At 39.9% G+C, this 135,406-nt stretch overlaps 1 protein-coding gene across 4 annotated transcripts; it reads left to right on the forward strand.

The window, feature by feature from the left end:
• Window positions 1-6,529: 6,529 nt before the first annotated feature.
• GAREM1 (GRB2 associated regulator of MAPK1 subtype 1) lies at window positions 6,530-115,036 on the forward strand. 4 transcript variants are annotated; one of them, XM_062570413.1, is made up of 6 exons: window positions 6,530-6,888; window positions 31,880-32,020; window positions 88,653-88,783; window positions 98,232-99,410; window positions 104,272-104,441; window positions 107,725-115,036. In XM_062570413.1, the coding sequence occupies exons 1-6, from the start codon at window positions 6,768-6,770 to the stop codon at window positions 108,635-108,637; spliced, it is 2,655 nt and encodes an 884-aa protein (XP_062426397.1). In that variant the 5' UTR covers window positions 6,530-6,767; the 3' UTR covers window positions 108,638-115,036. The 4 variants fall into 4 exon arrangements, with proteins under 4 accessions (XP_062426397.1, XP_062426398.1, XP_062426399.1 ...); XM_062570414.1 differs by having other exon boundaries at window positions 107,728-115,036; XM_062570415.1 differs by lacking the exon at window positions 31,880-32,020.
• Window positions 115,037-135,406: the final 20,370 nt, after the last annotated feature.

Consider the following 135,406-nt stretch of genomic DNA (forward strand, 5'->3'; position numbering starts at 1 on the left):
TTTGTTTTCTCAGAGTATAAATACATCAAGTATCTAAGTCTGCTCATTGGATTGCTTTTCTACTCATATATAGCTAACTTCAGTGGAGGATATCAGATTTTAGTTAAATTTAATGAGGGCAGAATCAGTTTATTTTTCTTTAATTAAAAGCAAACCCAACACAATCCAAACCTGCAGGACACCCACAAAGCAAACACAAGTTGAGAAATGTGAAGAATTGTTGTGATTATATTGACTTATTATTATTGGTCTAGGAGATGTGATTCTTCCTGATTATTAGGCTGTTATACCATTTGTGAATGAGTAATACTACTGTGCAAAATCCCATTCGGAGCTACCCGAACACATCCAGAGTAACTCCATTGGCTTATTGTCCTAGAAAGTTACTTCTCTCCTGAAATGTCTCTTTTGAGAGCTGTTCTCAAATTGTACTTATAATCAATTTTGCTGTTGAGACGCTGAGCTCAACTGAAAAGCACTTTCTGAAGCGCATGGGACCTGAAATGCATGAGCATGCCAGCAGGCTATTGAGAGGCAGGCAACTTAGTATGCTTACAGGTGTGTGATTTAGAAAGGGCTGCATACTTACAGCTGCTTTTGAGACTACTCTTCACAGCTAGCGTAGACAGAATTACTGAAGCTGGCATTTGGATCACAATCTGAAAACAAAGGATAATCCCTGCCTTAGATGCAACCATAACAAATGAAGAAAATAGTGCTGGAAGAGATCTCAAGAGTCTTTCAAGTTCTTCCTCTTATCCTAATCCCAGATTAGCCGTATGTGCTTGGCTGTAGGAAGATGTTTGTGTGAAGACTAGTGATGGAGATTCCACTGTCTCCCTGAGTAACTTACTGAGTAATCCTTACTTAACTGATTTTGCAAGAAGGAAGTTTTCCTAATACCTAAACTAACTGGTACATATAGAAAGCAGTTTCTCTCTTTCCTCTTTTTGTGTGTGAATACCACTGTCCACCCCCATCTCCTCTTTAGACCAAAGCATTCCAGTCCCTGCTACCATTCCTTATAGTCTAAATAGTCTAAATCCTTTGCTGTTTTTGTCACTTTCCTCCTGATATTTTCGAGTTGGTCCTCAACTGTCCCATAGTACAGAGCTCAAAACTGAACACCATATTCCAATTTAAATAGTAACTGCTGGATAGACTAAAATGATGTCTTCATTATCTTATATGTGATACTCCTATTTATGTGTTCCAGCATCAGCATACGATGATCTGACATTGCTCACTGTTCAGTTTGTGATCCAGGATGTCACTTTTCTGAAAAACTGCTTTTTCATCCTGCGACTTTCTTGTGTCTTCATACGTGTAGAACTTTGTATTTCTCTTTGTTCAGTTTCATTTCATTTTCTCCAAATTGCCAAGATCCTTCTGAATTGTTACGCTGCACTCCAGCATAGTTGGAGCCTCTTCCTGAAGATAGGGTCTTCAAATGTTAGTAAGTATACTCTATTTAGTCATCCAAGATGTTGATTAAAAGTACTGAATAATTCTGGACCCAAGACAGATTTCAGTGGAACCCCATTTGATACGTCCTTCCAGCTTGAGAGTATAAATTATTTTGAAATAATTTTGCATTCATTTATATACTTCTCTAGGCCATATTCTTTTCATGTAAGAACATTTTATATGAAGCCCTATGATCTTCCTCTTTCTGCCCTATCCACAAAGCCCGTTACCTTCACATAGACTGATTTGAGATTGTTATTGACAGAGCCATGCTCACTGTTACTTCTCATCTGTACTATCTAGGCAGTTACAAATGCTTAGATTACCAATTCACATCATTTTGAGGAGTGGAAATTAAGCTAATCAGTCTGCCAAGCTTCCTCCTTCTTTCCACCCTTTAGGAAGGATGCAATGGTTTCCCTTCCCAATTTTATGGAACCTCAGTCATCCTCTGTTGATTCTTAGAGATAATCAGTAGCGGCTGTAATGTTGCTTGAAGCCATTTTTTGAGTACCCTAAGGGATTTCATCAGGTCCACTCTGTTCAAAAATCTTTATCTAAGTATTTTCCCATCTATTTCTTCATTAGTCTAGCCTCAATTCTTAGTCCTTTGTCAGTAGTGCTAGTATCACATCTGCCTTCTTAAATTGAAAACTGAAGTTTAAAAAAAGACATTTAGGATACTGTTGTCTCAGCATCATCAGTGATTAGATTCCCTCCATGGAATCACACCAGCTTTTTTCCTTGGTCTTCTCACTGTGTATTTTTCCAACCTTCTTGTTATCTTTTAATTCCAGTTGTCTTAACATTTTGAGACTTTATCTTTCCGGTGTTGTCTGTACATGTTCTATATATTTATACATATTCGTACTTTAGTAATTTGACCTACTTTCTACTTTGTTTCAGGTCACTGAAGATCTTACAATTCACCAAGTAAGTCTGTTATTTCTCTTCCTCTCCTTCCTTTGTCTTGATTTAATTTTGCAGTTTTGCCTTCAGCAGTGGATCTTTAAGGAACTTTAAACTGTCTTAAACTCACAGAAGCTTAGCTTCACTGAGTTTAGGTCTGCATTTAGTTCTTTGTTTTTATTATGCTGTTTTTTTCTCCTCTTAAGAATGAAACTCACGATGAAAATAAATTTATAAACAGAGGGTCAGATTGATCAGTAATTTTAATTTCTTCTCGTAACTGATCAGATTTTCAAATTTAGTAATTACTTTTGTACATTATTCATTCTCTGTTTCTTGTGGCTTAGGTGCTGTCCAGTTACTGGCCCAGCCTAAGGAGGTACAAATATTTAGGTTCCCAAGCAAAAGCAAAGGTTTGCAGGACACCCCACCTCTCCTTCACTTAACACTTCAGAGAGCGTCATTTCTCTCCTCTTTGCATCTTTTGTTCTCCTGCACTGAAACAACTTCTGCCTTTTTCTGAGTGTAGGCACTGGGAGTATTCCTGGTCTGTGTCCACAGGAGTGTGCCACACTCTGAATAGACAGGAGCAAAAAAACAAAAAACAAACAAACAAAAAAACAGACTAAACAACATACCAAAGTGCTACACAGTGTGTTTGGGGGCATTTATCCAATTAGAAAAAAAGACTGTAAGTTGAGAGCATTATGTTCATTTACTTTTGAATTCTTCTGAAGCTGGCTGGATGATAGTGTCACACAAATTTCTACTGACAGAATTTTTAGAAGAAATAATGGTCAAAAGAGGGTTTGACTGGAAAAAGGAGGATGCCTCTTACACTGAAATAGAAGATAAAAGATGAATGTACACACCAGACCCTTGAGTCTCTTTACTTCCTTTACAGGAATGGCATTCTCTTTCAGAACATGAGATACATGGACATCAACTATATCAAATATGCTGTTCTTTTTCCACTTTCCCCTCTTACCTCCAAGAAAAGTTTTAAGATCAGATTCCGAAATGAAAAAATGAAATGAAAAATGGAAATGAAAATCAGGTCTGATATAAATGCAAATCACATGCAGGAGGAAGAAGGGCACTTCTTTTTTTCTTTGAAGTATTTATTTTAAAGAAAAAACTGTCTGAAATGGCTCCACAGCTAGATGTGAAATTTACTGTATGTCACATAATTTTATTTGATGTATGCATATTAAAGTGTAAAGCAAATTACCATGTTCATACTAAAAAAGAGTTTGAACAGCTCCATTTCAAATGCTAACATAGATATGAATGGATGATGATCGGAAGCACTTCAAAATTTCTTTTACTAGCAATGGAAAAAATATATTAGAGATTTTATAGCCTCCAGTATAGCTGTGTTGCTAAAGCAACATGAAACGTAGTCAGTTCAAAGCATACTTGAGAACAGTTTCAGGAATTTTTCTGAGTTCCCCTGCCACTGCTTACTTCTATGGCTACAATTTCCTTTAGATACGAAAGGACTATCTCTGAATGCTGCCTGAAAGACACATACACAAAAATTAAGGCATCCTAAATGACTGAGGCCCTGATCCTGAAATGGATCTGCGAATATTTATTTCTGTAAAGGTTTATATTGATTTCATTAATATTTTGCAGATGTGTAGGAGACAGTATAGAGACAGTAAAGGTCTGAGGCATAGCTGAACATCAGAGAAAAGATTTTTATCTAAAGCGTTAATTATACATTAAAACAAGAAATAGGCACATATGTGCTTGTGATCTGAATGCTGTATATGTAATACTAGAATACATTTCAAGAAGGTTCACCTATAGTATAGTTAGGGTACTTAACAAAGTCACTCTAAGAGTGTAGTGAAACGGTTAATTACTAATAAGCTTCATGATGTTAGTTTGCTTAGAAATAACTAAAAGAAATTTAGTCTGTATCTAGAATTTACGTTTTACAAAATGCTTTGCGTTCCAATAGAGTGAGTATGTTAGGTTTCCACAATTAGAAAACAAATAAACACGGTTATATGAAGACAGGCTTAAAAGCTGTATGACATATAAAACTGCCTAAAGAAGAAGGAGAAACTAATCTTCAAAGAAAAATTAGCAATATCTATTTCAAGTGTGAAAGATACATTTCTTCCTAGAAAGAATTGCATGATGTTTGAAAGAAGCATTTATTATGAGACTATATCCTGGAATTAATGCTGGCTAAGATCATGTTTGAAAACAATTCTTGATAGACTAGTGCTTCAAGTCTTTGTGAATCCTGGACTGAGCTGATCTGCTCTACTTTATGCACTGCATCCAGTAACCTTGTCAAACCTGAAAAAATTAAAACTATTCTTTTGTTTTCCTTGTTTCACATAATGATGCTTTTAGCAATTGTATCACTTTGCACTTCAATAGCTCCATTCACTGAAGCTGTTCAAAGCACTTTGCAAACTCTGTAAAAAGGATGCAGTTTTGCAGTTGCAAAAAAAAATGTGGATATTTTTGATAATAACTTAAGATAAGTAGGATCTAACAGCACCATAACTGAATGGACAGAACTATGTTTTTTCATAATTAGTGCTGGGAAATCCCTGTGTAGCTAAAGTATGAACACACATCAGGATGGGGTTCAAACCAACCCAGATGTATCCAATGCAAGCTGACTTGGGGCTCCTGTGACTCTGTGTGCAGCCCGGCTTCCACAGTCTTTGTGTCATGGTGGAGAGCATGCGTAAAGCACCAGCTTCCTTTTGCCACGGAGCAGAACAAGAGCGTATCTGTGTTGGCCCTCCGTGTGCCTGTGGTGCTGTTGGCACCAGCCGTTAACAAAGACGCTCAGCAGGGCTGGCTCCTTTGGAAGGCACGTGAGGAAGGCACATGAAGGCCGCGAGAGCTATTCGCACTGCACTTCTTGCGAGCTATAGCCCAGCAACTGCCAACTGTCTCAAGACGGATACCACGGAAGACAGATCCTGGAGAGAGAGCTTAGTTGTGGATGTTTTCAGTCATTTTATAGATCATTGGAAAATATTTTTATAATTTTCCTAGTCAATCATACAGCCTTAAGTATTGCAGAGTAACAAAATTGGCAGTTTTGATACAAAAGTGAATTAAAGTAAACTCAGCACAGTACAGCGTGGGTATGCTGTACATACAGCTCCCCCTCTTTCTAGTCTGACAACCTGGAGATGTAAGACCTATCATAGAAAAAATCCCACCAGATTAAAAAAAGAAGATCATATAAGACTATGTAAACCATTTTGAAAACAGAACTAGTGGTTGATTTAAAATTTTCCTGAGGCCTGAAGATCGCCAAATACCCAATCAATGTATGTAATACTTACATGTGCAATAACATTAAGTCAAAGATCTTGCTCTAACTTCTCTGCATTACTCTTCATACTTTAAATATTCATTAGTGGCTCAAAGGTGAGAACTAAAATAAAGAGGTACATAATCAAAGTTGTAATTTAAGTGGATTTTTCTTTATGCAGTATGAATTTCACAGGCAAGTTACCTATGGTAAATAGAAGACAATGCAAAATACCTGCTCAAAACGCTTTGATGAATGAAGTGAAACACTTTATCTATTTATGGTAAATTTAAATGTATAAACAGGTGGATTTCCCTGTCCTTCTGCCTCCTTTTGTTTATTTTACAGGGAAGTAGCACATGTAAATCCATGCGCTTGAAAAGATGCCAGAACCTATAAAATGCGCACCAAACACGCTAAAGGCATTTATTAAATCACGCATATCGTCTTACTTCGTGCAGCGTTACGGTCTCCCCGCAGCCTCGCTTTCCCAACCCCCGTTGTGGGCACTGAGCGCTCCCAGCGCTTGCGAAGGTCAAATCCCGCCTCAAGGCAGCGGCTTCATCCTGCCAGGTGCGCCCGGCCTGCCCGCCGCCCGCCCAACGGCCGCCCAACGGTCGCTCAACGGCCGCCCCGCCAGCCGCCGCTCCTGCAGGTCGGGCGAGCGGTCGGAGGGTGGAGTGAGAGGGACAGGCTTGGCGGCGGCTCCGGCGGCAGCGCTCCGCCGCCGGGCGGGCGGGCGGCCCGGCACTTTCCTTTTTGGAGCGGGGAGGAGCGGCAGCTGCGCAGGCGTTTCTCGCACCCTGTTGATTAGTCAGTGCTGGGATGGCGCTTCCTGGGCCAGGCGCGGCGGCGGGCAGAGCGCCGAGCGGCCCCAGCCGGTCCCGGGGGGCGGCGGGAGCAGCCGCCCGGCGGGCGGCCCCCTCTGCGTAGCCCGGCTCGGCATGTCCCGCGGCGGCCGGCGCTGAGCGGGCGGGCGGGCGAGCGAGCGAGCTCCCTGCCTCCGTCCTTCCCCGCCCGCCGCTGGCGGCAGCCCCCCGCCGGCGCTGCGTGTCTGCCTGCCCGCTGCCCAGGCCGGGCGGAGGACGGGAAGATGGACCCCGGCCCGCCGCCGGGCTACAGCCTCAAGGAGGTGAAGTGGAGCGCCGTGGCCGTCCCCCTGGACCTGCTCGTCAGCACCTACCGGCTCCCCCAGATCGCCCGGCTGGACAGCGGTGCGTGGGGCGGCGGGGGCTGCGGGGGGGCCGCGGGGCGAGGCGTCTCCCCGCGGCGGCGGCGGCGCCGCGGCCCCGGCTCCTCCGTTAGCCTCGGAGGCGGCCGGGGGGCAGCGCGGTGGAGCGCGGCGAGAAATTCGCCCTTGGAGCCCCGACGGGAGGGAGCCGGAGGCTGCCGCGGCTCCCCGAAGCGCTGCTCTGCGCCGCGCGGGCTCCGCGCCGCAGCCCGCCCTTACGCGGGGTCGGCGCAAAGCCGGCGCTTGTGCTGTAGCCTTGCTGCGTTGCTTTACACCAAGATACCTGGGTAGCACCCTCCGCCGTACCGCTGCTGTGTGTGTCACGGGGAAGCCTGTGCGCCGCTGGCTGCCAGCCCCCCGAGGAAGGTCCTCGAAGTCGCCAGTTAAAGCGTAGAAGGGCATTTTCGGTACTTAAAGACCCAATACCGCGATGAGATGATGCTGTGGTAGTTAGGTCAAGGCCAAGTGAAAAGGCATGTTAAATAACAAAATGGGCTAAATCACAAAATATCCTCTTGCTGTTTACTGAAAAAGTAATAGACCTGTAAAATAGAGGGGTAACTTGAGAAGCTTTTTAAGTCTTCAGAAAACTTTTTATTACTGCTCACTTGTATTCTAACCTGCAGTTTCTATGTCTGCATGTTTCTGTTTACTACAGGAAATCAAAAATAGTGCAGCTGAATGGCTATGACAGCAGCATCTTACTATTCCTATGTATTTGTCTTAGAAAGTGGTATACCAGCACAGAGAATTAGGGAAATAATCATTTGGGGGTGAGGTTTTTTTTTTTTTGTTTGTTTGTTTGTTTGTTTGTTTGTTTTAATGAGACTCAACCAGCTACTGTATAATGGTGTGTATGTATGTTGTGTGGTAGCCCCGTCTGGCCCTCCCAGCCCTAAGGGAATGCAGAAGATATCTCAGAAGCCAGGAAAAAATTCCAGACTTTGTAATTCATTAGCTTATGAACTGCCCTCACAGTTATACGATGTAATAGAACAATTCTCTTACAAAGTTTTGTATTGATTTGAACAGTTAAAAACGGGCGCAGACAGTATCTTCTATTACTCTCCTATGTGCAGGTCAAGACCAGGATTCGTTTATTACTTAATTGCACTTCCCATAATCTTTTGATGATGCAAATCTTTTGATGAGGCAGGGATTTTTTGACTTTGTCCCTTGATTATGCAGTACACTTTCTATCCCTTGTAGTGCTTCCTTGGAGGTGGTGTTCAGGAGCAGGTTAAAGAAAAGGTTCTGTGCCTTTTTAACTGCAGCTAACTATTTTTCATGCTGTCACCCATACACTGTCCTGTGATGATGACAGCAAAACTGTTGTGTTAAAGAGTTCCTCCTGTGGTAATATCTCCTGTCACTTGAAACAGCTTAGATGGCCTCCAGTCACTGCACTTAAGGCTGTCAATTTAGTTGAGATTGCTGGGAGTGATTCAGGCTTTAATAGAATATATTGATGACTTACTAATTTCACTGTCTCTATGTTACATTTCTTCCTAACCTCCCATTCCTCTTGACCTGCCTCATTGGAAGGGTCCTGAAAGAACTCCAGGTGCAGAGAAAGTTGATGAGTTTGAAGCAAGTAATTTCTTCCTCCTCAGTTATTCCCCCCTCCCTTGTAGATATTTCTGGGGTGAAGGGAGCAGAGTGGTCTCATTTCAGAACTGGGAGCAGGAGTGCTGCATAGTTGCTGGTGAGACATAGATGTTGCTAACTTTGTCCAAAGGTGTTCTCTCCTGAGTGCTGCACTTAAAGCCTATGGACACACACACAAATGGAAGGAGACAGACCTGAGCACTCTTGACCATGCCCTGAAATGGCCAGACATGAGGCAGCTGTTGGTCTGGCTGTATAATAAGTGCAGGTTCAGCTCTGTGCTAAATCTTACTTAAAGACAGCCTTTGATATAGCACTGTGCTAACTTGACAAGACAGCTTTTGGACTGAAACTGGTTTAGATCTGGCCAGTTCAGAGTGTGGGTTGGGGCTCTTGAGTCTGCTTTTGCCTAATCTGTGGACATACCTTTTTACTTCTGGGATCACAGATGACAGACATTAATATTTTATAAAGAATATAGATGCCATAGCCTCTCTGTTACAGAGAGCAGACTTTTTCTGTTTCTAAAGGAGGTTGTCTTGCAGTAAGAGAAAGCAAGCTATAAATCAGCATGTAGTCTGCTAAAGAGGAAAAAGTTGGGAGCATGCAATATTTGTCTAAATGTCTGGGGTACCTGCTGTTCCAAGGTCATTGGTCTATTGCTGTCCTTGTCTTGCTAAGCAGAGCTCTGTTGGGGAATTTCTTGATGAAATACTGAAGAAAATAACATACATTTGGAATGGACTTGATGATTTATCTGATGCTTATGAAGTTTTTTGGCTATCTCTACTAAGAAAGTAGTATGGGGTTAGGTTTAGCTCAGTTGGTTGCAGCGTGGTGCTGCTAATACCTAGGTTGCAGGTTCAATCCCTGTACGGGCTACACTGAGGGTTGAACGAAATGATCTCCAGAGGCCCCTTCCAACCTTACCATTCTATGATTCTATGATCTTGTGCCAATTTTATCAGGATATAGTTCTTGTCTCTGCGCTACTAAAATGTACAGCTTGATTAGTACAGATACTCATCAACAAGTCATGTAGCTTGCTATGTAAGCATTGTAGAAGGCCTTGTCTAAGTGCTGAATTCTTCTTGAGATGAGTAGAAGCTGCATGTGCTTTGTTGGAAATCAAACCACCTTTAGACCTCTTACGTACGTCTGCTTTAGACTTCATAGTTAGCTAGTCTCTCTGTGGCATCTGCTTGTTCTAGTGATCATGAGGCTTTATGAAAGCCAGAATTCATTTCCTTGGAGGACCAGGATGTAGAAGGGAATTGAAAAGCTGGGGACATATTTTCTTCAAAAGATGACAGCCTTACTGTGGTGTTTCTCCATTTCTTAATGGAGCTGAGTGCTCAGTGGATAATGTTTTTGTTTGATATGCACATAGTGTCTTCAGTCTTTCATTGTTGTCTCACCTTCAGGGCTTCCAGATTGAAGTGGGTATGATGAATGCAGTTTTATATTTCCAGTTGGGATGTGAAGCTCCTGGAAGAATGCCCTGAAGTCATTCAGTTTGATTTTTTGACAGGATGAAGATATGAAATATTTATGTGCACTAAATTTGGTCCTCTCCTAGGAAGGGAGGGCTTTTTTTGATGGTATGACATAAAGGAGGAATGAGAGGAAGTAGTCTTATGTTATGTCAAGATATATGTGGAAGTGATTAGGCAACTGTGCCTGCCTTATCTGTGTATAAATGATGAATATGTTAACTTCAACTATTTTATTTTTTTCATGTGAAAACTTAAGACTGCTTAGCTGGTTCCAAGTCATGCCTTTGAATGCTCTTAAGTGATAAGTTCTGCACTGTATTATTTTGAGGGTCAGTACTTGCATGTTTGTTTCAATCTGCTCTTGTGTTTTAATATTTTGCTGGTGAATATTTGTATGCTAATTGAACTGAATACAAAAACACAAAGCTATTGCCCTTGAGAGGAAGGGAAATGCTTTTTCCATGTTTTTTCCAACATCTCTTAATGACTTAAATATTTCTAGAGGATAACTCAAATATAAAACTATTAACACCTTCCTAGTGAAAATAAAAGAACTTTACATCATCCTTTGGATTTCATTAAGTTGGCTGTTTCAGATGAAAAGAAGCGAGATTCAAAGAGTGAGAGATGAGCAAGCTTTCTCCTGTATTTTCTTCTGTCTTCTCCCTCCTTTCCCCCGAATTTGCATTGTAACAGCAGAATGCCACTCCAGTGAAATTGAGGGGCTTGTGTGTGAACTCAGTGAGAAAAAGATTGCACACTGGGAAGTAACAGCAAAAAGAGTTTTTATCTGAGTTTAGTTGTTGCAAATACCGTGAAAGGTGAGCACAGCTGATGCTTGAGAAGCATGGATGTGTTTAGAGGTTAGGGTTGCCTGTGTTCAAATAATCGGTAGAAGAGGATAGAAGCTGTTGTATGGTTGTATTTTGTTACTGATCTATAATACTTAAGTGATGTTTTACATGGTTATCTCAGGATTTAAAGTTTCTAGAAACTGTTTTCTAAGAATAATTTTAGAGGGCTAAAGAGAAATGCTGTCAAGATAAAGAACTGGAAAATACTTCTTTGCATGGAGTTGACCTTCAGGCCCAGCATTTCTGAGTGTAAGCTCACTGCTTTCTTCAGACTCCAACAGTCCATCATTCTTTACTCAGAGGTAGTCCCTTTTACCCTGCCACTGCTGTTTACTTTTCACAAGTTCTTAAAGAGCTGACTATGCTCTTAAGTTGTTTTGACCCACAGATTGAGTATGAACTAGAAGAGTTCACAGAAATTCACAGGTTCTCTATGAAGACTAGAATTTCTGTGATCAAGAGGAGATGTGATCCTCCTTTTATTTATTTTTTCACAAGGAACGGTCGTACTTGTATATGCTCCTGAAATTGTATTATGGAAACTGAAGCTTTTGGGATTGAACATGGTGGCTCTTGTTTGTGTGAGGATCTCAACTTGTAGAAAGTGCTTCCTTGCTATGTGCTGTAAGGAAACTATCCTGAATTTTTCTGAAAGGGAGTCTGTAGAGAATGTTCCTTCTGAATGTTAGCAGACAACAAGGATCTATGTGGTGTAAATGTGTGGTTGCTTTAAGATACAATGACAGAGATAGTAGCTGTAAAGAGAGAAGAAAAAAATCTATAAAGCAGTTGAAAATTTATTTTAAATAAAAGATTATTTCTTTCTCTTAGCCCTGACAAAACTCTTGTGAATAACAGCACTGGGAGAGTAGACAGTTTGTCCTGCTATTGCTACTAGGGATGAAGAGTTTTTTTTTTATTATTATTTATTGCATTATGATTTCTTCTTGGTGCGATTTCACACCAGATACACTACCTTTTCTTTTCTTTCTTTCTCCTCCCCCCACCCCCTCCCTCCCGCTTTCTTTTTTAAGGTATTCAGGTGTCCTCTTTATCTCCCATTTCAAAACTTTTCACTGGGATGTCCGTCTGCTCCATTCCCTTTCAGTGGACTATTGTTCCTTACAGCACATTATTGCGGGGCTTAGTCTAGTTCTAAATGTCTTGAAACCAAACACCCTCATAGCTTATCAAAGAACATTATACTAAATGGAACAACTTGGCCATGTACATAATGAAAATTTCATGTTGCGTCATTCTACAAATGTGGGTTATCTGTGAAGCCGAACAATACTTTGAAACTACAAAGAATCTTATTCTTCTAAGGTCTGAGGGCTGATATCCAGGCTTTAATTGTTGTGAATGATCTTCTTTCAAGCAGCTATTGCCAAGTGTCTCAGTAGTCCCTTATTGATACAAGGAAATAAGAATCTTGGAGGGGGAGGAGTAAAACTTTCAAACAGACTGAAAAAGGGAATTAATATATGCTTAGAGTCTGAGCAGCTGCCGTGATCTGAATTATTCCTCTAGGTATGGCAGTCTACTGTGTACTCTGTTGGTAGATGGCAGTTCTCCCATATACTGCACTGATAGACAAAAGTCTCTTGATCGGAAGGCAGAAAGTACCCCTGCGATATGCTTTGTCTTGTGGCTTGATTTGTTTCTTAAGCAGCTTTAAAACTCCACCTTTTTGTACTGTATGTTCTACCATTGAAGTATAATCTCAAATTAATCTCCTTGTCTTTTCTTTGCCTTTTTCCTTTCTTTTCTTTGTGGTCTGTTGATTCCATCAAAGCAATTGAATGAAAAAACAATTGACAGGTTGCCACGAACCACTGTTCCTGTTCTATATGTGTAGGTTTTTTTTCCCTTCCTCCCTTGCTGGCAGAGTTGTGCTCCAGAAACATTTTAGTGAAAAAGCTTTTAATTCATTTAAAGTCTGCAGCTCCCCAGTGGTGCCTGTGAAGATGATAGGGCCTTCCAGGAGGTGTAGTCCAGCAACTTGGCAAAACCTATTCTCAAAAGTAGCACAGGCTTCCAAATGAGGCAAATAGCATTTCAGTAGCATATCCACTTAAAAGCTTTTCTTTTCTTTTTTCTTTTTCTTTTTTTTAAAGAAAAAAAAACACTATTTGGGCTGCTCTTGTGTTTGTCAGTGATTTTATATATGATAGAGTGTACTGTATATTCCTTAAACAGTATTCCATTTGCACTGCACTGGACCCTTGGTAGCACTGTAGGGCTGCTAAGATGCAAAATAGTTGCCACCTTCTTGTTTGTTACACACTTAAATGCTCAGATCCCTCGCTACCACAAGGGGTAAAACTTCTAGTTCTTGGTTTAAATTTCAACATTTTTTACCCTACTAGGCAAAGTCTTTGTGTACATACCTGAACAAACTCTCCCTAGACAGTGCTACAGTCCAGGGGTTGGATAGCAAAACACTATTAGTGTTTTCTTAAGTAAAATTAAAGTGGTGTAGTTTTCAGTACATGGGTAAAGTCCTTGAGTAAGCTTAGTGGCTTAGCTTTTTGGTTTGTTTAATTCAAATTACTTGTAGCTTTCAGATAAGGCACAAGATATACATAAAATCAAAGGCTCTAAGGTGTCCTAAACAGCATAACCCTTAATCTTAAAACAATCTGATGTAACAAATCACATGCTGTTGTTACAAAATACAGTAGTAAGGAATGGTACAAGACTAGCATAAGGAAAAAAAAAGGTTTTGTTTTTTATGCTTTGTCTGTGAATGCCTTTCTGGGACTAGGTGTTCCTGGCTTCAGTGATTATGTGGATTGGCACTCCCAGTAACAGTCCAGTTAAGGCAACTCAAGGGAGTATGCCAAGAATAAATGCTGGAGGATATTGGACAACATGGTCTGATGCTCCAGGATTCAGTGTGAGAAGAGCTACACTGTGTTCCAGTCATTCCAGCGGTGGTTTGTCAGCAGTAAAGGGCATGGGTGTTGCTATGTTTCCTTTTGGCATTAGGAGTAACAAGTTGGTTGGATTAGGGAAGCTTAAGTCTCTCCCCTATAGGAAAATATTCATCATCTTAATGTGTGTTGTATATGACTCAAAACCAACCTTCATAAAGCCCAGTGAGGCAATATTTCAAGCCTGAAATTTTTGCTTTTAATAGTGCTACCCTTTGGAACAAATTTTATGTAGCATCTATGATCTGTATTTTTCATACCATTTATAGCATGAAGAGCTTGTGTAACTAACTGTTGTACTTTACCTGCAAGCCAAATCTGCTCATTTGAACAGTAGATTTAGCCTAAAGACTTGGCACGGCAGTATAAAATTGAGATGTGTAAGTAGGCTGTAGAGTGCCTCTTTGAGGATTAGGGCCGTGTCTACTTTGTAGACTTTGTGGTGATGTGCGTGTCAGCATGAAACTACTAGTGTCACGGCTCTGTCAGAGCCACTGCTCACTTAGCTGAGGCATTACATCAGTAAGATGAGCTGCACCCTCTTGATATCTCTTGTGCTGTTGTGGTGTGTTACCCTGTGGGACTCTGTGCTGTGCAGTATGGCATGGAAGCATTTTCCCAGGTGATGGGGATGGTTTGGAGTCCAGCCTCCTCATCCCATAGTCTGCTTTGGTTTTCAGTCTGTGCAAGAGAGTAATCAGAAACTTGGGCCTTTGGAAACAGATTAGTGGAGTGTCAGCCGGGGGGTGAGGGGGAGAGGAGGTACCTCCATATAGTTCTTACAAGACACAAAACCCACAGATATCACAGTGGCTGATTGTAAGTAGGAGAAATGAGACTAGAGATGTTAGGGAGGTTGCAGAAACTGCTGAATTCTATAGGCATTCACACACTAAGTCTCAAGCATAGTGAGAGATGCTTCTGACACTGGGAAACACTCGCTGAGTGTCTGGATCAAACTCTGGTGCATATCTGAAATAATCATCAGCAGTTGCTGGTGCTCTGAAGTAGGAAGATTTGTGGAGCTCTGTGCCATGCTTGCTTCAGGATAGGCACACTCAAACAAGAGCTCTTGCTCTTTCAGTGAAGGAGTGGATGCTGATCTTACCCTGAAAATTAGCAAACCTTGTGAAGTTGAGGAGGGTGATGCACAAATTTGTGTGAAGAATTGTAATGTGGCAGAATATATTAAAAAAAAAAATCTGATATTCTTACCACTCCAGACCTTTTGGTGGGAAAAGGCATGTGCTGATTTTTGTTCTGGTTTTGCTTCCACTCCTCTCTTTCCTCCCCCACTTCGAAACCTTGCTTCTGAGTATGTAATCAAAAGCAGTAGATAGTCTTGGTCCAGCAAGACTGATAGGGAACTTGCCCTGATGTTATTTATCACAGGGTCACTTGGAGGTTCCTCAAGGTGTGTATCTTCAGGAAATACAAGATTGTTCAATAAGTGCTTTTTTTGTTGTTTGTTTGCTTTTTCTTTCTCGTTTTTATAATTGCCGTCAGTTGCGATTGCCAAGAATGTGGTCTTGTGTACGTTTCCTTGGCCTGCGAGGACGGCACTGGGCTCCTAAGCAGAAGCAAGGATGAAGACTTAACTACCGTCTCAGAGGCTGGAAAATGCCTGAACATTCACTTGATAGATTAAGTTGATACTGGAATTGCCTCATGCCAGGGCTGAATCTTAGTGACTCAAATATAAACATTATGTAAAACACAACATGCTACAATAATATTTGTGAAAGAAGCAGGAGAAAGCTTACTGCCAAAGTGGCAGCAGCAAGGAAGTTTGACAGTTTCTTTTTATGGTCAAAAGCTGGGGGAGTGGGAGGAAAAGCTAAGCAAGCGAGCAGAAGTCCTCTCTGACAAGGCAGTGTGTGTCATGCACTGCTCTGCTTTGTGTCTGGGTGAGTTCATGACAAAACTTGTACCTGCTGGGGGTGAGGAAGTAAACTTAGTAAGCAGCAGCTGTTCAGAGAAGGACCGGGGTGCTGTGGGTCTGCGGGGAGGAGGGGAGCTCACTAGGTGAAGGCAGGCCGCCTGAGTTGGGGTGTTGTGTGACAGCTACGTTGTTCAAAGCCGAAGTGTAGGGTACAGGTAGTGGTTCCACACTGTGCTGTTAAGACAACTGAAGTATTTCAAGATATGGGCTGATTGGGCAGGATCTGGAGAGTAGCAACTCCAGGGTATTCTCTTACAGGATCTTTTCTCTGTTCCCGATGTTGTTTGTGTTCATCTGAAAAGCACTGAGAGGATTCTAGATAACTTTCTGTTGTGTAAAAAAGAAGCTGCAAGTAAAGAAGAATAAACTGTTCTCTCTGTTTGCAGGATAGAGCAGAGAAGGGGCTTTGGCTACAGCGAGATTTAGGTTAAACAGGAGAAACCTGCGCTTAGACAGTCTAAGCTTTGAAATGCCGACTCTGTTCCCTGGGCGGAGAGGACAGCATGCTATGTCACCCTGGGGTGATACTTTAAGTATATACGCATGCAAAACTTGCTGCTCTAGTACGATTATTAAGGCAGCATAGCAGCAGCTGTGACATGAAGTGCCTCTCTCACAAGTGCTGTATAGGATCTGTGTGTTGCAGCCAGGCAGGGTCGTGTCGAGTTTGTGTGTGCACCTCTGGGTGGTTCTGCTTTCCCTTTTCTCTTTTACCTCTGCCACGGGGGGTGCGCAACCTTGAGAATGGCACTCCCAAACAGATCCAAAAATGTGTTCTCCTACACTTTTTTGTTTTGTTTTTCATTTAGGTTGCTGTTTGAACAGCAACCTATTATAATAGGTGCCTCTCAAGGATGCATCACTGGTGTGCAGAAAGTCGTGTAATATTTAAAAGGTCATCTGCCAGACAGTAAGTAGATGAGAAAGTTTTCTGCAGTTTTCCGGGGATTTTTCCTTCTTTTAAACAGAGAAGGACTGACCTATTCCATAACCACTGCACAACAGTTCTTTTCCTTTAGGGCAATTTAAGAACCTTTTTTTCGGGTCTGTAGCAGGGTGGAGCTGGCTTCTCTGAATAATAAGCACAGTAAATTAAACAGCTCTATCCCACTAAAAGCAAGCGCTGAGTTTTCTTGGTACTTTCTGGCACTTGACCATTTGGGAAAGAAAAAGGGAAGATGGCAAGTAGAGAGGAGAAAGGGAACTTTTTATCTGCAAGCAAAAACAAAAAAAGCACATGTACACAAAACTTTATTTCTTGTCCAAAGTTGCTGTTGCCTCCCTCAGTGGGTTCTTCCAGGACGTGCCTGACTCTAAGGATCCATTAGCTCTCTGCTCTCTATCATCCTTTAGTGCTTCCCCCACTGTACAGTCCAATGCTTGTGGGCTTCCATTAGGTGTTGCAAGATATCTGCAGTCGGTTCCGAGGCAGTCCTAATGTTAAAATATCCAGGATTGCCTAGCAGGAGCAGGATTGAGGGATGCAAGGAGCTGCCCCAGCTTTTCTGTTAGCCTTTCTACCTTTTGGATAGGACAAGTCCACAGATCCTTCTCAGATATCAAAAGACACAAATACTTTCTATGCCTCTTCTTTCCACCACATACTCTTCCTTTCCAACAACTTAGAAGAAATCAGGAATAGGAGATCAGCCTTGTTTCCCGGACCAGACAGCACCATGAGTTGCTTGGTTGGGAGTGTACCAGGAACAATAGCTGTGTACATGCTACTGGGGTGAGAAAGCAGGCAGGGAAATATTTCAGACGTTTCTGGGGTCTTGGAGGTTTCTGGTCTCGGGGACCGGAACTTGGAACTGCAATTAGAGGCTGTTGGGAGCAGGCAGGGGTTCAGGATTTTGCTGCTGGGTCATGATTTATATCAGTGCAGCTAACATGGAATCTCCTAAGTCAGGTACTGGCACGCTACTTCCTATGTTCACGTGCTATTTGATTTAACTTCAGTAACCACAGGCAGGAATTTTGTTGTCAGGACTCAAAAAATCAATTGGTAGGCTTTACAAGAAATGCTTTCTTTTGCTGACCAGCATGAGATACTTACTTGACTTATGGAAAGTGAATGAAGCTGCTGTGCATTTGTTAGAATAATAATCTTTGTTTGTTACATGATGTGACCAGTTAAAAATACAATTTTATACATGTAAAGCAGTGTATATCCATGTTGAAAAATCAGTTTCTGAAACATTAAATCATTTTTACTTCTTTCTTAACAGTTCTGTTCAGGCATCTATTCATTAAAAGGTCAAGATGACCTCTTTTTCTCTTTGAAGAGGGCTATACGCACACTTACATTGAATGATACTTAAGATCTTATCTGAGATACATTTAAGTAACTTTGTTATGGTCAGACGTTTTTCTTTCTTGGCTCCTAAACATGAAGCTATATTATATTTATACTAGGAAAATAGAACAAGCATCTGTATGTATGTGAATCAGAGAGATGATAGGGTTACATACGAAAATATTAAATGTGACTAGTTATACATGCACATTATTGCAGTCTTCCAACTCAGGATGTGGCTGTAGACAAATGTCAAAGCTGCAAACACCACTACAGCTGAAAGTAGGGCAGTCCAGAGGAAAAGATCTTTTTTTGTTGTTGTGTTCTGTGTGTTATATTGACAGAAACACAAAGGATGTTTGACAATATGTGACAAAATATCTTAAGATTGAATGGCCTGCAGGCAAGGATAAATGTCCCCTCAAGGGAGAAAATGAGGCATGATGAGGATTTTTCCATTGTCAGTTTTATATGTAGCTTGCCAAAAGCTCTTTACAGGAGGTAGGATTTTTCATTTTTGTACATTCTTAAGATGATAAAAAATATCAAAAGAATATATTATTCATTTAGCCCTTATCTTTTATTATAAACAAAGTCTTTTTTTTAAACCCTACAGTTTAACTGCAGATTTTTCTAGAAACAATAAAAAGGATTAGTGCTTAGGATTAGGACTGTTGTTGATCAGAAGAGAACTACATGTACTCCTTAGTGTTGTGCAGCTTTGATTGCATTTCTCTTGTTCGTATTCCTGTATTGCTCGGATACACATTCAAAAATAGATGTTCAAGGGTAGTTTGGCACCTGCCTGTTTTCGCTACATTCAGGTACAGTGAGTGTATGCAGTCAGTTTGTGTTTGAAGAGTTGTTCCCCTGATATTAGTGACATTTGAGTCTTTCCAGGTTGAGCCGAAGGGGTAGGATTGGTGTATTTGCAATGCAAAGGACACAGCAGTGCCGTGGCCGCCAAGCGGGGTGATGTGTGTGAAGGATCAATTAGTGCGTGCACGGGCTCTGACGGCATTGTGCGAGCGGCCAGGCTACTTGGAGAGCGGCCAGGTGGCAACCCTGCTTCAGAGCATAGCTGAACTTTTGCTTGCTTCCAGCTGTTTTTATTCCATTCCTACCCAGACTGCAAAAAGCAGAGGCGAATTAAAGTGGAATGATGAGTTCTTTTGAAGCCAAAGAAAGCTATGCTTGAGCAGCTCCTGCACTTTGGCTACTTTATTTTTAATTGGGAGTTTGTCCAAGATGCCCCAAGTTCAAACAGGGATCACTGCTGTGCAACACAAAGCAGCATAGTGTCTCTTTAGGACTTGGGATGTATAATGAGAGTACTGAGCATGCTTACTTGGGTACTATTTTAAAATACCATGTAATTATAAATAACTGACAATAGACAGCTCCCCCGCTCCCATACTGTGCCCAGGAAAAGTTTGAATGAATAGGCTTTTTTGTTTGTTTGTTTGTGGTTTTTTTTTTGTTTGTTTGTCTGATCAAATTCTAAATCTTAAATCCATAGGGTTGGTGGAGTTAATCCGTAAGGTTGATGTCTTTGGGCATCCTGAACCTTTTGAGCCCTAGTGAGACTTTTCTGACAGGGCTTCCAGCTGTGGCATGTGGGAAGGTATGGCTCCAGAAGCAGCACAGGTGCAGAGCCATGTTTGGTTCGTTGATTAGAACAACCACTTTCTAGCTGTGTTTGGAAATAAATAGGAAGCTAATAAAAGCATTTAGCGTAATACTGACTGCTGACCTCCCACCTCTAGGTATTAGAGTTCCTCAGCCAGGCCCCAGGTGTTGAACAGGCACTTGGAAGTGTTCCCTCCAGTGGACATCACTATTTATAGCTGCTTCTGAGCAGGGAGCTTTCTAGCAGGAGGAATGCTCATCTCTAATATAGGAAAATTTTGACTTTCTTAATGAGATATTTTAAAGGAGCCAATTTGGATGACAGCAGGCTGGTCAGGAGTCCCATTATTGCTATGCTTTTCTTTTGGTTAGGTAGTTCTGTCCTTTTCTTTTTGTATACTTATCAGATTGCTTATGAAGTAACTATTTTTGGATTCTTAAATTCTAGACCTGTTGCCTTGATTACAAAGGACAAATAAATACTTTTAATCTCTATTTTTTTTCCTGCTTTGGCGATATCAGTCTTACATTTTATGCAAGGCTGTTTCCCTTCTAATTTAGCATTACCATAGAGAGAGAGAGAAAAGAGTTTTTATATGTAGATCTGTCATGTTCAGTTTATTTTTCATTTTAAACTAAGTTATTCAGCTTTCTTTTTCTCATTATTTCTAACCTGTGATCATTTTAAGTATGGCTCAACTTAGGGTTCTCTGCTCTTACCCTGAGCACTTCAGGTATGTGATCTTGTGCTACTTCAAAAACAGAAAACTTTCTTCCATAAGAATCTCAGCTTTCAAATAATTGGGTGACTCTGAGATTACTTTTTTTTTCCTCTTAAAATGAAAGACTATGATAAATAGTTGGCACCATTCAATGTATTGCAGAGTATTAAAACAGAGTAGATAAAAGAATTGCTGAAAATTTCTACACTGGCTTGTAAGTAACCAAGTAATTGTTTTATTGGATCAATCATATAGCTAAATCTGTAATGCTGATTGAGCAAGTCTTCAGTTACATCAGTCATCTGATGATGATTAGCATTAATAAACAGAATAATTATGATAATGACAGAAATTTACTGTGTTTTGGAATGCTGTACTAATTTTTTTTTCCTTCTGTGGGGGTGGAAGGTAGGCTGTGATGAAAGATATGCCCTTTCCCCTCATTAGTTTCTTAAAAACACAAAGAAAGCAATGTACCGAGAGTCAAATTCTGGGACTGCTAAAGTCGACATTGATGGCAGTAGCACTAAAATTTCACCTAGCATTTATTTAAAGTGTTTGTATTTCTTTTTCCTGCAGTAGTTCAAACAGGTCTTGTGAATCTTTGAAGTGCTGTCTCTATGCTTTCACAGCTAGTGAAAAGCTTGTATTGGAACAAAGTGGATTTTTCAGTGACTTAATCTGTCCCATAGCCTTATAACAAGATTATGGTTTATGCTGATTTGTTGCAACAGCACTGGTATATCCAGTATTTCCAATAGCAAAACGCTAATCCTAAAGAAATAAACCCGTCTTCTTGCTGGAAGGCATGAGAGAATAGGGGGATGGGAGTCTGCTCTTCTGGTAGGTAATTTAGTAGGTGATAGTTTGAGTAAAGCATCAGCTGGATTGAAGCAATCTGATTATATCTGGCTTTTGAAGAGGGATTGTGGATTGCAGAAGCCAAGCCTTGTCTCCTTTCTCTTGATTCTGAAATATTTAATGCTCCTCCTAAGCAAAGTTTAATTACAGTATGGTGGGGCTGCAAGTTTTTTAAAAATATGCATGAAGTACTGCAGGTATTGATACTCAGTAGTCTGAGGGTGATGCTGCCCTTGCCTCTTGCCTGCTGAACCTGTAGGGTCAGGGAACAACCTGGATGCCCTGCTGGGGCAAACTGGCCAGCTGTGGCTGCCAACAATTGTGCCCCTGTCACAGGGGAAGGTGTACGGAGGGGCTTCACCTAAGATAAAACTTTTCTTGTAACTGCGTCTTGTCTGGCTCTTTTCTGAAGCTTCAAAAGAACTTCAGGAAGAGGCTGCACCTCTTTCTTCCTATAGAGGAGTGTTGCTTTGTGGTATCTGTTTCACTTGATACTGTGTTGTGGTTATTGAAGCCAGGTTGATCCGAAATTAGCAAAAATAATAGGATTCCTTTTTTGAACTGTACTCGGCCCTGCCATGGGCACCCTCTATCAGGGAAGACTTTCACGCTCTCTAACTCTGATCCAGAAGAATTATGTTATGTTTTGGCATCACTGATCAGAGGAAGCAGTTAGTACAATCCGGTTTGTGCAGCCCTTTCACTTGTCTCAACTCGTTGCCTTCCTGTGAGTTAGCTTACTGCTCTTTCAGTTGGCCTGCCACATAGAGATGCTATACAAATACAATATTAAAGCTTTATTGTCTTTGCTGAATCTGTATTCTGTATTACAGTTCTTACATATTCTATACATATATAAAATACATATATATGTATTCTATGTTACAATTTTCTCCTACTATGAGAAAAGTGTGTTTTTCTGGTAACGGATCTTGCTGCAAAAGAGCAGTTTCAGTTAGTCTCACTTCGGGCTTGATTGGGTTGGATGATGCCACTGGGTGTGTTTCCTACGTGACTTCTGCAATGAAGTACCAAAAGACTAGTGGAAACCTCTTGGTGAGTTTGTGAGACATAACCTGAGCTGTTTTAGGTGCCTGGGCTTTCTTGTGGTTCAAGATATTCCCATGGTTTAGAATTGCAGTCTTGTTAAAAAGAAAAAAGAAAAAAGAAAAAAAATCCACAGTTCTGAAGTTCAGCTGTTTGGATCTTAATTTTAGAGGCAGCATTCAAGATTTTCAATTTACTTTTACCTGATCTTCCCTGCTTTAGTTGTCACTTTTTTTCCCCTGCTTTTGACAGAAGAATGGAGAATATGAATCTTTTTAACTTCAAAATAACTATGAATCCTTACCCTGTCAGGGGAACCCTTTCACCTAGTGAAAGATGTAATGTCTATTCAGTTGATGAAACTTCAAATCAAAGTTATTTTGGATTATGTCTGAAGAGAAGGAAGCTTTACAGGAATTTGAATTATGATAGAAATACTGGTTGATCCAGATAATAGGAATCAATCAAATAAATGAATATGCTCTTGGAATGGAGCAATTTCATGGAAAAATGTACTTAAAACTACTTAGAAAATTTGTTGAGAAGGATGAAGGAAAACTGAAAGGTGAGGTTGATTGCTAACAGTCCTAGATAAAGCCAGAATTTCTATTCCAGATCCTTATGTTGCTGTGTAGCTAGGCACAGAGTTCTTTAGTCTCATCTACTGTGCTCAAAAACAGTCAGATGAGATCACTGTCAGTCTTTCCTAATGAATTGGTCTACTTTTAAATTAAAAATTTAGTATAATGCATTTTATGGGCCTGAGATTATTAAATTTTAAAGAGTTTTCCTTTTCCTTTTTTTTTAAATTGCTCCTAGAAACTACAATATTTACCTTTTTAGTTCACTGACAGTCCATATTCCAATTTTTGCATGATATAGAATCACACAGAATCACAGAATATACTTTCCATTCAAATTGTTTTGCTATTCTTTAAATAAAGTTTGTTTGATCAAATGGATAATTTCTTTTATTATTTTCTTTTTGTCTGTATAGAATGACAAAATGAGACTGGTAACATAAGAGAGTCTTTCAGAGCAGGTTTTTCTTCTGTGGTATTAGTGTTCTCCACAATTGCATGCCCTTTTTACTTCTCTCTTCTTAGATGTTTTATGCAACCATAACTCTTCTAAGAATCTGTTCAGTCCATGACCTCCCTCCCTCCCTCTCAGATTTTCAATCCTTTTATTCCCAGTATTTGCTTATGTTGCCACAGGTGGTGTGAGGTTTTTTTCACTCCTTTAAGAAACTTTTAAACTTAACCTCATTCAAATCCCCCTCACTACTTCAGAATGGAAAATTCAGATACTATTTTCATCCTATTGAATTTTATCTCTGACCTTTGTTATAGACCAGTGTAAGTTTTACTTTGGAAGTAGTAGTAGTTCTGGCAGGCTGAACAGCTCATTGCAACCAAACCAAATTGTCATTAGTAACCAAAACTACAATATCAAAAGCTCGAAACTCCCCACCACCACCACTAAATAAATGTTGAATTAGGCTATCTTTTACTCTTTGACGTCCACTGAAGTATGCCTCTGTAGGTAGATACCCAAGGGATAATCCGGAATATTATGCAGCATGGAGATTAATCAGTGTGATTCCTCTCTTCACCCTCCTTCAAGGTTCAGATAAAGTTAATTGTCATGAGAGCTAAGTTGGTGAGCAGGTTGTGTGAGCTAAAAGCTTTTTTTTTTTTTTTTTTTTTTTTTTTTAAAAATCCATTTTCCTTGTTTGAATATTTAGGTTGAAGGAGTTTGTCTTTCTTCCCTCAAAATGTTAACTCCAAACTCAGCATTGTACAGGAAGAAAGTTTAAGTATTGGTAACGTAATCGGTAGGAGAAGAAGCACCTGTTCTGCCAGGGAAGTGTTGCTATGGTAATATAACTGAGTGCTGGAAGTGAAAGATTAAGCATCATGGTAGGTCAAAAGTTGGGTGGGTGCAGTAGTCCAGGTTCAGTTTATCTGCAGTGGCATAACCATTAGATATCCTATAGCATGGCCTGTGGCCATAACCATTTGATAGCTATAGATGAGGTCAATGTTTTTAAAGAAAAAAGATCATTTGCTCATTTGTTTGACTTTTCCCCTTGATAACAATTACTCAAGTGCTTTCAGATGGTTGTGTGTGTCAGCGCTGAAGGTATTTGATTGATGATATAGCAGGTTCATCTTCTACTGAGTTGTTCCATACTCATGGTTTTGTTTTTCCCCAATTGTATGTCTTAAAGAAAGAAAAGATTATTTAGGAACACACAGTCTTGCCTTCCAAGTGAAGGAATTCATAGATCCATTCATACTATCCTTTGAATTTAGACTCTAATGCTAAGATTAGATGCTAGGCCTCAAAGATACTGGAAAATTGACTACCTGGAATTCTGTTCTGGCCCCCATGCTGTTTGTTTGTGTCTGTTTTCAAAGAATCTCTGTTCTTACTAACATAAAAGCAACTATACCTAGTGCATTTTTTTTAATGCTAGCAATTTTTCTGTGACTGTTTACATCACACGAGACTAAACTGAAGTAAACAGTGAAAAATCTGTGATACAGCCTGGCATAGACAAGGCCTTGATCGTTTTGCGTGTTTGTTTTGCATGGAGCAAGGACTTGCTGTCTGTCATCTTCTGTGGACAGTTATGCATGCTTTTCAGGAGATCAGAAACCCAAACATTGGATAAGAAATGAATAAGTAGTGAAGTACTGGGCGCTGTTTGAACAGTATGTAAAGGGTGAACCCACTGGTGAAAGGAAACACAGATTCCCAGATGAGAATGGTCCTGAGTTATGATGGATTTTCTTTAAAGACAAAAGGATGCTGTGGTACGCAGCCTGGTTTTAAGACCTTGAGATACGTGAAGCCTACCTTGAAAAGGCTGCTGTTATTCCTTATGCTCCCAGACTTCTCTTTGCCAAGAAGGCTAAAACTAGTGTGAATAATGTCTGCAGTTAGTAGGTTTTCCCTACTCACAGTTGGGGGTTCCTGATCTGTGCTTGGTCTCTTGAACTGCTCTGTCTTGATAGTGCTAGGCCCTCTACTTCCCATTTTTAAAAGGGGGAACCCTGTGCTTTTATGCCTTGGCTTCAGCTGTTACCTGCTGTGAATCTTTCAGTAAGTTTAAAAGAAACTAAATTCCTCTTAAAATGTTACCTCTTCTGGGAACTATGTGACTAGCAAATGTTTACAGAAATATATGTTGGTATTTTCAAAAATGAGGCAGCTTTTTTTTTTAGTTGACTCATGTACAGTGTTGCAGATTACTTCTTTTGGAGTAGAAAAGCAAAGCTGGCATTTGAGCTTGTGAGAGCATCGTGACCTGTCTCTGACCTAAAACATCTCTTTGCACTGAGCAGTGAATTCTATATTACTCTCAGGAGCCTTTGTGGTGGGATCCTATTTTTTCCCTTTAAACAAAGGACTGTAACTTCGTTTCATACTAGCTGTGGCTGTGCTTTATTTTTCATGATACTATAGGATACTGTTAGGGTATATGTTAATACATGGCTTGTTTGGCCTTTGTGAAGGGAAAGGATTGCTACTCTTTGTCCATTGCAGCAGATACCATGTGGAAAAGCTGCTGCCATGCTGTATTAGCATGATTAGTAAAATAAGAATTTCAGTTCCCCCCCCCCCCAATTTCTAAGCATTTCGCTTTCTCTTGCCTTCCCAGTTACAAAATAAACCTTGGTTACTAGTCCTCCCTTGTAACATTAGCCATATGTTGACAGTTCTTCGGAGTTAGTTCACAGCAGGCATGCTTACCTAACCAGGCAGCTACATCTTTTTGCTGTTCCAGAAATTAACTTTCTGGTTCTAGCAAATGTTAGTACAAGCGTGAATGGAAACAAGTTGAAGTGAGTCATTCGTGTATGTTAATGGAAAAAAAAAATCTTTTTTTCCTTTTATTCTCCATGTTAATGTCCGCTAATTATGGGTCCTTATGTAGCCAGCTACTGTTCAATTAAGCCCTGAATGTCCTAGAACCAGCTCATGCTATTAGTCTTTTTTCCTTTTGTATTTTAATTTCAGTATTGGTACTGAAGCTTGGATCTGTTTCTTACAAAAAACAAAGCATCTGTCAGAGAGGAGAGATACTTTTTTTTTTTTTTTTTGATAGGATTTTTGTTTGTGTGTTCCAAATAACCTTATTTACTTACCTGCGACTCCAGAAGCCACCTGCGTCTCAGGGTGCTGGAAGAGGTTGAGAGTGCTGGAGAATACATAAGACATTGAGAAGGCATTTTTATAGGTATCTGGCTGACTGCCCACTAAAATGATTTTAATGCTGCTGAGATTTTCCTCTATAATAACATGTTAGGAGCCTGTAGAACCTTAGATGGAATAATTAAAGCCCACCACCTACTTAACTGGCCAAAGCAGGCTTGGGGACACACTTCACTGTAAAGCATCTGTTACCTGGATGCAGATTTAATTCAGACTTACTGAAAACACATGGCACAAAATCTGGATGAGTTCTCCCTGCGGTTTAGCGGGCATCTTCGTTACCATCTATTTCACAAAAGCAATCTTCAGTTTCTTGTGAGGTCTTAACTCTTTTTATTTGTAAACCTTTTCATTCCTGGAAGAGCAAATTCTGCATGCTTGAGCTAATGTGCAAGGGACAGCCATAAGCTTGTGCTATAATCTTGTATGATTAATGAGGTGAGAGAAGTGTCTCCTTAACCATCTTCCTGGCACGAGGAGATGGTCTCTAGCTCATCTGGCTTGTTAAAGTGGTGTCTGTTATGTTGCAAGAACCCCGAATGCAGCGGCGGCTTTTTCTTTGGCTTGCTCTTTACCTGCTATTTAAATGTCTCCAGACACAAGCTTATGTTCTAAGGCAGTGATGCAAACTCTTAGCCAAGATGACAAAATGTGTGACATTATAAAATGTTTATGTTCCTGTAGATTGCTGCTTATTTTTAGCAGTGTTGTTTGTGTGAGTGAATGAGTCATGATGTTCTCCATGTTTTGCAGTAACTTGAATGTCAGTTTCTCAATACTAGAATGAAAAACTCAAAAAAATCTTTTTTGTTTCATTATTTTTCTTTAGTGGTTGGTGCTGAAAAGTCACTGCTATCTTGTGCAAACCAGAATATGTGGAAATTCCAGGATTTTTGTTTTGTGGAACTTAGTGGGCCAAGCTTTAATTGTTAACCCAAAAGGAGGCAAAAAGGAGATGGAAGTGCTTAGACTTTCCAAAATTGGAATGCTCTTAGGTTCTACTTCTGAGGCTTTGCCATAGACACTTGGAAATTGTGAAATGTCAAACTATATAAAAGTGCCCATCTTTAGGAAGTAAATAGTAGCAATAACTTAGAGGAAGGTCAGTGCATGCTTCAAAAGAAGCATACTGTAATGTGTGCTCCAATATGCCATATATAAACTCAGTCCCTGCACATAGCCAACTACTGTTTTCTCATCTGATTCTGAAAACTGCAAATAATAACAGGAATTCACATCTGAACTCGTAGACTGAGAGAGCCTGCCCCTAGTCTTGCTATGATTTTTAACTGTTAATCTGAGACTGGAGTTTTTACAATGGTAGAGCTGAGATTTGGCAAATGTGAGTGATTGTATTTTGGAATGGGAAAGAGGTGTTAAAGAAGTATTGGCATTTAATGAAAGTAGTATTTAATAAGCATGGGACTATGGATTAAGCAATTACCTTTTGTTAACTTTATCAATGTGTGAAGAATTTTATTTTTGGGGTCAACATTCCCTCTGTAACTGCCTCTGAACAATGATGTAGGTTTTGCAATATTTGTAGTTTTTAGAAATTATATGGAAAGGGAGCTTTGCCAATCAAATAACTAAACTAAATGAATATGTGAACAGCTGTTACGGTGCCGCTTCAATGATGCGTGATGAAATAGCCCAACTACCGATCTCTGTTGCAGTGTTTATAGGATGACAGCTTGTGTAGGAATACACCGGTTAACTTCGGTTCAGAGGTGTGATACTTTTATTGTAAGTCACGGTTGGGTGTTGATTTACTTGTTGCTAGCGAATCGTGGGTTTCTTGGTCTCAGACTTTATTATGAATAAACTTGACTCACAGTTTGGAAAGAAGTAGACAACTTGGAAAGGGGTGGGAAAGTGCATGTGATAATTCGTTGCTTCTCTGGCTTTTATTTGGGGGCTCAAGTACTTGCCTGTAGATTCTTTGTAGTGGTTTAATTATTTCAGGCATCTGGGGTAGGAAAGAGAGGGCAAGAAGGTGCAACTAATTCATATTTGACCATAACAGACAAAATTGTTACTAAAGATGAGTGTCCTGTGTTCTCTGTTTTCTCATGGCGTTTGATCTTTATGTAAGCAGTAGTGTAGGAGTATGTGAGGTGAGAACGGAGTTGCATAGTTTGTGTATTTGAAGCCTGCTGACTTCTCTCCCACATAGTTAAAATGTGATTAATGAAAGGCTTGCATAACTCGCGTTACTGAAACGGGAAGAAAATCAGATTGGATGTGTGTGTGGCTGTTTGCAAGGTATAGTCAGCTGAGAAATGTGGAGAGGGCTAAACATTGGGTGTGTTGGGCCAGGAGCTGAGTGGTATAACTGGGGTCAGAGATGTTTCCTGCCTGACAGATTCCTCTCTCTGTGAGAGAGTCAACTAACAAGGAGCATCTTCCTATTAAGCAACCTCAGGAATTTGCTTCACCCACGGTAGGAAAGATCAGAACTACGTACTGCAGACCTGTCTACTGTGAAGGAGTCGGGGAGACCTTAAATTCCAAGTTGCATCCTCTCCATCTTCTTTCCTCTCCTCAAACTTCTGTGATGCAGTATGAAGCTCATTTCCTATTTAATGAGTTTGAGCAAATAGTTGGTGTAACAAGAACTGTGGTTTCCAAAGTTCTATTTAAAAACTGCAGCTACTTCCAGCTGCAGGCTTAATTATGTAGTCACTCTTGGGCCTGCCTTAATGATATCTTTTTACATGTACATGTCCCACCCAATTTTAACAGAGTAGCTGCTTAAACAGTTGATGGCATATGAACTGTGACTGGAAGCATCTTTTCATAATGAACGTCTTTATTTTACTGAGAAATTTTCTGAGACTTTTCGAGGGTGACCTATACTATAATTATTTCCCTGCAATCTTGGACATAAAGTTCAGCCTTTATTTAGGTAATGTTCTGAAATTATAACTTCAAATTGTACAGCATAAAAAAAAAGCACATTGGAGATGCTCTATATTTTCTTCAAAATTTGTTTACCATTGTCAGTGAAACTAGTAAAGCACTAGATCATCGCTTAGGTATCATTGGTCTGTTTTTGTTTTGAGATGGAATAATTACTTGTTGCCATGATTTATAGAAAGCAGAAGTGTAACATTCTGAACTGAAATAGGAGTTTCCCTTAACACCATATATTATTATTATAGTGTTTTCCCTCGATATTGTAAAGAAGCTTGTTGTAGCAAGCTGAAGAGAATTTTTAAGCATTATTAGGAGTTGTCTTGTGAGCAGAGAGAACAGAAGATGCTCAAAGGCAGATGCTTTGGTAAAATTTAGCAGGTGCATGACACTTCTACCAAATAATTTATTCCCTTTCAACATGTGAACGGGATTGAAGAGCTTTCCTGTGTTGTATAGCAATTTTGCTACTCCACCCTAGGCTTTCTGAGGTCCCTTTTCCCATGCTCTTAGCATACTATGAGTCCAGGTGTGGTGCTATCAGGAAGCAGGAACTAATATTAAACAGACTGTCTTCCTTAATAGGATGCCAAGGAACATGTTCCAGGTAGCATTCAGAAACCAGTGCTTGAAATGTCACATTTGCTTGGAAGCTACTGTCTGTGCTGTGAATAAGAAGGAAACCTGAAAATAGCATTGGTACTGGAGTACTGGTGAGCTCCTCTTTTTGAGTTTCCCCCCACTGTTTATAAACTAAAGCCAGACAGGTGGAAGACAGGAGCTCTTTCTGAGGTTTAACTGGCCATAGGACAGCAGACCAGGAAAGTCCATCTCTTGGAATCTGCAAGTTGGGATGAGTGTCTTCCTTTTCTAGACAGACAGAAGTTACTAGAGAGACTATCCAGAATTGTGTGGCCTGTGAATGTCAGAGCAGGTGGTCTTAATGGTTTCTTGTGATTTTAAAATCTAAGAATTCTCACACATACCAGTTGTTGTATTTTGAATTGTGTAGGAGGGTATTTTTTGGTAGAATGGGAGCATGAAATCAGGCAGGAATGGAGCATGTGGTAGCCAGTCTGTGCAATGGAAATGATTGCCCAGTATGGAAAAGAAAAAAAAAGGGGGGGGGGGGAGTATCTCTCCTTTTGCAGAGACGGAACAAGAAAAATATCTACTATCTAAAACTGAGAAAGTCTAATTCTTTCCTGAACTTAAGAGTATCATAGGGCAGTGAAGAGAATGTGCAATTTGTTGCCTTAGCTGAAAGGAATGGATTTTGTCCAAACTTGATTCTGGGGTAAATGACTTGCTTTATTTTTGGCTGTAATAGCAGAGGGTTGATGGTAAAGAGGAAAAATGAAATCTAAAGCTTCCGGTGTTTAGTGCCTAAGTGTTCCTGAATGTCTGTGTGACATGTGCATGTGTCTGCTCTAAAGACACCTTGAGAAAGACCCACAAAGTGTCAGGTATGCATTTTAAGCATGATCCACAAAGTTTCTGACAGCAGGGCATATCATAGCGGATTGCTGTTACTTCTTTACAACCCTGTTCAGTACACTTTTCTCAAACAGTGTATTCTGTAGAAAACAGTGCATCTCACATGGCTCTTGCAATTGCTGGAGAGCCAAGCAAAGTGCTTTGGTGGGTTGGGCATTACAACCAGTACATGTATTTAGGAAGGGCAAGGATACTTGCTGGAGATGTGGAGACCTGAGGATTTGACAGGGGCAGAGGATAAAAGGAGAGCTCTTGGGCAGTGTTTGGGATGGTTTTGGCAAACATCAGAGTACAAGAGAGGATATTGCGAAGATGAGTTGGACATGATCTGGGTTTCGGGGTTTTTTTTAGTTGAATTTATGTCAATCAAAGAAGAGTTTGCATGCTAAAGTTTTTGTTAAGTGTCATTTTGTTAAATGGATTAAGCTTACAGCTATAGGAATGACTGACTGAGTAGTGAGTGGGAGAAGGGTAAATTGACGGAGTTAAAATCTCTGTATCTGAAAGTATGATACCTAATTACTTACTAGCGATGAACAAGACTTGGCTTCAGATTGCTATAGGTTAGCATGATGCTGATCTTTTGGCATATGAAAATTCACTTTTGTCCTGATACCTTGCAAAACCTGATAGCTACTTTGTTTGTTCATAGCTTTCTTCTATCTAAAAATCAAAATAGCCATTGCTGAATAATCAGAATTACATTGCTGTGGTGCTTGTATTCAAGCATTGTTGTTTTGTTTTATTTGTTTTCTTTTTTCCTTTATTATTAAGTGCTCACATTACAGAGTGAATATTGTTCAGCATTAAAACTTGCTTAATTGCATTTTTAAATATCAAAATGTCTGGAAAAACGAGCAGTAATAGGAATAAATTCCTTACTGTGAAGTTTCCCTTATTATTCATGCAGTAAATATGATTTAAGAAAACTACATGTGTTTTGCAGGAGAAGCTGTAGAAGGCCTTCGAGAGAGCGATTATCTTCTGATTCATTCATGCCGACAGTGGACAACAATTACAGCTCACAGTCTGGAGGAAGGTCACTACGTCATAGGGCCAAAGATAGAAATCCCTGTACATTATGCAGGTAAAGCTATTGTTAACCTGAGAAGTTCAAAGAGAATGAATTGCCTACCAATTATGTTGATCACTTTATTTGACAGAGAGAAGCTAAGTGTCTGTCAGGTGACTGTGATTTAACTTTTTAATAATGTCATAAAGCATGAGAGACACTGACTTACTCTCAGAGCTACATATATCTCATTGGGCAGCACATTGACAGAACACATGGCTACACAAAAGGTCCTTTTAATTCCAGTATAACTAATTGCATGTATTTTTCATCTGTGATGTTGGTAACAAAAGTATGAAAGTTTGAAAATACGATAAAGCGTTCAGTCAAAGATTGAATGGATTTTCCATTTCTCTGCACACGTGAGTTGGAGGGCATTTTTTAATATTTCCGTGTTAAAAGTCAGAGACCATTCATGATAATACTGAAGCTGAGTATTAGCTACTGAGAGGCTAGTGCTTCTCTGTAATTTCTTGTCACTGACTTCCTTTTTGGATGATGCAGTGTTACTGTTGTTCCATATAGATACAGTGCAACTAATCAGTACTTATTATGCAATTTCAAATTAGTTTTACTTTCCGAAGAAATTATTCTAAATGATGTTTCCTACCACTTGATATTATTTTTCACAAATAAGAGACTATATTATAAGTGGGAAGTAGTTATCTAACTGCAGTAAGATACAAAAATTTACAGAGCTGGGAAGTGTTAGCTGAAGGAATCATCTGGAAAGAAATTGGACTTAGTACCATGCTTTTACTCACTTTTTGATATAGCCAATTTTTAAATGAGTAATTTAGTAATCTATTATTAGCTCTTACTATCTCATTTAAAATGTTGGTATAGTAAGAAAGTGCTTAGTTGCATAAGAGCCAACTGAAATTTTTAGATTTAACCACATCAGTGCTGTAGCTGCAGTGATGCATCATGTTTCAGTGACAGAACTTACTTCAGTTGCCTTGTTATGTACCATTTCTCCTTAGCATTGACTTCTGAAAGGTTGATTCGTTTAAAGCCATGTTTAAAAGCTTCACACTCATGGCATGTAGTGTCCTAACGTACGTTTCATTAAAAACTTCTGAATTTAACTTTCCTATTATAAACAACTTCTAGTGCTTAAGTTTAGTAACAGCTTTCTTTTTTTTCCTTCTTTTTCTACCTCCTGACTGCTTAAGCTTCAGATAAGTACCTCACTTTCTATAAAGTGTATGGCACAGGTCAAAATCCTCACCTGTGATTCCTGGAAGAAGGAGAACAGGAATTATTTGTGTGAAAGATGATCGGACTCTTGAACAAGAGTTTAGTCCGTCTTGGATCCTAGTTTGTGAAGAACTTGGAAAAAAAAGATCTGCTAAGCAGGCTTACCTGCTCTTCATTCTTCATTTATTTGTGGCTTATTTATGTAGATATTGGCAAAACAAAATCTAATCTCATTGGACTACCCCTAAGATGCACATTTTGCTTTCAAATAGCCTCCAGAAGGTTCTTTTCCATAAACCCCTCACTAATGAGACGAAAAGACAGGAAAATTCAGAAATTGCCATTTAGCAGGGATACTTGTTAAACGTATGATGGATTCTGACACTGCCAAAGAAGCTTCGCAAAAATGCTTAATGCTAGCTTGCAATATCAACCTGTGTGGTATTATTGTGTTACGGGTCTTAGAGTAACAAGAGAAGTGTGTGGGCATATGAAGGTTAGTTGTTAGAGCACTAAGGTCTAAATGTTAGCACCCACACACTAAATGTATTTAGAGACATCTTCCTTATCCTAAAGATAAATTTATGCTGCAGTTGACTGCCATACAGAGACTTTGAAGTTAACACTCAGTGAGCTTTACACACAGCTCTGCACTATGTGGTGTGCTGCTGAGTTACTGCTTTTGGGATCCAAAAGCTCTGCAGTATAGAGGCAGAGTTTAATGTAGCTCCTTAAAATGACTTATTAAGTTGGGTATTATCCTTGATGCAGTTATGCTTCTAGTTCTGGAACCAGCTTGGCTGTCTGCTCTGCTCTGCAGTAAGTTGGAGAAAGGCTGGAAGATGAGAGCGTTCTAGGATCATTGGTCTTCCTGAGGAGGAAGTGTTGTTTACTGGTGGGTAGGGTCTTCAGCTGGTGATAGCCTTGTGGGCTCACTGGTGCAGCCCCTTGTTTGCATGCAACAACTTTGTCTTTTACAAAAAACACAATTGAAGCAGTTGGCAGACTGCTTTTATGGGGTACAACCATTAAGTTTTTGGTTTTAGAGCAGGGATTTTATGTCCTTGTAAGAAAATAGTTCTAAATTGTATTGCTGTATAATTTTAGGGTTATACGACTCAGCTGATGCTGTGAGCTCAAGCTTCTGTTGAGTAAGACATGTAGTGTGAACACCCACTGTTTAAACTACCTACCAGAAAAATGCTCAGACGTTGAATGTAAAATGTCATTTAAAATGACTTTCCAAGCTTGTTTCTACTTTAACAGAGTAACTCTTTACTATCATCATTACCCTAGCAAAACTGTGATGTGGCGGACTGCAGAATGGTTTTAGTTGCAGTTATGGAGCAGAAAGGGAAGTTGAAAATAATTTCATTCTCCTGAGAGTGTGAATATAAGTACCACAAAGTCATCACTCACATATGTAAATACTACTATATAGTAAATCCTATTTAGCTACTTGCCAAATCAGGTTTTAGTGTGGTTATTAAACCTAAATATCAATAAAGCATTATTAAAGAAGGAAAAGGCTGTATTTCATTTAAACGAAATCTCCTTAATGGAACTTCTATGTTCTGCTGTCCTGCTGATGGTACTTTCCTGACTGGGAAGCTGCTATAGTCATTTGCTTTTGGGGATGCTTCGTGCTATTGTTGTCAAGAAACAGTCATGACAGCTGTTAATCTGAGCATTCCCTCTTGAATACTCTTTCCAGTCTGCTTCTCTTTAGAGTAAATGCTAAAGTTAATATAGCATCTAGTTCAATTTTCATGTAATTAAAACCAAATGGCTAATGTGTTTCCAGCTCCTAAAACAGAGGAGGTTTTCATGTGCATACAGAATGAAGACTAGATCAGAATTACTACCCTGGAAGTGTCCAGGCTTGGTATAGGAGAGCAGACTTCATGATAGTCCAAGATACACCATTATAGCTTGCAGATATTGCTGTGATTTCCTTTCTTTTGATACCTATAATTCACACTTGATGCTTAAAGAGAAAGCAGTTTAGACCTTGTTACAAGCTAGCTTTATATAGTTCCTGGTACTATGATGTTCCTAGTGCTAGATTAATACTCTAAACAAAAAATGTGTGCCATCTCTATTATCCAGCCGATGACAAATGTTACCACTGCTTTTGGCTTAGGCAGGGCTGTATATCTTCACCTTGGCAAATGCATAGTGTAGTAACCGCTGGAAAATAGTGATCTGAATTTGGAATACAGGAGGCATTTTGATATTTTGCATTAGACTTCACTATGATGCTTCTTGTCACAATGAATGCCTCTTTCTTCTATGCAGAGGAGGCTGTGGGGAAAGATTTGCAACACAGGTATTCACAACCACTTCTCAAATGTACACCTGCAAACTGAAAGTGATCTGAAGCCACTGCATGGAGGCTTGAATGCCATGGTCCTCAGATGTTGTCTGGCCCAAGTGTTATGTCTGTCCCAAGGGCTATGCAGCTCGAAATTACTAAAACAGTTTTGGGGGTTTTATCAGCTTAAGTCACAGATGTCTCCTGCTCTGAACCTCAGCTCTTCTGAGTCAGACTGATGTGCTATGGGCCACAGTTAGTTGTGTGTGTGGATTACTGCTTTGAGAGTTTATAGAATTGGATGTGGTTGCTTAAAACTTGCTGTATGGGAAAAGCAGTGCAGAAGGCTGTAGAATGAATTGCGTGTGTGTGTGCTCTCATGTGTCCAATGTAATCTTTTTGTGACAGGCCATGCTGTTGTTGATGAGTGTATGCAGTGGAAGAAAAACTTTCTGAGAGGAGTTGGAGGCGACTAGGTTATTTTGCTTAAAACATTCGCTAGCATATTCAATGAGATCATAAACCCCTAAAAGCAATCGTAAGGGTCTTGTTATCTCTGTTGTTGCAACTGACGGTCCATTTGCTGTTCTGTCCTATTTGCTACAGGGTTTTTCCTCCCTCTGAAAGCAAGAACTCCTTTCTTGAGGTTATGTTAAATCAAACAAAAATGCACACACAAAATTCCCATTTTTTAAGCTTCTAATCAGCTTTCTCCAGGTTTAAGAGGGAATTACCTTCTGCATCAGTGCTGCTATCTTTGGGTTCCTACAAGGTAGCTACTAAAGAAAATGCCTCTGTAAGAAATTAGAAAGTAACACCCTGTTCCAGGGTGTGCCACACTGTAATATATCCGGGGTGTTGGAAATACTCTTCCTGTGACCTCATGCCTCCCAGCCACAGAGTGAAGGTGTACAATTACTAACACGGAGCAATTGCTTGTCTGATTGCTTAACTAAGTATATTGATAGCTTTCCTAATGTCTTTTTAAATGAAGAAATATAAAACCTTGTGATGTGAACCTTTCCCAGGTGGGGCAGCTTGTGGGAATGAGTCAGATATCCCTTCTCTGATTTTAGAACTAGTGTACAATGAACATCCTACTGAAACCTGTTTCTACTGGTTTGATCTGTTAATCATGGAGCAGTGCCTGATAGGCCTGTTCCCTTATTGCATCCTGTTAACAGGGAGGAAGACGCTGTCTGCAGGTCTTCTCAAGAGTGAACTTGTCTTTTCAGTTGTGGCTCTGGAGATCCTGGAGGTTTTGCAACATGCAGCTTCAGAAGTTTCTCTCATATCTGGAGACATACCTGCCTCTAAGATGCAATTTTGAACTTCCAGCAGGTGTACTACTGCCTGCTCTGGGATAGTTAAAGCCTGGACACTAGGAATGTAGAGTACTGAAGTATGGTGCAAATTGGCCATCTCTTAGTTGTCTTGAGATGTTGACAGCGGCTACTGCTACCAAGTACCTGTCCTGAGTCTGTTTCATCCTTGATCTGGAAAAGCTTGAATTTGAATTTGATGATACTGGGCACTGCTAGCTGTTTACTAATACATTTGATCTTCTTTAGGTATGCTCTGTGGCTCTCTTCATGGCTTTGGAGGGAGGAGTGAAAATCAGATTAGTCTTTGATCGACAGTTTTATACTATCCGTTGCCGACTTGTATCACTTTGGGGGCAGGGGCACTTTCATGCCTAACTTCATTTTAGCCTTGTCCCTCCCTGAAGTCTGTAACTTAAATGTTGTCTACTCTCTGTGCTAGATAGTGTTGGGCCAGATGCCCTTTTACTGAGCTTTGCCTCACTAGAAATAGAAGATGGAGGCAGGGAAAGCTAAACCCATTCTTTTGTGTAACTGGAGTAGTACAGCTCTAATGTAGTAATTTTTAGGTTCAAAGAGGTGGGTGAGATCTGAAACAGGGAGGGACACTACTTAGGGGTATGGAGCTGATTTAGGTGATCCTTTCCAGCAAACAGATACACCACTCCCAGATATGAGACATGTTCTGCATTTGAATGTGTGTTTTGCTTTGAACTTAGCCTGGCAGTGAACTATCACATAGTTCTCCTGGAGCTCTTGTCCTATAAGTTGAATACAACTTCAGAGAACAGGGCCTGAATTCAGGCTTCTAAAAAAGGCAGGCTGTTGTGTGTGTGGTAGTGGTGGTGGGGAGTGTTAAATGATTAATGAATGCATGTCCTCAAAAGAAAAGCAAAACAAAAAACAACCCATACTTTTAACCCTGTGATACTCAAAGTTTTTCTCTTTCAAAAGACTCTGTTTGATAACCTGGAAAGAATTGCAGGTTTAAAAGCTTTTCTTTGCAGGTACCACTAATAAAGCATTGCCACTAGCATATGATCTTCAAACTTTTGAAAGAGAAATGACTTTTCTAACTCCAAATACTTGATTGTGTGAAATTGCCTCAGGATTGTCACCTTTTTCTCCCCAGAAGCAAATAGAAGAAAGAATATTTGCAGAGTGAGAGAGCACTTGCATTTGTGAGAAGTGCTTGGCTTTTTAGTTAACAAGAGAGACCAGTAATCTCCTGAAACACTTGTAATTCCCCGTGTAGAGTCATTCAATGTATTTTCTGTCAGGGAAATGATTAGATCTTAAAAGATATTTACCTGCTTGTTTCTTTGTTTAACTGCTCCCTTTTTCCTGCCAAACACTACATTTTTCTGTTCTAGGGAATCAAGACTGTAATCTAGCAACTGTTTTCATATTCTTGGGTTTTTCAAACCTCTCACTGAGAGGTAATGGATGAATTACTCTTCCATATGTGTATTGAAGTGAGGTAGGTTGGTTGGTTTGTTTGTTTTTCACATGGGCTTACCTTTAACAGCTGATACCAGTCTTCCCAATGTTCCCATCCATTTATGTTATTCCTTTGTTTCTCTGCCAATTCAAACTTTGGCAAATCTCTCCATTGACCTACAGTTCAATATTAAGTCGCAGCACTAAAATGCAAATACTGAAGACATATAGAAAACTGCTTTTGCTTCTGTGGGATGATGTTCTTCCAATTCCTTCACTTTTTTCCCACCATTACCCAGTTCCATGAAGCAGCAGCTTTTTACATAAGGTTAATGAAATATTTCTGCTTTGTCTGATACCCAGGATTGAAGCATTTCTCTTTTATTTCACATTTTGTTTTAGACCTTTTGAGGAACTCACATTTTTCTATTTGCTTGCTTACTCACTTGCTTCTTTTTTTGTTGTTGTTGCTGAATTGTAGTTTGTCCTGAGCTGAAAGAGTTTGCTCTGAGCGTATACTGTACTCGCTTTCTTGTATCATGCACTGACAGCTTCCCAGAATGCAAACTATGGATCAGAAATACCTTTTCTGTGTGGGGAGATGATTCAAATTTAGCTTCCAGTGAGACATCAGTGTGCAATTCTACATAAGGTTGTGCTGCTGAGAATGTCTTGCAGTACTCTCAATGTGGGATCTGTGGAGTTGGGGCAGACTTCTTGTGCAGTGTCCAGTTTCCTTAAAGTTACCATCCTCATATATTAGAATTAACAAACTGTGAGACTCCTTCTCTCTTTTTGTATGCATGTATGTACAGAAAAGTCTGTGAGAGAATTCTGGATTCTCTCACCCACAGAGTTTGTAGAATTTTCTTGACTTTCAGTTTGCTGGCTGAAACTATCGAAGTTCATATCCAGCCTTCTGTTAAAACTCCATTTAATTCTGTGTTAGTTCTCATTTGCCTTCCAGTCTTGATGGCTGGCCCAGTTCAAACATCCCAAATTGCTGTAGAATTTGCAGCTGTCAAAGGGTTGCTGCTCTTTGGCATAATCAGTATGGCAGGGTCAATTCACAGGATATTATTTTTGTAAGATTCTGCAATACAATCAGACTCTTCCACTACAACTGGCAAAGAGAGAATATCTGATTTTTTTTTTTCTATTTCACTTTTTAGCATGGAAGAGTTGGTGGTTTGTAGACACAAGTTGTAATATGAAATTTGATTTGTTTAATGGGATTTGCGTGGTGTTTTAAAGTGAACAAAAGCTGGTGTTTTTCAATACAGTCTCAGCAATGTACTCTGGAGAGGAGAAAGAGGTGCATGATTTTAGATACAGACATCTTGTTCTCCTATTTTGACTTCAGCATGAGTGTAATGTTACCCTTCTTTAGAAGGGGTAAGAAGACTTGCCTCAGCATTGCACTTCCTGTGTTCTCTGCCCTTTTATTTGGGAAGAGGGAAAGGAAGTAGGAGAAGAGAGTAAACCTTGTAGCTTTTATGACTGATGAACCAAAGTGTCAATTGTCCTTCTCATACTACCCTGGTTTTTCCTTGTTACTCTAGGTCTGCAAATTTACTACTTGCTGAAATTCAGCTATAATCTTACAATCATTCACCATAAAAACTTTTTTGAGATCTCTGTGGGCAGCAAAGAAGCTGACAGGAGATGTATCAGCTAGGAGAGAACTAGAGAGGTTTGTATGGAAGAAATTAACTGGGGAGGATGACTTTTTAAAAGATTACAGTTGAGGAAAGCAGCTAGGAAACTGTTTTCCTGAAGACTGGGAGATGGGCTAAATCACAAAGGATTTGCTCAGTGTTGCTTGAATGACTTTGCCTAGCTCTTGGCGGCTACAGTGCTCCACCATAGCGCTGTGAAGTAGTAACCATCATGTGAATGAGCCAGAAAGACTTAAGTGCTTGAGAGAAGGATCTAAAAGCTGCCTAACTTAACTACTGGGAAGGAAAAGGCTAATTTACTGTGGGAATTTGAGCAGTATTAGGGCTGCACATGAGGTTCCAGTCCAATCCCACATTTCTGGCCACTTGAGACTGCCCTAAGTACTTAGCTGAGAGGTAAACAGGAATAAGGCCCCTCCTTTCCCAAGAGGAAGATGTTCTCTTGTTCTGTGAGATATAACTTCAGGATTTAAAAGCTAGACGTACATGAACTCTACTGCACACCTAGCTGTTAAGCGCTTGCTGGTGAGGTTGGGATAGTGACCAGTGTTTCAATCGTTGCTTAGTTTCCATGCACAAAGCCAGAAGTGGAGATACATCCGTGAAGCAAAAGCCAACGTTTTCTGCAAAATGCTCCTTTTCTGGTTCCTGGTTGTGAGATAGGTGGAAGAATTGCCCATTTTTATGGATTGCCAGGAGAACTATGGATAAACTAAGCATGAAGCTGCTGTGCACTGTCCTATCTGAAGTGGATGTTTGGGCAGTTGGAAAACAGTACTGGCAAAAAACTTGAAGGCTAGTAGAAGCTCAGAGAGGGTCTCTTAGCCTGTAGACTGTAACTTGAAGTCTCTAACTTTAGTGTTTTCCTAATGTGGAAGTGGTGTATTTATATGTATGCATGCATGTTAGACACATGTATAAATGTGTATTTATGTATATATTTGTATACCTGTATTTGCGTATATATTTATATGTACATTTGATATACATCTAACATATATTTAAATTTACCTATAAATGCATGTGTATATACACATATAAATATATATGTTTAATATATATATTATATAATATATATTTTATATTAAAAATATATATTTTTTAATCTCATCTATCTGTCCTCAGAGCTGAACGTTGGTAGGAGAATAATAGAAGGTAATTGTAAAGATCGTGGTTGCTGTTTAATTGGCAAAAAATGTATGCCTGGTTTCTTATGCAAAATTTAAGGAAGAATTTTTACAAAATCTGTTTTAGTGGAACACAGGTGTATTTTTGGTTGATAATTCATACCGATAATATTTTTTTAATCTCTTAATTAACTCTGGTACATAAAGTTAAATTTTCTATTTTTGAATGAACAGTGTATCAGGTGCAAAAGAAAGCATGTGTGGCTTTGTGACTTTTATTAAAAATAAAGAAGAATATTAGAGCCAACAATTTGACTACTCTGTAATTTATACTCTTAATTGAACTGTAGTGCATGCTAGTAGCAGATACAGGTTGCTGCAGAAAAGTACTTTAAACCTTAAAATTTAGGGGATTTTGGTGTGATTTATTGCATATAGTTCCTCTTCTGCTTCATTTGGCTGTCTCTTCTGCTTTTAGTTTCAGGTTTTTTTTAGTGTCTTGAGTTCATCCCTTCTTTTACTCTTACTGAAGTTCTGATCTGGTCAGGGGTCTAAATCAGCATGGGAGTTTGAGAGGGAAGAAATTGCCATTGGCAGCCTAGGATTAGTCTTGGAAATCTGTTTTAGACTGACTGTGTCTGTTTTTGCGTCTCAGGATTGGACAGGGATCTGTTGTAACTGACCTAACATGGCAAATATGGCAAGAACTATAGATGCACCTTTTTTCCTTCTTTAAAAATATAGCCCAGCTAGTAGAAATCTGCAGGATTTTTGATATTTTCTATGTATTTTTATGGTGAGGTGGAACTGCAGAGAAATCTGTTGTGCAGGATGATGTCACCTTGTGAATTTTCGGATGCCCAAGCAGACATTTTTTCCCTGGAGCCAGTATTTGCTGTTCAAAACAACAGACGGGAAGTGTGGTAGGAATTCTTCGGTCAGCATTCTCCCCATGGAAACGAGAACACTTCGCGTCTGGGAACGAAAGCTGGACACGTCAGCGTCGCCTATTAAAGCAGCTGACGTCACGGGTGTCTTAAACATTGACTGAACTAGTGTAGCAGTCGATGCCAACAGGAAAATAAAACCATGCTATTTAAGCCATGTATAGCTGTTTAAATGGAGAATATAATTTGTGTGTTTAATTTAGCCTGTGATCCAAGACACAGGCTGTGTCAAGGAAAGACACTTCTGTGAGCTTTAATACTTCTAGGAGTGAAAAAACAGCTCTTTTTTTTTCTCTGTCACAAACTATTGTGCAGAGATTTGCTGTTCTCAGCTGGCAGAGATTAACTTGTTTTGGGGTGATGGGGCTGGGAGAGGGGAGGCACTGTTAACACGAATGCATTTTATTGAAAGTGAGTATGTTTAACTGGGCAGGAAAAATATGGGTATTTACCCTCTCATTCTGAAAGACCTGAGCTTTAAAGGGAAACAGAAGCTTGTTATCTTTATTTTCATCACAGCTCTATGTAGACAGTACTCTATTGCTTCCACTCATTCTCTTTACTGCAGATGAGAATCCAACTTTTCTTTTGAACCAGAATGTCCTCTTTGATCCCAAAGGCAGGCAGAGCAGGAGCAAAGGAGGAAACACAGCATACACGTACATGCCTCACGTAGTCTTTCATGGATGTCCTCAAACTAGGAACACTTGGCTAGTGAACCACCTGTCACAAGCTAAGACACTAACAGATGCTGCTGTCATCTTGGATGGTTGATACCCATGTAGAATAAGAAAGAAGTTCTTAAGTCTTGCTGCTGGTATGTTTTTGGGGGAGTCACCCTCACAGCACTCTGTTCAAATATTTGCCACTAGTTCAGCCTTTGCCAGTGCTGCCTGTATTGCAGTAGACAGGGAATAGCCAAGGCTGGCTGGCTGTGTTTGTACAACTGGAACAGTTCAGGTCGCAGTGTTCACCTGATCTCTCTTTCGGCATATGCGTGGACCTGCTCATCACGCCCTGCTTTTGTCACAATACCTGCACATACACACACACACACACAAAAGGAAGAGAAATAGATGATTAGGATGCACAAGCATGTCTGAAGATTTTGACCAAAATAATGGGAAGTGAGTTTGTCTTGTTCTGACAGAAGAATAGATTATTATTATTATTATTATTATTACATTAGTAATCTTTTGACTGTGGCCAAGTGTGTGTGAGATGCATACCTATGGGCAAGAAAGGTTGTTCGGCAGGAAGCGGTGGTTGGGGCAAGCTATCTCTGAGAAGATGCTGCATGAGCCTCTGCCTTTCCAAACTCAAAAATAAAGGCTGTGTAGGCCAAGTGTGATTTGTTTAAAGCTTGGCAAGAAAAGTAAAACCATGATGAGATGATACACAGGACTGGTTTTGAAATCCACTTGTTTGGCTACTGTGTCTCTGTTAACTTGCTTAATTGCCAGGGTTCAAAAGTGGTGGTGGTGGGGAAGCAGATTTAGACATTTGTTACACAAATGGCCATGCCTGAAAAGAAGACAAAGTAATGCTGTGTTTTTAAGACTTGTGTGTGGCTGAATTGCGAGATCCTTTTGAGTATGACTTGGAAACTCAGCACCAGCCTTTGGGAAGGATGTGTTGCTCAGAGACAGTAGAGCAGAAATGTTACAGCATATTGTATGGTGCATGATTGTGTTGGCAGCAGGTTGAGGGGGGTGATCCTGCCCCTCTACTCAGCCCTGGGAAGGCCTCATCTCAAGTACTGCGTCCAGTTCTGGGCTCCCCAGGACAAGAGAGACATGGAGCTACTGGAGAGAGTCCAGTGTAGGGCTACAAAGATGATCAGAGGGCTGGAGCACCTGCCCTATGAGGAATGGCTGCGAGAGCTGGGCCTCTTCAGCCTGGGGAAGAGAAGCCTGAGGGGGGATCTGATCAATGTGTACAAGTACCTGAAGGGAGGGTGTCAAGGGGACGGGGACAAACTCTTTTCAGTTGTCCCATGTGACAGGACAAGAGGCAATGGGCAGAAAGTGAAGCACAGGAAGTTCCACCTGACCGTGAGGGGGAATTTCTTCGCTGTGAGAGTGACGGAGCTCTGGAGCAGGTTGCCCAGAGAGGTTGTGGAGTCTCCTTCTCTGGAGATCTTCAAGGCCTGCCTGGACGCAAGCTTGTCTAACCTGCTCTAGGTGACCCTGCTGAGCAGGGAGGTTGGACTAGATGATCTCCAGAGGTCCGTTCCAACCTTACTGACTCTATGATGAGAAACTCTATGAGTAGAAATTGGAATTATGGTATGGTAGTAAATCAACTCTAATCTTCTCTAGACATGATTGGGATGTGAGATGGGAGAGATGATAATTATGTGTAACTTCTCACGGTATCAAATTTTTCTCGTGAAGTGCTTTCATATCTTCTAGGAGGACAGTTGCTATAGAAACATAGTATGTGAATTTAGACAAACTTACTGAATAAAATTTTATGGAGAACTTGAATTTGACTTTAGAGATGGTGTTGTCTTAAAACAGTATGTAAATTGAAGAAATTCTGATGTTTATAATAAGACTGACCTAGTGTGCTTATTTTCCTATCTGGAAAAACTGCTTTTCTGTACTCTGAAAAAGAGACTTAGAGATGCACTTGAAATCCTGTTTTTCTTTTTCCCCAGCCCAGCAAGCTAAAGGCAGTAGTAAAGATGCACAGCATGGACCCAAAGGTCTGCCAAAGCTGTTCTAGATACCTGTAGGGTGAGCACAGATGTGCATGAACCACCTTCCTGAGCCAGGAGCACAGGCTTCTTGATGGCAGCCAAGCTTGGCTGATCTTGTCAGCATCTACTCGTGTAGATGGTGGGTGGTGAGGCGAGCAGCAGGGGGGATGTCACAGCAATGCTTAGAGGCAGAGGGACATGCTGGGGTGGGGAGGGGGGGGGCGAAATAAAAGAGACAACAGCAGCAGTCTGCCTGGGTGGCAGTGGAGGGCAGGAAAAGGAAGAGGTGGTATGGCTGAGGCTACATTATGGGATGTTGGGAAATGCCTGTCCACAAGGACAAGGTGCTCTGCCAACCCTGTTTCAGGATCATGGCTCTCATTTCTCACCTGCAACTCTTCCAGAACAACTGAGTGGTTATAAATACTACGATGCTTGGGAAACTTTCTGGTATCCTTTTAACAAAAATTTAAACTGTATTTCTGGTTAAAACTGTAACGATTAGAATTAGGCTTGTCTAGAAGAAAGAGACATATGGCAAACAACTGGCCCTTTTTAATGAGCCTCCCACTCAGCAGTTGGCTGCTCATCCAGTTTGTGTGTGGCACAGTGTTAGAGCAGCATCTTAGTGCCAGAAAAAAAAAGCCTGCAACCTTTTGGTTGGCAAGGCAGGGGGAACAGGACAGGGGACACACATCATAATGTAGCTGTTAAAGAAGGACAAAGCATATCAGCTTCTTCAACAATTTATTACCAAAAATAAAAAACAAAAAAATGAAAAATGAAAAAAAATTTTCTAGAATCTAGTTTAGAGAGCTGGAAAGCATCCAGTTCTTCGCTTTTCAATGGTGGTTAGTTACCATACATACCTTTTTATGGCACATGAGGGTTTTTTTTTAATGATAAAAGTAACAATGTCTTCTGAAAGCCACGGTAGTCCAGAAGGCCAGTGAGTCCGGAAGGCAGCTGACCTATAGAATCATATTAAGTTTAGCTTCCACAAATACTTACCTGAAAATACTGTATTTGGTAGCCAGTAGGGCATTTGGAGAGTAGGTAGCACTGTTGGCCTTAACGCCTATGAGCTAATATGGTATGTAAAATTTCTGTTGACCAGTCTCTGCTGTCACTAATAGCTGTTACTGATCTAAAAGAAAATCGTTGCCAAGGTGTAGCTATGTAAGAAGTCATGCAAGTTAAAATGTACTTATTCATAACTTCCTCATTCAACCTTATGACTTCAAATGAATTTGTAATAAGGTCAGGCTGTCCTTCAACAGCTAACCTTGCCTGGTAAAGAATATTTTGTGCTATTGCTGTGACTTTTAGTATGGGATCTGATATTGATATTCAATATTCAGTTGTACTCAAATTACAGTAAGGTTTTTTTTTTTTTTTTTTTTTTTTTTAATAGTAAATGCAAGAATACCTTGCTCTGTGTCGTTGTGGTACTCACCTCTTCAAAAGCTCTGCTTTCTCGGAAAATGCTGTGGTGTTCTAGCTGTAATATAGTAACACTTCTCCCAGGTCCTCAGTGACCACTCTACAAGTGCAAAGTACTTTGCCACCCTCTGCTTGCAGTTTGGGACTACTCAGCCCTATGCTAAAAAGCCAGTGCTTGTTTTATAGACTGCTGCTTTGAGTGTTGTCACCACATGGTGGTTTAGTTGGATCATTTGTCACTATAAGAAAGAGGTTTGTTAAGTATCTCTACAGAGGAGAGAGGGGGCCTGTGTGGAATTGCTTGCAAGAAGAATGGGACGTATTGGGGTTCGCTTAGGGTCATTGCAGCAGCCGAACACAAGTAACATTTTGCTTGATAATGTGTTTGCTCTATTGTCTGATTAAAAAAAAAAAAAAACAAAAAAAACAAAAAAAAAAAAACCAACAAAAAAAAGCTTTCTGCTCTTTTAGAAGAGGATAGGAAGCAATTAGCAGCAAAGGCTGCATGTATCCAACTCTCTTGATAAGACACCAACTAGCTATTGTAATATAATCAAACTTCTCGTAAGTCCATCACGTTAGCAATGCAATTGTTTAACCAGCTTGGAAACCGAGGCTGCATACCGTTTCAGTCAGTACAAGGTCTAGTGACTGACAAACTGATTTGAAATGTCTGTGGAAGAGCTGTTCAGCTGACCAGCACAATCTGTTTCTTCTGTTTGTCTGCAGTCTGACGTATTTGCTTTTAACCTTGTGTGTCTAACAGTGCCTTTTGCATGTTACTAAGTTTTCCCTCTGCAGACTTTGCCGGGAAACGTGCCAGCTGAGTAAGTACATACAACCTTTTCTATTTCAAATTACTGATGACCAATTATAGCAGTACAATATGGAGAGGCAGAAGGGAAGATATTTGGCTGTGTAGGTATTTGCCAAGCCATTTTATCATATTAAGGTATAAGTAATAACCACTGTATAGGTACAAATACTAAATCTCACTTTGATTTCATTTCAAAAGTATCTGTATGCCAGAATGCAGACTGTTCCCAGGTAATTTTTTCTTTGTACACAATGAGTAAAAATCATTAAGCATCTCAGTGGGCAGAGTTTGGTGGCAGGAGGAGGGTTTTTGTGGGGGGGGGGAGTTACAATCTAATGGGAAAATAATGTTACTTAAAATGCAGCAAAGTCTTCTACTTAATTTTATAAATGTGGTTGAGTTAAAAGGTGTTCTTTGCTGCTGCTGGGATGCAGGTAGGGATTTTTCTCATTTGTTATTAAAAAAAATTGCATTGTAAAGAATAGAGGGAATACACAGTTTTATAGCAAGGTAAGTTAAGTAGGATGAATCAGGAGCTGGTAAGTCCTGCTGACTCCACAGTAAATGATAGAAAGTTTTAGTAATGACTAACTCTCTCCTAGCAGGGAACAATAAACTAGTAAGACTTATTTCTGTTGTCTTTGTCTAGTAAAGAGAAGAATAAATTTAAAGCAGCACAAAAACAGACTTTTAAGTTTTCTGCTTCTGTGATTACTCAATAAATGGCTGAAAGAAAACTACCTGGTATGCAGTTTTTAGTATAACTCTTCAGACTCTTGGAGCTAAAATGAAATACTGACCATTAATATCACAAAATTTACAGAGTGTAGAATGAAGTTATTTAGTTTTAGTTTAAAATAAAATAAAGCCAAATTTCTTTTCCTCAAGCTTTCAGAAATGAACCACAATATGAAGGCTTCTGAGAGGATTACTCTGACCAAATCCCCAAATCAACAGCAGTAAATATCTGCTACTTTTTGTGATACAAGGCTGTTTACCCTCCCAGGGTAATAAAATTTTCTGCGTTAAACAGCCATGATGTTCATAAGCTATGATGATTGGTAGGAGCTTTGCTGCATATAGATAGAGGCACTTTGAAGGGCTGTTTAGCTGATAAAATTGTTCCATCTTACCTATATCATAGGAACCAAATGTGTGTCTTATTTTGCCTGTTGCTTATATGTATGTGATGATGGTCAGGATTGATTATTTTAATTGTTTACGTTCATAGTCAGTCACAGTGATCTTTAGATGCATTTATAAAATGAAGCTGAGAAGAAGGTGAGAATTGCTGAATGACAGCAAATCTTGCTCTTCAGAATCTGAAGTGAAAATCTCAACTGTTGCATTTTGACCCGCAACACCTGAATAACACTTGATCATTTGATCCTCTTTGTAATTTAGTTGGATCAGTTTAAAGTAAACTCTTTTCAAAGGCTGATTTAAATGTTTGTGAAGCTCAAATTCTTGTATGTATAGCTATTTGGAAAACTAAAATATGAGATCCGATTGGTTAACATTTGCCCTAGGCTTTACTATCGACTTCAGAAGAAATCAGCAGTAGAAATAACTTGGATGTTTTTTGGCAGTTAAGGCTTTTGTTTGTTGTTTTCCTTTGTTGGAGGAATTATCTTGGGATTTGAGATAGAATACTTTGACTAGCATTACTAAAAATGTTGCCTACCCTCTGGGAGTTTTGTGTACTAAACAAACAAACAAAACTACTGTTGGGGGCAAAAAAGGAAAATGTGCTGGTATGTGAGGGATCACTAAAAGGAATAAAATGCACACTCTTAAATAATATTTTCACACATTTTCTGTGAAACTTTAATTAAAAAATAACCTCATGTGTGAATTTCTTACTTCTGGGGTCTATTAATTGTATGCAACCAAAACTTTATATTATTGTACTATGGAGCATATTTGCCCTAAGAAAGCCATGATGTGATATAAGCATAACCCAGAAGTTTGTCTTGAATGATTGGTCTTGTATTTCCAGAGCTTAGTAACCCTGATCAGATAATTCTTCATCAAATTATATTCTTCATTTAAAAGAATCATTAGTTTTTCATCTTAGTAATTCCTTATCAGAGGAGAAGATTATTCTTTTTTCTGTTGTAGGAGGTGATTGATTACGGTATGTGCTTCAGTGTCAAAACTTTTGGGTAACATTCAGTGTAAATTGAAAAGCAAACAGTATCAGTGAGAGACTAGATAAAGGTCTTAATTGGCTTCTCAGATCAGAAAAATGCTCTCTATACATAAAATAAATATAAGTAATTTTGTAGAAGCATGTAATATCTCCTAAATTAAGCAATAGATTTTTTTTTTCCAACAGAATAATAAAAATCCCACTAATTTCAGTGGAAGCAGAGCTAGATTACTGAAAAGGGCTCTTGAAGAGCCTGCTTCTACGTACGTGGAAAATACTTATGTTCTCTGGTTTTATACTTACACTGCTCTGATTCAAAAGGTGAGCAGTATGAGGGAGCAGTTTGGATGACCTGTAGTTATTTTAACATGCTATCTCAAGTCTAGGGACTCCATTTGTATGAGGAGAGGTGGAGATTACAAATGACAAGGATTCAGCTTCACTTAGAAGCGACTAAGATTCAGCTTACTGCTTTAAATTTTGAAAATAAGTTTAACCTAGAAGCTATAAAAGACTGTCTATCTATATCTACTTAGGCATAAATTACAGGTAGACCTGTGTAATGCCCAAGGGTGTAGCTAATGTAGATATGAAGATGCTTAGATCTGTTTAGCTGATTCCATATTAAATGCAGTTCGGATGTAATAGCAATAAGAAAAATGTGTACCTACAAAATTAGGACATACAAGTGTATTATCGTTCATTTTAAGTGCCCTAAATTAGTCGCTCCCTGCACCCACAGCAATGGGTTTATGGGTGTTGCTTTTTGGAGCACCAGATCCAGATCCCCTGATCCTAGCTGCTGTGGCTTAGAAACACGAGAGGAGTGAAGAATAGTACAAGTGTATTTTCCACTAAAAAGAGCAGATGCAACTGAATATACAAAGGGATTGTTTTATTTAATAAGAGCACCTCTTCTTCTAAGGGTTGGGCTGCAGACTGAACCATATCCAATAAAATATTTAGAAACAGATGCACTTTAATGTTGTTTCTCCTCTCCTCCCTTCCAGCAGATGCAACTGCGTACATCAGAACTTGGTAAAGGTTGGTAACGATTAACTTTGTATGAATTTTTTTTCTTATTAAAAGAAAAAAAAATCCAAAGCTGTTGCTTTGCAAAATGAATTAAATCTCATGGTTTGTGGCCCTATAAATGTCTAGGATTTTTCATTGTGAGTGGAATGTATACAATGCAGAAGTCATTAAGACAGTAAATGTAAAATCCCACAGTACTGCTTCCATAGATGTCTTTCAGTGTAGTGATAGGTTTTGTTGATGGAGCTTTTCATTTTTATGTTCTCAATTTACATTTACAAACTGTGCTACGTAGGTGTTATCCCTTCTACATTGTGGATACCTAATAAACATGATACTTGACTATTCCACAGTGTCCAATGAATAGACATGACATAATTGTATGTCTGCAAACCAGTGCAGGTGTGAAAGAGTTCGGGCCAGCATGGGAGTCAGATTTTGGGTGTCAACACAAGTGTTCTTTTAAATAGCATAAACAACCATACAGATTATTTTTTAGCTGTGATTAACAAACCCACCAGAAATTTGATTGCATTCACATTATAATAAAACATTTCCCTTTTAGCTGGAAAGTTGGAGAGTTACTTTGTCAATGGAGTTTGGCAGATTGCCACCTTTTTTTTTTTTTTTTTTTTTTTTTTTTGCTGTCCTTTGGAGCATGAATGACATCACCTGAATGTCTTTGATTGTCACTCAACAATTTCATGCTAACTAACACAGAACTAAAGTAAGCATGTGAAGAACAGTGAGGAGATTGCTTAGACTTGTGTAGACGTTCAGTAGGACGTCCAAAAGGGGAAGAAAAGGATAACTATTTTTGTTCGGTAAATCTTTTTATCAGAATTTTTTCCCCCTTCAACTATAAGGGTTTTTTTGTGATCTTTTAGTGTGTGTGGATTTTTTTTTTCTTTTGCTTTTTTTGCTGCAGATGTATTGGCTTCAGGCATTAGTGATTGACCCGAGTTATATTTGTGAAGCTGATGTCTGTAATTGTATTGATTACACTATTCCTAAATATAGTGAAGTCACTTTTAGATTTTCTCCCTTTGTTTTGCAGTTATTTAAAGGTATATGTTGTTCTGTGATCTATTACACACGATAATTCTGTGAGTTCAATACCATAACGCTTAGGTTCTGAGTAAAAGCTTTCTAATCTTAAAAGAACTGTAAAAAGTAGTAATTTTAAAACCATCTTTATGCTATAGCTGACTAGCAGAAATTTTTAATGATCTTTTTGAATAGCTGTTGAATGTGAGTGGTTTCTAGGCCATTTAAAGAAGTTGAACACTTCCCTTTTTCTCTGAGTAATTAGCAAACTGTTTTACTAACTTGCCTTTGTGCAAAGGTCATTACAGCTTTGCTAAAAAGTAACCAGTGTATGGTCTTGAAGGCTGCTTTGTTTTAGAATAAAGCCTGCTAAGGTCCAAAATGATGTCACTAGGTTTTCTAGGCTTTGTTTAGTTCTGTAAAGCTTTCCACTGAGAAACTGAGATTTGCTGTTGCTGCAGGTAGTTCTGTGCTTTCTACAGTAGGAGCACACTTTTAGTGGATAAGATGCACTGTGAGTGGGCACGCTTTTCTCTTGTGGTCACTCTTCTCCCTTAAAGGAAGACAAATTTGTGTTGGGTATTAGAAGTAAAGGGCTCTGAGCTCCGGGATCCTCCAGTGACTGGAGGGGCCCTGGCTCCTTTTGTTTACTGGCTGTCATCCAGCAGTTTGGGCAAGACTGCACAAAATGCTTTATTTCTATGGAAGCGTTCATTTGTGATGATATCTAGATGGGTAACTGTGAGTTATAAGGAGGAGGAAAAACGGAACTTAGTTTGCTTCCAGTTCTACCTTGTTACCCTTAAAAATTCTTTAGGGGTTGATTGGTGGATTTTGAGCTCTATATGTTTTTTTCAATACTGCTGTCTGGGATTTAATGTTTTGTTAGTGGTGGAAAGAGATGTATCTTTGCGAAGGCAGGACAGTGGGCCATCCTGATTGTTGCTTGCCAGACATACAGCTTTGCTGTCTGTGAACATGCTATTGAAGGTGTCCTGTTCAGGATGTGTCACCACTATTAGGCTGTGAGAAGAAGGAAAAATTCGCAGGTAAGGTCTGAGAAGAGTCCATAGCCTGTATCTAGATAAGTTACTTTCCCAAGATGAGGAACAGTGTATTTTTGTATGCAGGTAGTGCAGACTGAGATGGTGGAGGATGAGAAGGCATTTCTGACTTTGAGTTGAAGTGTGTACCTGGGCTTGTGCTGGAGGGACACAGAATTAAGAATAGTCACTAAAGTAGCCTGATCCTGAGTGGGCATCATCTTTAAAAGTATCAGGTATCTGTTTAGAGAGGAGTATAGTCATAATTTGGCACCAAGCTCCTGTGTTCTGTCCTTGTGGACACAGACACAAAACTGAGAGCATCACATAGTTGTAATGGAAAATGTCTGTACAGCCACTAACATCACAAAAGTAGCAGCAGTGTTTTGGCTAGCTGATGCTGGAGTCTGGATATGATCTTCGTTTTCCAGTTGTACCTAGGCTCCATAGGTTCCTGCAGGACAGAGCAACTGCTTGCAGAAGGTGCCTGACCACTGGCACATGACCACGGCCGCAGGGAGCGAGGCTGCGCGGGCTCAGAGCACAGTGCGACACCTGCCACATGGTCTTTGCATGCAACTCCATTTGGGTAAACAGCGTGTAAATCACTGGAGGAAGTAATAAAGACAATAATTTACAGTCCTAATCTCATGATGTAATTGGGATGCTTACAGGAGGGAGTTTTGTAACTGTTTCCTGTTTTATTAGTATTATCTTGTGTTGCAAAACCATTCCTATTGCAGCATCTGTTTCTAGGTGTGTTTATTATTAGCGGTTGGAATTTTTGTTTCATCCACAAACTGAACTGTTAATCCCTGGCATGTGTGTGTCTGTATTCTATATACATATATTTAATATATATGTTACATATACGCACACACGTTAAACTCGTTTTGCCATTTTTGAGAGCTTGCAAGATTCCAGTCTCCAATTTAATGTTATCCATCAAGCTTAAACTCAAACCAGTTCTAATTTTTGTGGTGTTCTTCTTTCACAGTAACAATATGCATAGCCCATTTCCTGTAAAAATATCTCATTTCATACCCTTTTCCTTTTCCTTTCTTCATCCTACTGAAGCAAGCCAATAAAAATCCTTTCATTAAAAGCCTTTGGTCTGTACTTAGACTGCTTGTAAAATAAATGTGTATTTGACAGAGTAGTTAGCTGCAGTCTGCTTTAGCTCAACACATTAACAAAGATTTTAAGCTGTAGTTAAATTTCACAAATAAGGGCTGAAATCAAATAGCTGGAGTGTAAGAATGCAAAATTGTCAAATATAGTAGTCATAATATCTAAATAGTCCTTTCAAAAATCAGTTCCTTGCCCATTTCCAAGACTTTTTTTGGGGGGGTATGTGGGAGGGCATTACTGTTTTTTTAACAAAAAAGTGAGAAAGGTGTTTGGGTTGGATTTCCCCCCCTTGTCTTGGAAGCTAATACATCCAAAAATGCAAAAGTGTCATTCCAGCAACTAGTCTTAAAAAATAAAAATTAATGCTATGCTGAGCATGAAAAATAATAAAGAAAAAATGATTACATAATTTCAAAAACGTCTCTAATTAAACTGCAGCTGATTCTGAGCTGTGTTTAGAGGCTACTTTCCAAATTAAAATAATACTTGTACTAGTGTACAAGAAAACTGATGAATAAGCCCATTAAATATTTTTGAAATTGAGATATAAAACCATTTTTACTAGTGCACACTACAGTACAAAGGACCCATGCATGTATCTACTTCAGACCCAGCCTATGTGATTACAGGAAGCATGCTTGCACATGTGTGTGCATGTACACAGGGGATATCTGTAATTAGGCAGCAGACTGCAGCTCATTTTCTTAATACTCTGTTTTTCAAGAAAAATGAAACTATACCTCATGTTTAATTGCAAACTCGGTTTAACTAGTTACAGAGTTTAGGGCAGTGATTTATTACATGTATTTCTAGAGCACCCATAATGTCCTAAAGCACGGCTCAATATATTAGGCAAGTAGCCCTTGTGGGAAACTTTCAACTACTAAGGACAAGTTAGAGACAAGAGGTGAAGAGGTGGCAGTCAGATTACATACATTTAGTGTTCTCTCTAGAGCTGCACTGATCGTATTTGAATTGGTATGCAACTTATTTTTTTTTCTTTTTTTTTAAGCTGGCAACCTCTTCCCCCAACTGAGTGGTGCTTCCTGCCTCCCGTTCTTGGGGGGGAATCTGTGTGTTCTGCCAGCAAGCAGCTGTCATCTGAAACAATCTGTTCTGTGCTCTGGCGTAGGCTGGGTGCTCAAAGGGGAGCTCTGTTGATCCTTACACATTAGGAGGTTAGCGGGTGACTTCAACCTCCCCTGGTTATTAGGGCTTAAAGACCAGCTGCAGAATGAAGTATTTGGAGCCTGTTTCGCTGGCTTTCCACAGTGAAGTGGGTCAAGGTTATGTGTTGAAGGAGGGGAGGTCTGGTATTCTAGCATCTTCAAATGCCCTAAGGGCACAACGGTGGGTGTGGAAAGGGGAAATTTGGGGAAAGTTTTTTAAGAAATTATGAACTGAGGAAGTTTGGGTTTGTTTGTTTGTTTTTTGAGGGGAGGAGTTATATACATGTGTTGTGTGTGTATATGAAACTATGGTTATTAATTGTTGGTACATCTTTTAATGCCTCTTAGAAGTTCAGAATTGTATGGTGTCACAGCTGATGACCAATTTCTTGTTACAGAGAAAAGAAAAAGAGCAAGGTAGATATACCAAGCTTCCTTAACAGTATCAAGTAAAGTTTAGAAGAAAAAAAAGAAACAAAAAAACAAATAAACAAGCAAAACACCATTTCTTAAAAACAACTGAGCCTGTTTGGGAGGTAGTGACCACCAGAGTCATGTGATAGGCTAAGTTGTAAGGAGTTTGTCAGAGGTACAAAAGATGCTTGTATACAAGCTTAATACTCTGAACTAAGCCTCAATTAGTAATTGGCAGTACAGTGTATTTTGTCATCTACTAAGTCTTCTGAGAATTCTGGCTAAAATGTCCTCTCAGGACTAGTTTGGGAGAGCCATTAGTGCTTACTCTATTTCTGTACTGTTATTTTACTTAAAAGTGAATGCTCTGTTTTGGTGATTACTATACACACTTTCTAGCCTGGTGTGAAAGTAGTTCATTTTGGGGTATATTAATTAAACTCAAGTGAAAGGCAACATAGTTGAATGGTATAGAAAAAAATGATTAACTATTAGCACTTTTTTCCTTCCTAAAGCTGAATGAAGATGAATTAATTTATGTAGTCCTAAGGAATGCTTACATTTGTAGTATACACGTATACGTATACATTTGTAGTATACACATCAGTATACGTGATCGTGAATTGAGGAGAATCTGTAACAAAAACACCTTGTTCAGGCTTAATTTTTGTTTCTGTGCAGAGAGAGCACATTTTAAGCCTATGAGTTAAGTGATTTGAGGATATCATATGAAAAAACAAATTCTGGTTGATTTTTTTGAGTTCTTTGGTGATCTTTTAGAAAAGGTGACTGTATAAAATATGATGCAGTGTGTATATGCTTTTCTAATGGAATAAATTCATGAATGACTCCCATTTTGGAAGATGGAAAATATACCAAAGAATGCAAACAGCTTGACAAAAGAAGTCTCCTGTGACACTTAAGAAAATTAATGGTCTTCACTTTCCTCAAGTTGTTGTATTGAAAATTGTCACAATAATCCAGAAAATTCATGAGTTTCACAAACATTGTCTGTTAATATTTCAGCTGCTCAACTTTCTTAGAGATCACGAGAGCAAATCCTCCTTGCTTCTCTCCCAGCCCCTTCCCTCTGTCTGCAAAGACTGTTTTGTTTGTATAGTTTCTTGGAACAAAATCTACTGACAGTCTGCGCAGTAGATTTATTAAGCAAATACAGTAGCTCCTTCTGTAGCTTCCTTTCCTGTATCATGTCCATGACCCTTGGAGTTTTTCCAAGATAATGTCAGTCTACGCATGATAGTTGGATGCAATAATTATGGTTATGTGGAATTTAGACTTCATTCATTCACACTCCACAGATCCTACCTAGCTAGCTAATTCCTGGAGGTAATTGGGTCCAAAGCAGAAGGCTTTTAGGTTATTGCTTGTAGGACTACTTAGTAAATGGTCTGTGGGGAACCAGCAAGATGGTGACACTATGCAGCTCCTTATTTCCAACTTTTAGCTAACATTTAAAAGTTATAATGACGCAAAAGGATATATTTTTAAGTAGAAGCCGTATTTGCCATGTATTGCATGGTAGTGATAGGAAACTGGTCTGTGATACTGTCTTTGTTAAGTGATGATCTATCCTGTAGAGTTGCCATTCTTAACTTTAGTAAATCCATTTTTGTATGTCTTCCCCATGTAGCTAATGTGATCGGCCTTTTTTGTAGACAGTTTTATTCCTGTTAATGGTAATGGCGTCTTAGATGGCCTCTCTTCTCAGCTAAGGAAGAACATCTCCTGTTAAACCTATTGAGACGACCCAGGAAGTGGTCTCAGTGCAGCTTCCTGGCTGTGTTGTTAGACAGGCTTGTGGAGTTGGAGACAGTCTTTATAACTGCATGGGAGTGGGCTGACTACTTCCGTGGTGTTAAACTTCTACAGAGTGCTGCCTTCTGATTTTATGTCTTTGTGGACCTGTATAAATTTTTTTTCAGCAAAGGTCCTGATACTTGTGTGAACAATGTAAACCTTATGGCAAAAAAAAAAAAAAAAAAAAAAAAAAAAAAAAAAAATTAATGTTTCCATTAGATGTCGTCTGTGGACCATTAAAAGCCATTACTGTAGAAGAAACAAACTTTTAAATCTCTATCTTCTCTTAAACTTTTTTATGTAGTAAACTGTGCATCTTCTTCTCTAAGCCCTGCAGGGAAATAGAAAGCAACTGGTAGAAAATCGAACAAAAAGCAAAAATTAAGAATTGTACCTCTCTATTTAAACTTATATGAAACAAATACTTTCTGATTCAGTAAAAAGATGATCATTAACCCATTCTCAAACAAATTAAGACAAAGATTATATAATTCTCTCCTTGTTCCACTGCTGTAGGTTTGAGCTACTTGGTGCTATGCAATCCTCAATTCAAACTCAAAGGTACCCACTTCTGTGTCCAAGTAATAACTTAAAGGAAAATAAGGTTGAAACACCAATGAAGTTTGAGCAAACCTGGCAACACTAAATGTTGACTCCTTCCATGTGATGATGACAATAAGAAGCATGGCAGAGCAGGAGGACAGGGCAGGAATTCAGCTATTAAAAATGTTGATTGCTATCACGTTCTCTGCTAGTCATCCTCTCTCTTTGTGTGTGTGTGTGTGTGTGTGTGTGTGTGTGTGTTTAGGACTGTATGGCTTTTTGCTACAATCTTCTTTATCTTGTTTTATATATTAAAAACTGTAGCTCCTATGCAAATTGAAGTGTGCTTACAACAACAAAATTACTAGTCCAATTTAGATTATGAAACTTCTGTTTATGAGTATTTGACTTCTGTTTATGAGTATTTGCAATTGCATATTGGCTCAGTTACTCTTAGTTGGTTGAGCTGACGCCATACTGAATTACAATACTCATGTATTGTTTCCAGAATAACTGAGAATAGTTATAACTAAGAGGTACTAAATTTTGCTAAGTCATTTTTTTTAAGCTCACTTGGACAGTTCAGTAAAGCATATTCTGAATTAGGTTTTCCCGAAACTTGATTTGAATGGAATTTTAGTTGAAAGTGGTACATGAGACCACTGCATTGGCCTTGTAGCTTTTAAAGTAGTAGCTGACAAGGCAGAATCTGTGGTGGATATTGATTACTACCAGTAAAAGGAATTGTTGGGGGCCAGCCAAAACATTCAGCTGTCTACCCTTTTCCAGGTGTATTTTTGTCTATGAATTCTCTTACTCTACTAAATGCTTACTAAGGGCTTTCCTGGAGATTCAGATGCCTATCTGTAAACTTGTAGATCTGTTTATAAACACATTTAATTAAAATCTATATAAGTACCTTAGGTTTGTAGGTAATCATGACTGTCTTGCCACTAATGGGTCTTGTGAGGAAGATGCTTGACAATTTTGCACAAATGGATGAATGTAAGCAGATTTGTTAAAGCATCTGAAAGAAACTTAAATTCACAGATTTTTTTTTTCCTCAGTCTGTACTGAAACTAGAAAATCATGGTTTACATGTGACGCAGCAGTTCATGTTCTGATATTGGCTATCCTGTACAGATGGGTCAAACTGAACAATATGTCTCATAGTGTATGTTAACAGGAAAACTAGCTTTTGATGGATGGCCACCTGGGAAGAGGAGTTTTTTTGATTATAGGTGATCACAGCAAAAAATCCAGCCTATGTGTAGGACTGAGACTTCCAAATGATGACGGGCTGCTGTTACTGAGCCTAGTTATAGCTGAAGAGTGAAGTCAGTATAAAAATCTTATCAGAATGAAATCCTGTCTGGTAGCAGAGTTAGAGACCCTACTTAGAGCTAAAACTGGCTGACCTCCTCTTCTGAAAAGTGATACAGGGTGCGTGTTGACAAGCAGTCGGCACAGGGCAGCGCACAATCTAGGCGTGAAGCCAGAGTGGCTCTGCAGAGAGATTGCTGTCCCTAGCTGGGAAGCAGAAGGATTGCTTGAGAGAAAATGGAGATGTAGGTTTTTTTTTTTTTTTTTTTTTTTTTTTTTAATAATTTGGTAATTTGGGTACATAAACTTGAATTGCTTTCCTGCTGATACCATCTGAGTCCTCTGATTATCTCTGTGCAAAATGGAGATTAGTAATGCTTTTCAGCTAAATGAACTTAATCAAACACTTTTGTAGGAGAATTGTTCTGATCTTTATTAACTAAAAGGTAGCCCTCTTTTTTGCTGGTCACGGAGGCCTACACTCAGTGTTGTGGTACCTATGTATATATGAGAAAATCAGTGGGGGTTGGAGATCCTGAAAGTCTCAGTGGACTTACCACTGCTTGCAGTTGCTCAAAAACGTGTGCTTAGTGGTCCAGTTGACTTTCCAGTCCTGTGTTTCTATGGGTACTATATCTAGCTGAATCCAAAATGTCAGGGAATGTTCCAGGTATCAAGGGGTAGAAAAGCCCTAAAAACAGAAGGCCTTTTCGTAGCACTCTGAGCAGCATCAGACGCTTCTCTGTCTATAAATCAAATAACTGACAGCTCTGTGCCTAGCATTGCTGTCTGAGCCCTGATGGTTTTAAAACCTGGACGTGCTGGAATGGCTTACGTTCTAAGCAGAAAAAAATGAAGAAGAAAGAAAAAAGCAAGAGGAGAGGGATGGTAGCAGAGATTTTTATAAGCATGTTGCTCCTCTACAAAAACAAAGTATGTAGTGAGGCATAATATTTTTCATTAGACCAGCTGGAATTTCATTAGATACAGTTGGAAAAGGTGGGCAGGCTTCTGAGCACGTGGTCCTTGGGGAAGGACAGCTATTTTTGCATTGCATGGAAGGGATGAGACACATGGAGTCCTTGGAAAAAGAAGAAATTGGAGGCCATAAGTATTGAGGTAGGAGGGCAAATGCAGTTTCTGGTGTACTATAGAAAATGAAAATGTTTGTGGCATGTCACATAACTTCTGGTGCAGTGAGGGAAGGGGGAATCAGTGGAGGAATGCATGCAGTAGTGGTGAGTGCATACAGCTTACACAGGCAATGAAGCATCTGCCTGCCTGCCTGCCTGCCTCTGATTCACATGTTGAAATGTTTTACCAGGTAAGACTTCGTTTTTTTTTTTTTTTTTTTTTTTTTTTTTTTTTTTTCCCTCCATGTGACTAGTTATTGTTGCTTATGAGCAGATAGCAGTTTGCAAAAAGGCTGTTTTAGTACTCTGTGGTGATCACATTTTTGTAGTGGTGCATGTAGACAAGAATTTTCCTGATTCTTGCTGCTCTGAGATCTAGGAATTTTTTCTGTTTTATAGGGGGGAGCCAAGTGAGGAGCAGAGGCTTTCTTGTTATATGGAGAGGGGAAAAAATGTATTAGAGATGTTCTTACAGAGTAGCCGAAGGTGGTCATATGGAACACAGGAGTCACTATCCCCATTTCTGTCCCTATTGCAGCAGTCTGGAAACCTAGACCTTTTGCTCTGCAGGTGAACATATACTGACTGCCTAGTTAGTGAGGCATGGAAAACAGATGCAGCCTGAAGTCCAAAATCTAGCAAGTTCACTATGAAGGAGGAGGTTGTAGGTGCTGGAACCTGGTGGCTGTAGCAGAAAAATGCAGTGAATATCTTTTAGAAATACTTGTCTTTTGTTGGTTTATGTAACTAAAATAATTGCAGGTTTTTTTTAATGGATTATAATAGTATAAAAATAAAACACTAATGTATCTCTGTACTATAGTGTATCACTGTCTAACTGGATGTGCCTTCCTAACCTTAGCCCTATCTCATTTAGGAAATTTTAAGATCATTTTGTAAACACATCTGTAATTCTGCACTTGAATAATTGACTGAAAATGGATTAAAGAGGACTTTTGTTCCCTAAGTCCTCCTCAAAAGCATTCATTTACTAGCTACTAACAGAAGAAAGATTCAGAGAGCGAGCTAGGTACATGAGCTGGTACTGCATGCATTCACCATCTGTGATTAATCTGATTTAAAGAGGATATACATGCTAGAATTTAATTTGGACACTTAATTTAACCATGTGAAAGACTCTATCAGTGTCTTCTAAGAGATCTGAACACAAATCTTGTTATTGAGAAATGCTGACTCTCTAAATAATGTCCTATCACTGTTTCACCTCTGATACAATTCAGATGCAAAAAAAAAAGTCTCTATAAGCACCAGTCAGGTGCTTATAGTGTGGAGGTGTATATGTGTGTATATATATATATACACACATATATATATATGTATACACACACACTGGACATATAATAGAAGATCAGTGTGTAAAGATGCTTTGCAGGTATACACAGTTACTTAATATGTCTGTATAGTGAAATGTGCACCATTGTATCTATTTCAGAAAGCAAGAACAGGATCTTGCGAGATCCGATTCTTTTTATTGGGAATGGTAGGTTTACTAATATTTAAGCTTACGCAGCTTTCTGAAAATTAGACGAGCCAAAGCTGCTTGAAGATGATTGTTGATGGCTTATTTTGAGGGCTTTTTTTAATCACTTGATTTAAAAGAGTATTAGCTGGTCATCTATAAATATTTATAATTCTCAAAGCACTTTCATATGCTATGACAAGATTACTGTTAAAATTAATGAAGTACTTCTCTTGGAATTCTCACCTAAGATAACAATGCTTCTGCAGAAAACTGGATTCTGAAATCTTAGCTAATGTTAGATGATTTTCATCCTATAACTGAAAATGGGAGCACAAAAGGTAAAATGGAAAAATTGTTTCTGTTTTTTTAAAAAAATGTTTAGTGCGACGTGGAAAAATATTGGTACAAATTTTGAGTACTTGAAGGAAAGGAAAAACTATTCATTGACAGAAAATGCAATTCATGTCTGGTCTCATGTAAGACAGTAGCATCTTTCATTATGAATGAGTATGTTTTTAGTGGTATTTACTACAATTTAAAAGTACTTCACTAGCCTGTAATTATCTTTCAGATTTGACTGTTGTTAAAAAGTGCTGTATTTGGAGATCTACAATAAAATATGCCTTAAGTAGCCATTCAGACATCAGCCAGACAAATCTGTGTGATCTACCTTTCTAGAATCAAAGGGACTAATACTTTTGCAACTGCTAATACTTAAGAGCAGCTTTCAAGTTCCAGCTTGTTTTAAGGATGGCCTCTTCACTCAGCATAGGAAGTATAGGAATTAGCTCACTTTCTTGGTTCATGCTTCATGGTTTAATGCTTCTTAAAAGAGAAACCTGTGAATTTTATTTTTTTTCTAGAAAGAAGGCTCTGACATGGCATATAGCAGCTTCCAGAACTTGTATAGATACATAAGACAACAAAAATACTAATCATAACCTGAAGGCATCATTGCCACATTTTGTAGTTATTAATTTTCTGGCTCATTTCTGCCTTTTCTGGTATTATTACTTCAATGTTTATTTTTGTGAACTCTTACGTATTCTTAATGCTTCTTGTGACCCCCTCCCCTTAGGAGGGAAAAAAACATGTTTGCCTGACACCTTTCAGCAGGAGGATATGCAACAGAGGCTTCTTTGTTTTCTTGGTATTCTAAATTATTTTACTTTGAGGAATTCAAGGCCTATGTCAGAACTTCAAGCAAATCTTAAGACCTGAAGCGTAAAGATACAAATTTGATAGCTTCAAACAACAGGTTATTTCATTCACTACTAGCCAGTCTGCCCAAAAGCAAATAGAAAAATTGAGCATCTTTTTACTAAAATCAAGAAAACTTCTACAGCTACTTCCTAGTATTTGTTAATGTCTGTTTATTAGGAACTATTAGAACATATGACGGTTGTACTTACGTAAGTGTATCTTTTCTTCCCATTACTTCACACATTTAAAATGCTTCTTTTGACTTGTCCTCAGCTCACTGGTCCAGAAAGACTACTGCAGATCAGCAATGCCTTTGAAAAACTGATAGCAATATTCATTAAGAACTGGTGTATTCTATCAGATGTTCTAAACTTGCTACAGTTTTGTAGTGTACATTGTTTATAAGCATTTTTAAATCATTAGGGTTATGTCTCAGATAAAAACAGTTGCTTTTATATATAAAGAACAGAAGCCATCTGAACTCAGGAATGTTTCAGAGGGTTGTAAGTCTGTGTGCTCCCTCACTGGATTTTTTGTAGTCTGTATTGCTACAAAGACAGAAATCACTCTATGCAACTGAACACTTAGCCTGTTTATCTTGGTGATCATTGCAGGTAATTCTTTCTCCTAGTTATGGTTCAGTTGTCTAAGATGTTCTGCATAGCTGAAACTTCAAAGAACAGAGCGAGTCACGAACACATTTCTTTTTCTGTTCCATGTGACAGCTGAGTGTATTTTAAAAATAGTACTGTTTTTTACATCAGTAGCTCTTTTTCCTGTTCCTTTTTTTTTTTTTTTTTTTGATGGATTTCCTTTTTCCTTGTAAAGTTCATTGTACATTGCTAATTTGGTGTGTTGAATGGTGGTTGGGATAACCGGAATGAAAGCCTTCCCCTTCATCCATAGAGAGAACTAGGATTCAAATACATAGTATTTATGATAATGAGTCTACCACTCTGCTATGTGGTATTTTTTTTCGCAAATAGACTTCTGATATGTCTGAAATCAACCATCTCAGTTGCTAATGGTTACATTTTAAAAGTTGTTGACCACTGAAATGGAATCCACTTCAGAAGGAGAGAGTGAAAAAAGGTTAAAAGGCAAGCTTCAAGCACATTACTGGCAACAGACATCAAAGCCCTTATTTCAAGCTGGGTATTTAAATATGGAAAACAAATTTAGTAATAATTTACTCCTTTTATTCTCCTTATAAATCTGCACATGAGTCAACAGTGTCATGATGTTGCCTCAAGGAAAGGGGAGTGGTGAACTGTCTGAGAACACAGAAACAGAAAATCCAGAACACAGCAACAAGAGTACTTATCGAGGCCTAGGAAACACGACCTCCGAAGGAGATCTCATATTGCTGCTTCTAAAGGAAGAGAAAGTTGTGATGAAGCTTCAAATCTGTCAAAGGATTTATTCTGCCACCCAGTCAACTGGTATAGGACTAAAAGAAGGATCTTAAATAGGCCTAATGTGGGTATATAAAAATAGAGGCATATACCCAAATCTCCTTCTCTCTTTGGGACTGATGTAAGAGCAACTGGAATGCAATTTATGGCCTGGGAAAAGCAGAATTCCTAGAAGAGACACAAACATGATAGAAGGCTCAAAACTGCATTACCTCCTGAACTCTGGAGTTTGGAAGGGAAGTTAAAGCTTTACTTGGATGTAGTCTTGGAGCTTTCCCTTATCAAAGCTGTGAAATTAAGCTATGTAATATAAAAGCTGGAGGTGCCTAATGGGTCAAGTCACAGCAGAACTAGAACTGAAAGTGAGCAAAATGTTAATAATGGGCATAAAAATCAAATTTGAGGGTACAGCTTCCTTCTCTGGGAATATTTAAATCAAAATTGAAGGAGAGTGTTGTGGTTCTCCCCCCCCCCCACTCTTTTGGAAAAAGCAATAACCCCAAAAGCATTAGGCCAAAAGAATAATTCATTGCAATCCTATGGCTTGTTTTATCAGAGAGATTAGGCTTAGATGATTACATTGGCTCCTTCTGGTTTCATAATTTATTTTGCAAAGGGTGGAGGCTAAATAAGAGATTAGCAGCTCTCTTGGGAGCAGAAAGAGGGTTTTCCCATGACTAGCATTTTGTACTATCTTTCTGAAAGTGTTTTCAGTCTTTTTGTCTGTTCTTTTCATTCATTAATATTTTTGTCGATCATGATGTCAGAGGAGCGTCTTCTAGCTTTTTTCTTAGAGCAGGGAGACTGTTCAGTTTTTGTTTTTTAACAGCTTTAGTAATTGTTTGGACTGTTTGATTTAATCTTTTGCCTAACACCACACTTTCTGAAGTCACAGGGGTGCTGACACAAGTTTCTTGTGCTCTTGTTAAAGAAGAGAAAGAAAATACTATACAAATGCATTGTGAAAGCTACATAATCTGAGGAGGAAAAAAGGGGACCAAGCAGTTGGTGGTGTGGATATTTTCATCTTAAGTATATTGTGAATTGTTTTGGGGTGGAGGAGGCTTGCTTTACACTTCTAGTGTCTGTTAACCCTGTGTGGTTAGAATTGTGAAACAATAAATATTCCGTGTTAAGGGAAATGGCAATGATACAATGCCTAAAGAGAAGCAGGAGATGTCAATAAAGAAAGATTGCTGGCTTTATAACAAACTTGTTGGCTAACTCACTTACCTATGAAGAGCTCTCCACCAATTTTAGTGTATTTGGAACTAGTGATCACCAGTCTAGCACTCCAGGGTCGCTGGGATAGCTAGGGAGCTGTAGCTCATGATGTGTGAGGAAAGGTGGAGGAAATTAAGCTTGTTCAACTGGAGAAGAGAAAGGTGGAGAGGAAGAGTCCTACCATCCAAGGAGATTCTAGAGAAGACAAGTTCTAAGAAAAGGTTCACAATGAAAGGGCAATAGGCAACATACACAAGGTCCAAAAAGGGAAATTCCACATGGATATAAGGGGGAAAAATGTTACAGGGATAGTGATTAAACCCACGGAGGGATTGCTCAGAGGTGCTGTGGAATCTCCATCTCTGGGAACTTTCAAACCTTGCTTGGACAGGACTCTGGGATCCACTCTTGTAGTCCTGCCCCTGCAGGACTCCTGCTCTGCACAGGAGGTTGGGCTAGATGACCTCCAGAGGTCCCTTCCAAAGTAAATTATTACACAATTCTTCAAGAGCTTTACAGATTTTCTGTTTTATCAGCACAGTAGAAATCCCTTCCTTTTGCATAACATGAATTCCTCTGCTGCCTGTGACTAAAAGCTAAATCTGTACTCCTGAAACCTTATTTTTTTCTAAATGAATACTTGTAATAAAACTCTTATCTTGCTTTATGAGATGCTGTTTCAGTTGAACAGCAAGATGCGGAAAGGAATAAACCCACTTTGTCACCCACAGTACACACCGGTGAAAATTTGAGTGTATTTTTTTTTCTCCTCCTCTTTAGACCTGGTAGCCCTATGAGGTAATACAAGGCAGTAGTAAGACCTATTACTATAGTAGTAAAGTGTTGTAGCCATCAAGTTTCTTTTGCTTCTCTGCTCTACTAACTTTTGGTATAGTATGAGCTGGTATTCAGATTCACTTTTTTCTCACTTTCTGCCAGAAGCTGAGTTATGTGTGTGGGAGGTTTTTCTCCCCCTCCTTTTTCTTCCTCCTATCTCTCCAAAAAAAGAGCTTTTTAAACTTTACAAATGCTGTCAGGAAAAAAATTGGCATATGTGTAAAATTTGACTTCTTCATTTACTCCTAATTGAAGAGAATATTCTTTCAAAAACACTAAGAATGTCCTCTTGCAGTTTGTTGTAAGATTTATTTTTTTAATCTGAATTGTGACTAATAGACTATAGCGTATAGTGAAGCTGTTTTGAAGCTAGACACTTCGATTTTTAGTAATGTTTTTATTGATTTACAGGAATTTTTCTGCTTAGCTGTTGACGTTTTCTGGACATTTTGATTACTGTTTGAGCCTAATAAGGGCAGATCTTGAGTTCATAGCTGAAGTTCACTTAACAGATGGCCTTCCTTGGCTGCACTTGCTTTTCTCCTCCCTCATCTCTTTCCTTCTTTCTCCAAGATCTCTGCATTCATAGCTGTTAACTTGTGCAAACTGGATCATGCTAGTTTAGGATCTTATGTGTCCAAATCAGAAATATATGCTCATGCATGAGGATTCTTTGTTTTGTTAGTTCCAGGAAATGTTCCCCAACCCCAGATTGCCTCTTAGACTAGCCAAACATTCATTTGGCTTTTTGAAGGGGTGACCAGATAAGAAGAGAAACCAAGTTTAGTGTTCTACGCTTTTTAAAGAATAAACAGCCTTTTGCCTGTTTTACTTGCATCATCTCCTTCTGAAATGTCTGCATAACCAGGATGTCCTGCCATTAAATGCTCTGATACGCTTTAGCCACATTATTTTCTATTCAGTATATTCTGTTCCAGAGTTCTCTTACACCAAAGTATCTATTATTTCCTTGAAAAGTCGTCTTTGTGATTTGCTGGATTAGGATTTGGGGCAGGAATGAAAGGAGAAAGCTGAGTAGCTTTCTGGGATAGATGCCAAAGAACTCCCTTCAAATCCTTACCTTTCCTTTTCCCCCATTCCTTGGGCTACAGTAGATACGCTGCTGCTGTGCTAGCTAGGATTGACTTTCCTTTTCTCCTAGCTAAAGTTGTTTCTAAGTTTCGTAGTGACATCTTTCCTTTTGTGAATTTTGTTTCTTACTAGATATAGCCATTATTATTACCGAACTCTTTTCCTTTCCATCTTCCACAATTTCTTTGTTACAGCGCTGGTAATGACACTTGCTGGCAAAATGCTTTTGATGCAGAATTTCCCACGAAAGTGAATCCTGAAGTTCTGACCCGTGTCCCATAGCTTGGCATAGATGTTGTTAAAAGAGTAAGGTTAATCATATGTTCTCCTCTGAGATACTTTGCCCTGGCACATTAAGATTCTGAAATCTGAAGCTTACAAATAACACTTTAGACAAACTTCTTAAATGAAATCTTAGCCTTCTTGAGAGTTCACAGAACATGTTTACTGTAGCAGGCTTGAACAACTCTTCATTGCGTCACACCTTCTTTTCACACCAAACTCCAGCTCTGTTGCAAAGAGGGAAAATACGACATCCAGAGCTTAACTCAGCGATAACTTCCATCCTGTTTAATGATCTATGAACAGAGATCTCATGCTGACTATAGTTTTCTTTGCTTAGAATTAAGTATTCTTCTTTTCTGTTTGTTGTACAATACTTGAAAGCAGTGTTCTTTTAGTGAGCCAACAATCTCACCAATTTATTATCTTATACCAGTTAGAAGTGCTTTGAACTATTTAATATTAATGGAACCATTTTATTAGAAGTATTATGTTAATTTCAGATATAGCTTTACCCAGGAAAGCCACAGCACTGTGTCTCCCCCCCCCCCCCCCGCCTTTGGCTAGAAACAAATGCTCTTGTTCTAGCATTTGAGACTGGAATAGATTCAGGCAATGCATATTCATTCTTTGAGACTCCTTGATCGTTTTAACTGCAGTCACTTCCCTCTTCAGCCCACTCCTTTCACTTCTAACTATGAGAATGAGAATTCCTTCTTCATTTGGGAATTGACCTTGCATTTCTCTGAGCTTTGTTGCAAAAAAATATCCACTTAAAGTGGAACACATTTATTTGCGAATTATATTCTTGGATGATATAATACAAAAACGTCAGCATTCACCACAAAAAAGGTTTTGATGGGAAATGTTTTTCCAGGGTTATTGGGGGTGCTTTTATACTATTTTCTATACTGCTGAACTTGTTATGCGAAATAATAATCTGGGTGAGTCATGGCAGAGTAGCAGGCCCTTCTTGGCTGTGATCTAAAATATCATAAACCTTAAAACATTTTACTTGGACAAGTGCAGCTATCCACTAGTCTGCAGTGGATGCTAAGTAGTCTGTGTAAGCAGACCCTTAATGCCTTCCTCTCTGACCTGCACAGAATATCTGAATGGAAATCTCCTCAGGGTGTTAGTAGTTGTTTCTTTCCTAGAAAGCAAAAAAAAAAAAAAAAAAAAAAAAAAAAAAGCCCTGCATAGTGTGTGTTTGTATAAACTACCACATTTGGAAATGTTATGTAAAAGTTTTTACCACCACTTAGGATGGATGCAGCATTACACCCAAATGAGACTAAAATCAGTAATTTGCTTTGTTCACTTCTACAATTGTCCTTCTACAGTGCATGCACAATTTGACAGTTCAAGTAGCAGAGTAAGAGTTCAGAAGGCTGTATTGTATTGAACAAAATGAATGCTGTTCTCCAAAACCCTACACACGGTCCATCTATACTGGATGTAAAGAGTAAGTAACAACAGATTAGTTGTGCAGGGAGCTACAGAATACATTGCCCATATGAAAGATTTAGGCCTTTTCTCAACATTGAATTCATCTACTGCTGAAAAGCTCTCCCCCTTCCCCCCCCTCCCAATATTCTATAAACCAACACCTTATTTTTGCCCCTTATGTTACAGAGGTTTGGTGTGCTGGAGGTGGTTGAATATTGTTCTTTGTTAAAATTTATGCTTTGAATAGTTACCAGGTCAGCAACCTCACTAAATAAAAACAAGGATTTAGCAGAGTTTGAGCCAGCCATTTATAAATAAATCCCATGTGGTCTCTAATCACTAGTGAATCTAATAGTCACTTTGATTTGAAAGGAGATTAAGGATTATAAATATTATATAGATCTATTTTTATCTTCTGTGTTGCTGTATGAAAGCAAAAGGCTCGAGACTACTTTTTCATCCTTTCTTTCCTCCTGCAGTAATTTACAATCATTTAGTTTGATAGGCTGAAAAGCTTCATGAGCAGTAGCATACTGTTTGGCAGAGGATGTTTGTTTGAGCAGTCTAATGTGATTTTTAACAGCAATTTTCTCTGAAGTCTCAACCCACCCTTAACTCCATGATGATGTGCTTATATGTAAAGCTGCCAGTGGTGCTAGATTTCAGGCCCCATGAAAGACATTTGAACCCTGAAAAAGCTAATTTTGAAATTTCTTTCACTTTTTTCTTTTCTTTCCCTTCTTAACTTTTTTTTTTTATTATTATTATATGGGATGACAGTAGCAAATAGATTTGTGAAACAAACCAGATGCTAATGCAAAAGAAAAGGTTGCTTAAAGTAAGGAGTGGAAAAATGAGACAGGAGTGTTTTCTACTCTATCCATACCTTGTATATGAGAATCCTGATTTTGGCACAGCCAGTACGGCACTGGTACAGGAAAAAAGAAGTTTTAGAATCACAAAAATGAGATAGTGGGAATTGGGGGTCTGCCTGGTAAACTCTTAATTCCTGCCAATTCTAGATAGTTATTAGCCACTTTTGAGATTCTTTGTCTTAAAAACAAATCTGAATACTTGTGCCCTGCATCCCACTGAGGGGAGAGTGGCTTCCACAGAATAATGAAATTCCTTTACACGTAACTTCTGGCTTGCTCTTGTATCTAGTTGGGGAAAATTCCTTGTCATGGTTTGCTATCATCTTCCTAGACATGAGGCTTTCAAAGACAATGCAAGTTGCCAGGATGAGCTTATGCTGGAGGAATCAAATGTTTCAAGGAAAGGCGATGGACCTTGTGGATGGCGAAGCCTTCTGCTACTGAATGTATATTTTGCCTTTCCCAAAATTCTGGATAGCCTGTTCCTGACAGTAAGTAACATAGGACCTCTGTGAAGCAGTCATGGAGAAGCCCTGTGGATGTACAAGCGATGTGCTTTAATTCTGTGCTGCACTAACCTGCGTCCTCTGTTCCCTCTCTGTCAGTGTTAACAGTTGCTTTGCAGCAGTCTCTAAGTTCTGTGGTCCTCAGTTGCTGGTTTTTCCCCTGCACTTGATTGTAGTTGTTATGCTGCCTGAACATTAGTCCTCAAAGTGTTTTGTTTTGTTTTAAAAAAAAAATGAATGCAACCTCTCTCTAACTCCAAACTTTTCAGGAGCTAGAATTAGATTGAGCTCTAAAACGGTTTTGCTCTTCTAAAGGAGGTTAAACTTGACCACAAAGTCACAATAGTGATGGTTAGGATCCCTGCTGTAGTTCTAGCACCTTCCTGGTTTGGTGCTTTTTAAATACTAGAAATAAAATTCTGAAATGATATGTAAGTATTACTGAAACTCAGCTGGGGTAAAGCTGAGGCATTGAGGTTTGCCTACAAATGCCATCTGGATATCTGTCAGTGCAATGTTTGTTTTTTGTATTATTCTTTCAACCTGTTTTAAATAATTTCAGCGGCTTCTGGATTTCCCCTTGATTTACAACTAAATCTTCAACATTGATTCTCCCTTTGTTCTCTTTATCGGTTCTGATGCCAAATGAAAACAAGCTCCCTGCCATATAGTAGCTTAACTGTGTCTCTGCTCCTGCAGGACTAGTCCTGACAGGGTAGGAAATGCAGCCATAATCCTTCGTCTACCACTAGCCTTTGGGAGACCTTGCTGTCGAGTCAGAAGAGTGCAGAAAGTCACGGAGGAGGTCTGATCCTTGAAACCTGTCTCCAAGGCATCAGCTCTGGCACCCAGGGCAAGGAGGAAAGCAGGGCAGAGGATGAATTGCGGCTTGCCCCTTCCACTGCTTTGTATGAAGTCTTTGAACCCTTGCCCTAAGGGGAGTCGGCGTGCCGTGGAAGGCAGGGGGCCCTAACAATGCCCCGCTTGTGCTGTCGGCCTGCTCCGAACACTGCGAAAGCTAGGATTATCCTGCAGACTGCCTGGTGAGGAGCGACCCGCTTCTGGTGTTGAGAACGACTTCCTACTTTGATGATGGATGAAGCTGAAATAAAGCAGTTTAATTTTTAGGAAGCTGTTGACTCCAAAAGGATTGAGCTATTATTTTAATTACTGTAATGAGCAAACATTACTTGGAAATCATTAAAAGAACATACATAGCTCCAGATCCTACTGTCTGACTTGTATTGATGAAACTTTTCTTTAATCAGAGAGACGATATTTGATTTTTTTTTCTGCTAAATTGACAGCAGCATGGGCAAGATGTTTTGCTGTTGCTTTGTATTGCATTTCCATTACCAGGAAATTTGTAGTCAAATACAGGCTATTAATAAGTGTTGCGAGTGAACATTCATAATGGTCTCTTCATAGCAGTTTGGAATTAGAGCTGGCTGAATTAATTTTTAGTCATGCCATTTTTCACCCGGAGTGCTGACCTGCTGAAACTATTGTAGGGCTGTGCTGAAGGGTTTTTTTTGTTTGTTTGTTTGGTTTTTTTTTTTGATGGGCTTCTCAGATTCACAATAGAGCTAGAAAAGAAAATTGTACCTTGTAATAAGCAGTGATTTACAGCTTTTTGGCATATCATATGAGATGCATGCCCTCATGCACTTCCTACTCTGCTGGATTTGCAGCAGTGGCTTGAACTTTGCCTCCCACATTCAAGATGAGTTCCCAGACCACCAGTTTATATAATCAGCTTTTCTGCTGCAAGGATTATTTGTAGCAATTCCCTTTTTATGCATATACTGTTCTTTCTGGAGCACAAAGATTGATCCTGTAGCCCTAGTGGTTAGTATATCTGGCTGGGATGTGAGACTGGACACAAAACAGTAACTTGGATGAAACAAAAGAGGGGTAGCGTGAACGTGAGTTGCCCACCAAGGTGTGGGGTTATCTGACACTAGCATGCTGATTACTTGGGGGCGCTGAGTGAGCACACATGCATGCATCCCTTCTGTGCATATTGAAAATCTGAGACAGCATCTCAGAACAGTGCTAATGCAGAAATGAACAAGAAAAAAACAGAAACTCTAGAACTTCAAACCTATCTGTAGAAGGGTTGGAAAAGTTTAACTGAGTTTCTAAATACCAAAGTATTTTGTGAACTCTCTAAAATGAAATTTTCGTAAAAGTACCTTTCATAGAAAGATCCTTTGGGAAGAGACCACTGTTAAATGTGCAAGAGGTAGAACACAGATGGCATACACAGGCTTACATTCTCTTTTTCAGAAAAGAACTGTTTTAATGTAGTGTAACATCTTTTGTAAAGATCACATTTACAAGAAGTATTTTTGGTTAGCACTCTACCCATGTGGTTCTCCTTAGGATAGATGATGATCAGCTGAAATGAGCTGAAGCACTGTCCATTGCTCAGGACCTCGTGATAGGTAGGTTTCCAAAGCTCACCATGCTTTGTGTTGGTCACTGAGAGCAGGCAGGTCATGAGAATGAAGGATAAGCTGTTTTCAGCAGAAGTGTTGTCATTTCTTTGCCTTTATATTGCATATAGGGAGCAGTGCCTCTACACATTTTTTCCCAAGCAGACAGCCAAAACTTGTGAGATAGCTCCACAACAATGAAGGAATTATTTAATGTGGAATGAACCCCCTAACTAATCATGGACCAATAAGAGGAAAGTGAAGAAAACTTAGAATATCTTTTTAGGGGAAAGAAATTCCAACTATTCTTCATTGCCATAATTCCTTTTCCTGTACAGAAAGACTTGCCATCAAGACTTCTAACACATTTTTGTCTTGTCTAGATTTAAAGGTTGAACTCTGCTATAAGGATAGATCGTATGACCCTTATATTATCCTTTGCTGATTTCCATTAACACTGTTCAAGTTTTTTTGGTTGTGACAATAGAATCATATTTCATAAAAAGTGAAAATCTTATTTTCAGACACATGTTGGATGGCAAAAGCAGATGTATGTGTTAGAAAGCTTTATCTGATGAGCTATACATACAGTTTAATCTTTCAGTACAAAGTACAACTAAATTGTCTGGCCTTTCTGGATTAGTCCTTAATGTTTCGTGCTATGATCTTCCAAGAAGATCTAAAGTGTGCAGTTTGGGTATTTCTGGTATATTTAAGTTGCTAATTTTGTAGCTTTTCTGTTGTGAAGGATTAGTATCCGGTGCAATTTATTGACTAATTAACTTTTTTGGTTGTTGTTGATCGTTAAAATGTGATGTGCTGTATGGTCGTAGATAAATTAATCTTCTTTTAATATTGCAGGGGAATGCTTTTTAATCTTAATTTCTTTCAAAATTAATACTAATCCTAAAGTTTTTTTTAATAGCAGAGAGGAAAAAAATCTTTTTTTTTTAGTAAGATAGATTTCACTACTGTAAATTATTTTTACTATAAAATTTGGGTCATTTTGGTTTCTTGCTATACTACTACTATTTAGAAAAGGATATTTTTAACATGTTCATTTACTTGCTTTTCCTCATCCTCAGAGGGAAATAATTCTCAGGGGGGGGAGGGGAGAATTAGCACCTTTGACGCTTGGCGGGGAAGAAATGAGCAAAATATGAAGGGCCATACTAAACCTTCAGCTCTGCACAAATATGTGTGTAGGCTTCAGCCTGATCAGCAGATCACCTGTCTGACGTAGCCTTAGACTTTCACCTAGTAAACCCTAAGAAATGAGGCATTTAGGGTCTGCCCACACAGCACAATGAACATTTCAGATCACAGCACGTACTGGCTTGCCTGGTTAACAAGAACAGGGATGAAACAGTAGCTCAGCATGTGATGGCAGCTGATGTTTATATGCAGGTCCCTGAAGACCTGCTGCACTAATAAGGATTAAATCCAGTGCTGCTGTATCTACTGTTAAGCATGCTAGCTCAAGGAAGCAATCTGTGTGATAGCATATATGACACTGGTATGCTTTCATCCTGCTTAGATAAACCAGTCAGCATCTGCAGAAAACAAAAATTAGTAGCCACTGTATTATCACCTTGCAGACATTTGTCGCTCTGTGATGTTTAGCTATTGTAAGGCTCATTTAATGTGAATTAGATGGAAGATGTGCATAGTGGTATTCTGACTCCTTTCCAAAAAACATTTGGCTGAACTGGCTGTTAGCTGGCTGAGGGTTGGCTGTGTGCAGCTAAGTCTGGAGCTGGGAACAAGAGACACAGGGTGAGTTGTGAAGAGTCTATAGCAGACAGGAGTACAATGTTAGATATGGTGAAGAGTGGCCTGTAGGTAAGCTACTAGGTAACATTTGTGAGTGTTTAGGCTGCCAGTGACTTGGAGAATTCAAACTGAGGAGCAGTTGGGGGAAACTTGCATGCTGTACTAAAAGCAAGCAAAGCAATTGCAAGGAAGAAAGATGAGGAGCCTGGGTTCACCTGTGTGGGCATCCCTCAGGAGAATAACCTCCTGCGGCAAAGATGATGCAGTATTTTATTTAATCTGACTTAGCTTAGCTGGTCATAATCCTTCCAGTGATTTAACTAAATGTATTTTATACCGATTTAGTTAAATGGATATTAAAACTGTGAGTAGATAGCTTGCTAGCAATGGCACTGTATATCCAGCCATGGCATGTAAGCCATGCTTGTGACAACATTGTGTGAACCCATCAAATACTGTTGATAAAGATCATCATTTTAAATGGCAGGGTTTTGGTGAGACAGAAGTGTGATGCCCTCAAGACAACTCAGAATGTAGCAGGAGGAGGTGGCAGGTTGAAAGGATAGGAGAAGTGTTGGGGTGCTCCTTATGAGCTGGTGACCTTTTTCCTGTGATCTTTTGGGGCATGGTAATTGATATGCTACTGTATGTTTGTGGAGGCTTGGTATGGAAGAAGTCATTTATGGTATTGAGTTTTGTTCTTGCTGGTTATGCAACAGTGTGACGGAATGCAAGAGAAACAGATTTTTTCATAGATTTATTGCTTCAAGGAGTGCAGTTCATGTCATTTGAAAGACCTGATTTCTTACTGTGTCTTTGTGGTTCTGCTCCCTATGCTCAGAAAGCTCAACTGAAATAGTTGTTTTCCTAAAAGGAGCATTAAGCTGTTGAGAAAACCTTTTCAGTTTGCTGTAATGCTAGCAAAGACTGATCTTTTTTTGTTTGTTTTGTTTAGTTTTAGTTTGGGATGTACATTTTTTGTCTCCAAGTGTAATCAGGTTGGTCAGTCTGTCAGTCTCTCTCAACATCAATAGAAAGCAATTTTAAGCGTCTGAAACACTTATCTCTTTTTTTCCATTCATGACTTCTTCACAGCCCCTTAAATCTGTGTGCTAGCAAGCTGCCCATCAGTAATTTAGTTTAACTATTTACAGAATAACTTTTAACCAAAAATATTAATAGTGTTTCTCCTAGTCCCAAATTTTGATTTAGGATCACCTTACTTTGGAAGGAAAGTTCTTTTGTAGTAATTTAAAGCATATGATGTCTGTAGAGCATTTGCAGCTGCTAATGTTATCTTGTGTACTTAGAAATTAGTATGTAATAACATATCTCATGATAATCTGGCAGCTGGGGAAGTCCATGTGCATTCAAAGACAAATAAGGGGCTAGTTACTTTGGTAATTACCGCTTCACAGCCCTGTCTTTAAAAGGCTACAAAATGGATGTGGTACAAAAAAATGCTTTCAAGCAAGAGATGCCCCAAACCAATATTAGAGAAAATAGATTCACTAGAAGGTCAGATAGGATAAAATATTCAATACGGTTTCAGAAAGCATCAACAAGGCAAAGTGCGTCCCTTTAAATCAAGAATTATCTTTTACATGAGGAAAATGGTCACCTGAGTAGTCTCCTAAAAACACTTTCAAAAATTAAACTACCCTATGCGTAGTGTGTAACATTTATTTTCCGTCAAGCTATTTTAGGCTAGGCTGACACTCCTAACTGGTTTCATTTGGTTTTCAACAAGCTGACAGATAGCTTATGAGAGGGAAAAATTGGCTGGGCATTCTGTTTCTTTATACATTTTGGATTCATGTATAATTACTTGAATTGCAAAAGGGATTTAGGTGATACCTATCTTGTTTAAGGTATTTTGTTGAACTAGATAATGAAACAAAATGTGTGTGAGGGAATGCATTCAAAGGAACTGAGGTAGGTGCATACCTTGTTTATATCTGAATTTTAGATGTACTGTCCTTGTTGCCTTTTTGAGCATAAATGAAAATTAAATGAAATGACAATGATGAAGCAGTGTGCTCTTTTCAACACCATCTATATTCCCCAGCCTTTTCAGCTCATCTCTTCTCTGCTTTTTTTGTGACATTTGAGTGCATGCTGTGAACATATGCCAAAATGATCGTTCTTAAAAGCTGCTTTCATACACTTTGAGCTGTTATTGAGAGCTTTGTCTACTTTATAGATAAATTGCACAACCCTGAATCAATGTCCCAGTGTTTGCTGGAAACCAGACAAATCATTTTGACAGAAACACTATTATATTTATGTAGTGTGATTGCAAAGATGGCTAACTTCATAAAAAATGCAGGTATCAAAACACCTGCATCTCGACTGAGGCAATGATGTAAGTGTGGCTCCTAATCTTCAACAAAAAAATTTAGTAATCCGTGTTTTGCTTGAATGCTTGATAGTTATTCCAAAGTTACGAATGATGAACTCTTTAGAGCATAATTTACTACGTGTATTTAATCAAGGTGGTTTTCGGATAGTATAATACTTCGGCTTTACATTTCTTTTAATTCTCTTTAATATAGTCTCAGATGTAGTGTAAATGTTTTTAATCTTAAAAACTCTCTTTAACAAGAGAGTTTAGTTGAATAAACTAACTCTATTGTGTAAATAAGGAGTTTCTTTGAAAGTTAGCTTCATTTTGGTTTGAACCATGTTGTGTAATTTGTTCCAGAACTGAAGTGAACTTGTTTTCAGAGTTGATTGTGATATTTGGTGGTCACAGCTGCAAAGAATTGCATTGCTTTCTAATTTATACACTTTTCAAGTACATAAACTAAGCTACAGTGTGTGCCATGCATTGAAAATACAAAGTTGATAATACTTTCCCTAAGATTGTCTTTTTTAATCAGGCAGAAGAACAGCAACCTTTCCCTTCTATTGCAGATACTCTAGAAGTTGGGAACTATCTGAGCTGCAGCTTCTCCAGTAATTTGAATAAAATACTTCCATGGATTTAAACTGAGAGAGTGGAAAATGAACTCTGTGAGAGATTGTAAAACACATGTATATTCAGTGAGTAAATGAGTTAGGCGTTTGAAACAATAAGCTGCTCTATAATGCACAGACATTCTTTCAGGCTACCCAGCCCAAGCTCTGAAGTCTTTCTACACACTGATAAAAATGTCCAACTCTGAATGAAACATGTTTATTCTGTTTCGTATAAAGCCCTGCAAGCTACTAAGAATGACAGCTGCTGACTCAGTCATTGTTCCTGTTTTTTAAAACTCCTCTCATTCAGTTAATTAAAAAACCTGTTCCTGAGCATGAAACAAAAGCACTTCTTATACAGAATTGATCTATGTACATTTTCAAAATTTCTGCTCTGTGAATGCAGTTTTTCTTTAGCTTTGTTTATTGCATCAAAAGTGCCTGCCAGAAACAGTGCCATTTAAATAACTGTCCTCGTCAGATGAAATATTTTACTATACACCGTCCTACACTTGCACCATCGCCTGTTTAACATGGAACAGGGTCAAAACCTGAAAGGCACAAAAGAATGCTCAATAAGCAAGGGAGCGATGAATGAAGTTAAAGTCATGTCATTGAAATGGAGATACTGGTGTGGGAGTAGCAGGAGGAAAAAGTGCTGTCAGCAAAAAGCCAAAAAGGTGGTGGGTTTGTGACTGAAGAATGTCCCTTCCCACTGTGGCAGAAACATTAATAGCTTGAGTTTTGCTCAGTGTTACCTTTGAAACTTTTGTTAAATAAATAAATAAAAGCTGTGGCACAGTAAGACAGAGTTAATGGTTAAGCTTAGCAGTTGCTGCTGTTCTTTTAGCAGAAGCATAGACTTGCCAAGAAATAAAACAATGTGTCTGAAGTTGTTTGGAAAAGCCACTTTTTTCTGTCAAATTTGTTTTTTAAGATGTCTGTGAAATCCAAAAAGTTGTCTGTGGTGTAAATCTGCAAGTCACTTATGTTTACAATCTCTGAAATCCATATTATGACCAAAAATACGCATCTCTCTCCTGTGTTCCTACACACCTTCATTTCCTCCCTATAATTATAACTCTCTCCAATGTTTCAGTCAGAACAGTGAAATAGCAGAATTTAGAGCAGATCTAACAGAGACAGAGAAATGGTAGTTAGAAAGAAATGGTAGCCTGATAGTTTATAAATCTCAAAACGTTGCGTGTTTCAACAGAACAAAATTTTGGTCCCCCAAAACAATTAGCCTTCTTCCCAAACACTCTAAGGATGAAGTCTTGTTCATCTGTCAGTATCAGATTTCTTTGTTGCCTTTGGAAGGCAGAATTTCTTTTTTTTGAATGCTGTTTGGTATTTGTCTTAACCCTCGAATAAATGTTTACTTGTGACCACTGGTAATAAAGAGATACGTTAAACTAATACTTGTAAGTACAATCTGTATTTAAAATTCTTAAATCTCTATCAGAGCAAAATTTCTCTTCACCCTCAGAACAAATTTAGAACCTAAACAGGAGCAGATTCCTATTCAAACTGAGCTACATTGAAATTAGATTTTAAAATACTACTGCTCTTAGAAAATACTCCAGTTTCTTGTGTTGAAGCTTTGATTGCTGGATTTCACTATTTATCATCAAAATGGGGAGGAAAAAAAAGGAAGGAAGGTTTCTCCTCATGTTGGTTTCCAGTAAGAAGACATCCTCTGAAGGAAAGTTGGGGTTTTGTACTTGTTTGATACTTGGGATCACAAAGTGATTGTCAAATATGACTGCTGATTCTGATGTGGATTTCAGTCCAAAAGAAACAAACAGATATTGCTATTTTTTCTTCAAACTATTGATTACAAACTTGGTTTTAATTGGAAATGAAAATTTGCTCCTTATGTGTTACAGAGCAAACCTGAAGTTCTCACACATTCATAATTGCTAAGGAAATGAATGTCAATGAAGTGGGGGGAATCCACAATAAAGGCAGAATTTTTTGACGCAACTGTAATGTAAAAACTCCAGCACACTAAGCTAACCTTTAACAGGTATTCTAACGTAGTCTGTTTTAGTCTACTTGAAACTAGTAATATTCATTTCAAATATTAACTAGGAGTTTGTTCTCTTAATCTCAGCTTTACTCTGTGCCTCAGTTAAATGTTAATCTAGTTGTAGCCATCCCTTTTCTTTTAATGAATGCCTTTAAAGTAGAGTATACTGATGATCTGGGAGGTGATCAGCTAGTTAAGAAAACGTCTATATCAGATGAAGTCTGTGTTGCCACTTTAAGTTTATAAGTACACGATGTCTTTTACTAAAACAGGAAAATGTACTCGAGCAGAACAGTGCAAAAAATAGTTTCTGAAGTTACAGGTGATTTTTGAATCCATAAATTATTTTTAAATAAACATCATATTCTTTTTTCACTCATTGTGATGTTGATCATGTTCAGTTTCCTGGGCCAAATAAGATTCTCTTGAGGCAGTTGTCTGCTTCCTAATGCAAGACTTAAACTTCAGCTTACATTGACATACTAGTCTCCGCTGGACACCTGGGTCAGCACTCCTTAGGATCCAGCTTTAGCCCTGAATCAGTGTTAATGGAACTAATATATTTGCTCAGTAAGACAATTCCAAGTACAGTAAGATCTGTAATCATGCACTTTTTCACCTTTCATTCTCTGTCATTTTCTTTTCCAGTCTTTTGTATAGAGGACAGCAATTTTTGATAGAGGCACCTGTTAGGTGAGGCTTTGGCTTTGCCTCCCTTTAAAATCTTCCTTTCTCCAGGAGACAAATCCAGCAGCTAGTCTCATCGGGACCCAGCATGCCACTATGGAAGATCAGAGCTGTAAGCTTTTAGTGACTTATTCCATTTTCATGACTGAGGTCTAAGTGGGCATCCCGCCAGTCGTAACCCCTCCTGTGGAAAAATGAATAGTGCTAATAATCACGTAAGAAACGCTTTTGTCATCAGACAGCTGCTATTAAGCATAATCATCTCAGCATTGTTTCATGCAAGCTCTGGATTGATTTTGTTGGGCTTCTGTAACACTTCTATCTCTCAGCGCCTTTTTGTAGAAGATCTGGGTAACTTTTACTACCACGAGGAGATATGGCATCTTCATGTGCATATGTATTTATAATCTTCCTGATCAACAGGAAACCAGCAATAGGTTTTATTAGCAATAATTAGGACAATCAGACAGTGCAGTAGTCTTCAGACTCCTTTCCATTGTCACTGGAGTGTGTGAACCAACACTCCTATGGAAAGCTGCCTATGGGATCTTCTTCATGTCTGTTGGCAACACATGGGAAAGGAATGAAATTGATGTTAATTATAAGTTAGATTGATGTTGACCTAGTGAGTAAGATAAATGTAGTTCCTTTTTTATAGTCCGGATGCTTCAAATATGTGACCCCATAAAATGGAACATTTTATTGTGGTAATCTAGTATTTGTGGTGATGATAACTTACAGAACAAAGCTTAGAGGTTAGACTTGTTTTCCCTGTCAGTGTTTTTACATAACCTGTAACATAAAATTCACTCTCATGCAATATCTGTGAGTTAAATCTTCTTTAAACTATGATCAGTAACCACTGGAACTGATTTTTCTTTGTTATGCTGCCAATAGATTTTTTTTTTAACACTATTTAGAGTCGTAAAAGTAAGATACGGAAAAGACATGCTAGACTCTATCATCTCCTTCTCTTTACCAGCATATGATTAGAGGTTTTGATTAGAATTGCAAGCATTGTGTCACTGCATGGGAGACTTGGTTTGATTCCTTTTCTTGATCTCTTGAATATCATATATATGCACATGTGATGTGTCAGTGCTAATTCTTTGCTTCTACATGTCTCGCGAAGGTTGCAATACTTGACTCATTCTTTCTTGTTTGAATGGGTATTTATATAGCAGACATAACACAAATAAAGGCATTTAAGGCTCCAAAAATCTCAATAATACTTCCGAGAAGTAAAACTATTCATTTTGAAGGGCTGCTTCCCCTTCACAGGGCATGAAATGTTACACAAGCTCTGCTGACTTGAATGTGCCATTGTGCCTTGCCCTCTGTTTTACAGTGCCATAAGTTTAGCTCCAGTACACTTTATGGATTCTGATTGTATTATGTTTACTTAGACATGTCTCTAGTTAATATTTCATCTGTTTTTTAATATGTTCCCCAAATTTCCAAAAGATTGGTAGAGATTGGGACACAGGAAGCCCTCCCGAAGAAAAAGTACTGACAGGCAGTTCTATAAAAGCAGTCAGAGGCAACATTTCTAAGTCTGTTTAATAGCTATTTCATGAAAATTGTAATGTAATAATCAATTGTAGCTTTTCTAGTTCACGGCCTAGTCATTATTCTTTGGAAGCTATGTGCCTGAAGCCTCTAGTTCTGTATTTTCCGGCTCTACTCTCAATCCTGTTACACCCTTCTGTATGCTTTCAGCAGGCCACAATACAAAAACAAACAAAGGAATAGTTAGGTATAACTTTGAAAAATATGTCTGTCTGTCTGTATCTCCTTCCACCCACCTCCCTTTTATATTTTTTATACACAGCTCACAGATATGGCATATCAGGATGAATTTGTACTGCTGGATTGGTTTGCTGCTTTTTTTGGTAGAGGGTATTGATCGCATGCATGTTAGTTTGCTCGCAGGTTCCAGTCTGAGGCCAAATCACCAGTTCTTTTGATGTGGAAACCTGCGCGTGCCAAAGCAGGGGATCAGCTCTCCTGTCCTATGAAGAGCAGTATGACTGTGAACAGTGTTCTGTAATTCCATTTATACCTATAATTTCTTTCCCTAATGCATCTTTTCTCCCTGTACCTCCCCCCTGTGCAGTGAGGGGACAGGAACTCTTCTGTTCCAGAACACCTAACACTAGTACTCTTTTTTTCTTGTGGAAAACTGCACAATGTTAGATTTCAACAAGCTGGAAGATAAGAAAAGCAAAGTAAGGCATTTATTTCCCACTTCTCGTTACTTCTGCATGTCTGCCAAACCTTTTCACATTTACTTAGTGATACATCCCAGAAAGACCTACAATATTAACTTTATATCTTGGTTCCGGTTAATCATATAATAGCTGAATCCAAGACTGTGATGGATACTGTTTTGTTCTCCCTTTCTTCATGTCTAGACAGCTACAACCACAGTCACCTCAGTGCTTCCTGAAACAGAATGAAGCACAACATAGGTTCTACACAAATGCATGACATTTGGCAAATTTCAATTTACATAAAAAGCTGATTTTTAGAAATAATATGTAGGCTGAAGTGGCTGAAGTTAGGATTGTACCTTAATGTATTGTTTTAGTCTTTGGTTTGCCATTCTTACTCTTGATTAGCTGCCTTGTTTAGGGGATTAGACAGGGAAAAATAGCTCTACCTTGTGAATCTAGATGATGGGGTGAAAAGTGATGAAATAAACTAAAATTTCCTTCTGTCATCCCCTACTAAGACAACTCTATTTCTGCCTCACCATTGAAGGCAGATGTGCATGCTGTGGGCAGATGACTAGGCAGGTCCCTCTGAGAAGCGAGAGTGCTGAAGTGTGCTTTCCCGTTTAGATCTTCACATTACTGCGTTCTCCCTGGCATCTAGCAAGCCAGCTCCCTCTGCCCAGCTCTTCTTTATCATGTCTTATTTCCCCTGTAGGATTATCCTGTTCAACTCTGCTCAGTTACATCAAGGCTCATCCTTTGGGGGAAGAATACAAAGATATTTTGCATCAGCCTGAGGCACTGGAACACTGAAAAGGGTGGACAAAAATTGTCTTTTCCTCAAATGGCAGTATTCTGGCAGGTACAGAGCCTTTCTTTCTCAAGTCTGCTGTTCTTTGAAATGCTGAAATGCAGTCAGCAGTCAACAAATAATGTGAAACATAAACCTCTGCAGTACTGTCTGCTACCCTGCCGTGTTGCCTGTGCATTCTTGAGAAGCACTGGGCTTTGCAGATAGTCTCACAGAGAGAGATGTAAGAGTTACTAAATAATCAAAGCTGCTGAAAGACAATACAACCCCTGCCTCCTTAGAGAAACATTTAACAGCTAATGTAATCGAGCAGATGTTTCAGTGACCTCCCATCTTTTCTGCTGATAATATGGAGCTACTCTTTTTTTTAAGAGAATAATCAGATTTTCTTTTTGTATATATCAGCACATACATATGTTCTCATGTTTGTGTCTCTATATGTTTATATCTCCAAGAACTTGACTGTTTGTTTGCTGTCTGAACCTTTGCCATAGGTATGGATTCCCCTGGTCTGGGCACTTCATACACTGTAGAAGAAGAATGTTTATCTTGGAAAATCTGGAAGATTTAAAACAAAAACGAAGCAAAGAAACCTCCCACCAAACTCTCTGTATTCACAAGGGGCCAGAGCTATGATAAAGCAGTATTGCAACAAGAGAAAATAGAGATTACCAATAAAGATACAAAATCAGTTGACTTCTTGTTTCCAAATGCTGATAGCTGGATATTTAAGCTACACTTCATTGCTTTTCTTTAATGGTGTCTTTCAAGACTTTGTGTGCACGTCTAGTTCCAGGGCAAAGCCTGGCTACTGAAGAGGGATCACATTTCGGGAGCAAAGAGGCCACTGCTCTGTTGGTGAAGGCCAGGCCCAGCAGGGAAGGGGTCTCTGCAGCCTGCAACGAGGGGACGGCTGTGCTGATAGGGTAGCACAGAATTTGTCTCTATAGCTGGACTAGTGAGTAGGGCTGTTTGAGGGTAGATGGTAAGTCATTGCTAGAACCAGAGGAATTGATATGACAGAAATATCTGTATGAGCTGGTTGTAGTTGTGAAGGTACCTAAGCCTGCAAGAGCCTGTACATTGGAAGTGGCAGAAATGACGAAAAGCCTGGAACAGAAAGGGCTGGCTAATGACCCGGAACAGATCCTGCTCACAAATGTTGCAGAACTGGCTTGTGGCAATAAGAAAGATGTATTGATCTTCCTACTCCTGGTGGTTTTTAATAAATGCCTCCATAAACTAGAGGATAAGCCCTGGTTTAGGTCTTTCCTCACCTTTTTATCTTTCCATGCTCATTTCCATCAGCAGTGGATTTACTGTCTTTGCTAAGTGTACCTTCACACGGAAATAAGATTTCATAATCTGCACAGATAATATACTGGAACGAAACTGCTCCAATACTCTGCCTGCCAGAAACCAGACTGAAAGATAAAGAGATATAAAGCTTGCAGTAGTAGTTCATTACTCTCTTATATGCTGTTTGGCTGCAAAGGAGTAACCACACCTGCTCAGTGGACTGTGTCGGTTTTTACAAATCTGATCTTTCTGATCCTACATTGATTTACTAGGGCAACATTTCATTATTCTTTTTTGTGCTAGTAAGAGAGAAAGGGGTCTACTTCTATAAAAGTATAATTTTAGTTTTATATTTTCTTTACTCTTTTGTTGTTAATTAACATACAGTTAAATTGTGTTGTGATTTGTTTAAGCTTGAAGTGAATTTTATAAAGTATCCTGATAAAATCTTACTTCTTGTCAGGTATAATAAAATTCATTTTTAACTTTCACTCAAGCCAGATGTATGTACATTTAACTTTTATTTCAGGAATATTCTTGGAAATTAGCTGCTATGGTTTTGTATGGCAACTTGAATAGAGACTGGGGAGGAATGTAATATGAAATTGTCTCCTTCCTCCCCATTAGTTCGTTGCTTGACATCTGGCTCAAATGTGTATTGCAGGCCCTTCAATCCTTCCTCATCTCCTTCCAATAAAATAAAATCTGCTTTTTTCAGTGAGGGAATAATTTTCAAAAAACAGACTATAGATAGTTTTGATTTATAAATTATCTTTTCCAAAGGAGAGGCATTTTAACATCCGATCCAGACAGCTTCCATGCACAGAATGCTTCTTGATTTCATAACAGTGGGAGATTAAGACTGCCCTTATGTTTTGAGATCTATATATGCTCCTCTGTGATCAACTTTCTCATGAACTGGTGCTTATTAGCAGTGAAGGCACAGACAGCTTTGTGTTTGTGTGGCTCAGCTGAATGAAGGGAAGGATGACATAGATGGTGACATAGATGGTTCTGAGTATCTCTTTGTACTGAAGCAAAACTCCAGCTGTTTTTTTTTTTTTTTTTACACAAACATGTGTAAATGCAAAATGTATAACAGACTCTGCTTCTAGTTTCTCACAGCCAAAAGCTTTTGTTGTTTGATGAGGAATTTTGGACTTTTTTGCAGAAGTTTGGATTGTAATGAGTAACTGGCCTTTTCTTGCCACTAGACTATCTGTTGTTAAATACATATTGGTATTGGTGAAATAATAATATTATGGTTCCAAACAGAGTAATTAGAGAAGCTAGAATTAAATACTACTGTCTCATTCATAATGCAGCATGAACATTTTTGATAGATAAGTAGTTATTCAGTAAGTTTTCCTCTGCAGTTCTTCATGTATCTTTATGTCTTGTTATTGTGCCCAACTCAGTTCCTGTTTTGAGGAGAGAGTTAACTTCTTTCTGTATTTCCAAGTTTTTATCCCTGCAGTATTTGATAGTTCAACTAAAATTGATGTGGCTTCCTTGTGGTATTGTATTTATTCTGTATGTAAGGGGGAAATGTTAAATCAGAAATATCCCACAGGTTTTAGAAGATCTATCCAAGATGTTTAGAACTTGCAGTGTTTTTGTTTGTTTTTTCTTCAGGGAACTTAAAGCATAAAATGCCATTATACCTTGTAGTCACAGCTTGCCTTGAATAGTTACTACAGCTGGGAATGCTGCAAATCAGACCCCTAGGTCCCAAACTGGGCAATCAGTTAGGGTGGCAGCCAGGTGGCTCAGTCATTAGTAAAAGAGGACAGCAGTGCTCCCTGACAAGCAATTCAGAAAATAGTCCCAGGAGAGAGAAACAGTCCAGGGTCAACCCATAGAAAACACTAAGCATGAGGACTTCTGTAAAATTTAAGGACATTTGGCCAACAGTGACTTTCTGTGAAGTACTGTAACTGACTTGATGCTCCAGAGTACTATTTTTTCTGTGCTATCGGATGTTCCCTGGTGTACCTCATGGTCACTGGTGGTGAGTGATACCCTGGTGTATGCTGATGCTGTGCCAGGAGAAGGTTGGGCTTCACTCAGTTCCCCTCCTCAGATTTCCTATGGCTCCCTGGATTATGTTAAACACAGCTTTGGCACTCCTAAAATTTCTACTTTCAGTCTTGAGGTGCTGTAAAACCTGTGGAAGGAGAGGTTGCTAAAGTTTATCAAGGTAGATGGTATGTTTATGTCAAAAGTTTCCTATACCTTTAGTAAGCAATTGAACACATTTACAGGAAAGAAATCTCTGGAGCTATTAAGCCTAAAGATACCTCTTCCCTGCTCAGGAAGTCCATGAGCCATAGGTTCCCCTCTAGAGGTATGGAAGGGAGTATAGGGAGTTATTGATAGCTGTTCTTAAATTGCTCCTTACACATTTGTTAAGATCTGTCAAAGGCAGAATCCTGCACAAGGTAGGCCGTGAACTGCAGGAATATCTTTACCAGGTCAGACTAAAGTCTGTGTATTCGTACTACAGGAATATTCTATATTAGTGTTGGGTTTTGAAGTATTTGATTTTTTTTGGCTGAACTTCAAATCATAGTGTGTCCTGAAGCAGATATATAGTTAAGAAAACTACAGGGCAATTAATATTTGAAGTGTATTGAAGTTTATTAAATAGTTGCAAGTCCTACAGTGGGAAGTGTCAGTCATCTTTAGTTATCGTACTATGCAACGCCACAAGCCTTGCTGATAATACTTTGAGATTATTATGGTCACTGTAGAAAGAAAAAATATATGGAGAGGAATAAAAGAAAGTCTTCTATCTTAAAAACTGGTGTGTAGGCTATAACAACGGTATTTGAATATACGGGTTGAAAAACCTGTCCCCTTGTCAGCTGGATGCTGGGATCAGATGGAACATCAATACCTCTCTTGGTGTGTGCATGTGCGTACACGTGTGCACACTCATGGGTGGAGGCATGGGTCTTTCTTTTTGGGCTTCAGGGCTTGCTGAGCTTGTATTCATTTCCTCCTCTGTTGCTAGGTGGCCTGCAATAGCATGGTGTGGGTGAATCCTCTGAACATATCACACAAGTCACAAAATGCTGAGGAGTGAGAAAGTATTTTTGTAGGTGGCTAACTTCCTGCTGTATTGGATGACTTTCGATGAAGTTGAGTACCGTTTTTGAACAACAATCCCATGGCTGGATACATTGCTAATTTTGAAGTGTGATTTACAGGTGATGTGCAAAGCATTGATTTTGCTCAGTCTTTCAGTCAGGTTCTTTAGCTGTTTTTCACAATAAGTCTTGCTGTGCTGTTGTCTTGCTGAGATCATCATTTAAGTTTGTAGTAGTTAATATTTCTAAATTTGAGAAGATCTATCCAGTGATTTTACATTGAATTCAAACCAACAGAAAAAATATGTCTAAGCATTTGGTATAACTGTATTTACAAACGAAAGCTTTTCAACCTTGTGTTCATAATGCACAGAAATGATTGAAGTTCTGACCTGTCCAGAGTAATGTATGCAGTCCTGCCTGAGTCAGCTGACTCAGTGTTAATTCTTAGTTTTAGAACACCTTTATTTATCTGGAAAATAGCAAAATGGTTATTGTGTTGTCAGGGGTAAAGTCAGCAAGAAACACTTCTTCCTAAAGCTTTCTGAAGATGATCACCTTCAAAAGAACATTAGGTGGATATGGGTTAATTTCATAGGTGGATATGGTTTAACTTCTCAATGTTACTTCGTTTCTGAAACCTCATTTCTGAATAAGAAAAATTGGATGTTAGGGGAGCCTAGGGGAAAAGGGTTGTAGCTTAGGATTTTTGAAAAGCTGTTTGACTCTTAAAAAAAGAAAGAAAGAAAGAAAAGGAAAGAAAAATCCCATCTTTATTGTTTTGTGCTTTTATGGTAAAGGTTGTGGTTTTGTTCCCTAAAACTTAATATTAAGGGCCAGAAAGTGCTGTCTGTACAGATGCCATTACAATGAACTAAGTATACAAACACAAAAGCCCCAGTAGTTATTTCTGGAAAGTATGTCATAAAAAGATCTTTTTTTGATTTAACTTCAGCTCCCACACATTCTTTTCGTTCTGACCTGGTAAAACTCGGCATCTCTTGCTGCAGGTTCAGAAAACACCTTGCAATCTTCTGTTTTGTTGTTTGACTTCTAATAGCCAGAAAAAGTGACCAACCAAAATAGTGAAGGAGTTGAGGCAGCAGTTGCCAGAGTGACAGTTGTCCAATGTAAATATCTTACAACTCTTCTGTTTATCATCTGTTTTCAGGGCAGTTTAAGCTGCTGGAACAAGACCGAGATATTAAGGAGCCAGTGCAGTATTTTAACAGTGTGGAGGAGGTGGCTAAAGCATTTCCTGAACGAGTTTACGTCATGGAGGAAATAACATTCAACGTTAAGGTAGTCCCTGAATAAATATTTATCCCTGTCTAACTGATTAACTGTTACAACCTTTATATACATGGCAAGTGAGCAACGGTGCTGTGTGGGAAGTGTGATTTTTAAGACAAACGAGTCTTCAGTTCTGTGTTCGGAGATGGTGCTCTTCAGGATGATTTTTGCAGCGTTAAATCAACATGTCCTCCAAGGGCTTTCCTATCCTATGGCACTTTGGAGAGCAATCCTGATGATCCATCCAATAATTCATCTAATTGGGATGCTGCTGCCAGATTTTAAACAAATGTTGCTTGTTGCCCCCCTTTCCCCACCCCCTCCAGCTGCCTGGATTTTCTTCTCTGCAAAGCAGCAGCTGCTCAAATCTCCGTCCAGGAAGCCTCGTTTTCGGGGAGCGTGCAGGGTGAAATGATGGAGTTTCTTGATCAAAATTACTGTGGCTAAGTAGTATTGTGAATAAAGCAAAGTGACAAAAGACCCACTTGTTCTGTGCGCATATGTGTATGTGTGGATGTGCATGCACGCACGTGCACATCTTGAGCTCATCAGAGGGTCAGCAGTCCCCTGAGTGCAAGAGCTTACTGTCACCACACAAACTGCAAGTGCAGCAACACAAAATAGTGATGACTGAACATAGTGTTCCTTTTCCTACCCGTATTTCCAGTAAGGCGTCATCCAGGCTGAGGCAACTCTGCTAGCAGTGATGAGCAGCTTTTGGGCTAGACTGGCTCGCTTTTGGTTCATACGCTGCCCAAGACCAGGTGAGAGGCATGTGGGGGCCAGGATGCCCTGGCACATCCCCAATTTGAATATTTGATAGGGGAAGTTGGTCAATACTGCTAGTGCCAAAACACATAGAGGCTCATTTTGCTCTGTGTGTAGATGATACGGGTTTTTTTGAACAGCCTTTTAATGACTTTTTCTCCTTCTGCTAGAGTTGAGGGCTGTCAGATAGTCCAGAGTTTTTATAGGTGAGAAACAAGATTTCTGAAGACTGCTGTAAGTGCAAGAGCTCATAGGTTGGTTCATTTAGTTATGCAAACACTTGCCTTTCTAGACAGTAGTTTGTTTTCATTTATGCTCTTGACTAACGTGAACCCGTATAACCGAGCCTTTCAGGAATGAAGGCTACATTAGAAAGTTGGAAAACTTTTGCATTCTTAGGATGTAGTTAACCAAATCAAAGCAACAAGAAAATTCCGCTCCTACCTAGGGAAAATCAATGTTAGCTTGGGACTGCTAGCCTTATCCACTACTGTGTCAATATTTCTTGGCTGATGAATGACCAAATCAAGAGAGTGGCACAGTAAAATGTGCAGCTGGGGTTTTATAAGGTAAAGAACATTCATCTGCAGGCTTATTTAAATGTAGAATGTTGTGTCTCAAGTTTCATATGAGTGTTCTTAAAACTCTGTCATGTTTAGCAAACAGAACTAAGCATAGCTTACTGTTTTATAGCAAATCCATTTTTAAAGATATTACAGTGATATTCTTTAATGTAAATAACAGTTATAATCTAGGTTTAACTTAAAGCAGTTATTTAGGCAATGTTTCTCTTGGCAGATATTCCATTGTTCATACATTTCTATTCCAAGGTTGTCATCTTGCAAAAAATAAATGAACTTAACACATTAATTGAAATGTTTAATAGCTCTTTACAAACAACAGAATGATGAATGCTGGAATTTTAATTTAGGGGAAATCCTGTCAAACTGACTTGAGAAAAGGGAGGAAAAGCAACTTAAGTTGATTTCTGTCCAATACAGTGTGCCCATTTAAATTCAGAACAAAGTATCAATCCAAGATGGAAAGAAAAAAATGTTGTCTGAAATACCTAATAAAGCATTTAATGGTGACGACGAGGAGGTATTCTTATGTCTGGGAATTTTTATTCTAAAACCCTTAAGCTTTTCATAGATAATTTTTGAAGAAAGTGCCTGTAGATTTACAGAATACCACCAGTTACTGTGTGGCTTTGTCTGTGCATGTTGAGCTCTGCCTGAATATGCCAATATGCCACTGTTATGGTTGACTTGGTGCAAACTTTGCTCCTCTGTGTAAATCCTTTCTAGTTAGGCAGGATTTTATAGCTAGCACTGCAATTTAAGAACTGCCTTTTCATTATGCTGTAAGTTGGAATCTTCTCCAAGGGGATTATTTTATTTCATGTTGTGTATAAGTTGTGAAAAGGAAAAATGAGCAACCTTATCCTGGAGGAGTTGGGGAAAATGAGGCTCCCTTCCTTCCTTAACTGTTTTGCAGCTAGGCAGTTGGTCTGGGAAATGCCCCAAGGCAGGGCATTTAAGACCTGCTGTATATTTGAAGAGAGTACTCCTCGCAAGTACTTTTCACAGGTTAATGAACAAAAAATTTTGATTAAACTCAACTTTGTAATGCCTATAGGTATCAACTTGTCCCTAAAATGTTTTGAATTAGTGTGCCTGTATACTCTGCCGATCACCTCAGGCAGCTGGTGGCCCCTGGCACGGACAGACGCAGTAACTTAGAGGATTCTAGGGATGACCTAATTCCCCTCAGTGAAATGTGTATTTAACCTATACCACATTGAAAATTAGAGACATTCTGTTTTTTCTTTCCTGAGCAGATAGCTGACAGCTTTTTTCGTAGTAATACTTAGGGCACTATTGCAGAGAATTTTGTTTCTGTAGCAGCATTACACTACAAAGACAGGACTTTCTGATTCTGTATGGTTGGAAGAAATTCATCATTAGGAAAGCTGAACCACCACAGGGCCCTACCTTTTGCTGAACCAGCAGCAATAGGTTGCCAGTCAAATACTGAGATCCCATAAAGATGTCAGTCCACACAAATAACCAGGAAACTATTTGTATTAATAGGAGAGGAGACCTGAAAAAAATAGCAAAAACCCCACGTCATTTTGGGGCGTAAGTCAGAAAAAAATCTCTTAAAAAGGAAAAATACTGTTTGATAGAGGGAACATTGGATGAGCCATAAATTCCTGAAATGATTTAGTGACATAGTAACACCCTTTACACCTTCTGGGATCTCATTTTCATCTTGAAATTATGTTCATCTTGAAGATAACAGTCTCCCTGGAGACACTGTGGAACAGTTTGAAGAGCATTTCTAGAACGAAGAGTACAACAGTTAACTAGCTGTAATGATTTTTTCTTTTCTATCAAAGATATCATTTGGTTGGTGTGAACTTTTGATATCTGATATATTTGTTTACTTTTTTAGTAATCCTCTTTTCACAGTGTTTAACTGTGTTGATCAATACAGAGTATGCATTTTGTCAAAAATAATGTATGATGAAACCCTTTTTTTTTCTTTTTTTTTGACAAATGTTAATACAGTCCAGTGAAGCAAGACTGATCTCCTGATTTGGTTGCAGTTCTGTTGGTCTGATAATCTTGTCCCAAGTTCACAAAAACATATGTATTTAGAAAGCTGTAAACTATACGGTTTTTTAAAAAATGTTGAAATAGTGATTGCCCCTTTTCACCAGGGTCTGATATGTAGTTCTAGAGTGAAAGAAGTAGATACGCTGCTTCATGCCTAGATTTGTGTACCTTTTAGAGGATTTCTGCTCTGAAAGGAGCCCAGATAGCAAGGTTCACTGCCTCATATGGCTCCATGGGCTGCCGTTAGACGTGCCACATGAAGAGATGTTTTGCGTTAGAAGTTAGAGTGCTGTCATTATCTGTCATATATTTCAGGGCTCTGTTTGAACCTTTTGATTTACTTGAGACATCCTTAAAGCAACGTGGAAGCCAGCTTTAACTGGCTTCAGAGCAAAGTCTGTCTCAGCTGAGAAGAAAACATGCCTACACTAATGGAGCAGTTGTATTTGCTGATTCCTTGTCTTTTGAGACAAGGAGACTTATAAAAGAAAAAGGGATACTTTCTTATTGAATTTAGCTAACTTCCTTTAAAAAGCTTGCTTTTTTCTTCAGTTGACGTTCTCCTAAAGACTATTTTTTAATATTAAAAAAACCTTTATGCATTTTTATAACCTGTAAAGTAATAATAGTAATGCTCTAATCCTTTGGCTTTAATATTGAAAATTGTATGCAGTAATGATGAATCAGAGGCCTCAAAGTTACAGTGCTAACTAAAAATCCTAGCCGTGAATTTTTACTGTGAATGCAATGCTTACACTAATAAGATCTAGCAGGCATAGCAAGCTATATGAAGCCACAAATAATTTTTTATTTGAAGTTTTTACAGGTCCAAGTGATTAAACACTTCTACTTCAAACTATGACAAATTAGAACAATTGGAGTTCAGGACAGCATATTGACGTAGGTGTTACCAAAATCTATTATTCTGAGTTAACTTTAGTTTAAGCAAAAGAAATGATATGCTTAAGCTTTCCGAAAAGCAAATGTTTCCTAAATAATCATTCATCATCTTTCTGATGCCTGTCTTCTGCAATAAATGGAATTTCCCTGTGGATTGCTATTGAATTGCAGGAGTCTTAAAAAGTAAAAAATTATAGTGACATAACACACCACGTGTGTTTGACGAAACATCTCTAAGGCAGCAACCTCTCTGATGAGCATCCAGCATCAATATTGAACTGCCAGTATGGATTAACTACCAACAATAGGAAGGTGAAGAGTAAATACAGTGTGGAATAGGTTGATTCTGATTCTGTAGTTTTCTGTGTATTAGTTGTTCAATTTGAACATCTACGAGTGATTTCTAAATGGCTTTGGACTACAGAATACCAAAGTGGCTCTTCCTCAAAGCTAGACTCATTGATGAGGCTATTACCAGGAAGTGAGAATTGTCTGGGAAGGGCAAGGGGGGGGGGGAACGATGGGAGTCATAGTTATAATGTGTAAAGCAGTGTGTTCAGAGAGAACAACCACAAAGGTGAACATATTTGTGGATGAGTTATTTCAGGATATTCCCAAGGGTAACTGTTTAGTAATTGGAGAAGGCTTTCTGTTTATCAGGTAATGGCTGCAGCTGGAGCTATGGTAGTTACTGCTTCAAGTTGTTGCATTGGAGTTGTCCAAGGAAGAGCTCCTTTTTTAAACAGAAGATATGAGGAGGGATATACACAAAAAGTTATGAGGGTACTTCCACATTAAGGAGATGTTTGAAGTATTGTCCTGTCTTACTTTCTCCCTGTTCCATCATCTGATCTCAGCTTCCTACCAGAAGTAGGAAGTTCTAGAAGTTGTTGTCTTCACACCTGAAGATTCAAAACTCTTCACACCTGAAGATTCAAAGCTGAATATGGCAGAAGTCACAAAGGACGCAAGAGTATTGCTCCAGGGTAGAGAGGAAATGAGCTGAAAGTATGAGTCAGAGTAGAGTCTCATCAGAACTGGAATCGACTGTTATGCTGCTAAATGAAGGCTTTGGTACTTCTTAATTGTTAAATTATTTTTTGACCAGGAATACTTTATACCTTCTGTAGAGTGTTTCAGTATTTTAGAAAAATATATCCTTATTTCTGTGTCAGTCTGTATTCCAAACTACCTTAACTTTTCCATTCTGAGATAGCTCACTTTTGTCTTCTTCATGCACAAATTATAGGCTGGATCGTGTGCACAGAGTAGGACATGCTGCTAACAGTTCAAAGTCTGTGAAATAATGTAGGGCTCTGTTACATCCCACCAATGATTTCATAGCAGGAAGTGGAGGGTATGTATTGCACGCTCTGAGATGTTCTATAAAGGAATGTAGGCATGCTTCAAGGTATAAATCCTGTTGTGTTAATGCTGAAAGTTTAGAGGGCAGAGGAAGCTGAACCTAAAATAGTGTTGTCCATTCTGCCTTTAGGAATAATTTTTGATATGTACTCTCTCTCAGATCACGATTTTTTAAAGAGTACTACATGGCTTCAGTTAAATCTGACCCACGTTGCTTCTAACAACTGAGAAGCTTTGACTGATTGGTTCCTTGGCTGACAGGAGCCTCACACTGCATCAAAGACATGTGCAAAGCCCAACATCTGGGACAGAATAACTCATGCAACAGGCTGGGGGTGACTGAGTAGAAAAGCAGCTTTGCAGAGAGAGTGAGACCCGGGTGCCCCTTTTTGCCCGGGTGTTTGCTGGACAGAAAGTTAAACAGTCAGCAGTGTGGTTGAGCCAAAGGGAGCCAACTGCATATTGGGCTGTACTAGCAAGAGTGTAGCCAGTAGGTTGAGAGAAGTGATTATTCCCCACCATTCAGCACTTGTGAGACTACAGCTGGAGTGATGTTTCCAGTTTTGGGTCTCCTAATGCATGAAAGGCATGTGCAAGAGAGTCCAATACACCAAGATGGTCAAGGGACTGGAGGAAATGACCTATGAGGAGAGGCAAAGAGAAGTAGGTTTGTTCAGCCTTGAGAAGACTGAGGAGAGATCTGTGCACACCCACATAATAGGAGAGTATAAAGAAGACAGAGACAGTCTCTTATGAGGTGCCCAGTGGAAGGAAAAGAGGCAACAGGCACAAGTTGGAACATGGAAATTCTGCTCTGATGACATAAGGAAAAAAAAATGTTTACCATAAGGGTGATCAAACAGTGGGAGAGGTTGCCCAGAAAAGATGTGGAGTCTCCATCCTTAGAGAAACTAAAAATTTAACTGGACAAAGCCCTGAGCAGCCAGCTCCAACTTAATTGTTGGAGCAACTAGAGCTCCTTTGAGCATGAGGTTGGACTAGAAGAGGGTCCTGTCCCCCCTGTCCTAGACAATTCTGTGAGTCTGTCATCTGATATCCTGTGCTAAGTCCATGGCCCTAGTGATTGCCGTTTTCCTAAGTCTTGTGGCCACTGATGAAATGGTTTAGTGAACAAGGCAGAGAAAGTTTGATTTTCATAGACCGTTGCAACGAGGGCAGAATGAAGGTTATTTAGATACATAATTTGAGAAATATAAAATTAAGGAGACATCTATACACGAATTTTTAGAGAGCTTTATAGTGATTTGAATTCATGATATGAATGAGAGATGCATTTGTTGCTAATGTCCTGGAACTAATTTTTACCCACTGTGTATACTTTATAGATGTTAACTAGCATATGGTAATAAATGAAGTAAGTGTAAATCTAACACAAAAAGAGAGGAGTTAGCTTTTTTGACTTTCAGAACCTACACTTTAAAATACACTTAGCCTGCTGAGGTCTGCCAGCAGGCTTAACTTCACTGTAGTAAAGTTTTGTGAATAGAAACGAAGTCAGACTTGTGCAGTCTTTAGACACTTGGTTTTGCGTTTTTCATTTTTTATGGCAGTTTTGGGCAACAACTGATATCTCATGTATTTTCGTTCAGCAGGAAGTGCACGCATCAGTGTTTTGTTCAGAGCACCAAATTAGAACTGTGGTATGATTTTTCTTTTGTTGCAACACAGTAAAATTCAACTTTATTTCACCTATTATTATCCTGTGATTATATTCCAACAAAAAAAAAGGAAGAGCGTTTTCAAAATTTTAAGTTTTGAACCGGTCTAATCTAAAAATCCATTTCTAGTAGTTGGTTGAAATGAATGCCATCCCTTTGTGAGCCCTTCACTGCAAAGCTATGCAAATTGGTTACCTCTGTGCCCTCACATCTGACTGTCCGTTACCTTGCACAACAGGTTGGTTGGTTGTGAATCACTAGGGAACTACATGTTGTCAAGCAGCAGCTCCCACAGCCATGGGTTGTAACACCTTCCTCGCTCCCAGCGGTGGCTTTTGGGACATGAGGATGTGTAATGACACATTCCCAACTTTAAATTTCTGAGAGTGCAACTTGTGTTGTCCAAGCAAGTCATTTGCACATATCTGTAGGTACTAGAAACTAGTTTTCTTACAGAATATGGCCTTTCCAAAACAGGAGGGGGGGGGATTGACTGGTAGGTGCACAAAGCTCTGAGTGTCCTCAACCCTTATCAGCGTCACCCAAGTCAAAACTTACATCACTGGCTGCAGCTTGAATGCAGCTCTCTGGGATGGTTTTGAGAAGAAAACGGCAATGAGCGTCATTCCCACGTTATCAGCAAGGACTGACTGCTTTCCTTTCATGCCGTGGTGTTTCAGAATCTTGTCTGGCCATTGGTATAAACTGTGAATGAGTGTTACGTACAATAAAGTTCTAGCAGTTTCCTGGATTAGACTAATTAGTGTTTGTTTAGATAATTTGAAACTTGAATGACTTCCTTTCAGGAAACGCTGAAACTGAAATGCTGAGAAGGCACACCTCTAGTGAACTGCCTCTGCATTCGCTCTGAAAGATTTGCAGAACATAAGCACAACTTTACGAATGAAGATAAATAGCAGACCACAACTTACATGACACTGGGTTATTTTACAGCAGTTGTAACTAATTGGAACTTTTGAGTTCATGCCGTGGCTGTTCTGTGATGATGCTGGAGTTTGAAGCCTGAATTTGAACTTAACACAGCTAAATGAAGTCTTTGGGAGTTTTGTCGTTGAGGAGAGGATTTACTATTTTTGCATGTTTTTTTCAGCTACAAATTTTTAAATATATACAGTATTCCTTTAATAAAAATGATCTACAGCAGGCTACTAGTATTTGTCTGCTGCACCTTCTTTTGTGGATAGACATCTACTGCTGCTGAGGAAGGGCTGGGTGAGTTCTAGTAGGTTGCTGAGAAAGATCTTCAACGTGAAGCCACCCAAATAAGACAGAGCGAGAGAGAGATCTTGTCTGTAAAGAGTTATTCTAGTCTTAAGAAAATAACTTAAGGAACAAATGAGCCTTGGACATCTGTTTTGTTTTGTTTTTTTTTTTCTTTTCTCTTTCTCTCTACAGTACAATTTCCATAGTAGAAAAGCACACACATGGCTGTGCATATGTTGTTTAATCTCTTAAATAGCAATTATGATCAAAAAATGAGGAAGGAAGTCTATGACTAGGAAAGCAAGGAAGCAGGGGGGAGTTTGGCAGACGGGATAGAACCAATATTCTTGACTTCTCCTTCAGGGAATAGATGTCATCTCTCATTCCCAGTAGCCTGGAAGAGATTATATCAAAGGGATATACTTCATAATGATGAGATCATCTTTCTGCTCTTCAGGGAATTGAAGATGGTAGAAGAAGGATGTTTACTTCCCTCAAGATCCTGGCAAATAAGTACCAGAAACAGCAAAAACAAGGCGGGGGGGGGGGGGGGGGAGAGAATGTCCAAGGAAACCAAGATGCATTCTGTGATAGCTGCTTGACACAAGTGACTATTGAATTGTTGGGACATGTGGATTTGTGCTTTCTTAAAAAAAGAATATCTCATATCCTCTTTGGCAATTTCAGGTGACTGTTTCCCCTCAAGTAAGATAGGAGAATGTGTGGCACAACAAGAATGTTGCTTGACTGAGCTTGAGTCTATAAACCTTGCATTTGACTACTCAGCTTTTCAGTTAAAATTAGTATAATTTCTTTCAAAATATAGTTTATAAGTACAGTCTCAATAGATTTGGTATCATCTGAAGTATTATCTTCAAATTCCTTATTATTATTTTGCAGGTGGCTTCAGGTGAATGTAATGAAGACACTGAGGTTTACAACATTACACTTAGTACTGGGGATGAGCTCACTTTAATGGGGCAAGCAGAAATCCTTTATGCAAAATCTTCTAAGGAGAAGTCACGACTCAACACCATCTTCAAAAAAATTGGGAAACTTAATTCAATTAGTAAATTAGGCAGAGGCAAAATGCCCTGCCTCATCTGCATGAACCACAGGACCAATGAAAGCATCAGTCTCCCTTTCCAGTGTAAGGGTAGGTTTAGTACTCGCAGCCCATTGGAGGTGCAGATGCAAGAAGGTGAGCACACAATTCGCAATATAGTAGAAAAAACCAGGCTGCCTGTTAATGTAACTGTGCCAAGTCCTACACCAAGAAATCCTTATGACCTGCATTTTATCCGGGAAGGGCACAGATATAAGTTTGTCAACATTCAAACCAAGACTGTGGTGGTTTGTTGTGTGCTTCGTGGCAACAAAATTATTCCAATGCATTTTCCCTTGCACTTGACACTTCCAAAATTTACCCTACCTGACAGTCTCGTGAAGGGGGAGCTGTGGCATGAATCCCTCATCCAGCACTGGTTTAATATATGCCAGGAACAGTTTGACATAGATGAGTATTCCCGTGCCGTGCGAGATGTGAAAACTGACTGGAACGAAGACTGCAAGAGCCCGAAGAAAAGTCGATGCACTGGGCACAGCCATGTGCCAAATTCCCTGAGCTATGCCCGGGACGAACTTACGCAGTCCTTCCATCGGCTGTCAGTGTGCGTCTATGGAAACAATTTGCATGGGAATAGTGAAGTGAATCTTCACGGTTGCAGGGATTTGTGTAATGAATGGGCCCTGTTTTCCCACGATGCTCTTCAGTACCAGGATTCTGGTGACAGTAGCAGTGATTATCTTTTTCCTGAAGTTAGCGAAGATTCAATGTTTCTACCTACAAAACCAGAACTTCCTTATGAAGAGCTGTGGTTGGACCAAGGATCTGGAAAGCCTGGGGACCAACCTCTTACTCGCTCACTAAGTGAAAAGAACAAATGTGACAATTACAGGGGCTCTTTCCGATCAAAATGTGGTACCGCACCTCTTCCTGTGCCTGGGACTATCGGAGCAACAACCAAGTCTTCAGAAGTTTCCCTACCTCCACCTCCAGTGCCTCCCAAATCAGAAGCAGTAAGTCTGAGTTAATTCATATTGTTTTGTTTCTGTTTTAACAGGTGAAGAGTATGCCTGAGAATTTTTTAGAGAAGATCTTGATGGGGGGGGGCAGGTAGAGGGCAAGGAAAAGGTGGGAGGAGCAATGTGCGATTTCAACTAATTTCCTACCAAGTTTGTAAAAATCGTAAGAGGTATATTTAAAATCAAGGATCAAGAGGTCATTTGATCCTGAAACTCCCAGGTAATATGATTGTCTTTTTACTCTCACAGACAAAAACTGAGATGAAATTACAGTACACTGTGCTGATCCCAGCCTTTTCCTATTGCCACTCCACAGTCTCAGCAGTGTTAGCAATAGCCTTGGGAGTTGGACCACAATCCAGTTGAAAAACTGATCTGGTTGAAAATTAAGTTTTATTTATTTGACTGGATAAACTTGCTTACCGCATTAGGCAGTTGCAGCTGGGAGAGGAGAGGAAAGTGTCAGTGCAGGCCTAAAGTGCACAACTGCAGTGACTGGACTGTGCCACCAAAACAGTTTGAAGAAAGCAGCCGCAGCAGCTTCAGCAGAGATAGGAAATTAAAGACATTATGTCCTCTTCGCAAAGAGTGTTTACATGTTATGTCTAAGTGCTGGAACCCAAGCGCACTCACTTGCTTTTGAGGTCAGGTATGTACCTAAGCTTCATCCAACTGCTTTGGGCAGGCGCCAGCCTGCGCTGTACGTGGATGAGGTTCCCCAGTAGCTTGCGCTGATGCAACCCGTGACGGGGCTAGTCCCACCCTCCTCCTCCTCCTCCTCCTCCGCCTCTCCCAGACACATGGTCCTGGCTTCTCTTTTGTGCTGGCTCTGGCACTCCTGTGCCTGGGCAAGGAGCCAGATCTGGATCTGGAAAATGATTAGTTTCCTGCTGTGATTTCTGTGAGCTGAACTGCTTCAGCGCAGGGTCAAACGAGAGCCAGAGCCCGCGCAAGGGAGCGGGCAAGAGCACAAGGCCGCCGCAGGAGGACAGCTGGGTTGCAGCAGCTCTCCGGGCAGGGACCCCAGGCCCTTCGCACTCCCGGCCTTGGCGGCAGGGAGCTGCCAGGGACCCCGTGCGCCCCAGTCATGGTGCAGCGCGCCGTGGGGAGAGAAGCAGGGTGCTGGGGGTGCCAGGAGCACCTGCCCCACAGCGGAGGAAAAGCCTGGGGAATAGAGAATCCCTTATTCAGGCCTTCCTTGGGGTCGCTGGGGTGGCGTTTGGGATACGTATGTATATTGCCGTGGCAATTGCCTTTCAAGGTCGTCTTGAAAAGTGTGCGACACTGTCATGTGTGTTTAAGCTACCAAGGTTGAGGTAATGTGGGTGAGTGCTGACAGCAATTTTAATATTGCTTTCTGGCTGTGTAAGAGAACTGATTTCTGCTAAAGTTATTAGATTATATTTTGAGGTGGGCAGAGTCTTAACCTCATGAAAAAATAAAAGAATAAATTGCATCTTCATAGATGGGATAATGATTTAGAGTTGGTTTTGTGGCTTTCTGGAACAGCTTTGGAATGGATATCAGTGACCTGCTGAATTCATGAGTGGGTTGGGGTTGAAAAGATGTTTGTATGGTTTCCATGTAGGGTATTTATAGAATAAGTAGATCTCAGTGGCTGCTGATGAGCATGAGGTTTAGTCATCACCCCCTCTAAAACGATATCCCATAGCATTTCTGCAGAGTTTGGCTGACAACTGTATTTTTGCATGCACTAAATTTAAAATACGTGTACGGGAGCTATTTGTAGGAGAGAAGGACACTCAAGTGTTTCAGAAACTTTTATGTTTTTCTTTTCACCTACAGGATGAAAACATCCTGATAACGTGCGTTTTCTAGATATCTGTGAGGAAAGTCAAAGTAGCACAAGGCAGAAATAAAAGAAAACAGCCTCTGAATTAGGGCTTGTAACTAAGAAGTTGCTTCAGTCTCCGAACACTAATTTGAGTAAAATCAGAGACTGTTCTCCTGATTGATTTAAGGCATGTCCCAGATGCAACATGCTGGAATTTCAAACTTCTGTATGCAAGGGACATTAAATTGCTGTACTTGTGGCAATACCAGCAACTGTTTGTTTTTCTCATCTGGACAGTCTCAGCAGCGGTAACTCAGTTCAGCCCCGTGCACATCTCGAGCCTTGCTGCAGTTCAGGTGCTTGCATGGTGCTGTAAGGCTGCGAGCGCGTTTCATGACCGCGGCTCCCGCAGACGGGCGCTGCAGACTGCTGCTCAGGGGTAGCCCTTCCTGAAGAGCCCCACGGCCAAGATGGGCCGTTACCAGGGCATCTTGAGCAACACGTAGTACAGGCACCAGATGTGCTTTATCTGCATCTTGCAACTGCCTGTCGTCTAGTGCTGTTGAGTGAGAGAGCGTTTCCTAGTAGCAGCCATCGAGGCATTTATTTTAGCACGCCATGGCTGTTCCCCCTCCCCACCTCCCTGAATTTACTTCCTTGCTGTACTCTTGGACTGGGAAGAGTACATCTCCTGGAAAGTTTTCCCATTGCTCTTGCTAGTTGAATCTGCAGAATCTCTCTATATTATTCATCAGCTGTGTTTCCTGAGAGCTGAGTCTGGCAGCAATCATCATGGTCTTGTGATAGGGACCAACTGGGACTACAAACTGATATTATTTACAGCCTAATTCTGATCTACAATCCAGGTCAGGAAAGGAGCTGGGTATAGTTTGTTACGCCAGTACCTCTGAAAGCCAGTAGTCTCTCTAGTAAAGAATTTCTTTAACCCCTTGACCATCTGCAGTGCTCCAAGAGCTCCCCTGAATGGTCTCTCTAACCCCATGGTATATATTCAATAGCACGGCGTGTTAACTTTGCCTTGTCTGACTTGGGGGAAAAAAAACTCCTTAGGTATCCTTGGGGCACAGTACTAAAATGGTTGAAGAGTTTTATGCCTGAATTCAATAACAAACATGAATAAAATTGATTCCATTTTTTTGCAAGAGAGCAAATAAGAACCCTTAGAGCAAGATTTATTTCAATGTTTTATGCTGTTGGGCATTTTGTGTAATTCTAACTTGTTCTGAATTAGGGAAAAAATGTACTACAATGTCCCAGTCCCCAGTTTTCCATTTCACATAAGTACTAAATGGGTTGTTGCATTTTGAAGGCACTGAAGCGAATTGCAAAAGGTTCCACATTTATTTTGTTTTTAAATAAATTAAATCACTTTAATTGCTAATTATGTATTGCAGAATTGCTAAGTTCACTTTTAGTTCTGCAGTGTTGTTAAACTTGAAAATAAGCTGTGACTTCAAGACAGAATGAAAATTTCCCTTTCCTGTTGCATCTAAGACTATTTCAAAGAAGCAGAACATAAGAGGTCTCTTCCTGCCAAGGGTACGTGGTGAGTCCTTACAAATCTTGTCTGGCAGTCTAATTTTTGGTAACCTTACTCACCTTTAGCCTTAGTAAATGAAAATGCTCTCCCAAGTATATGCTGACAAGATTAAGGTCTTAATTCCATTGTTTTTTTTTCTATGGGGATGGAGTCTTCTTTTTACTCCTGACCAGACAGGTCCAAATCCAATTGCAGATAAGCAGAGCTGTGGTCGTGTGTTTTAGGCTGAAAAAATGAGCTGGCTGTAGTAAGTAGACCTGTTGGCATTGTTGCTAGTTCTTGCCTAATTATTTCCATATCATTTACTTTACTAAAACTATGTCTCTCAACAGTGATCCTGGAAGAAAGATTTGTGTGATCTGGAAATCTGCTTGAAAATAAGAAGTTCTTTTGCTTGAAATCCATCCTAATAAGTTGATTCGTTATTTTAAGAGGCTCTTCTGCCTCATGCCTTTCAACTTGTACATTTTGCAGCTAACCTTACCATGAAATTCCTCTATGGGAGCTACAGAAGCTCCGGATTTGAATCCCAGCACCACATCTGTATGCATTTCAGTCTCCTGATCTGAGCTTGAGGCTTGGTCCATTCTTATTTTGTACACACAGAGGAGGAAAAAAAGTAGGGTTGTTTTGCTTTTTGGTTTCTATAATTTAACATACTAAAAAATAACGCCACCATTCATGCTTCATCAGGTTTGGTGTTAGAAATAGGCCTTGAAAATTTTATCTTTTTCTGTGCTGAAGGTGCTTGTTGTACAGTGCTGGGCTAGAGAGTGTGGGGTGCACGGCTGGTGACGCCATGCCCTCTGCTGGGCAGTGAATGGAAAGGAAAGATCAGTCCATCTATCAGAGTGCTTAGACCAAGAGTGAAGATGAAGCAACAGCAAACACTGACAATGGCAACCAAAATCCAGTCTGTTTTAGTGCTTTCCTGCAGCTATTTATGCCACGGATGTAGCTGATAAATGATAGATACTTGTACTATTCCTGAGGGATAGTGCTAGGAATTATCCTCTCACTGGCTGGCTGGCTATCACTGCTGAAATAAGTCATGAAACATCAAAGTCTGTGAGATCTTTTCATTTTGCAAGCTTGGATTATTACATCCAAATAAACAGCATTAATGGAGTTTAAGCCTAATGCATTTCTTCTTACAGATCATAAAATATGTAGAATAGTCGATCTGGTTTTATATGTTACTGAAAGGTTCTTTTAAATAGTTTCATTTCTACCTCTTTTTAAATGAGCAGATACCAAGTTATTTATTAAAAAGCACCCTAAGAAGATTTTTAGTACCCGCTTGTAGTAAGGCGTTCTTTAGTAAGCCTTATGACAGCCATATACTGTTGTAGATGTATTTACATTACTTGGTATTATTCTTCTCCCTTTTTAATTATTACTTTTCACAAAATAATCCTGAACTGATGTATTTCATCTGCTTCAGAGTGCTGTTGCCCGGATTTTCTAGTTGTTTACTCATGTATTCTTCTTTTGTACAGGTGAGAGAGGAATGCAGGCTCCTGAATGCTCCCCCAGTTCCACCACGGAGTTCAAAGCCGTCCTCTTCCACCAGTCCCTCCATTCCTCCTCGCACAGTCAAACTGCCACGGCAGCAGACCCGTTCACCTAGCCCCACTCTGTCCTACTATTCTTCAGGACTGCACAACATGTATGTGTTTGAACTGTGAGCTCCTCATTCTAGCATTTTTCTTTTTGAGAAAGTTAAATTTAGCCATCTTGAATCCAGTTTGATGTGTTCTTTTGGAAGGTGCTTGTTTATAAAAGTGTGATGTCATTTCAGAGTTGCTGACTTTTCTTGAAATGCGCTAACCTATCAAGTTATTTTTAAAAACTGAAGAGGAAGCAGCTCCGGTAGCAATTGTACTTTACTATATAGGACATAGCTGTTTAGATTAAATGCCTGTATGTATTGCTATTGGTAATCCCATCATAAATTGGCAAACTGTACAGGAAAATCCTGTAAAGTTTTGTGTAATGCTTGATTGAAAAACAAAAGTTTTGAGGAAGATAGCCTTGAATGTTCCAAGGAGAACATCTCAAAGATAGTTTTCCGGTGGAATATCAATGCTACAGGCATGCAGTACAACCAGTTCTTGATAATTGGGGAGGGAGAGAAGGGCGGAGGGTACAAAGGGTGTGATAATCCAGAAATATATTGTGCCAGCTATATGTGAACCCACAGGCAGGGTGTGATTAGGAAAGGAGAGGTCACCAGACACCACTCAGTGCAAAGTCACGTAAAGTGGAATCGGGCCAGATCGAACCCACTTCAGCACAAGCTAATCCACAAACTGGAAAATCCGCTCAGGCGAGTTGAGAGGTGACAGTGAACTATGTGGTTGCATACCTTTTCTTAGCAGTGAAGTATTCTTCCTTTAGCTATAGAAAATGTATGTGCCTTTCGAAATCTTACTGCATTTTTTACTTAATTTGTTGCCATTATTTTGATATTTCTTCAATTTTTTTCTAAGAAAGTGACAAAATGTTACCTGTGAGGGTATCATGCATTGATCTGAAAATAAAAACACCATTGAAATTATTTCAGTCTAGTTGCCATTGATATAATAACTTATGCTTGAACTGCCGTTCTAAGCCCTACTGCACACTTGCAGCTTACTGTTGTGTCTCTGGCAGTGATGGCTCTAGATTGAGGCTACTCATTTATTTTTATGAAAGCCTGGGTAGTTCTGTCAAGGTCTGCTCCACAGAATATTGGGCTCAAGACCACCCAGCGTTTGGGCCACTAAATGTGTCTTCCTGTCTTTATAGCTGAGAATACATCTGCCTCCCAAGAAAACAGAAAAATATTGAGAAATATAGTTTATCAGGCTTGCAGATGGCACGTGTTTGGGACTTTGCAAAGATTGTGTGAAACTCATCTGCAGCTTGGATCCTGACCAGGTTTCTTAATTTTGATAGCATTGACCTAGTGCTGCAGTAGAAGCTCCTAGAAAAATGGCAATTTGTGAAGTAACCTGATAACTGGTGAAGTTGTTCTTCAAGTCCTGCCAGTTTTATCAGTCATCTTACTCTCTGGATCATGAAGGGTTGTAGCCCATATTCTAAAAACAAACAAAAACAGTGTAATTTATCCCTAGTTGTATATAAAAGTGCCTGATGCCTGACTTCAGCTGTTTTTGAGGTTTTTCTTGCATCCTCTGGCACTGAATCCCAAAGAGTTAATTTTTTGGGGGGGTGAATAAGGAAATGCCCAGAAAATGTTACTTTATTGGTTTTCAGTAATTCCATTGCTCTTTTAAATCATTAAATGTTCCCATTTCTAATATTGGATTAGAGAACGGAAACAGGATCAATCAGTTAATTTCTCTGTATGGTTACTTATTTTGAACACCTCATGGACTGTCTTCTCTGAACTGAACAGCCCAATGGCTAGATTTGTGAAAAAAGTGCTTTGCACTCTGTATATTACACCAGTTGGCCTTTAAACAGCCAGAAATGACCTGCTGAAAGTATATCTTGTTGACAAAAAAACCCTCTAATGTTTAAACCTCTAGTGGCTTTAAGTGGCAGACTTGTATTCATGACATGAACAAGAAACAAGAAAGGTTGAGAGGACTCAGAGAGGAGACTTAGGATGAATGGGTAGAGGAGGAAACTGGGTCTGTTGGGAGGAGTTTTACAACTAATCTTCCAGTGATACTGATCAGAGCTATTCTTATGCATCTGTATTTTGTGTTTGGGCAGGGCAAGCCAAGGTTGGCTTCCTGCTTGAGCCACTGTGAACACACAGGGAACTATTTACTGGGTCAATCCATTCAAAATTTTACTTTTTCTGAATGCTGCTGTCCTCCTCAAGCAGTTTTCACAGAGCTGTCACAGAATGATGACCTAGTTTCTTTCCTGAGTTGCTAATTTCTAGGAGAGAGGTATGAGTAATTAAAACAATTATTTCAACTTCTGGGTTTTCTCCATTTTTGTAAGTAGGGATTTTGTAAATCTGTTACTTGTTTTTCCAATATTCTGACTTATTTGGCCAGAACTCCAAAGATCAACCCAGTCCTTCAGGCTTTCTTCTAGAGAGTGACATAAAATTAGCAAACTTTCTCTTTGGTTAATAGAATGCATGCTTTTGTTAGCATCTCTGTCTCTCAAGGGCACTTAGATATAAACCATCCGTTCGCTTGGATGAGGCTTAATTTACCGCTTGGAAATAGGTCAGGGTAACTTTCTTTAGGTGCCTTTGAAAAGCAGTTTTTCCCATCATAATTTCCAAAATATGGACACACAAACAAGGTAAGATAAGGCTAAAACATGATCTTTCAACACACACAGCTAGGTCTGCTTACCTTTCCAGGTAAAAAAAATCTTCCTAAGGCAATAAGCATTAACTTATTCTGTATTACTGTAGAATTACAATGTTTGTACCTGTGAGCTCTGAAGAAGCACCCTGGATGCATGCAAGCAAATTAAAAAATTGACCCCAAAATTTCGATTGTCTCTTATGTTGCTCAGCCTTGTATCCAATACAGTGGTGACCTGTCCTTCTTATGAGCTTTGGTGTAATGTGACGCATTTGCGGCACATAAATAGAAAATGTAGAATTAGAAAAACTTCTAGTGTATGTTCTAGAGTTAGACAGTGGAAATCTGAGAGAATTGGAAAATTAGGAGATAACACAGAGTTGAATTGAGACATCTACTTTTTTATTTGAGCTTAAGGAACCAAGATATGAGTCTTTCTCAGGAGGTTTTGGTGTGTATAAATATTTTGTCAGGCTTGCAGAAAATGTAACAGAACTGTCAATGCATTATTCAAATGTATTGTTAATTCAAATCTCAAACATTCTCCCACAAGGAAAAAAGATTCTCTCTTTGTGACAGCCACTTTGTGATTTTGTCAGATAATTTATAGGTTTACTTAAATGCCATATTTTTTGTACTAACTGTATCCTTTCTGCTTTGTTCCTTAAGCAGTGTCACAGAGAATGACAACACAAACACAGCTGAGAGCACACCTGTTTCCTGCTACCCTTGTAACATGATGAAAACCGAATCCAAAGAGCCTGATAGCACATTGCCTTTTGGAAGCCCCTCAGCAGAAGTTTTTTCTTGTAGGTTATCATGGCCAAACCATTTTTCAGGAACTGCTGAAGGCCTAAACAGAAACGATTTCCTGCTAGATCCAAGCAGGAGCTATAGCTACCCCAGGCAGAAGACTCCAGCCACACCAAAGAGAAACTGTCCAGCATCTTTTACTTTTGACTTTGATGGATGTGAGCTCCCTGTGGGGTACTCTCCACTGACGCCAGCAGAGTTTACTAACACCATCTCTAGCTGTCCAAAGTCAGCCAGTTACTCACTAGAATGCACTGATGAGAAAACTCTGGCGGTCAGCGACGCAAAGCAGAGTCATTCGTGTCCTGCCTTACCTCCTCGGGCGCCTAAAACAAGTGAAGAGAAACCTGCTTTAGACACCTGTCCTTTACCACTAAAAATAGACGGTGCCGAGGAGGAATCCAAAACTGATTCACCAGACATCTTGGAAGATCAGTATCCCGTTAAAAAGGGCATGCAGGACACTCTCTCTGTGTCTTATCCTTTCTCGTCTCCCCTCCACCTCCAGTTAGCACCAAGGTCTTGTGGGGATGGCTCTCCCTGGCAACCACCCACAGATCTTTCTGGACTCTCAATAGAGGAAGTGTCTAAATCGCTGAGGTTTATTGGTCTATCAGAAGACGTCATATCATTTTTTGTTACAGAGAAGATTGATGGCAATTTACTGGTTCAGCTTACAGAAGAAATCCTTTCAGAAGACTTTAAGCTAAGCAAATTGCAGGTTAAGAAAATACTGCAGTTCATTAACGGCTGGCGGCCAAAAATGTGATGCTGACTGGTTTTTAATGAAACTGTATGAGGTGTGCTAGATACACTTCAGCTAATTCATTACTTCCTGTTTTTTGCACTAAAAGTCCTTCCTGTAAATAGTAGTAGAAGAATTCTTACTATGCAGACAAAAGTTTCTGAGTGGTGAACAAAATTTTTTTTTTTAATGTCAATAATAAAGGTAGAGAATCTGCAGAGGTGTGCCTTGTGCATCCCTGAACATTCAATAGCTGCTAAAAACTGGACATTAAGGGAATTTTTACTCTGTAGTCTGTTAAAACATAGTCATATTTATTACTGCATAATTTGATGCTGAAAGACACACACCAATCCAGTTTACAGTTTTGTGTTAACTGCAAAAAATGTATTTCTTAAGGGGTTATTTCTGTTCAAGTAATGTTTGGCAACATGCTGTGACTTTTTTGTTGTTTTTCTGTTAACAAAAAGCATGTTCAGATACACAAAAACATCTTTTTTTTTGACACTACATCTGAAAATGTTAAGAATTGCTGTGAATGCTACTAATACACTATTCTTGCAGCATATTTTTTATTAAAAGTATCTTCCTGACTACCTGTAATATGGATACATTTTCCATGTTACTTCGAGCAAAAATAGGTAAATATTTTAAAACAGAATTCTTGTTTAGTTCATTACCCTAAGGGGAGGGAGAAGGGGGGATTTTCCTACTGAGCCACTCTGCCCTGGCCAATTAAAAGTTTATGACCTGTAGATTTCAAAAGCTGCTTTTGTAGTCAGATGGCTTGAGTAAGTAGCATGACTTCTAATCGTGCGGCTTTCTCGTGAGAAAAGGAGTTCACAAACTATCCATCAGCAGATGCTGCCTGTCGCAGCCGTGAGCGTGTCAGTCAGAGGCGACAGCTTGTTCAGCCAGCTCCAGTTGCCCTCCTCTGGCAAAAGGAAACGCATTGTGTTTCCTCTGCTGTGGTTACGAGCATCTGAAAATGTGCTCGTTGTCCTATTCTGTTCCTGCGGTCGGATCTGTGTAGGCAGGTGATAGTACTCCAGTGAGATGCCCTTGAAATCAAAAATTAAGGAGATGGAAAAGAACAGAAGAAGCACATGCAGTGCAGATGAGAAGAGGCCAAATGAGAGTTCGCGCCTTGTCTCTGGAAATGTTGGAGAAGTTTGAAATTTCACCTGCCTTGTTTGTAGTGGCCAAGGAGGATGTAGATTGTCGCTTAGGGTATCAAAGTGGAAGGGACTGTAACCTCTTAGGATGTTCTAATACAACTGCTGAATTGCAAAAACTTGCTGCAATAAATGTTGCACAGAAATAACAGTCAAAAGTGAGTACAGAGATAGGAAAGAGGTACTCTTTGAGCCCTTTCAAATTTAGGTGCTAAGAAAGCTAGAAATACAATAACTCTCAATAATCTGTTACTGGTTTCCTGTGGCTGGTAGAGCTCTTAGAAATGTGTGAGTACGATACACAAGGATTTGTGGAGGTCCTCAGAAATCAGTCTGTAGTCTCCATCCTCTGCACCTGCACTAGGAGGATTCTTGGGAGCCAGCACTAGAGATGCTGGAGCAGCATCATGCTGTTCTGGCCCTTTCGCCTGCTGAGCAGAGCCCTGGCTGGAGTTAAACTCTCATCTGCAACTTTTGCAGTATAAAAAATCTCCCTCCATTGTAGAGTGCAGGATGCAGAGCATCAAGAGAAAACAGAGAGCAGGGGACAAAAATGGGAAGCTAATTTTGCCTGTTTTCTCAACAGTGTTGACTCATTGAAAAAAAAAAAAAAAGAAAGAAACACACCTGCAAATGGAGCTTTCTGTGACCTTGGCAAATTTCACGTCATGTGTCCATGTCAAAGCGAAGGTTTGTTACTTGTCTTTCAATAATGCATACCACCAGTTCCCAAGCAGAAAGTAAAGTCCAATTGATATGGGTACTAGACAGAAGTGAGTCAAAAAGTATCCCAGTAGAAATCCCAAACATTCATAATCTTTCTCTTAATGTACTGACTTTTAGCAATAGATCAATAGCTATTTTCAGACTTTTTTACTAAGCATCTTAAACTATTTTAACTACAAGCAAGACTAAATCAAATTTAAGTACTGTTCAGATGTGTGTACTTGTTGCATATGCAACTTAGAATCACTGCTTTTTGACCCAAATGAATATTCAGCTTTGAAAGGGCGAAATTTTAAACATCAAGTGTCTCTATTTTACTTAAATCATTAATTCTGTGGAGAAAGTATATATAAAAGAGGAGATTGCAATCTTAAATATTTCCAAGAGCCCCAGGATATTAGTTTCCCTCAGAAAATAGTATTCTTTGACTGTGGATGGATTCTTATCTCATTCTTTCTACTTTATCTGCTTGGAATGATTGTTGTTGCAAACAGCCTGGTGGAATTTGCATTCATGTGTTTGCTGCATTTAGATTGTGTATTCATAGACCAAAATAGAACTGGCCTGTAAAAGGGTACAGGAGTGTGTAATGATTTCAGAAGCAGGTCATATATACCAAACAACAGCTTAAACCTCTAGACTGCAAAGTGTACGGGGAAAACTTAATGTCCTCTCAATTGTCTTACTCTGATTTGACACTGCTTGCCTATTTTATGCGTAATATGTAGTGTTTGACCTTTCCTTTGCCCTTGGCAACTCATCAGCTTAATTTTCGAAGCCTTTTCTAGTGGTTGAGGTATTTCTTACTTCTGTATTGTGTGAATGATATGACGGCAGCATTGAGCCACCTGCTGTGGTGCCCAGGATGGACTTAAGTGTCTGCTCTCATATAGCAAGAGAGTGATGAGCAAACCAGCCAGCCTGATGGCGTGGCTTGCGCCTCTCCACCATCTGGGAAGGGAGCCAGGATACAGCAGCTGTGGGACCCAAGGGATCTAAGTTACTCACGTTTCTCTTTAGCTTAACTGCCGTGGTGGTAGGTGGTCAGGTCCGCCATTGGTGCTGTAGAAGGCAGTCTGAATCCAGCAGACTGATTTAAGTGGACCAGTCTGACCAAAAGTCCCTGGCATTAATGGGATGGTAGCACTTCTGAAATGGGGCAGGAGCAGAGAAGTCCTTTCAGCCTTAGGAGAGTACTAGTGGTCTCTTTAGAAAGATGAGATTAGAGACTTAAATCTTTAAAGGACTGCAAAATGCTACACTGCTTATGGTTTTTCAAGAGGGAGAGCTTCTTTAATGTTCCCCCAGGGAGTTACTTTAATGGTCCCACTGTGGGTCAGACTCCGCTGGGTGCAGTCTTGTTCAACTTACTCATTAATGACCTGGATGAGGGGACAGAGTGCCTCCTCAGCAAGTTTGCTGATGATACCAAACTGGGAAGAGTGGCTGAGACACTAGAAGGTTGTACTGCCATTCAGAGGGACCTGGACAGGCTGGAGAGTTGGGCAGAGAGGAACCTCATGAAGTTCAATGAAGGCAAGTGCAGGGTCCTGCACCTAGGGAAAAATAACCCTAGGCACCAGTACAGGCTGGGGCTGACCTGCTGGAGAGCAGCTCTGCAGAGAAGGACCTGGGAGTCCTGGTGGGCAGGAAGTTAATCATCAGCCAGCAATGTGCCCTTGTAGCCAAGAAGGCCAATGGTATCCTGGGGTATATTAAGAGAAGCGTTGCCAACAGGTGGAGGGAGGTGATCCTGCCCCTCTACTCAGCCCTGCTGAGGTCACATCTGGAGTACTGTGTCCAATTCTGGGCTCCCCAGTACAAGAGAGACATGGCACTATTTTTGAGTGGTACCCAGTGACAGGACAAGAGGCAATGGGCACAAACTGAAACACAGGAAGTTCTGCCTGAATATAAGCAAGAACTTCTTTACTGTGAGAGATGGAGCACTGGCATGGGTTGCCCAGAGAGGTTGTGGAATCTCCTTCTCTGAAAATATTCAAAACCTGCCTAGACATGATCCTGTGCAATGTGCTCTAGATGACGCTGCTTGAGTAGAGGGTTTGATGGGACGATCTCCAGAGGTCCCTTCCAACCTCAACCATTCTGTGATTAGAAATGTCTGAAAGCTCGGGAATGTCCCCATGATAGGAACTTTGTGCCCGCTGAAGTCAATAGGAGAAGGTAGCACTCAGCATTTGATAGGACTTGCCTTCAGTGAATTTAGAGCATGTGGCACTTTGTGTCATTTGTAGCAGGTCTGCCTTGTAATTTCACATCTGTTTTTAAGGGTGACAGTCTGTGATTTGGGATATTACTAATGACTGAGTGTACTCACATAAGTTGCTGAAATATTTTTGAATCTAAAGAGGTTGCAGATTGTGGCCTTTTAGTGTTTGGTCTGAATGATGCAGTTAGCCAGATAATTTATTTTGAATGCAAGCAAGTTTGTGTTGGACAGACTTCAGTTTGGTCATTTACAAGTAGTACTTGCTCTTTTTCCTAACTATCCAGTGGTTTATTATTGGCCTCAGAGACCATCTATGCTGCTTGGTTACACCTGTATTAGTAATCTGAACAGCAGTAGGATGTGGGTGCTCTCTCATGGTAGTCTACTGTTGTCAGACTGTTAGTGTGGGCACTTGCATGGTTTTGGTTCAAATGAAGCAATCTGTGTAACAAGAGATCCCAGACAGCTCCCAGGCACAGTTCAGAAGGTAGCAATGCCCAGCTGTTCCCAAATAGCGAGTTGGATGAAATCAGTCTTGTTTTGAAGAGTAACGGAGTTTAACCATGTAGATGTGAGCTGTCTTGGTTGTCCTTGGGACCTGAGAAAAGTCTCTGGCCCATTTTATTTACTAATAGAGGTGTAGCCATCGAGTTCAGAGAATGTGCGTCATGCAAGAGCGAGCCTAAAACGCTTTACTTTTCAGAGACACTCTGCTAAAACAGGTTAGTTCTAACCCTGACTTTCTTTTCTCGTGTTAAATAAATGTAAGGCCTCTGGTGTTTATTTAGTTATCAGTGTTTGAAGTTGTGTGTTGTCATTGGGGTTTTTGTTTGTCTGGGGGTTTTGGTAGCAGAACATCTGGAATGTTATTATGCGTGGAGTTGTCTTTTTATCTTGCACCAGGAAATATATGCTTTCTATGCAACATTCACAGGGCACAAGTACAGATGTTTCCTTAAGCTTTGAAAACTGGATTCTAGCACAAGGGCTTTTATGGAGGTGGTAATAGCATTGGCAAGGGGAGGGATGAGGAAACGACTTTGGGGGAAACGGTAGTTTCCTCTAAACACTCTTTGTGCCTAGGATTAAGACTCTTCTGTATTGCTGCCTCTCTGGCTAACCAAAGTTGTATTGAAATCAACTCAAAGTGCAGATTTGCATTCGTATTCTTGCTGTATTATAAAAATAGCTTAGGGCTAGAAATTTAGAGACAGAAAACATTTGGTCCATCCAAAATTAGAAGGAAAATGTATTTTGAAGCGTTCCTTGCAGCTAGAAGCAAGGGATTGAAGTAACTATATTACACGGGTTTTTTTCCAATACAACAGTTTTACTTGCCACTTTAATTGACATTATTCCACAATAGCAGCTTCAAGAGATGCAGTGTACATAGCAATACTGTTTCAAAACCACCATATTTCAAATCCGTCTATAAATACTTGAAGTGTTTTCTCCTGTGTTTTCTTCTTGAATCAACTCCTGGATTGTCTCCATGCGAAATAAAGTGTGCTGGCACCAGTTATTTGCATGCTGGTAGTGACCTGAGTGCATGTGGGAAAGTCGAGGCCATCGTGCCCTGTAGGTGCCTGTGTGCAATGCAGGTCAGCAAGCTGTTGCCTGTGGGAGCACACCACACCAGGTGAAAGCCAAACGCCAGCCCTCCGGGAAAGGACAAGGGCTTAGCCCAGCTCTCCTGCCTCCTCTCTTTGATGCTCTGAAAGTTGCAGTGTTCCCAAGAACTGGAAAGTACAAACGAAATCTTAATCAAAGTGAGGGACTGTCCATTTTATTTCTGCTATTAGGGACATCAGGGCGGTAAGCAAATTCAGACCCCTGTTGAGGCCTAGCAATAAATGACTCTAGTTTGTTCTGTCTTAAACTCCTAGTAATCCAGGAGTTGTAGAGATTTTACCATTTTTGTGCATAATAACCAAATTTTCAGAGTAAAAATCTGCAGAGTGATTCTCTTGACTTGGACAATCTTCTGAATTGTATTAAAAATAAGAATATTTGTTAGTTCTTAGCTCTTTAGATTCACTTTGGATAGGTCAAAAAAGTAACTTTGGGGGGAGAAAAAGAGAAAGCCCCAAAACTTCAGCTTAGTACATTTCCGTTATAACACAAAGCATGTTTTTTGTTTAATTCTGTGCTGTTTTGGACTTCTCTGTAAAAGGCTGAAGGCGGATTGTTTAAACCAGGTGCAAATAAATATCCTTGTAATGTATATGAACAAATTTTAACCGTGTATTGTAAGTATATAAACTGTATATTAAAGACACTATTTTCATGATATTTTAAATGTGTACAGAATTTGTCGTACTAAATCAATTGGGTTCATGTATTATATACAATGGTTATTTTTGATTCAGTGGTTTCATTGACTTATCCTCTTGCTTGTCTCAATTTAATTCAGAAGTAAGCACTTCTCAAATACTGAATTCACAAAGTAAGATTAGTATAATTGATAAAACAATTGCACTTACACATTTAACCTCTCAAGACACTTTCCTAGTTTTCATTGTCCTGTAATTTCACTTGATCCCCTTCAGCATGAGTATTGAGCTGGGTGTTCCCCAAAGAATTTGTCACGAGGACTTTCCTGTTTCCCACAGATATTCACCTAAAACATTATTTTCCCGAGCCCCTAGCCTATTGTTTTGGTTTTAGAGAAATGTATTCAGTTATAATTTGGAAATGCTTTTAAGTGCACAACCATGCACAACTATTTCTGTTCTGCGGAAAGTCTCTAAAACATGTACTGGGTGGGGAGAAAATTAGAGACAAAACAATGTTCTGCTCTAGGTTGCTTGTTCACATTTCTTCCAATATTAGCAATAAGGGAAAATGTCAGTTCTACTACCATTCACATGTCATGCAGATAAGTTGCTGTTGTGCCAAAATCCCCTTTGGCATAAACTTTGTTTTCTGATTCTAGGCCAAAGAAAGTTTTCCCCAGCAGCTTTGTAACAGTAGTTGTGGAGGTTTTTATGGATGGACTCGTTAATATCTGTTTATGAGAAATAAAGCAAGACAGACTCTGCCACAGTAGTTGCCATTGGATTTAAGACAGATGGAGTTTACTTGCCTCCAACTCTAGCATCTGGGATAGGGTAGAAGCATGTGTGGATGAAGGATGTGTGGGAACAGAGAAAAGCAGAATTGCTTTCGGAAGTTGAGAAAAAATCTCATTCACCAAGAGCAGAGCTGTCTGGGATGCATCCTCACTCTGCTTTCCAAAGAGGAGAAAAGAAAAACACATTTTTTTCCTGATGCTTCAGCTGACTGACTCCAGGCTGGGTGAAAGGATTTGACAGAAGTGTTTGAGGAATGAAGGGGAAGGGAAAGGCTATAGCCCAACTCCATCTCCCTGTCAGGAAAAAGCTGTTGCACGGGAGACATTTTCTGTTTCCGTGCATTATAGTCATCATCAAGTTTGACATAAATCTCTAATTCTGGTTGACATGACTACCTGTAAATGAGGAGTCTGAGCTGGGGAGGGGCCTGAAAAAGCAGCTCCCATCTTCTTGAGATGGGCAAACTTACTTCTCATGCATGTGCCATTGCTCTTTGTAGGGTACGTTTGCTAATTAAACCTCCCGTAGATCTTTGAGATGTGTGTTTACCTTGTTCTGCCTCTCTTCTTGCTCCTGTCCTTGAGCTGAGTTGCTATGGTATTCAGGGTATTGAAAGAGCCTGACATCCTGCCTTATGACTCTGGTGACTAATCACTGAAGTGCTTAGTTGCAGTTGACTGTACTAGCTCAGGTCGTCATTAGCTGGGGGCACTCTACAGCATGCTCTGCTGCCCAGGTAGAAACAGGCTTTATATCACCAGAATCACATCATATGTGACTAGTTTCTTCCATGCACATGGAGACTGAAAGCTGCAAACCTAGGCAAAGCTCTCCTTCTCCCCATTTGTTCCATGCCATGAGCAGATGATGATACTTGCCATTACAAAAAGAACATAAAATCTGGGCTGCTCCCTTGGGATCTCTCAGTAATCACTGTGTCTGCCCCTATGGCGGGAGTTGCAATGGGATGGTTGCTCAAAAACTCAGTTTTATTCTCTAGGTAGGTAGATTTTTAGATTTTTTTCATTTTTCTCCCCTGTTGCCTGTGATTGTCATGCTGAATCAAGATCAGTTTTGTTGATAGTATTTATATGGTATTTCATTTAGTTGCTTCCAACCAGTTTTTCTGCTTTCCCGGGATAAAGTATTACCATCCATTCTCACTTGTCACGATGAGCAGCTGATGTGAAGAAAAGTTTTGACAAAGGGGCGTCTTCCCCACTTCCTTGCCATGAAGTTCTTAAGGTGGAAAGCTCAAGTTGGGCAGCCAGGACTCCACAATTAGAATGTACAAATACATCCCAGATCCTTACTTATTGCTCAATGAGAACTCTAAAAGCTCTTGTCCCCTGGGAGGGACAAAAGGAATCTGGTGCCAAACATGCTTGGATGAAATGCAAACTCTGGGAGAATCTGGGGCAGGGAGAAGAAAACTAAAAGAAAACAAGGAGGAAGGAGAAAACGTATTTAAGGTGCCAAGTCTACAGAGCTGGCACTGGAGTGGTGAGGCAGAGAGAAGCATGCTCTTGCTTCGAGTGGTGGCTGGCTGGGTAGTACTTGTGCATGCCACACAGTGTCAGACTTGCGTGCTGCTGCAGAGAGATAAAACCTGCGGTAGGGGCTGCCGAGGCTGGTGGATGGGGTCAGGGATCTTGTCATGGCTCCAGACACCACCCGACTGCCTTTGCCAATCCCATCAATGCTCTGTCCCGGTAAAGATCTGTTTTAATTGTGCTACTGCTATTCCGTTGTATGGTATCAACAGTTATTCTTGATGGATACAGGATCAGTGAGGCAGGTCTCTAGTATCGGATTTCCAGGGGATTAGTGCGAACAAAAAGCAGAAGGAAACAAATGGATTGATGCTATAAGGCCTAGCAGAAGGTCTGGCAGAGCCCCCAAGGAATTGCACATATCTTGGCTATTTGTTTAACTACGGCTCTGTGGGCGGGGGAAACACATGGCGGCTAAAAATTCATGAATGCACAGAGGCTAAACAGCTTCTGCTCCTGGCAAATGAAGCACTAGCCGTCCTGGTAATCAGCCCTCCAGGACTCAGTTCATCTGGAAGATAAGGAATACTTTTCTCTCTCAAAAGGGCTAGGTTCATCATAGTGGATTAGTATTTTTCTCTTTGTTAACAGAGCAGGGGAACGCCCTAGAGATGAATGTGGCTCTCTAACTGTGTATGTCTTGCATACACCTTAATTGGTCTTGCCCTGCTACTAATTTCTTGAATGTTCCTCCACTTTCACTTCCTGTAACGAAAGGCCAAGTAGTCAAGCAATTGTCTCTTACCTATCCAGTAGTCTTACAATAGCCCTTGCTTCCTTAAATAAATATATATAAGCATGTGCATCTGTATATGTGTATATATAGAGAGACAGAGATATACATAGGTAGATAGTTCTATCGATCGATTGATCGATCAATCTTAGGGCCATAATATTTCTTCTGTCTCAAAGATACCTCTGTTTGGGATAAAGAACTTGGTTCTTTTTTGCTACAACTGGTATTTTGAAAGTGCAAAATGTGAGTCCACGGCATTTTCCAGTGGTCTCCAGTGTTCATTTCTTGCTTTAGAGGATTCAATCTGAGCTTCTGGTGCAGTGGTAAAAACTGTAACCTGGAAACTGAACCACCAGTGGGAGTGCAATTGGCTCAGAATAGAAGGCCAGCTTTATAAGAGCAGTAAGAGAGGAAACAGTTTCCCAGCTTGATAAAATACTTTTCTCCATATGAATATGTTGCTTATAGCTCTGGACACTTGCCTGGTGCCTGTAGCATCCTGCTATTTTGGTCCCCTCTTGGTGCCGGTGATTCACTGCAGCCAAGCTGCTGCTCTGGGAACCAACATGCTCTTCAGCAAGGCAGGAGCCCTTCATGATTAGGTTGCAACAGCATCTTCTGTTCTGGAGCAGATTTGCTTTTGGTGGAGAGTTGCCTGCTAACTAGTATATTAGTGAATGTTAAACAATGCGTGGCAAACTAGAAAATCGGGCTCCTTTTTGTCTTTAGTTCTATAATTTTTATTTTAAGAGTGGTTTTTGTCAGCTTGATCTTCCTCTGAAAATCTCCAGGAAGAGCCTTCCTAGTCATTGCTCTACTCCAGACTGTGCACTACTGATTGCTGATATCCTTCTAACCCGGTAAGCACAAATGGTTGGCTCAGCGCGTCCTTTCATTTTATCACCTTCCAGTTACCCCGTGGTCTCCAGAGACTGACCACAAACTTTTTGCTTTTGTCTTCTTCCTCACTGGATAGCAATGGGGCAGTTGCAGAGAGTGGGTAATTTGCTCCAGTCTTACACAGAAACCTACTGGTATGTCCAAATAGTTTTTTATAGGGAAGCACTAGTAATTTCTTCTCCTCTTCTTCTCTTTCTTCTTGAAAAAGGCCAATCACAATGTGACAATCCCAGAAGTTCTTTGAAAATATCTATGTCAGCCAAAACATCCACAAAGTCTTGACAACAGCCAGAGTCTTTTTCTCCCAATATGTAGGATGTGCTTAGCAATAGCCAGTAGGTTCAATCTCATCCTCTGTTAAATTATTTTGATCCAAATAGTTGGTGGAACTTTTTGGAGCTACAAAGGTACTGATCCTTCACTCTTCCAGTGTCTTAGTCCTTCACAATGAGGTGTTGGGGGTATGTCATTACCTGCCTGAGGCCACATCCTGCTGGTGGGAGAGCTTGCAGGGTCTATCCCAGACCATGGTGCACATAGGGAGCGGGAAGCCAGCAAAACCCTGAAGTCCTGGTCAACCTGCATGTGCTGCCATGCAGGCACTGAGATGCAATTGGACCCACCAGCATCCAGCTGTCTGGTGAGATGTGGTTTGGGTCTTGCTTATGGGTGTTTTCCAGGCAAAACAGCCCATCCTTTCCTGTCACACTTCTGTTTGTCCCACATTGTTAGGAGAGCTTTGAACCCTGAGCTGCAGTTATTCTCTATTTCCTTCTCTGCTCTATCTTAAACCCCCTGAAGGAATCCATTAAAGTCTCTCTGCACATAAAGGCGTGTAGGCTAACATTTATAAATTATCCCACTGCTGTTGAGCAGCAAGAATCATCTGATGACCTAAAAAACTGCAGTCGGCTGAGGCTTCTCTTTCATTCTTATTCCCCACATGTAAAGTAAAATGAACCTATCCCAAGCCTGATGTGTGGAGCGATTTCACCAGCTGCACTGAAAGTGGTTTATTTTTTCTCCACGCTGAGGAATACTGAGTTGTCTTCAGCTACTGTCTAGTTGTGTGGAGTTCAACTTCCCAAGCATGTATAATTTCATTTATATTTGATAGCTAACAATTGGAATTTGATTTTGTAACTTAGGTAGATAGCTTGTGTTCTTATTTCCTTAAATGGGTATATTTACAGGAAAATCAAAATACCTACCTAAAGTAAAGATAAACGTATGATCCATGAAGATTGACATCATCTTATCCATATCAATGATTTTTGGTAGAAAAATTAGAGAAGAGCAAAGCATGAGTGAAGAGAATTATATTTAGGGCACAGGTTCTTATTCTTAAGCTCGAACTCTCGAGGCTGATCATGAAACTGCTTAGAGCCAGAGATTTGCATGTGCCAGCTGCAGCTATGAAATCTCTTTTGGGACATCTTATGCTTAGACCATTGAAAACTAGAAATGAAGAGGCAGTTTCTGAAGGAGAGAGGAGAGGTCTCTTCACCACACCATGTGTTTCATCTCAAACCCCCAAAGGACATGACATGCAGGAGAAGAGACTGTGCGAGAAGAGTCACACTGGGTCAGCCCAAGGCTGCATCCCAGAGCAGGTACTCCAGACAGGTAATAGGAATAAGATGCACCATGATATTTCTTCAGAGTCCTCTTCTTGTCTCCAGTAATTTACTTTTCTGAGGCTCCCAGAGCTGTTGCGTTTTATTCCACAAATCTTGCCTAATGAGTTTCCTGCTAAAATTTAAGTTTTTACCTGCAGCTTATGTGGGATTTTATTGGAAGTGCTGATCAGGCTTGCAATAACATGTATTTGAAGACCCCACCATCGTCACTAAAACAGTGACAGCATATTGTGTTTGCAAAACCAGTAACTCTATCTCTAGTACTTTTTTTCCTTCATGCTTTCAGGGGAGTTATGGCTCTCTCTTGGTACTGACAGAGCTTGAAAAATCATGCAATAATCTGTAGAGCACCTTGAATTAGGGAATGCTTGTTTCTGACTGGGTGAGAAAATACCCCAGTTCTCAAAGAATACAATCTGCATCCTCTAGCTGTAGAAATTGCCCAAATCCCAAGGAACTAAACCTAGTACATGTTGCCCTGCACTGCTGAAACTCGGTGTCTCTCCAGTTCCTGGTGCGACTAACCTCGCCACATGCATTTCTGCAAATTTCTCTGACAAACTTGCTCCGATACAAAGCAGGAATTCTTGAAGCTGATGGGGATTCCAGCCAAGAAATGAAGATGATATTCATCAGCAGAATTTGACCCAAATCATTACCGAGTGTCTTAGGTCTAGGTTATATATCAGAAAAAACTCTTTCTGGAGAGCTGTTCTCCGTAACAGCCACTGATTATTGCTCTCAGTTTTGCCATTAGCCAAGTTCACCAATGCATTTCTAATTTATGTAATGAAAGAATTGGATTTTTTTCAAAAAATAGGCTTCTTTTGAAAGAAGCCTTTCTTTCTTTTGAAATTCTTTTGTTTTAAATAGACCTATTTTAAAGGGCTCTTCTTTATTTTTCATGTTCACCATAAAGTGTTTCAGATGAAAGCAAAGGAGTGCTCCCTAAAAATCAGAGGATGAATAAAAAAGCTGTTTAAAGCATGCCAGCCTCTGGTTTGTTAATTTTTGCCAAATGTATGTTAAAACACTGAATGCAAGTGTATATATGTGCCCATGTGTTTGTGCATACGTACATGTAACTGAAGCATAAATAAAAAAATGCTATTTGTCTGCTACTTGCTGGACAGCTTAAGTACTTCTGCAATACGGAAAACATGAGTTTTTTGAGCATGTGAGAGCAACAAAGTGAACTTGCCTGATAGCAAAGGGTTTCCTGTTCATGAAGACAGAGTAACAGTTCAAGCAGAAGGAAATGGGAAAAGGATAATCCACTCGCCTTTTTAAGTTTGCTTAGTTATAAGGTTTTCATCTGTTCGAAGAAAATCAAAGGTTATATTCACATAGGTAAAGAGTTTTTTTAATTGGATTGTTTTAATTGAGTTTCTTTATACAAATTTCCATTTGATTTAATTTTTATTTAGTATGAAAAATGCTATTTGATCTCAATTTCTTTATTCGTTTTCATATATGGAAAATAGAGATGAAAGATTAGCTTCTAGTGACCTGCATCGAAATATAATTTGTCTAGAAATGAAATGAATTTGGATTTGGCTGTGTCTCTTGGATGGTTTTGCTGCAACAACAAATCTTCATAAAGTTAAGCTGTTTGTGTTCAAAGAGTGGAAGAGGTGTGTTTAGCTGAGCTGCAAAAAGCTCATGCAGTTTTGCCCTGTCTGAGTGTGTCTGACTGTAGTCAATGCCATCAGATCCTCAAAATGTAAAGGAATTTAGGATTTTAAAGTAAGATTATGGTAGCAGCTTTTCACAGTTTAATTATTTTATATTGGAGGCTGTTGACTGATGCATTTGGTGAGCTGATTGCTTTTCAGAGAGCATTAAAAGATTTAGTTGCTCCTGATTTCAAACGTTTGGAAATTTTAGTGTTGGGTTTGAAGGAAGCTTTGGAGCAAATCATGTCTCTCCTCATCTGCTATCAGCTCGTTTCCTTGGTAGCTTGGGCTGTGTGGAAGGAATTGTGACAGAATGTAATTATTTTGGATTTAAGCTTTATTGTAACTCTGACTATGTTTTGTCTCTCAGCTGCATGAAAAGCAGTATGCGTTATTTGCCATTTTTTAATTTGCAACGGTAAGTATTAGTGTAACATTTTCTCTCTGCTCTGCCAGTGCCACTTGGGTCCCAGCTCTCCAAGGAGAATGACTAAGACCAAGCACGTGGCTGTGGTCAGGAGTCGTCCTTGTCGTGCCAGCCACCGGGGTTCGGTGGAAGTTGCGATCTCCAGTGGGACGGCTGTTCACGGGCGGCTGTCGTCATGCACATCAGTGGATTAACGGGAACTTAGAGTAACACAGATATTGAAATAATAATATAGACAACTTCCAAGAGTGCTGTAGCGCATCTCTGTTCCCCTCCTTGTCATCCCATTCTGCAACAACGGCTGCAGGAGTTGCCATCTGTCGCCCTCATTTCCCTATGTGGGGAAATATCAAAATATTGCATGTCCCGAGAGCAAACAGTTCTATTTACAAGAGAACAAAGAATATATGAAAGGCATTTACAAAAAAAATTAACTTATTCTGGAGAGTGCACAGGAGGAGTGAGCTGTCATAAAAATATCCTTGCATCAAGCTATCTTTGATTGACGATCCCTTTCCCGTCTCACTGTAAATCGAAATTTCAAAAACGGGCCTGTCAGCAAACATAGTTTTCTTAACTTCTGTCAGGCCTCGCCTGGAATGAACTTGATTGCTGTCAGCATTGTTTCAAGTGTTATTAATTCCGTTATAATTTTCTTCCGAAATTAATGCAAAAACCATCCTTGCAGGGTTACCTCCATTTCATTACCATCTGCTCTATAAACACTGTACTCTGAAGCAACTTCCTCCAGATGTATCCCTCAAAGAGGTGTGCAAAAATTGTGCTGCATATCCAATAAGGTTTAAAGAGCATTGCTAGCAAATGCCATCAGGACGTTGTTTGATACCTTTATCCAGTGCAACCTGCTCTAACATACCTGGCTTGTTCAGGAGCAGACAATTGGGAGCTGCACCCAGGCAGTGCAGCTGGACTGGCTGGGTTTCAGCATCCAGGAGGGACCTGGCGAAGCAGCTGCTGGGCAGTGTCCTTGCTCTGTGACTCTGAGCACAGATATGGACTCCTAGCAGTAGAGCACCTCTGGAGGTGGCACAGGGCACACTTCGGGAAGATCCCACTGCCCCCTCGCACTGGGGAAGCTTCAGATTTGCACCTAAGTGTGTGATGAGGAAATTTAACTGGGAATAAGGAGAAATTTCAAACCAAACCAGTGAGGTCTGGACAGTTTTTCCTTAAGGATCCACTCCAGAAGATGCTATTTTTTTTGAAGCCGGAAACAGCGCTCACCTGTGGTTGCTGATGTCTGCCGCTCTCGGTGCCCAGCGGGAGGTCTCTGCTGGGCTGTTTGTGGAGCTGAGACTGACCGTTTCCACCCTAATATCCCAACATTTCCATGTCCTTTTGCCATGTTGTCTCTTCCTGTTTGGCTCTGGACCCTCCTGAAAGCCGAACTTTCATTGAATAGTCTTGCTGTTCTCCCATGAGACCAGTCCTTACTGAAAGGCTCTTCGTGCACGATCGGTGCAGATCGTTGCTTACTGCTGACGCTGGTATGGCAAAATTTAGCATCAGGGAGAGCTTCCCGAAGCAGAGCTTTTGCCTTTCGTGTAGAAGTTATTATATCTGAAGCAGACGTCATCAAAATGTGAAAGTCTGTTAGGAGTATTTGAGGCAAAACTGAGCCAATTTAAGCTGGAATTTGATTAATTTATGAAGTGGAAGATGTGCTTGGTCTGCCTGTGAGAGCTCAGCCCGGTCTCGGAGATCTAGCTCCTTCCAAGCTCGACTCCCATGCTTTTCCTTTTAGCATAGCAGGTGAAGCACTGATTTATTTTCTTTTAAGTTCTCTTACCTGGGAGACAGGACCATGCCATAGGGTATTGCTCACATGGAGATTGTGATTGTATTCGTATTTTTCTCTAGATAATTTATATTGATTGTACTCTTCCTTCCCCAAAGCATTTTTTATGGCACTTCTGGGTAGTCATCTTTCTTACAAGCACTTTCTTTTGAAATTCCAGGCCCTGTAAGGTAACAAATGGTCAATAGTTTTAGAAACCAGAAGCCGCAGTGGTGTTTCCCTGCTTTCTGTTTCAAAACTTTGGGTTCTAACATGAGTACTCCTTCGGACTGTGTGTGGTTTACAAACGTTAGCTGGTGAGTGTTTAGAAGAGCGTCTGACAAAGCCCAAGTGTCTGATGAGCCTTTTGAAGACAAAGCAAAAAATTAGTTCTTCTGTCTATCTCTCCTTCAAAGTTAGAAATGCCCCAACTCCAAAATGCATCTCTCTCACTTCACAGAACACAAGTATCAATTCCACTACTGTATAGAGGGGTAGAGAAGAGATGACATCCCAAAGCTGTACTATGTATTTCTAGTTCTTCCGGATTCTGATGTTAAAACTTCCTGCAGTGCAGATTTCACTCACTAAGCCATAATAAAATAGACAAATTAATAATTTATTTGAATTTGATTCTATTTGTACTTTCTCTTTCCTAAGCAGCTTTTTGTGTTATGAAGACAATAGTCCAGTGTATAATAGTTAATCTATTTAATACTTAATCTCATGACATTTCTCTGCATCTGGAGGAAAATACTTAGGACAATGATGTTGACTAATAATATCAAACTGATGAGCAAAGAAATAGCACCCACATTCTCAGCTGACGATGTGGCAAAGATCAAGAAATTCTGCAAAGCTCAAACTAAAGTAAGTTATAAATTGCGCTAATACTGGCTAATGGATAATGAGATTCCGTTCTAATGTTGGTAATGTGCAATGTAAGTGTTTCCTGTTTCTTAAATAGGATATCTTTGACCATTTAAGCGAGTCTTTAGCACCAAGTGTTCATGACCATGAGTATATTAAAAAAGCCATTTTGTGTATGCTTCTTCGAGGTAATGAGAAAGTTCTCAACAATGGGACACGCATTAAAGGAGACATCAATATCTTATTATTAGGTAAGAGCATGTAGAGTTAATAGTGCATTGATAAGTTATTTTATTATCCCCCCTCCTCATCATGCCAGTGTAATTTTGTTATGCAATATTAGCAAGAAAATAAAAGCCAAACCAGTACAAAGACTCATTTTGTCTTATACAAGAATGTTTGTTAGTGTCTTAGGATCAATTTATTTTATCCTTGGGCACATTTTTACAATTACTTCTGTTTTGTCCCACACTTCCCTATTTACTTGACATCTGTTCTACGTTTCTAGCTAGTGCAGTCATGATGTGCAACAGAGTCTAATCCTGCACTGCTTATTCAGGCGAAACATCCACCGATTTCACGAATGGGCTTTAGCATATCGCTCGGGTTGATGGAACTATTCCACTTCTGTCACTTCTAGGCACAGTGGCTGCTCAGTTGTGACTTCATTTCTAAATGCTTTGCTTTCAGTGCTCATAATTAAGTTACATTAACCTAATAATGATAACCTGAGACACAAAAGCTCTTGGCAGAGGTATCAGCTTCCTCGCATAAATCAAGATCTTCATTTCTACACTTCATTTCAGGTCTACGCTATAGAGATCTAATCACTTATTTGGTAACTTGTTTTAAAAATGAGTTAACTTGAAAGCCATCTCTTTTCAGCCCAAGACTTTTCAAGTCTTTTTGTTTTAATATGTCCTTTTTCTCTTGAAGTGGACAGCTTACAAACTTACTTTTTGGCAGTATGGAAGCAATGCTTCATCTATACCGCACTATTCGCATTATAACCAAGTCATTACAGATGGCAGTTGTCACGATTGATTTGTTACCCAGTGACTTCATGTTGAAAGAGCCTTCACAGCAGTTGCAAACACCTTGTTGAATATCAAAATATAGTGTGTGTGGAGCTATGAAAATTCAAAGCAGTTGTATATTGGCACTTGAATGACTTCCTGAGGGATCTGCTGGGCTTTGGACCAAAGGGCTATCTATTAAGTTGGTCCTTCAATAAAATTAAAAGCTGGTCCCTTAATAAAACGGAAAGCTAGGTTGGATATAGACATACTTCTCTGAAATTTGGAAAAAGAGTTCAAAGAAAAAGAGGAAAAAAACGATTATTCTGGATTCAGAAGCAAGAACTCTAATCAGGAAAGTACAGTTTGACAATTTCTATTATTTGGTTTATTGAAGCAGGAGGATTTCTGAGGAGCTCTTTAGAATGTACCTGTCTTGCAGTAAGACCTGGGGCTGTTTGTTAGGTATGTAAAATACTGTAGTAATACAGCTTTTTCTTAAAAAAACATTTATAGTTCTTTTATACATACATACATGCATACATATATATACATGTGTGTACATATATTCATATATATACATACACACATATATATTTTTTAACACTTCTTACTTCAGAAACACCAGCTTCTCTGTTTCTTGTTTTTAGTTTGAGCCTGAAATAAACAATTGCAATACTGTTTATACACCCAGACTGTTTGGTGTAACCCTATCATGCAGGCAAGTTAATAGCTAATCACTGGTGCAAGATTTTTAAATTTGCTAAGAATCAGGAGCATCCTGGGAAGAAAATGCTGGAATAAGAATTTAAAATTCTAAAATGCAAAGGGTTTCTTACTGGAGCCCTTGAACTTAGGGAACTGGAAGGCTCAAACACGTGTGTGTCTCTGTATTACTTTGTCTCTTTTCAATGGCCTTAATTTGTGCTTTTGAATAACTGATCAAGCATGGAAGACACCTATATCTGGAATAATGAAAAGTGTTGTTTTAATTTGTTCACTTTTTTCTCCTGCTCCAGAGTTAAATTGCATTTGAAAATGACACCTCTTGATATTTATATAAAAGTTACAGCTCATCATAACACAGCCAGCTTATAACACTGGCTGCAGTTGCCCTTCAGCTGCTTGGCAAACTGCATCTTTTAAGGCCATAGCCCCAGATACTTCTGCACTTACCAAAACAAGGGCAAAGCCAAAGGATTTTAAAATTCTTAGTTCTCCTGGTGACCAATGGGAAAATGCAAATTGCTTATGCTGGAAGCGTCCTTTGATCTCTCTGTGGAAACTGCAGTGAAATCAGCCTCTCTGCCAGCAGCGCTGAACCTGCCGGCCCCAGTTTTTGGGGGGTCGGAGTGGAGGAGCACCTCGGGGCTGCTGGTGGAGGCACTGCATTTGCTCCCGACAGTGGCTGCTGGAAGAAGGGGCACCACCGGGGCTGCAGAAAGTCAGACTAATGAAGAACACCAGAGAATTGTCTCTTCTCGGTCTGACTGAACAGCGATCCATTCTGTGCTCTTATTTTGGCCTCCTAATAGCTCTGATTTTACTGTCTTTCCAATACATTGAAGAACTGATTTCCCATGAGCATCTGGGTGATTAATCATAAAAATGCTTTGTAAATGTGAGAATATTTAGCTGATTCAAATTCATTCCTTTTAGAGCTTGAAGGCACCTAGATTTGAGGTTTGGGGAGCAATTAGTCCCTGATATCATCAGCAAATGTTGAACGACTATTCCTAGGTTCCAGCTCAGCAACCCAGGCCTTCTTTCTACTGTCATGTGCTGAATACCATAATAGTAAAAATACAGACCGGATTTTTATACTGTTTATTTGGATATATTTTTTCCCCGCTAATGTCTGGAAAAGGTTTTGACCCTGCAGCTGAAACATGGCAAAGTACTCTGTTCTTCCCTTTAAGAAGTGATCGTTATATTGCAAAATAGTCCCTAAACTGCTTCTGCTATCGGTAGGGGATAGCCTGCAACACGTTTGACAGCAGCTGTAACTGCTGATTAAGAAACTAGTGCTCAGCCTTGCATTTCCAAAGAGAGCAAACTTGGCGTCTCTGGAGCTCCAAAACCCTCCTGTCGCGCGAGGGGCTTCGCTGCGCCGCCCGCACGCTGCACATCAGCGCCCGCGGCGCGGCGTAGCGCTGCAGCCGCGCTCGGCTCGGCCCCGCCGCCTGCGTGGGTGCGGGAAGCTCCCGCGCATCCAAACCCCCCCCGTACCGCTGTGCTGCAAACGATGCCTCTCCCGTTTGGCCTGTGCTGTTAATATAGGCTTTAATGCAAATCCAGTGTCTCCTAAACGGCCCGTGATTCACTGATGCACCTGGGACAGGCTCCTCTGGCAACTTCAGCCTCTGAGCTCACGAGCCCAGTGCTGACCACAACGGGGTCGGCTGCTCTGTGGCAATGGGTCTCTGTTCTTTTTGTCAGCCAGGCTTGAAATGGTCTTGGTGTTACTCTAATAAAGAATAAGAAAGTATTTTAAACCTCAATAATATTTGTGGAATGGGGGGGGGGGGGGAACATTTTTTAGCTCAGTCCTGTTCCACCAGGTCACTGAGATGATGTGGGAAACAGGACGGAAAGCAAATATACGGATCCAGCCACAGACAGTCTGGGCATGTTCTGTGACAGGATTTGTGCAACACAGATGTAAACCAAGGCACACAGAAGCGGAGACAGCTTGCTCAGAGGAAACCAAGTGGCTCCTCCTAATCCAAGCATTGAGACATGCTTAAGACTAAGATGAAAGCACGTATATGACCCCCCCCCCCGCCCCGGTGTGAAGGCACGAGTAGCTTATTCATTTGGATCTCAGCTTACTCACCTAGTCAACATCATTTTTGTGCTCTTCCCCATCACTCCTGGACCTTGGGGGGAAAACACACATAAATCTCTGTCCTTCCCTTCCCCATATCTCAGTTCAACTGTACTTCTTGAGGTCGCTAGGACTACATTCAAAATGCACGTTCCTGTGGCTATGTTTCTCAGAAACTCAGATTTCTTCCAGGGCTCACTATTCATTTTCGGGGCAGGCTGCACCCCCAGAGCTCTGTCTGGCTCTTGCAGGCAGCGGTGCAGCCCACATGCCAACCCTGCTGCCAGCTGAAGAGCTGTGCAGGTGCTCCTGGAGTAGGTGACGTGCCACCGCTGGCTCCTGCCTGCGACGGGTGCAGGTACCTGCCAGCTTGGTCCCTGGAGCACACGAGAAAGTAGCCACTGTAACCGCCTTGTCTCCTGCAGCCTACAAGGGAGGACAAATGCTCATGTCTGGACTACAATGGCTTGGTGGGCTCCACTAGCTCCTACAGCAAATCTGCCAAGGTAAGCGAGACTCTTACTCATCACCCTTGGCTGCAGCCAGTGCAGAAATGGGATTTCTTAAGGATTTTGGTAGAGCCAGCTGGTCACTGCTGGGGCCTGGGAGGGGGATATGGTTCCAGGTTTTGCTTCATTCAGTCTTTGAGCGCGCAATGCCACGTTATGTTTCGCATGGTGCTCGTGCCAGTGCAGCCGTCGTTATCCTGGCTGCCGGCTTCCCAAGGGAGAGTGGCCAGAAGAGGCCCTGTGGTTGGAGGGAGCAGGTGTGCAACCGGCGGCAGCTTCCGTTGCTCATGGCTGGTGCAAGACGACGCTCCCAGTGCGTTAGCAATGTGCGCTATGGTGCGTTCTTGCAGTGGGTTTGAAACGGAGGAGAGTAGAGGGGATGAGTCATGCTGCGAGACTGGAGCTTGTGAGCAGCAGAGCGAACAGGTGGCTCCTGGGCAGCAGGAACTGCTCTTGGTTCATGTTTGCAAAGGAGCTGCTGCTTGGGAGAAGCGGCCTCTAGCCTACTGCGTGGTGAGCTTTGGTGGGTATTTGCTATCTATCTCCATTTTAATTTTCTTAAGGCTTTTTTTCTTTTAAAGAAAATCATATTTGTTTACCCCAAAGACTTATTCTTTCCACTTCATCTCCCCCACACTTTAAAGCTTAAGCATGGCCACTCTCCTTTTGACCAAGGAAAACCCATGTTTGTCCTAGCTGCCTGCAGAGACGGTGCCTTAACCAGCTGAGACTCATTCATTTTCAATTCCTCCTCTTACTTCCAAGTTGCCCTGGTAAAGAAGACAAGAAAGTAGCAACCAGAATGAAACCTGACTCTTCTAAAAGAGGCAGCAGGGACTCCTGCTACAGTTAATAAGCTAAAGTTTGTTAAAATTAATAACTAAAAAACTTAATGAAGTCCCAGGGTTATTTTATGTAACTTGTAAAGCTCTGTTCTGAATGAGTAAGTGGTATGCATGTGCGTGAAGTCTGCCTCCAAAACCTGGGTGCGCACAACATGACGATAAGTAGGAAAAAAATCAATCACGGATGAAGAGCAAGACACGCTGCTGACAAGATTTGATCTGTTTTTTGTAGCATAGGCTACATGGATCCAGATGGTGCTAAAAAAAATTGCAGGCAAATGCATATGCACAGAGCTCTGGCAGAACAAGATGGTTGCTTCTAGTTACATATTAATGACCTTTAAACAAAACAGCTATCATTAAAATGTTAATAAAAATGTTCCATCATTTTTTAAAGTGATAAGATCTAAGTATGATACATTGTATGTAATCTTTTTTTTTTTTTCCCCATGAATATAGCACTGGAAGAACAGTAATATGTAAGTATTGTAAGAGTCAGCACTGCACACTTGGGAAACAGCAAGGTTTGATTTTGTTCTTTTAAGGTCCAGATATTCAGGTTAAACTTCTTTGACACTGTTGTGTTTTCACAATAGGTAAAGTCAAAAGCTGAGATCAAGCATGGGCTGTTTCGTCTCAACTAGAAGCAGTTTAAGAATTTATGAGCAAATGAAAACCAGAATGGAAACGTGTTTGCAGTGTTTATGATACCTGCGCTAGCGTACATGTTATAAGGAGTGAAATTTGACTTGAGAACAAATTAAATGGGCAAAAGTTTTCAGGCATTTTGTGAAAGAAATAAGGAGAAAAAACAACCAATCAACTAAAAAGAAGGCAGATGATGGTTTTGAAGATGTTTAACACACAGGAGACTGACCCAGGGGCGACCCAGTGACTTTGCAATCCAGCACATTATTTTTCTGTGGTGTGGGAGGAGTGTTCAGGCTGAACTGCTGTGGTAATTTTTATTTTTAACCCGTTCATTCTGTGGATGATTAGAAAGGGGGGCAGACAAGGACAGCAGATGATCTATCATCTGCTGCAAAGACTTTGTAATCTTACACAAAATGAACTGTCAAAACTTGACTTGAGATACACTTTTTATAATAAGATACATGATATATAGTTGAAAGAAGTGGGAAAATCAGCACCATGTATTTAATCTCTTCATAATTTCATAATGCAATCAGGGTAAAATACAGATATTTTGCCATTACTGTATCAAAAACTGTGAAAGTCTCTAAACAACAACTTTAGATTCGAGAAACAACAATTGACTGCACAACTCCTCAGAAATCACATTTTATTTATTTGGTGGTGATCTTCTCCTTTGGACTGTCTGTACTACTGGCACTAAAATTAGCCTGACAATGCAGTCCAAGTGGACAGGAGAAGTAAGACTGTGTATATGAAAAACCAAATGTACTTTAAACGAAGTGTTGCCATCAGACGTGTGGCATCTATGTCTTAGAAAAAATGCCTGCGCTCTAGTAGTGGAAAATGGAAGACAGCAAAATAGAGAGGTAGGGCTTCTCTGTTCTGGTCTCACAGATTATTTGCACCTAAAACATGACAATCCACGGCTCCTACATTGCACCCTGGAACCTTATTACCTGGCTGGTGCGAACTGAAACGTTCAGCTGGAACAAAACGGTTGGCAGCCGGGATCGGTCGGTCTCTTTTCTGCATTTAGACCACGCAGCGCCAGCCATCGTATTAGATGTTACGATTCAGTTATTTGCTACTAGTGCATTAGATGATAGACTGGGACGCTGATCTGTGTGCTGCAAACAGCAACGAAATTGGTCCAGCGTGCCGGCACGCATCCTCAGGAAGACGAAGCTGTGCGCGCTGCTGAGCAGCGACATCAGATGTCATGCCTAGATTTCCTACAACACTGGGGTCCTGAAGTCAGAGAGAGAGGGAGATAGACCAACAGCCTACTCTTTTGGCTTTCAAGCCTGAGCGACTGGCTTGAAGGGTGGATTTGTTTTTTTTTTTTTTTTTTTTGGTGGTAGGGGGTTTAGCCCCGTGCTGTGACTCCAGACAGAGTCAGCCCCGGGGGGTGAGTCACAGAAACAGGCCTGAAGGCAACGTGCCCGTGCTCTGCTGGCTCCACGCCTGGCCGGCGTCGCCTCCGAGGCACGGGCAGAGCAAATCCGTGTTACGGCCTCTGCCCCCAGTCACCGCGGCTTGAACGGGGGCAGGAAAAGGAGAGGCGGTTGCTGCAGGTTTAACGCTGGTGGGGTTTAGTATATATGAAATCTCAGCGATTTCCTACGTTATAGGCTTTTAGAAAAGCTTTCTGTGAATAAATCTGCCGAGGTATTGCAGCTTCAACAAACTAAATTAGATATCCAAGGAAAGCGTATACTCATGAAGAAGAAAACTCCGGAAATGTAAAGCTTCACTTCTCAAACCACATACGCATTTTTAATCTCTCACTTTGTTTCTTAACAGAAAAATACCATCGCTGTAAGCCAGTTGTGCACTGGCATTTTGAGACAAACTTGTTTGTTCAGGAATTTGAGTTAATAGTGCTGCATTTGTGATATACCATAATATGCACTATAGAATCTGACATAGCACTTCTTGAGTGATTTTTATGTATTTAAAATTGAAACAAGCATATTTTCCTCTTGAATATTTTTAGATGTTTTTAACAAAGGAAATAAATAGGAGTCTGATTAAACCGTTAGGTCCATCAGTGACGTTAATAAAACCTTCTGTCTCTGTGGAATCTGCACTTCCCTGAAAAGTGAGTTGTTCTGATTAGGACCGTGAGGCTCATTTTGATGAGCTCTTCACTGATTCCTGATGGAGATGACTAAGCATTGGCTTACGTCTTTCCATAGAAGTTTACCATTCCATGAGCTATCCTACGGACTTTGCATCTTGGATAATATATTGTAATATATTGCTCCGTATATTAAGCTTTCTTCTAATGAAAGCACAAGCGAGTTTAGGATTCAGGTAGTATTTACACTATTTCATGCAATCTAGATTTCAAAATATATAAAAGTCTCTGCAGCCACAAATAGTTAACATTGGAAATTACAAAATGCTCACTGTTTATAATTCTTAAATGTTTTAGCCGCAGTTGAATTTATGAACAGTCTTATTTGTCTCTTCTTAACTCCATGTAAATCTATGTGCATATCTTGAGTATTTGGAGGATTATTTGCATGAAAACTGCTGATGAAGACATGTTAAAATAGGGAAGTTATTTTAAGACAGCTATAGTAGGGTATCTTTCAATCCTGGATATTTGTTAGCTTTGAAAAAGCTTTGGTAATTTAGTCCGACTATTATCACAAATCTTTGGGTTCCAACAAAAGCTAATAAAATCAGCTACGAATGCCTTAAATATATTAACTACATTTCAGAGACTATAAACCAGAGGAAGACTACACATGTCATGTCAGCACAGAACCATACACATCTGTTGTTTTGAACCGTGCAGCAGCATTCAAAAGAAGCCTAGTCCCCTCATCAAATTGCATATATTTGAACTGTTTTTGCCCAGAGTTAAGGTAAATTACATAACAAATGTTATGATCACCAATATCCATTCTAGGGAATCAAAGTAGCTGCTGACCTTTAAATGTGAACATATTCACATATCAGTCTTCCAACCACCGTATGACCTGATATTTTCCGCGCTGGCACTCCTATCTCTTGGAGCTTTCCCTCTCCACCAAAAACACTGCAAATGTGCCTATGGTGATTGCCAACTTCTTCTGCAGACTCAGAGGACCTCTTGCACTTCTAATTCCATTTCTCTTCTGTTCCCAGCAACCCACTGAATCATAGCCCTACTTGTTATGGATGTCAAAGGAGCCACTGAATCCAGTGGACCCTCAAACCTGGAGCCCAGCCATGTGTGCTCTGAGATCTGGATGTCTCTCCATGCGTGTGTCCAAGACAGGCAGACACACATACACACAGAGGATGCTAAAGTGTCTGGTCACACAAACTGCCACAGACAGAGTACTGGCATTCTCCAGCACACCCATGTGCACAGACCCCTTGTATATCAGTACAGCCTCCAAGTCCAACATTCAGTCCAGATGTTTAGCCCTTTACCTGGTGTGCAGGTCACCTCCTACTCACCAGCTAGCACAGCTTGGTGTTTGCTAACGAGAAGGATGCACACACTCAGACATTCATTTCAGAAGCACTTCTGCAATCACAGATCCCTTGACTGTTAGCATGGGCTCTCAACCCACCTAACAGCCATGCCCAGACCCTGGGGCCCTTACCTAGCCATTGGTTTTGACCTTGAGTCTTTCCAGATGCGAGTCTCCTCCATCTCACTGGCTAGCTTAGTTTGAAGTTTCCTAGCAAATTATGCATATATAGACAAAAAATTACTGAGGTGAAGTGACACCCAGGTCTCCCAGCTGCTGGCACTTAGACCTCTCTCACATAAACACACACCCCGATCTCTCCAGTTGCTGACAGGTAGCAGCCCTGTGACCCATGCCCTCTTTTGTAATCGCTGGCACCTAGACCTTCCAACACACGTATATACACACACTGCAGTGCCTCCAGTTACTAGCACTTAGACCTACAAGCCCCATGGCCCACAGTTCCTTCAGTTATTGACCTGTAGACCTCTCCTGCATGCCAGCTCCTCTGATTGCTGGCACTTAGACCTACAGGCCCTAAGGCCTGTGTCATACGGAGATACAAATTGCTGGCCATCAGATCTCTTTTGCATGCTGGTCTCTGCAGTTGCTGGCTCCATTTTGCCATGCTTGTTCCTCTCCACTCTGATCCTCTTATTTC

Source organism: Rhea pennata, chromosome 2 (assembly GCF_028389875.1).
Source record: "Rhea pennata isolate bPtePen1 chromosome 2, bPtePen1.pri, whole genome shotgun sequence".
Lineage (NCBI taxonomy): Eukaryota > Metazoa > Chordata > Aves > Rheiformes > Rheidae > Rhea > Rhea pennata.

Bases quoted from the DNA above. Each gene is read 5' to 3' on its own strand.
- GAREM1 (XM_062570413.1), top strand. From the start codon at position 6,768: ATGGACCCCGGCCCGCCGCCGGGCTACAGCCTCAAGGAGGTGAAGTGG. The intron at 88,784-98,231 runs GTAGTCCCTGAA...ATTATTTTGCAG, and splicing joins AAATAACATTCAACGTTAAG to GTGGCTTCAGGTGAATGTAA. The intron at 99,411-104,271 runs GTAAGTCTGAGT...TCTTTTGTACAG, and splicing joins TGCCTCCCAAATCAGAAGCA to GTGAGAGAGGAATGCAGGCT.